This window comes from Chiloscyllium punctatum, chromosome 47, assembly GCF_047496795.1.
Source record: "Chiloscyllium punctatum isolate Juve2018m chromosome 47, sChiPun1.3, whole genome shotgun sequence".
Lineage (NCBI taxonomy): Eukaryota > Metazoa > Chordata > Chondrichthyes > Orectolobiformes > Hemiscylliidae > Chiloscyllium > Chiloscyllium punctatum.
In genome coordinates, this window is record NC_092785.1 from 22,352,767 (window position 1) to 22,496,945 (window position 144,179).

The window sequence follows — 144,179 nt, forward strand, 5'->3', positions numbered from 1 at the left end:
AGATTATGAAGAGGTCAAACAAACTATTCTGAGTGCTTCTGAACTTGTACCACAAACGTATTGAAAGCGGTTCAGAAACATAAGGAAGGAACTATTTTGATAAGGACTTATGTTGAGACCGAAAGAAGTAAATGTGGCCAGTTTGAAAGATGTGTGCGGGCCTTCAAAACAGCTGAGACTTATGAGGCTCCACGCGAGATTATTCTGCTGGAGGAGTTTAAAATTCACTTCCAGAAGTGATTAGAATTCACGTGGACGAACAGAAATTTCAGAAAGTGAGCAGAGCAGCAGAGATGGCAAATGAATACACATTGGTGCATAAAACACGATTTCGCTTCTGGCAAGAATTTCACCCTGTGAGGGACAGGCATTGTGAGAAGGAGAGATGCTACAGTAACAAAGAGTAGACAACACTGGTAGTTGTTTACCACAGGTCAAAAACAAGAAGACCAAGAGAATGGAAAGTAAGTGAAAGCCCTCCGGTGTTTTCACTGTAATAGAGTGGGACACACAAAATTATAGTGACGGTGGTTTCAGAAGAGCACTTGGAAAAGGTGCTTTCACTACCAGAAAGTGGGAAACGTAAAATCACAGTGCTGGTCATTAAAAAATGGAACTGTGGAAAAAGATGTGTTAAAATAAGTTTAGCCAGTGGAATTCGTGAAAGGAGTAAAGGAAACCACAAGAAAGTCTTGGAGCTGCAGGACAATGCAGAGCCTGGCAGGGGCTGGGTGTGGAGTCAGTGCCTGAGCTCAATAATGAATTCGCCTCTGTGGGTAAAGATTAGTCAGAAAAATAAACAGAGGGAGAAAGGAAAGACGTTGTAATTTGAGGAGATACAGGATGTCACCAGTCTCTAATAGTAAGAGATGAACGCATTTGCACTCTTTCTGACCTGTTACCCAAGAGAGTGGTCATTTGTGGGATAAATGGACAGAAATACAGCAGTCTCCTGTGTAACATCAGGTTGGAGCCCCAACTCAGGACTGGGGAACTAATAGTGGGAGTGAACCACAGAGTGTCAGTGTCAGGCATCCAGGCTGTGGTTGGGAAAGATTTAGCAGGGTCCAAGGTGGAAGTAACACACCTTATTATGGAGAAGCCCAACAAAGACCAGGGAACTGACGAGTTAAAAGAGAAATACCCTGGAAATATTTTTCCAGAGTGTGCAGTAACGAGATCCCACTATCATGAGTCACAGCATGAAGCAAGAAGTAAACAGAAAGATGAAGGATTTGAGGTTCAGTTAGCGGAGGCCACGTTTGATGTAATTCTGCAGATGACACCTGGACAGTTAGAGGGTCAGAGAGAAGTGGTTAGTCCTGAAAGACTAAGAAACTTGCAACAGAAAGACGAGACAATAAAATATATTTATGTTCCTGTGCACTCAGAAAAGGAAGCAGAGGATATTCCGGAGGTTTATTATCTGAAAGGTGGCATCCTAAAATGAAAATGGAGACGACAGCAGGTGAGTGCAGAGGAGAAATGGGCCGATGTGCAACAGATTGTGTTGCCAGGACCATACTTATAGGACGTGTTATGGGAAGCAAATGAATTACTGCAGGAGATCACTTAGTTGTACGAAAGACTCAGGCTAAGGCACAAAAGCTTTTCTATTCGCCTGGAATGCACAAGGATACGGTTAACGTTTGTCATACATGTCAGACATGCAAATTGTAGGTAAGCCACAGGCAGTAATAAAACCAGCAACTCTATTGACAATTCCTTCATTTGACGAAATAATCACGCGGGTTATGATTGATTGTGTGGGTCCCCTCTGGAGAGCTAAATTGGAAAACCAGTTCCTGCTAACCATCATAGATGTGTCTACAAGATTTCAGGAAGCAACTCCATTACAGAGTATTCCATAAAAAGGGTGGTTGAGGATTTAACAGCATTCTTCATGTAATATGGGCAACCCAGAGAGATTCAGTCAGACCAAGAGTCTAATTTAAGTCCAAGGCTGTTTAAGGAAGTCATAGACAGCTTGGGTATAGAGAACTTTAAATCAAGTGCGAATAATCCTAAATCTCAGGAAGCTTTAGAAAGGTGGCATCAGACCCTGAAGAACATGTTGAGAGCAGACTCTCAGTATTATCCGAATTATTGCGATAGGAGTATCCATTCTTACTGTTCGCCATTAGAGATACCCCAAATGGAATCTACCTACTTTGAGTTAACATTCAGATATAAAGTGAGAGGCCCTTTGAAATTAATTAAAGAGAAATTGACAGGATCAAAGTCAAAGATCTCACACTTGGATTACGTATCAGATGTGAGGGAGAGATAAATTTGAGTAGGTGAGCTAGGTAAACAGCACCTAAAGAGGGCACAGTATAGAATTAAGCATGTGGCAGATAAAAGTACTGAGATTCATATCTTTTCCCATAGGGATGACATATTAGTACTGTTACCAGCGATAAGAGATCCCTTCAAAACCAGGTTTAGTGGTCCTGAACAAATTGAGAAAAAGCTGAGTCAGGTGAACTGCCTGGTAAAGACGCCAGATGGAAAAAAAAATAGTATCCGGTCTGTCATGTGAACATGTTGAAGACTTCTCATAATAGGGAGAAGGAATTGGAGAAACAGGAGTTATTTACTGCCCCACAAAGTGAGCAACCAAATCCAGGTGTTGTGGAATTCGATATGCCTCAAGATATATTCAATAATGAGGAAATTCTTGAGAAGTGGGATAGATGAGTAAACTATCTGTCTCAGGGGCCAAGAAAACAGTTGAAATATTTGTTACAGCAGTATGAGGGCATTTCAGGAATACGTAGACAGGACGAATGCTATTTTACATGAGGTAGGTGTAGGAAATGCTGTTCTCTGAAAAGAACACCCCTATAAGCTTCATCATTTCAAAGCTCGACAGGTCCATAAGGAAGTGGAGGTGATGTTCAATGAAGTTACCATCAAACAGTGTCAGAGCGAGTGGAGTTCACTGTTCGGGTTAGTTCCCAAACCTGATAGGACTCAACAATTTTGCGTGGGCTATTGGAAGTTCAATGCTTTAACAAAAGTGAATTCATATCCAGCAGTGAGATTGTAGGAATGTAGAGAGAACGTTGGACAAGCCAGTTACATCACAAAGTTGGACTTACCGCGTGGTTATTGGCAGGTACCTTTATCAGAGACAGCAAAATACATTTCTGCGTTTGCCGCCCCAAATGGGCATTATCAATTCAAAGTGATGCCTACTGGAATGAAAATAAATCAGCCAAATTCTAAAGACTTATGAACAGAGTTGTGATTGGGTTAAAAAACTGTGCAGTCTATTTGCACAATTCAGTCATCTTTACTGGGTCCTGGAAAGGCCACGTGGTACAATTGGCAGAGTTCTTTAAACGACTACAAGAAGCAAAACTAGTTGCGAACTTAAACAAAACTGAATTCACGAAAGCAGAGGTGACGTTCTTCAGACATTACCTCGGCCATCGAAGGTTAACCCCAAGGAACGCTAAGGTGAAGGCCATTGAGGAATTTGCACAATCAAACTCGAAGAAAGACGTGCTTCAATGTTTGGGACGAAGCGGATTCATCCGTAAGTTTGCTCCAAGCTTCAGCAGCGTCATGGCACTGTTCACAGATTTGCTGAAGGAGAACACAATTTCGGTGGACAGATCAATGCCAAGAGGCATTTGACAATTTTAAACAATGTTAACCACCGTGCAGTTTTCGCTGCACAGAAAATTTTGAACGCTCGTCACACAGGGGTTGGAGCTGTGTTACTCCAGGAAGGGGATGATGAAATCAAACTGTCAGTTGGTCACTTTTCAAACAGACTCAAAACCCATCAAAGAAAATAATCTACGATCGAAAAAGAATTATTGGGTATGGTACTGGCCTGACAGCATTTTAATGTTTATGTCACGAACAATGTGGCGGAAATGGTTGCGTACACAGATCATAATCCTCTTACGTTCTTGGAACGAATTACAAACAAGAATATGAGATTATTTCTTTGGCGTCTCATGTTGCAGACTCTTAGTTTGCACATTGTGCAAGTTGCAGGTCGTAGGATTGTAATAGCAGATACGTTATCACGGATTTAACCGACAAACGAGATGTAATTGATAAGATATCAATGTTTTATATATGTATGGACAGAAGTTAATATAAACATAGATTAATTTTTGAATAAAAGAATTAGAATCCTTGCAGTGGGCAAAGACGCCATTTGGCCCAACAAGTCCACACCGACCCTCTGAAGAGTATCGAACCCAGATCCACTCCCTTACACCTATTATCCCACATTTCCTCTAACTAATGCAACTTGCCTGCACACCCTGAACACTATGGGCAAATTAGTAAAGCCAACACTATGGGCGAAGAGACCAGTAATTACTCGAATGTTTCTGAATCAGATTTTAAGTCATCAATCCCAGCACTTTCGAGTAATTAATTACCAGACACCCATTGTATATTTAAACAAATAACTTAACTATTTATTGAATGCACAATAACTGCAGCACAGAGAAAATTGAACGGCAAAGTAATTTAATTAATGTCTGGCTTCACCCTGACAGGCAACATTTCCTGCGGATTCAGTTACAACTCAATGATTGCCATTGGTTTCAGCATAGCGTACCTTCCAGACTTGCCAGTACCTATTCTCATGTTTGTGGGATCTCATTAACAGCCAACTTCTGCTATCTGCTGAAACACGATGCTCTTCTTGGTGGTCTCTTTGTCTACGCGAGTCAAGACTGATCCTACAATTAGCCTCCGTTCCTGGCCTTGCAAACAAACAAATCTGGTTTTGTCTGTTCCTTTTGCCACAAGCTGTCTCAAAGGCCACAAGTTATTTTCGGACAGAAGTTTACAGTTCACACTAGTTTCAATGAAAAAAAAAAGGCTGTGAAGGTTCTATCACCTGTGTTCCCCATTGTTTTGGGTATGTTATTCATGCTCTTCTTTGTGATGTCTGGATGGGTATATGAACAGGAGCGGTTTAGAGGGAATCAGCCAAATGGGACTGGATTAATTTAGGATATCTGGTTGGCATCGATGTGTTATACCGAGTTCTTTCTGTGCTGTACATGTAAATGATTCCATGACTCAAAGTCTGAATTATGTTTCTCAGCCATTTCTTTTCTCCCATTGTACTTTTGTCCATTTCTGACTGTCAATGAATTATGTTGGTTTTCACCAATTTTGTTTTATTTGAATACTGATAGAACCTTATGCAGAAACGTTTACTTAGATATGATCTCTGCCAGTTTACTCTCATACTCCATTCTACCCCTTCTTAACCAAACCCTTGGTTCTCATTTGCTGACTTCTAAAGTGTTCCCAATTGTCAGAGCTATACTTGTTTCTTCCACTTGTTTTGCAACCAATACTACCTCTAACTTCCCTCGTCAAGCAGCTTTTGGCCACTTTTCTGTTTGCACTCTGACGTCCGACAGGAGTAGACAATTACTGTAGTTGAACACTCTTGTCGATCAAGGTAAAGACATTGGGTTTGAAAATAGAAACAGGGAGATACGGAAGGATTCAGAGGAGAAGGTCAAGCAGGCAGATTGGCAGCAGAAAAATAAAATCATGTCTGACTAATTTATAAGATTTTTTCTGAAGAAATCTCAAGTAGAGTGGATGGGGGGAGCCAGCAGCTATATTTAATTTGGACTTCCGAGTATATTGTAAAGGGTATCTCACAAAAGGTTATATCAGAAGATAAAATCCCATGGTATTCGAGGTTGTCCATCAGTGTGGATACGGATATGGATAATGGACAGGAAACAGTGAGGGTTATAAATGAATCTGTGACAGGTTGGCAACTCGTGATAATTGGAGTTTCACAGGGCAAACAGCTTGGAGGAAGAAAATTGATCTCCGATAGGCAAATATGCAGACGACAGAACATAAGTGAAATGACAGGTTGCAAGAGGATTACCAAGAGTCTACAGGGAGATATTGGCAGGTTAAGCAAATGTGTAAAGCGATGGCAAATGGAGTATAATGTGGGAAAATACAAAATCGGTCCCTTTTAAATGTATCAATTCTCCCTTTAAACCGCTGCCCTTCTAGTTTTGGAATCCCCTACCCTCGGGAAAATACTTTGACTATTTACCCTATCCATCCCACTGATGATTTTATAAACTTCTTTGAGGTCACCACTCAGCCTCTGAGGCTGCAGCGAAAGTAGCCCCAGCCTATTCAGCCTCTCCCTTTCGTTCACACAGCAACCTCGACCTGAACAGACCGAATCAATGGAGGAAGAGGAAATGAAGTAGGCGGGGGGAGGGGGGGTGCATACCACTGAGAAACAACTGACAAAGGGAAACACATTGGCTGCCACCTCCCCGCCCTGTTCAACAGTAAAACAGAAAGAGGCAGCTGTGACATGGACACACAAGCAGCACCTCAGAAGATGAAGTTGTGTGGAGGGATAGTCACCAACAGTTAAAGAGACACAGCACCACGAGAGAGAAGGAGAGGATTACACTTCAAATCCAGAAACATCAGATGTCCCGAGGGGCCCAATGAAGTCCAACCAGCAGCATCGTGATCCAGCTTGTTCCCACTGCACCACCGGTCAGGGAAACTGGGAGCTGGGATGCTCCGAATCCGGAGGAGAACACGGCTGTCCCTCTGTCTGACACAGAGTCGGAATATACCCGGCTTCATTCTTATCCAGGTGACACTGGCACAGAACAGCCAGCCCAGGAGACAGCTACCTCAGTGCAGAGAGTTTCAGAACTTTCATCCCCACGCCACTTGGATACAAAGAGTCCTCCAGGGAGCAGAGCCCCACCCCGGGAGGCAGCTGCATCAGTGTGGAGAGTGTCCGAACGTTCACCCCCAAATCACGGGAATACAAGGAGTCCCCCGGTGGCCAGAGCCCACCACCACCACCCCCCCCCACCCCCTCCGGAATACAGTGACCTCAATGTGGACTCTTTCGGAAAGTTCACGCACACCACGAGGATGCAGGAGTCCCCTGATGACCAGAACACCACCCCGAGAGACATCTACCTCAATGCAGACAGACTCCAACATTTGCCCACACACCAAGGGAATACAGGGAGATTCCCGGTGACCAGAGCACACCCCGTGAGACAGCAGCCTCAGTCTGGCGACTGTCTAAGCTTTCAGCTAAATACCACTGGGATGCAGCAAGTCCCCTGGTGACCAGACTGTGGGTGAACAGAGTTTGGGTCTCATGGTAATTCTAAATACTCCCAAAATGGGGTTTGAAATTGCTGGTTTCACCTGGCCAACTTGAAGGCGGACCTCCTGGTTCTGCAGAGGTGTAGGATTCACCACCGCACCAGCTCCAGGAAAGGGTCGAGCTTATTGTTCAACAGATCTTCGATCTGATCAGGGGAACACAATACCGTTCCTTTGGCCTGTGCATTCTGCTGTGAGATGGCAACTTCTCCATCTCCGAGGTTCAGGAGGCGGTGATAATGGGGCTCCTCCTTGTTGCAGAGGCTTCGTACAGGAACACTCCCCTGAGCCTAATTCATGTGTACGCCCCAATGGGAAAGAGTGCGCAGCTGGATGTCCTGCAGCAGCTCCCACTGCTGCTGGTGATGCCCAGGCCAGTCATTCTGGACAGAGACTTCAACTGCATCATTGATGCAGATGGACGATGCTGACAACAAACCAGATACTACGTCCAGATTCCTGATGTAAATGGTTAAAGCTGCATGATAACATCAGCCCGCCGCTGCAGATGGAGCACAGCCTGGATACACCTGGTCTTGACCAGCCGAATTTATCTGCTCAAGGATAGATTTCCTGTTTGTTACAGGCATATTCTCGAACAGGGTCAAGATTAGTGTGGTGCTGAAAAACACAGCAGGTCAGTCAGCATCCGAGCAGCAGGAAAATCGACGTTTTCGGCAGGAGGCCTTCATCAGGATTCCTGACCCTGCTGTGCTTTTCCAGCACCACTCTCATCATGTCTCAGATCTGCAGCATCTGCAGTCCTCACTTTCACCTAATTGTTTCTAACCTTACTGCGAATCCTCTTACAAGGATGTCAAACTTGAAGAAGTTCTCCCCCTCTCCCCGCAAAGACCTCAGTGAGTGTCTCTCTCACTGCAACCTATTATCCTCTGCCCTGAAACAATTCCTGATGAAGGGCTGTTGCCGAATCGTCGATTTTCCTGCTCCTTCGATGCTTCCTGACCTGCTGTGCTTTTCCAGCACCACTCTGATCTTGAGTCTAATCTCCAGCATCTGCAGTCCGCACTTTCCCCTGTGTTCTCGCTCAGATCCCTCCACTTCAAGGCGACGCTCTTCTCTGACCACTGCCACCTACTGGCTATCAAGGGAACGCGGAATCTTAACGTAAAACTGCTGAAACCAGAAACCGTTGAGAAAAATGGATTTCATGGTTTGTAGAACTGTGAAGCCAGTCTTTGAGGCTATATTAGACGAGTGGGAAACGGTCAAGAGGGACAACAAGAGGTTCTTTATCCACAAAGATATTGGAAATGTGGCAGAGACGGGGAAAACTGTCCAAACTCCAGTAAAGCATGCGGAGCGTGCTCCTGTTACAGACGATGGGGATCGATGTCACAGACGATCTCCAGAAGGTGAAGCGCCTGTCAGCCTCACTCTTAGCTCAAAAGTCTCCAAGATTATCTCCCAGTGCAGAGCAGGATGAGACTTGCTCACCTTTCTTCATCCAGAAGATACAAAGGGAGAGCTCTGTGCGAGACAGCCTAAAAGAAGAACATGGCTCAGTAATCCCAATCTAACATCCTGAGGATCAGCAAATGCTTTTATGCCAGACTACATGGCATGCAGCCCACAGACCGCACAGCCATCCCAGTCATTCCAGTACTCTATCATGGAGTTCTTAGCCAACAGCCCACAGAAGAGGCTTAACCAGCTCTGCATGAGCTGACCATGGCCCTTGAGTCCTTAGAAATGAGTAAAATTCCCAGAGGTGATGGCTTATCGGCCGAATTGTATTTACCTCTGTGGGACTTATTGACCAGAACTTTCTGAAAGTGTACAATAGTCTGCTTCAAACAGGTAGACTGTGTGATCCCATGAGCAAAGGTATCATCCACCTCATCTCCAATCAGAAGGGGGAGAGGAACGACTGATGAAACGTGCTTCACTGCTAAATACAATTTCCAGAATCCTGTCCAAGGTCAACTGTCGCGGGTAGAATTACCTGTGAGACTCTCGTGCTCCTAATGGTTAGGATCATCCATGTGCTGGATGGGGAGGTGAACGCCTGCTTCGTGAACCTGGAAGAAGAGAAGGCGTTTCATAAGAGTATCGCACATCTCCAAACTGGTCTTTGCAGATGGAACCTGCGAATATGTCTGACTGCTCTACATCAACATCGTTAGTGCAGTCGCAATACATGGATGGGAGTCACAAAGTTTTCTGATCAGATTTAGAGTCAGGCAGTGCTGCTCACTCTCTCCTTTCCTGTTTTGCTTGTGCTCGAGACGGCAGTGAATAATTGTTGTCCTTTTCTTATTGTTTACCTCATGCCGACGAGCTGACTACATTCTTCGTCAGATTGCTCAATCCATCATTGCCCGTTTATGCATCAATTCCTTGTTGTTCTCTTTATTTAGATTCAGGAGCTGGGTTTCAGAATTGATTACTTCATTCTCCATCTTAACAATAACGAGGATTCTGATATCACTGTTCCCAACACAATAATACTATCGCATGATGTTCATAATTTTTCAAGAAAGAATGAAAAATTGCTCCCTGCTTGCACATGTGCTCTTGTATTGACTCAGTGCTGCAAGATGTGACGAATTAGAATCCCTACAGTGTGGAAACAGACCCTTCAGCCCAACAAGACCAGACCAACTGTCCAAGAGCATCACAACCAAACACCTTCCAAGAGCTCATGCAAACAACCTCGTGCCCCTGAACACATTGGGCAACTTAGCATGGACAATTCACCTGACTTGCACACCTTTGGATTGTGGAAAGAAATCTGAGGCAACCCGCAGAGACACAGGGAGAGTGTGTAAGCACATCACAGAACCGAGGCTGGAATCGCAACCTGGGTCCTGGGTCCCGGCAGCAAAGCAAACCACGGAACTACCAGGCCACCCTGGAATTAGTCATTTCAATGTGCCATGTGGCTTTAAGGTCTTGACGAATTATAAGCAGTTCATGGTTTTGACATGTTCTTCCAATCTGTTTCTGATCAAATGTCTCACGCATCATCACAACTAATAAATAATAATGGTGAGCTGTCAACAGTACCTGCATCACTTAATTCATATGTTGTTGAGGATCTCCCGAAAATTTAAAAAAAACGCTCCAGAAGGAATCCTGTTCCCAAATCTGTGAGACATGTTAGGGCAGTGTTTGATGCGGAAGACCAGGATTCTTTTGCAGAACATCTTTCCAGATCCAGAACGTGTTTCTGCTGCTTACCGCTTTCACTCGCAGATTGTCAACTTCCCATGCCCAGCTTCACATCCCTGTTAATTCTGTTTGATCCCAGGTTCCCAATCCTCTGACAGATTTGATCGAATATTCCATAATGGCGGAACCATATCTCCCCAGAAGAATAGCAATCCCCATCTAAGTAAACAGAAAGCCACGTTTCCGATGTATTCAAATTGCGCCTGTCCCCGACACATCAGCAATAATTGAGATGTCCACAGCCCTTCTTCCTGGAACCAACATTTCTTGCCATACGTTCATCAGCCTAAATGAGCACACACAGTAACTGGGGATCAGCTTTTCAATCTCTTCCCCGATTAGCAGACTTTTACTTACAAAAATCCATTCCTGTTTCTATTTGTCATCATAATGAGGTCAGTCATCAGGATCACAAGGGATATGTGTTCCTGACTGGTGCTGTTACTTGGGTCCAATCAGGGAGACCGAGCTGATGTCATAGGGTGAATGTCAGGGATATTGAGATGCTGAATCCCTGACTCACTGAAAGCATTTTGTGAAATGAAAGTGATTTATGATAGGATGCTGGACTTTGAAGGGTTACTACGTTGCCAAACAATTCTGGTGACAATGCCGACCAGAACCTCTCGGTCTTCACATTCCATACTATCCAGCTCTTGTCCCTTTCTCACCCCAAGCCTCCTTCACATGCAAGATGTGCTGAATTTGGTCTGTGAGGTCCATAACCGTGGACACTGTTGAGGCAATATTTCATCCTGTACTCTGTCAAGTCAGGACAGAGGATTCTGAGTCAGTCAGCTATTTTGGGTTTGTCCACTGCTGCCATTTGATGTTAGCACAGCATCGATCCTGACTTTATGAAAAGGGGAAAACAAAAAACAACACCTGGGGAATTGAGAGTCCATGTCGATTTGAGTGCAACATTGGTTGACCAGAATGATAACAGGACAGCAAGGGTTTGATGACGAGGAAGTGAAATGGCACAAACCCAGTGTTGTGCTCCTCAAATTTAGAAAGATCTGAGAGGAATAATCATTTAAAGAGAATATTGGGATTTACTCACACTGAATGGACAGAGAGGTTTCTTGTTTGGTCTTGATTTAGAACTAACTTAACAATCTATACACTTATCAATGGTCTGAAAGCTTTCCAAGACTGAAATAAAGGAACAATACATTTCTCCACATTATATTACACGGCCTATTTTGTGCTCGTTCACTCACTGAACCATCACCTCCCCTTATCTACTATCTTATGTCCCCCTTGTCTTTTAATGTCACACCGAATATTATGTCAGTCAATGTAACACATGATTGCATCGTCTCAGTCATTGAGAGAGAACTTCAATGACTGTGTCTCAAGTAGCAGACCCTGTGGGACTCACGAATACCTACTGACTAGCTGATAATGATATATTTATACCTGCTCTCTGTTTTCTCTCCGTTATCTTTTCACACCATATCCCATTTCCCCATAACTTCAGGCCTCATAGACAGTACTAACTCACGAACAAACATTTCTGGAATTTGACATTTCTGCACCCGTGTATGTGCAAATCTCACCCTGACCTCACCTCTCCATCTCCTTTCAAATAGTGCCATCGCATCTTCAGTCAGACGCTTTAGGTTTCTTCACGATACACGTGCAGTACACTGCAGGTTACAATCACGCCTGTCTGCTGCTGCACAGATCGTGTGTTTGTGTCAGAGTCAGATCGCAAACATCTCCAGGATAGTCTCGTCATGGTGTGAGGATCTGTATTGATTTGAATTTATGTAACCTTTGAGGACAATTTTCAGTGAATATTTTACTTGTTTCAAGTATTGCCTTCATTGAATGAGTTATGTTCGATTGAGAAGCTGTAATCATGCAAGGTGAGGAATTCTATTGCGATGTCGGATTTGTTAAAACCTGCAATGTATTATCTCCATTAACCAACTATCATCCCTTCACAGAACAGCCGCAGATAACCAGGGAAGCCACATTCCAGTGTTGATGAGAAAGTTCTCAGAGAGATACTCAATAGCCGGAATTTATTTTCCAAATGGTCCAAGGCAAGGGAATGATGAACTGAACTAAAAGGAGATTGTAAAGTGGGCTGGACAGTGTTGCTTTGTCAATGACATATAGGGTGACACTCTGCTGCCTCACAGTGTCAGGGGCTGGGTACGAGTGAGATTCCTTTGTAGAGTCAGAGTCGCCTGGATCGGCCTTCTTACACGCTGTCGTGATATCTTCAACTTACTCAATATGCATTTTACAATATTTGTCATTGAGTAATTGAGATTTGAACCAATAAACCTCAGTTCTAAAAGTACTCTGTCACAACTGGGAGTTAACTCACCATCGTCACCTGCTTGTTCAATTTTTTTCAAAATGAATTGAACCACATTGTCATGTAACAGTCCTTCAGGCGACGTCCACAGGTATTAATGAAAGATTTTGAGATTGTATCACCTCAGCAGTGAGTAGAGAGTGATTGCCTGCACAAAGAGATTCAGGCAGAAAATGATGTTTTATATTAATCATGTGCAGAAAATGTTTTACACAACCCTTACAATTGTAGCAATTCCTGGTAAGTGGTTTTCCTAATTGAATTAATGTAAATCTGTCTGAGGATACTCTGTAGTTTCACGCCACCATTGGCAATGATACCTGGGCATGTTGAGGCCACCTTCACACAAGGACAGGTGATTGGTGACTTAGTCTCAGATTCCAAGGACCCTGCAGAATCCCCATCACAGCGGATACCGAAGTAACTGCCTGGGAATTTGAACTTTCTTCTGCATAACTTTTCAATTCTTCTGGGAAATTTCGGGAAATCCCCCTTTCAATTGGAAACTGCGTAGAGTTGGAAGGGATGGCTACACCCTGCCCCCTGTAAAAATGCCACACCCTGCCCCCTGTAAAAACGTCCTCCCATATTCCCAATTCCTTCGCCTTCGCCGCATCTGCTTCGCAGGAGGACCAACTCCAATACCGAACAACCCAGATGGCCTCCTTCTTCAAAGACCACAATTTCCCCTCAGATTTGGTTGACGATGCTCTCCATTGCATCTCCTCCACTTCCCGCTCCTCCACCCTTGAACCTCACCCCTCCAGTCACCACCAGGACAGAACCCCACTAGTCCTCATCTACCAGCCACCAACTTCCAGATACGTCATATCATCCTTCGCAATTTCCGCCACCTCCAAACAGACCCCACCACCAAGGATATATTTCCCTCCCCACCCCTATCAGCATTCCGGAATCACCACTCCCTCCGCGACTCCCTCGTCAGAACCACACACCCTCACCAACCCAACCTCCACTCCCAGCACCTTCCCCTGCAACCGCAAGAAATGCAAAACATGCGCCCACACCTCCCCCCTCACTTCCCTCCAAGGCCCCAAGGGATCCTTTCATATCCATCAGAAATTCACCTGTACCTCCACACACATCATTTACAGCATCCGCTGCACCCGATGTGGTCTCCTATACATTGGGGAGATCTTCGCCTACTTGCGGAACGTTTCAGAGAACACCTCTGTGACACCCACACCAACAAACCCAACTGCCCCGTGGCTGAACACTTTGACTCCCCCTCCCACTCTGCCAAAGACATGCAGGTCCTTGGCATCCTCCATCACCAGACCATGGCAACACCGTGCCTGGAGGAAGAGCGCCTCATCTTCTGCCTAGGAACCCTCCAACCACAAGGGATGAATGCAGATTTCGACAGCTTTCTCATTTCCCCTCCCCCCACATTTTCTCAGTCCCAATCCTCAGACTCAGCATCGCCTTCTTTACCTGCAATCTTCTTCCTGACCTCTCCGCCCCCACCCCCTCTCCGGCCTATCACCCTCACCTTGACCTCCTTCCACCTATCGTATTCCCGATGCCCCTTCCCCAAGTCCCTCCTCCCTTGCTTTTATCTTACCTTTCTAGGCTTCTTCATAAGCCATTCCTGAAGAAGGGCTTATGCCCGAAACATCGATTCTCCTGAGAGCAGGTCGATGGCTTATTCAGTCGATCCAGACATGAATGACATTTTTCAATGCCATAACTAACCTGCGGTTGTTTGGGATTGTAAAAAGGCTGAGGGGCATTATAGCAAATTCACTTCGTGGGCTGAATGGCCTCTCTCTCTGCTGTACATTTCCAGCAGTTCTAAAGAATGTTTGCAACACTGTGTGTTGTTAATGTGAATTCCACAGGCTGTGGTTACCTTCCAGCTACTCCTTGAAGAAATGACTGCAGCCTCTTGAGTTTTACAATGCATGAAGAGGAGGAACACTTTTTAACAGAGTTTAGAACACACGAATCTATCAATTTCATCATTAGGTTAATATTGCTTGCCTTGTTTAGTCTTTCACATTATAAACGGTAGATTTTTTAAAAATAAATATTGTGAAATCACGTTCTATCCATGAACTGCTAGGTATTCGGATTTATCAGTTTATATTATAATTACTCCTAACATGACCAGAACACAACTGGGAGTCAGAGAGTTCAGAATTATATCATATTATACTTTATTATACACGAATTAGAGCAACCACATTCAATAATTGCAATAGTGAACTGCCTGTTTATTTTGCATTGTGTACTTTATTGAAGAAACGTCAACAAGCCAGTTAAAAAAAAATAAGTCAGACAATGCGGAAAATAGAAGAGAACGGTTATATTTCCTTATTTGAAATTTGTGCTCTTTGTGGACTCAATTTCCAAGCAAAATTTGAATATTTGCTAAACATTATAAGGATTGGTTGACTTTCCAAATCAAGCCATGAGGGATTGTGTAAGTTAACTGTTCCTCACTTTATAATCACAGAGAGGGCTTAGATCGTGTTTGATGCCTTGAATAATGAAACAAAACTTTGTCAGCTGTGTTCGCATTTTCCATCGAATAATGACATCTTCTCAAGTGCAAAAACTCAGCTTTTTTTGTAATACAGCACCCAGACCAAACCCCGGTATGCTAAGTGCAATCGAACAAATGTTTCATAGTAGATGAATATCAACACTCTGAAACTCAATTCAATTTTTGAAATGAATACCTCTCCTTTGTTTGCAACGAATGGATCTTGTACCTAGAGAAATTTGCGATGATGTGGAGAATCCGGTTACCCATTTTCAGATGCAGATGTCCTGATTAAGAGTGATTCTGGTCACGTTGTTTATCTTTCCACAGATGCTGCCGTACCTGCTGAGTTTAACCAGTTACTTTTGATTCTGTTTCATGTTATCAGAAACCACGGTTCTGTGATTGATTTGATTACAATATTTCAGTTCCCAACTTGACTCCCAGCAGCAATTCTTGGAATCATGCTCATCATCTTGAATGTTATGAAACTTCAAATGTTCATCTGTGTAAAGTCTGAAGCACTGAATCACAAGATGCCCCTCACTCTCTGGTTGAAAGCCTTTTCCGCCAATCAAAACCGCTTACCTTTCACCTTTAAAATTATGCGTCTTCTCGTCGTGTCAATTGCCTCTGCCCAATTAGTTAAAGCCAGGAGTGATCAGCTTTGAAACGAATCATGCTTGCAGCTGTCATGTTTAAATGTGACATCTGATCCCTCCCTCCTGACCCAGTTAAGTGCTAACATCTTCCATTGCTGTCTGGGCAGAGCAGAGATTGTTTGATCAGTAATTTTCAATTTCCATTTTACCTTCTGTCTCTTCCAGTTAATTTCCTGGCAATTCTGATTCCCTCATGGGGAAAGTGCAGCCCCTCTGAATGCAAAATTTGCTGCCTGTTGGTTGTGGATCTTCTGTTCTTTGGGGCAGTCAACCGCTTTGAAATTCCAAGGTGTTTGCTGGACATCACGCCTGTGTACAGCGTTATATTTGTGCTGGTCAGTGCTGCCACAGAGTGCTACGTCCGGTTCATTGTCCTTTTCTCCTTTGATCATTTCGCTGCCTGAAACTGAGGAGAAAATATTGGACAGCGAAAGCCTTGGCTGCATTTCTGGCTATAACTGGCATTTTGTTCTGTTCAAAAAATATTCACTTTTATTTTCATATTCAAGCTAGGAGGCCAGTTGATAATGTTCCATGGTATTGTGATATAAACTCAAGTTATTCTACTGATCCATGGTGGTTGGGATTTAAGTGGTTCGATATCGTTTTAACCTCTTTCATCCTATTTCTGTTAATTGTTTTGAAGAACATTCTGACGGTCAGGCACGTTTTGGTGGCCAGTCGAGTCCGAAAGATGTTGAAGGTCAGAGGAAGGGAGAGAGTCACAAGGACATAGATATGCAGAGCCGAAGGAAGTCGGTGATTTCCCTCTTCCCTCTATCCATCAGCTTCATACTTGTGGTCAGTGAACGGTGCAAACATTTTATACTTCAACTTTAAAGAGACAAATGGTGGGAAGTACAGATATGTCGGCGTTTTTACGTACGTCGGAGAAATGCTGGAAGATTTCAGGTGCAGCACAAACACATTATTTTATGCAGCCCCTCTGTTTCTCGCCCTCTGTTTCAGCCCCTCTGTTTCTCGCCCGCTGGTTTCAGAGCGATGTTCATGAATGCAGTGCACCAACTGGTCACGTAAATTCTTCGCTTAATGACTCATCAAAATAACTGAGAGAGTGCCAGAGGCAGCCGCAGTGTTCCCAGTGCAGGGATTGTATATGTACGGCCAAGAATCCATCAGCACCATTACATGCGTCTGAGGAGAAACACGCAGCAGTGGATGGGAATGGATGAAACAGGATGGGTCACCAATCACCACATTCAGGAACACGATGCTATCCCTGATTAACTGGCGAATTGAAAGACACAAGCTTACACAGATAAGGAGCAGCAGGAGGCCTTTCCGCTCTTCGAGTCTGGTCCTTCTGCTAGCGTAGAGAATTGCAGCTGTTGTTTTGTACACTGCGTGCCTGAGGACAATCTACGGTGTGGTTCTGTCTCTGTCTAATCATGAGACTCCCTCTCCTGAATAAATCGCAAATGAGCGGTTCAGCAGGTCACGATGCACAGATTGATTTCAATCGCATTTTTCTGGCAACCTGGGAAATATCGAAATATCAGTATCTGTACCTCCTGCACCCTGATAGCTGAACTGTTACTTCAATTCAATGACCTAAGCCCAATGACCGAAAGAAGACAGAATAATATTCAGTGAAAGACAGGATTCGATTTATTTTATCCATGTTTGAACCAAGGATGCAACAAATAATTTTTTTTATGTCGGAGCTGTTCGTGTCCACACATAAATTTTGTTACTTCTTGGATCATGAGGCAATACAATGTAGGCGCTGAATTAGGCCATTTCGCCCATTGAGTCAGCTCTGCCATTTCATCATGTAGGATCTATTTTTCAATTATATTCTTCTGCTATCTCCACATAACTTCCGATTCACTTGCAAAATCAGGAACCTATATATCTCTAGTTTTAATTTATTTGTTATGGACCAGGCCAGACGATCTCAAAACATTTCAAAATGGAGGCCCAGACCTCACATTTCGTCTTGTTTTGAGCAGGTGTGAGGTGGATATTCCAGGAGTGATGGAGCTGTTCAACATTCCTCAATTTTAATGAAAACAGGATTTCTTCACAGATTGCCAAATAAAACACAAACAATAGAGAATAGAAACAAAAGAGAATAGAATATAGAATAATTAACCTATCAGAAAACCCAACAGACTACCCCAACTTAATGATTTCTCTAAATTCCTGCAACAATCCCCATAAATACCGTTTGCCACATAAGGTAAAATCAAACACAGGGTCTTACAGGAGAGATGTCAGAGAGAGATTCAGCATGGTACAACTTCTTCCATGCAGCTGTTACTCTGAACAACAGTCTAAAAAAACCTGACAGCTTGCAATCACCAAACGAATCTAAATCTGATTGAGCTGGGAGAATTGGCCACTCCCCTTTCATTGGAAAATTTGTTTTTACACTTGAAAGCCTTTTGCCTGCGGCACTATCTGTTAGCTAACATGACATTGGCCCTCCAACCCATGCAAACTAGACATCCCAGAAGCGCTGCATTTCGAAACATTCTAAGAAAAAACCCCAAGGACATCAAAGCCTGAGAAAACGAGCAGCACCATCACACACTCAATGTCCTGGCCCCTACAGCCCTCTATGGCAATGATGTCCTTAGATTAGCCATGCTTTGGCTGAAGAAATTAATCCTCATCTCAATTCCAAAGCTTGTCCCTTCAATCTGAGGCTGTGCCCTCAGGTTGTAGTCTCTCCTACATATGAAAAAATTACAAGCAGAAACTGAAATGGGGGGATGCTTCACAAAAGGAAGTGCAATGCCGATCTGAGGTTGTGAATGACAGTCTACAGGACTGCTTAGAATCGGTGGACTGGCCCTTGTTCAAGTATTAAGAAGAAAACCTGGATGTTTAACCACCGTCACGGACATTATTTGAAAATGCGTGGAAGACTGCATATTGAATCAGTCAATCTGAGTGTTCCACAAGTGTGACCTTGTGTGAACCAGGAAATCCACGCCCAACTGAAGAGAAGACAGGCAAGATTTAAGTGGGAAGAGCCAGAATTAAATAGGGAATCCAAGTCTGATCTTCACAGGGCCAACAGGGATGCGAAGAGGGAGTACCCATACCTACTAAACAGATCCTGCCGACTATGGTAAGGACTAAAGAACATTACTGGATGAAACATACAGCAGAGAAAGAGAGCAGATAAAAGCACATTCCTCCCTGAGGCGCTCAATCCTTTCTCTGCTCCGTTTGAGCAGAATGCCAGTGACGCAGTTACACCTGCCCCAAAAGCCCCAGACACACTTGTTCCTTCGGTCACTGGTGCACATGTAAAAACAGTTTAACTGAGAGGCACCACAAGGAACGCGACAGGCCTGGATGGAGTCCGTGGCCTTGTGCCAAGATCCTGTGCAACTGGTGGAGGAATTCACCGACATCTTCTAACTCTCCCTCGAACAAGCGGAAGTTCCCATCTCCTTCAAGAAGACCACCACCATCCCTGTACCTAAGAAAGCACATACAATGTCACAACATGCCTTCCCATGCATTTTGTTGGGTCATCTGCAAATTTAGCAACAGTGCATTCCTGCAAGTCCTTCATATACACATTATTTCATTTGAGATATTGAAGCTTGCTTCGTCTGGACAAATGTTGTTGTGTATTGGAGCTGATTGTGTTTACACGGAATATTATTGTGCATTGGAACTTAAATATTGTTTGTATTGACGATGTTTGAGTTTATATTGAAATATTTTGCATATTACAACTGTTCCTGGTTTTTATGTAAATCCTGTTGTGTATTGTAGCTGTTCCTATTTAGACATCAACACCGCATTAGTTCATGTTAAAGTTGTGACTTTCAACTTCCCATCAGTAACACTGTATCTGATGGTATGGGGCTGCTGCTGAGCTCCTGCAGCACTTTGGGATGGATCTGCAGTCCCAGCATTGGGCAGAGGGCCACAGCATATAGCAGTGGCAGTTGCATTATCGCGGTTGTGGGAAATGATCATGTAGGGAAAACCATCTCTGGTAATCGTAGAGATTAAACACATATTCTGGAATGGAGGTGAGGGTGGAGGGCAACAATTAAAGAGCAATTAGTAAAGAGGGATGGATAAATACAGAGAGAGAGATGGTTAAAAATTGCAATAGGGAGAGAATAATGGGGAGAGAATTAAAAGACTGCGGAAGGGAGTAACGTGGAGAATAATAGGGAGAGGGTTAAATGCAGGAAAAGGGGGAGGGTTAAAGACAGAAAAGGAAGAGCATTTAATAGAAATTAATAGGGGCAGAAGTATACATGGAATAAGCGGAAGAGTCCAGATTACAGGGACACAGGAAGAAGGTGAACTCAGGGCAGTTTTCAGGGATTGTAACGAAATCAGTCAGATGGATCTCATTGAATATGAGTCCCCTGATTGGGACTGTTACCCTGTTAATATCAGGGACTCATCGCTGACAGACATAAATAGGACTGTCAGGGATAATTCTCACTCAATGAGCAAGCTTTGTACTGGCTCGGTCAGCAGCATGTACTATGCAAGTGTGAATGCAGAGTGACTTGATGATGGATTACCACCTTTGCGGAACTTGAGACGATATAATACAGAATAGGAGGGAGAGAGTTGAACACAGGGGCAATACATAAGGAGAAAAGGAAGTGACAGAAAAAGAAATAGATAGACTCATAAGGAGAAAATTGAATACAGCATAGCAGGGACAGGTTTAAATGCAGGGGAACAGAAATGGCTAATTCCAGAGCGTGGAGGATAAAACAAAGAACAATAGTGAGAGGGCGAATTAGAGAGTAATAGGGATAAAGTTGAATACAGAGTAAAGATTAATGGTTGGCATGTGTGCAGTTTAAATAGATCGGGTGCAATCGAGAGTAAGTGTGAGAATATAAAATTCGGAACAGCATTAAAAAGAGAGTAACAGGGAAAAGATTGAATACAAAGAAAGGGAGATGTTTAACTACAAGGGAATAGAGAAGATCAACACAGATAGTGATCGGGTTGAGTAAAGAATAATAGTGGAGGCTCAATTCAGTCTGGTAGAGAGAGGAGTAATTACAAGAGAGTGAGGAGTGGGGATGGAACACAGATAAAGGCTTAAATACAGAGAGAGAAACAAGTGAAAGACAGAGTAAGCAGGAGAGAATTAAACACTGGGGAAGAGTGTGAATTACATACAGCGTAATAGAGAATAGTAAATAATGGGAAATAGAAAAATGATGAAATGCAGAGTGTTAGAATGTAATCGGGTTTAGATGGAGAGGAATTTGCTGAGTGGGTACAAGAAAATTTTCTGATTCAATATGTGGATGTAACCCCTTGAGAAGGTACAAAACTTGACCCACTATGGAAAATAAGGCAGGGCAGGTCACTGAGGAGTCAGTGGAGGAGCACTTTGGTGCCAGCAACCATAATTCTATTAGTTTTAATTACTAATGGAAGAGGAGAGGCCAAATATATAAGTTGACATTCTAAATTGGAGGAAGGCTAATTTTGTTGGTATTAGGCAAGAACTTTCAAAAGTTGTTTGGGGGCAGATGTTCAACGGTAAAGGGAAAGCTAGGAGATGGCAAGTCTTCAGAAATGAGATAACGGGATTTCAGGGAAAATATATTCCTGTTAGGGTGAAAGGAAAAGCTTGTAGGTGGAGGGAATGCTGAATGACTAAAGAAATTGAGAGTTTCATTAAGAGGAAAAAGGAAGCATATGCCAGGTATAGACATGATAGATCGAATGAATCCTTAGAAGAGTATAAAAGCAGTAGGAGTATATTTGAAAGGGAAATCAGGAGGGAAAAAGGGGGACATGAGATAGCTCTGGCAAATAGAATTAAGGAATATTCAAAGGGCTTTTACAAATACATTAAGGACAAAAGGGTAACGAGAAGAGAATAGGCCCCCTCAAAGATGAGCAAGACAGGCTTTGTGTGGAATGGCAGGAGATGGGAAAGATACTAAACGAGTATTTTGCAACAGTCTTCACTGTGGAAAAGAACACGGAAGATATAGAATGTAGGGAAATAGATGATGACACCTTGAAAACATTCACATTACAGAGGAGGAAGTACTGGATGTCTTGAAATGCATAAAAGTGGATAAATCCTCAGGACTTGAAAAGGTGTACCCTCTGTGCAAAGCTAGTGAAGCGATTGCTCGTCCCCTTGCTGAGAAATTTGTGTCATCAATGTGCTGGAAGACTGGAAGTTGGCTGACGTGGTTCCACCGTTTCAGAAGGGAGGTAAGGACAAACCCGTGTGCTATAGAACGGTGAGCCTGACGTCGATGGTGGGCAAATTGTTGGAGGGAATCCTGAGGGACTGGATGTACATTTATTCGGAAAGGCAAGGTCTGATTCGTAATAGTCGACATGCCTTTTTGCGTGTAAAATCATGCCTCACAGACTTGATTGAGTTTTTTAAAGAAATAACAAAGAGGATTGATGAGGGCAGAATGGTGGACGTGATCTCTATGGATTTCAGTAAGGCGCTCGACAAGGTTCCCCATGGGAAACAGGTTAGCTAAGTTAGATCTCATGGAATACAGGGAAAACTTGCCATTTCGGTTCAGAACTGACTCAAAGGTAGAAGACAGAGCGTGATGTTGGAGAATTCATTTTCAGACTGGACATCTGTTATTAGTGGACTGCCACAAGGATTGGTGCTGGGTCAACTCTTTTTCGTCATTTATATAAATGATTTGGATTTGGGCAGAAGAGGTGTAGTTGGCAAGTTTGCAGATGACACCAAAATTGGAGATGTCGTGGACAGTGAAGAGGGTTACTTCAGGTGACAACAGGATTTTGATCAGACTGGACAATGGGCTGAGAAGTTGTACATGGTGTTTAATTTAGATAAATGCGAGGTACTGCATTTTGGGAAACGAAATTCTAGCCGGAATTTTGCAATTAATGTTAACGTCCTCGGGAATGTTGCAGAAAATATTGATGAAGGTGGAAGTGAATAAATTCTCGTTCATGTTTTCAGTGGTAGGTGCGTGGGTTGGATGTGGATGGTCCTCAGGTGCACACGGAAATGTGGATTTGATGTTACAATTGGATAAACCGCGATCCTTTGGGTTGGCAGGAAGACAACAATCAAATGGCTGAATGGCCTCCTGATGCACATTGTCTGTGTGTCCTCGTGTGTGTCAATTGTCAGTCAATCAGGGATAGCAGCATATTCCTGAGCGTGGTGAATGGCAACCCATCCTTTTTCCCCAACCACTGGGTGTTTTACTCAGATCCATGTGATTGTGCTAGTGGAATCCTGTCTGCACTGGGAATATTGCAGCTGCCTCTGGAGCTCTCTCAGTTATTTCGCTGAGTCCTTAAATGAAGAATTTACATGACCAATTCTTGCACAACATTCCTGAACTTGAACAGAGTGACTGCACAAAATAATTTGTTTGTGCTGCAGCTGAAATCCTTCAGCACATCTCCGATGTATATAAGAATGTCGAGAAAATAGTACTTCTCATGATTTCTTCCTTTATTGTCAAAGTATAAGATGTTTGCACCTTTCACTCCCCAAAGAAGTATACAGCTGATGAATACGTTAAAGAGGGAAATCACTGACTTCATTTGGCTCTCCATCTCTTGTCTTTGTGACTCTCCCCCTTCTTCTGACTCCTCAGCCTCTTGCGGACTCAACTGGCCACTAAAGTGTACCTGACCGTCAGAGTGTTCATTAACAGAATTAACACAAATGGGAAGAAAGGTAGGTAAAATGATACCAAACCACTGAAACCCCAGCCACCTGGGATCTGTAAATAACTTGACTTTGTTTTGCAGGACCATGGAACATTGTCAATTGCTCACCTAGAGTGAAATCGAAAATAGAAGGGAATATTTTTTGAACAGCACAACATGCTGGTTGCAGCAAGAACCACAGTTAAGGCTTTCTTTGATCCACGTTTTCTCTTCATTTTCCAGCATCACATGGCCACTAAATGATCAAAGGAGAAAAGGACAGTGAACCAGATGGAACAGTTTGTGGCTGCACAAGCCAAGAAACAGACAGCACTGCACACATAGGTGAGCTCCAGGAAACACCTTGGGGTGTCAAAGTATTTGAGTTGGAGGAGTGTGATGTTAAAAAGAATGAACAGTAGATCCCCTGTTGCCATAGCCAAAGGCAGTGTCTTGTGCAGTTAGAAAGGCTGCACTGTCCTTGTGAGAGAACCAAATCAACCCGGAAATTAACTGAAAAAGACAGAAGATAAAATGGAAATTGGAAATTACAGATCGGGCAATATCCGTGTCTGAGGAGAAAGTGAGGACTGCACATGCTGGACATCAGAGCTGAAAATGTGTTGCTGGAAAAGCGCAGCAGGTCAGTCAGCATCCAGGGAACAGGAAAATCGACGTAGCGGTCATGATTCCTGAAGAAGGGCTTATGCCCGATACGTCGAATCTCCTGTTCCTTGGATGCTGCCTGACCTGCTGCGCTTTTCCAGCAACACATTTTCAGCAATATCCTTGTCTGCCCAGAGAGAAATCGAAGATCTTAGCACCTAACTGGGTCAGGAGGGAGGGTTCAGATGTCTCGTTTAAACATGACAGCTCCAAGCCTGACTTATTTCAAAGCTCCTCACTCCTGGCTTTTACTAATTGGGCAGAGGCAATTGACAGTCGAGAAGGTGGTATAATTTTTAAGGTGAAAAGTAAGCAGTTTCGAGGGGATTGGAGGGAAGGGTTTTCAATCAAAGAGTAAGGGGTATCTCATAATTACCTGGATGAACACTTTAAATCAGTTGAACTTTGCCAGCTGAAGCATCCCCTCCCCCCAAAACTCGGAAGTGAATTCCAGACATACGATCACCCTCTGGATGAAAGGGTTAGTCCTCATGTCCCCTGTAACCCTTCCATCAATCAGTATGCCACTTGTACCCTTGGGAAATGATCCTCCATTCAGGGTGACAGGTCTCCATTCAAGATGCTAATTACTTGGACGCTAAATCACATTACCTCTCTTTTTCCTCTGTTCTGGGGAAACTGAACCTGACCTATCCTTCTTTCCTCAATGCTGCACTAATTTCCATGTATTAGCAACATTCTTGTAAATCACCCCTGTTCTCTCCTCAGTGCAATTCTGTCTTCGCTGTTAGGTGGTCACCAGAGCTGTGCACAAAACTGCAGCTGAGTGATCCAATGTCTCATATAATTCCAGTGTTATCGCTCTGGCAGGGGGAGAGGGAACTTGTTGTAGATTGCCTCTGGTGCAGGCTGACCGGACAGTAATTTGGGGAGTGGTAATATGGTATTATGTCTCAGCGTGGAAGTCTGTTCAGGATCTAGGGTATATAATGGAACTGGAGGGGTGCAGTTGGGTTCGAGGTATAGGATGAGTTCATCAGTTCCTCACAAGTTAGATGATGTGTTTAATAGTCTCACCTCTGTTGTGATACCAGCTGATGCAATCACAGACCAAGCCAGACCCCAGACGGAAATCCAGGTTGATAGATTACAATTGGTTTTTGTTTTAACCAAGTGACCCCTTCCTGAATTGCACACACCGAATACTGCAAATATTGGTTCACCAAAAAACAGGAGTTTGTTATAAAAGAAATGATGACACAATAGAATAAATCAAGCTACGTACTTCTGATGAAGATTCAAAGGCAATGAACACGCAATCAATGTATAATCTCATTAATTTCAAAGAAATGCATAAATGAAGAGAAAGAAATTGTCTTTTATTTATTGAACAATGGAGTACTCCCGGTGCCATTTCAGAGAAAACACGCCTTGTATAATACTGACAGCAGAATCTAATACTTGGTTAAGTGACTTGTGACTTCCGCTGTTAAACAGGAAATCCATTAAACTTCTTCCTGGAGCTAAGACACAGCTGAGTGTCAATGTACTCAGCTTTAAGTAATCTCTTCAGACCTTTTTTTAAGGAGAAAGTGAGGACTGCAGATGCTGGAGATCAGAGCTGAAAATATGTTGCTGGAAAAGCGCAGCAGGTCAGGCAGCATCCAAGGAGCAGGAGAATCGACGTTTCGGGCATGAGCCCTTCTTCAGGAATAACCTTTTTTTTAAACCAACCCTTCTGGTCTGCAGTGAACATGAACTTTTCACTCATAATAAAGGTGATTTATTAAATCTTTCATTCCCTTCTCATGAGCACAGCTCTATACCTACACCCAGGAGGCTGAGGCTATTTTCCCTGGAGCCTCAGAGGCTGAGCGGTGACCTTATAGATGTCTATAAAATCATGAGTGGGATGGATAGGGTAAATAGCCAAGGACTTTTCCCCAGGGTAGGGGAGTGCAGAACTAGAGGGCAGAGGTTGAAGTTGAGAAGTGATACATATAAAAGGAACCTAATTTGTGTCTTCCCACATTATACTCCATTTGCCATCTTTTTACACATTTGCTTAGCCTGTCAATACCTCTCTGTAAACTGTTCGTAATCCTCTTGCAACCTGCCGTTCCACTTATGTTGCGTCCTCTGCAAACTTGCCTGCAGTAGATTCGTTTTCGTTCTCCATGTCATAAATATCTTGCAAACATTTGTTCTCCCAGCACTTACCCCTGTCAAACCCCACTGATCACGAGTTGCCAACTTGAAGCAGAATCCTTTATCCCCACTCACTGTTTCCTTTCCATTATTGATTTCTATATCCACACTGATGTACTACCTCTAATATCGTGGTCTTTAATTTTATGATTTAACCTTTTGTGAGGTACCTTGTTCAATATCCTCTGGAAGTCCAAATACAACACATCTGCTGTATCCGCTCTATCCACTCCAGTTGAGATTTCTTCCAAGATCCCTAATAAATTAGTCAGACATGATTTCGTTTTCATGATGCCAATCTCTCCTTGACTCTCTCCTGTGAATCCTCCCTTGTCTCCCCGTTTCTAATTCCAAAACGAATGTCTTTCTCTTGAAGAACTTCTGCAAGAGTGTTGAACTGCAACAATTATCTATTCCTGTTTGGTGCCAGAGTGCAAACAGAACAGTGGCCAAAAGCTGCCTTATGAGGGAAATTAGAGTTAGTAATGTTTGTAAAAAAAAAGTGGAAGACACAAACATAGCTCTGACAATTGGGAACACTCCAGCAGTCAGCAAAGGAGGACCAAGGAGTTGATTAAGAATGGAAAGATTGAAGTCATGGAGTCAAAGAGATGTACAGCGTGGAAACACACCCTTCAGTCTGACCTCTCCACGCCGACCAGATATCCCAACCCAATCTAGTCCCACCTGCCAACACCAGGCCCATATCCCTCCAAACCCTTCCTATTCATATACCCATCCAAATGCCTCTTAAATGTTGCAATTGTACCAGCCTCCACCACTTCGTCTGGCAGCTCATTCCATACACGTACCACCTTCTGTGTGAAAAGGTTGCCCCTTAGAACTCTTTTATATCTTTCCCCTCTCACCCTAAACCGATGCCATCTCGTTCTGGACTCCCCGACCCCAGGGAAAAGACTTTGTCTATTTATCCTATCCATGCCCCTCATAATTCTGTAAACCTCTATGAGGTCACCCCTCAGCCTCTGAAACTCCAAGGAAAACAGCCCCGGCCTGTTCAGCCTCTCCCTATAGCTCAAATCCTCCAACCCTGGCAACATCCTTGAAAATATTTTCTGAACCATTTCAAGTTTCACAACATCTTTTTGATAGGAAGGAAACCAGAATTTGTATGCAATATTCCAACAGTGGCCTAACCAATGTCCTGTACATCCGCAATGTGACATCCCAACTTCTGTACTCAATACCCTGACCAATAAAAGAAAGCATACCAAACACCTTCTTCACTATCCTATCAACTGTGATTCCACATTCAAGGAGCTATGAACCTGTACTCCAAGGTCTCTTTGTTCAGCAACACTCCCTAGGACCTTACCATTAAGTATATAAGTCCTGCTAAGATTTGCTTTTTCAAAATGCAGAACCTCACATTTATCTGTATTAAACTCCATCTGCCACTTTTCAGCCCATTGGCCCATCTGGTCAAGATCCTGTTGTAATCTGAGGTAACCCTTTTTGCTGTCCACTACACCTCCAATTTTCATGTCATCTGCAATCGTACGAACTGTAACTCTTATGTTCGCATCCAAATCATTTATGCAAATGACAAAAAGTAGAGGACACAGCACTGATCCTTGTAGCACTCCACTGGTCACAGGCCTCTAGTCTGAAAAACAACCCTCCACCCTGTGTCTTCTACCTTTGAGTCAGTTCTGTATCCAAATGGCTAGTTCCCCCTTTATTCCATGAGATCAAACCTTGCTAATCAGTCTCCATGGGGAACCTTGTCGAAAGCCTTACCAAAGTCCATATAGATCACATCTACTGCTCTGCCCGCATCAATCTTCTTTGTTACTTCTTCAAAAAACTCAATCAAGTTTGTGAGACATGATTTCCCATGCACAAAGCCATGTTGACTATCCCGAATCAGTCCTTGCCTTTCCAAATACACGTACATTCTGTCCTCAGGATTCCTTCCAATAACTTGCCCACCACTGAGGTCAGCCTCATCAGCCTATAGTTCCCTAGCTTGTCTTTACCGCCCTTCTTAAACAGTAGCACCACGTTTGCCAACCTCCAGTCTTCCAGCACCTCACCTGTGACGATCGATGATACAGCAATCACTTCTCTAGCTTCCCACAGAGTTCTCGGGTACAGCTGATCAGTTCCTGGGATATTATCCACCTTTAACCATTGCAAGACATCCAGCATTTCCTCCTCTGTAATCTGGACATTTTGCAAGATGTCATCATCTATTTCCCTGCAGTCTATATCGTCCATATCATTTTCCATCGTAAATACTGGTGCAAAATATTCATTTAGTATCTCCCCCATTTTCTGTGGCTGAGAATAAGCTTGCAGAGATCATATTAATGTAAACATTTCTGGATCAGGTTCAATCTGTATTTAAAGAAAACAAAATTGGTGAAAGCCAATATATGGCCTTCACAGCCAGAAAAGGACACAATGGGGAGAAAAGAAATGGCTGAGAAACTAAATTCAGACTTTGAGTCATGGAATCATAGACATACACTGCACAGAAACAATTCGGTCCAACTCACTGATGCCGACCAGACACCCTGAATTCATCCAGTCCCATTTGGCCCATAACCCTTTCAATCCTTCCTGTTCATATAAATATCCAGACATCACAAAGGAGAACATGAATAACATACCCAAAACAACAGGGAACACAAGCGATAGAACTTTCATTGACTTTTCATTATGTTATTTCATTGAAACTGGTGTGAACTGTAAACTACTGGCTGCAAATAACTTGTGGCCTTTGAGGCAGCTAGTGGCAGACAGAACAGACCAAACCAGCTCTGTTTGTTTGTAAGGCCAGGCCTGGAGCTAATTGTAGGCTCAGTTTTGATTTCTACAGACAGAGTGACCACTGGGAAGAGCATCGTTTTGAACCAGATAGCTGTTAATGAGGTCCCACAACCCATAGGAATTGATCTGGCAAGTCTGGAAGGTACCCTATGCTGAAACAGATGGCAGTCATTGAGTTATAATTGAATCCTCGGGAAGATGTTATCTGTAAGGGTGGAGCCAGACATTAATTGAATTACTAAGATGTTCAATTTTCTCTGTGCTAATGTTATTGTGCATTTATTAAACAGTTAAGTCTTTTATTAAGATATAAAATGGATGTCTCGAAATTAATTATTCACATATACTAGGATTAATTACTTAAAATCTTGTTCAGAAATGTTGAATTGGTACTGATGGCTTCATTCATACTGGTGCCTTTGTGAAATTGCCCATATTGTTCAGGGGTGCATAGGCTAGGTGCGTTAGTTCGAGGAAATGTAGAATACCAGGTGTAGGGGAGTGTGTCTGTGTGAGATAATCTTTGCAGGATCGACGTGGACTTGTTGGACCAAATGGCCTGTTTTCACACTGAAGGGATTCTAATTCTTTAATTAAAAATAATTAATCTAAGCTCATATTAACTTCTGTCCACATATATATACACACACATAACATTGGTCTCTATTCAATTGCATCTGCCTTTTTGTTGGTTAAATCCGTGATGACATACCTGTTATTACAATCTTACGACTCGCAACATGTACGATTTATACATTACGTGTCTGTAACATGAGACTCCAATGAAATACTCTCATATTCCTTTTTTTTTCATTCATTCCAAGAATGTAAGAGGATTGGGACCTGTGTGCACAAATGTCTCTGACACATTGTTCGTGACATAACCATTAAAATGTTGTCAGGCCGGTACCAAATTCAATCATTCTTTTTCAACCGTAGAGTATTTTCTTTGGTGGGTGTTGTGTCTCTTTGGAAAGTAACCAGTTGGCAGTTTGATTCCATCATCACCTTCCTGTAACAGCACAGCTCCAACCCCTGTGTCAGGAGCATTGATGGCAACTTTGAAGGGGATAAAATTTCGGTGTTGTTAAAACTGATGCTGAGTTTAATATTGTTTTTAAATTGTCAAATGTCTCCTGGCATTGTTCTGTCCACCAAAACACTGTGCTGTTCTTCAGTTAACAGTTAACAATCTGTTAACAGTGCCACTGAACTGCTGAAGCTTGGAGCAAACTTTCGGTAGAATCTGCTTAGTCCCAAAAAGCGAAGCACGTCTTTCTTCAAGTTTGATCGTGAAAATTCCTCGATCACATTCATTTTTCGATCCTGAGGGGATAAACTTCTGCAGCCGATGTTCTGTCTGAAGAATGTCACCTCTGCTTTTGCGAATTCAGTTTTGTTTATTTTTAGAACTAGTTTTGCTTCTCGTAGTCATTCAAAGAGCTCTGCCAACTCTACCATGTGATCTTTCCAGGACTCAGTAAAGATCAATATGTCGTCCAAATAGACTGCACAGTTTGTTAACCCAGCCACAGCTCTGCTCATGAGTCTTTGGAATGTGGCTGATGCATCTTCATTCCAAAGGGCATCACTTTGAATTGATATCACCCATTTGGGGGTACAGATGCAGAAATTGTTTTTTGCCATCTCTGATAAAGGTACTTGCCAGTAACCATGCAGTAAGTCTAACTTTGTAATGTAACTGGTTTGTCCAACTTTCTCTCTACACTCCTCCAATCTCAGTATTGAATATGAATCCAATTTTGTTACAGTATTGACTATTTTGATAGTCCCCACAAAATTGTTGAGTCCAGTTGGATTTGGGAACGAACACAATCAGTGATCTCCACTCGCTCTGACATGGTTCGATGATATCTTCATTGAGTATCTCCTGGCTCTGAAAGTATTAAGCTTATAGGGGTGTTCTTTTAATAGAACAACATTTCCTACATCTTCATCATCGAAAATCGCATTAGTCCTCCCTACTTATTCCTGCATGCGTCCTCATACTGTGGGAACAAACATTTAAACTGTGTTCTTTGTTCCCGAGAGAGATAGTTTATAAACCTAACCCACTTCTCAAGGGCTTCCTCATTATTTAATATATTTTGAGGGAAATCAAGTTCCACAACACCTGGATTTGATTCTGCACTCTGTGGGACAGTGACTAACACCTGTTTCTCCAAATCCTTCTCCCTGTTATAATAAGGTTTCAATAGGTTCATATGACATATCTGATACAGTTTTGTTTCTCGCTGACATCTTTACCAGGCAGCACACCTGACTTAACTTTTTCTCAATTTGCTAGGGACCACTAAACCTGGCTTTGAAGGGATCTCCTATCACTAATATATCATGCCCTCGGGAAAACATCCAAATCTCACTGTTCTTATCTGCTACCCGTTTCATTCTATAATCAATAGAGAAAATGCTGGAAAATCTCAGCAGGTCTGGCAGCAGAGAAAAGAGCTGACTTTTCGAATCTAACTGACTCTTTGTCATTCTATAGGTGCTGTTTATGTGCTGTTTAGCTAACTCACCTACTTGAATTAATCTCTCCCTCACCTCTGACACATAATCCAAATGTGAGATCTCTGACTTTGGTCCTGTCAATTTCTCTTTAATTAATTTCAACGGGCCTCTCACTTCATGTCTGCATATTAACTCAAAGTGAGTAGATTCCATTTGGGGCATCTCCAATGACAAACAATATAAATGGAATACCATTCTCCCCATCATTTGGGTAATCCTGAGAGTATGCTGTCAACATGTTCATCAGGGTCTCATGCCACCTTTCTAAAGGGGTGGCACAGTGGCTCAGTGGTTAGCACTTCTGCCTCACAGCACCAGGGTTCAAGGTTTGATTCCTGCCTTGGGTGACTGTCTGTGTGGAGTTTGCACATACTCCACGCGTCTGCGTGGGTTTGCTCCAAAGTTGTGGAAGTCAAGTGAATTGGCCATGCTAAATTGCCCGCAGTGTTAGCTGCATTAGTCAGAGGGAAATGGGTCTTCGGAGGTTCGGTGTGGACTTGTTGGGCTGAAGTGTCTGTTTCCACTCTGCAGGGAATTGAATCTAATCTAAAGCTCAGTGGGATTCAGGATGTTTCACACGATTTAAAGTTCTCGCTACCTGAGCTATCCATGACATTTTTAAACAGCTTAGACCCGTGGTATGACTGCATTTCCCTGGGTCACCCATACCCACGTGAAGAAAGCTACTAACTCCTCTTCCACCCTTTTGATGTAATACTCCGTAATGGATTTGCCTCCAGAAATCTTGCAGACACATCTATTATGGTTAGCAATAACTGGTTTCCACATTTAGTTCTCAGGAAGGGACCTCCACAATCAAATCTTTTCCCCCAGTGCCTCCCTTTAACCAGCCGCACTGTGATTGTACGTGTACCACCTTCTGGCAGTGAAAACTCCTTTTCTCAGTGTCCTTCTGAAACGACCATCACTGTAGTTTTGTGTGTCCCACTCTGTTACAATGAAAACATCTGAGGACTTTCACCTCCTTTCCACTCTCTTGGTCTTGTTTTTTAACCTGGGTAAACAATTCCCAGCATTCTCTACTCTTTGTTCGTGTAGCATTTCTCCTTCTCCCAACCTCTGTCCCTCACAGGATGAAATTCTTGCCAGAAACTGTGACTTATACACCAATGTGTATTCATCTGCCATCTCTGTTGCTCTTCGCACTTCCTGAACTTTCTTTCGACCACATGAATTCTGATCACATCTGGAGGTGAGTTTTTAAACTCATCCAGCAGAATAATCTCTCATAGAACTATTTTGAAGTTCCATACCCATCTGTCAAAATTACCACATTTACCTCTTTCCTTCTCAACATATGTCTGACTTGGTTCCTTCTTTATGTTTCTGAGCCACTGTCTATATGCTTCTGGTACCTGTTTATAAGCACTCAATACAGCCTGTTTGACTTCTTCATAATCTCTTGCCCCTTCATCTGACAGCACGGCAAATACCTCATTAGCTCTGCCTACCAGCTGTCTGAACCAGCATTCCTCACAAGTCCTCTGACCACTATCTGTCAGGCCAATCTTTCAAAAGACATAAAGACATTTTTGACATCTTTCACATCAAAATGTCGCAGTTTTAATATATTTAAATATCACTGCCTTCTCACTTCATCTCCATCTTGTTAACTTGACTTACCTGACTAAGTCACATTCTGACCTTCAAATTCTCTCTCCTTTTTCTTTTCTCTCTTTTTCTCTCTCCCTTTCTTCTCTCTGTCTTTGCTCAGCTGAGTACCTTCTCTCTCTTTCTTTTTTCTCTCTCTCTTTCTTCTCTAACTCTTTTTCTTTGTCTCTTTGCTTATATGTTGACTCCATTTTCCTCAATTGTAATTTAAGCTTTTTCTAAGTCCACTGCACTTGTCTGTTGCTCTGACACCCCTAAGTGGTTGAGTAACTCTCTAACAATTTCACCTTTACTTTTGTCCGTGGTCAAACCTAATTCTATCCTATTTGCTGATTCGAAAAGAATGATCTTTTTCTGTCCTTCTACACTTTCTTGGCAAATTTGGGAATCTTCTTCTCACCCCAGGACCTCTTTCGCAACCCTCAGAGCCATTTTTCTCACTTTCAATTTTAGCAAACGCCAGTCACTGAAATTAAACAAATTGTCTCACCTGCGTTTTATTTAAAGCTCTAGGACACTCGTCGACAACTGTTTAAATCTGCTGGGGGGGGGGGGGGGGGGGGATTCTACCCCATATCTGTGCAAATCTCAGACTTGATCCATCTAAATCGATTCAAATCCTGGTCAAGCACCCAAACTGTTACAATACAGCTTGAACTCTTCTGCAAATTAAACCAAACACGCAGGATAGTTCACCTCACCTCATAATCTGCTAAAGTATGAGTGACAGCAAACTCATTTCCAATTCTTAAAGAAAGAAATATCAATTTAGTTTTTAGCACTAAAAATAAACACTAAACAACAATGATTTATAACTCCAAGCCTCCTTTCTCTTAAATGCTTCTTGTCGACCTCTCACTCTATAACAATATACTGATCCACAAAATAGCCCTATTAAAATGACCTCAACTTACCTTTCAAAACCCAGGCAACAACTGCAATCGTCAGTGTCTATACTCTTTCATTTATAGAGCTCCCTGGGTAGCCTTCAGGCTCTTGTTGCAAAGATTTTCCATATGAAAAGTGTACCTTTGATAGAGAATGTTTTGAACAGCAATCTCTCTCTAGATGGCAGTTTGTCACTATCTCTCTGGCTTTCAAAATGTCTGTTTTTTTTATTTACCCCAAACATCAGATTGTCTTATTAGTTCGATGTTGTCAAAACAGTAAAATTCAAATACGGTTGTATTTTAGTACTTTCGTGTATATTTAAACTGGTTAAATTACGAACATTGTGAACATAGCAGCCAAATGTTACATATCTTCAATTTTCTAGTGGTAGTCTTGTCTGAAGAGACCTTTCTGGGACTGCTACTCAGTGAAATGCCAGGTGCCTCCAAATTCTCACTGTCAAAATGGACTTCACGCTCTCTTACAGGTACAATACACACGTTCGACTTTACAAGAAATAGGGAAAAACAAGAAAAACAGACTGGGGAGTTGAGAGCCCATGTCCGTTTGAGTCCAGCTCCGATTGATCAGAATGCTATCTGGACAGTAAGGGTTCAATCATGAGGGAGTGAAGTGTTCCAAACACAGGGTTAAATTCCTCACATATAGAATGGTCTGAGATGAGTAAAGTTTTCAACAGATCGGTATTGATTGAAGCTTATGAAGCTATTTTTCAGTGACTTATTTTACTTCTTTCAATCATTACCTTAATTGGAGAAGTTACATTTAATTCAAATGTTTTATACATGCAAGGTGAGCAATTCTATTACAATGTGGGATTTATTAAAACCTACAATGTGTCATCTCCATTAACAAACTATCAGCCCTTCACAGAACAGCTGCTGATAACTGGGGAATCTACATCCCAGTGTTGAGGAGAACATTTCTCAGAGAGACACTCAACAACTGGAATTTAATTTCCAAATAGTCACTGAAATAAAATTAGATTGCAGTGTTGGGGTGTCAGTGCTGGTATACAGGGTGGCACAGTTACTCAGTGGTTAGTCCTGCTGCCTCACAGGGCCAGCGGGTGTGTCTGGGTGGGATGCCCTTTGCAGGGTCGGTGTGGACTCGAGGGGCCCATTGGCAGGCTTCCACTTTGTAAGAGTTCTATGATTTTATTTAATAAGCATTTTCCAATGTTTGTTATTGACAAATTGAGATTTGTATCATCCAATATACCTCAGTTCTAAAAATACTCTTTGACAACTGGGAGTTAACTTACTGCCATCACCCATTTGCTCACATTCTTAAATGAATGAATTGGACCACATTGTAATGTAACAGTCCCCCAGGCGTTGGCAACAGGAATAAAGGAAAGGCTTTGAGATTGTATTACCTCGGCATTGAGTACAGAGAGATTGCCTGCACAAAGAGATTCAGGCAGAAAATGACGTTCTCAATTCATCATGTGCGGAAAATATTTTACACGATCCTTCCATTTGTAACAATTCCTGGTAAGTGCCTTGTACCATTGAATTTGTGTAAATCTGTGTGAAGATTCTCTGCTGGTTCGCTCTGCCACTGGCAATGATACATGGGCATGTTGTGCCCCAAAGTCACATAGTGGCAGAGAATCAGTCATGTAGTCTCAGATTACAGAGACCCCGTGGAATGCCCATCATCGCAGATTCCGCAGGAACTGCCTGGGAAATTATTCATATCTTCTGGGAACGTTCCAAAATTCTCCATTTCAAATGGAGACTGCAGAGAATTTCGATGGAATTAAGAAAAGGGATCACTTTGGAAAAATATATAAGCAACGGTATTTTGATATAAAGAGTGCAAAATCATTCACTTTGACTTTGGTTCTGGTTTGTTCAGTGAATAAGCAATGGGCTTCTCTGTGCATCTGAAGTTAACGGCTAACTTGGAGTTATGTCTATAAATCACAGAAATGTTTTTTTTCAAAACTTGCTTCCACAACAAAACAGAAGTTTATTGCTAAAGAAATGATACAATAGAATAAACTAAACTCCATACTTACACTGCAGATAAGTTGAGGATTGGCTACAGGCTGAATGGCTTTGTGCACGAGTGAACCTTTGATTATTTTTGATGTTTGCAACCCAGCATAGTATTAATGGAGCCTGAAAGATTTGTTGCAGAGTTCTGAAATTTGTGATTAAGGAAGAAACTTTGAGCTGAAAAAGCTTTACTTTTATTTTTATCATATTTCTCATTTTGTTTAGTTCCAGTAAGACCCTGGAACTGAGTGGATGTATAAAGCTGTGCTCATGTGAAGGAAGTAAGAGTTTTAGTAAATTACATTGCCTTGGAATGAAAGTGTGTTGGTCCCAGACAGAGGTGTTGGGACAAGAAAAATCTCTGACAAGATTGTTTAAAGCTGAGGTACGCAGTAGCTCCAGGAGGAAATTTGCTGCAGTTCCAGTTCAGAAAAGGCAGTCACAAGTCATTTAACCAATTGTTCGATTCAGGAATTCTGGGGTGAATATTATACGAGGATTATTTTGTTTTGAATGGCACTTGGAGTCGTGTGTTATATTATGTATAAAAGTTGTATTCTTTCATTTCATTTATGCATTGTTTTGAGGTTAATGAGAATTATACATTTTCTGCGTGTTCATTGCCTGTGAATCTGCATTATATGTATGGAGTTTGGTTTATTCTATTGTATCATTTCATTTGCAATAAACTTCTGTTTTGTTGTGGAAGCAATATTTGCAGTGATTCACGAGATCACTTTGTTAAATCAAAACAAAAAAGGTTATGATCCCATTAAGCTGGATTTCTGTCCAGTATCTGACTTGTTGAGTAATTAATCAGCCTGTGTCAGAACCGACGTGTGGCTATTAAACATTAAGGAGAAAGTGAGGACTGCAGATGCTGGAGATCAGAGTTGAAAATGTGTTGCTGGAAAAGCGCAGCAGGTCAGTCAGCATCCAGGGAACAGGAGAATCGACGTTTCGGGCATAAGCCCTTCTCCAGGAAAGGGAGGAAAAAAGCTTCTTCAAGGAAGGCATCCTTGTAAGAAGATTCGCAGTCGGTTAAAATCTTCGAGGAGAAAGTGAGGACTGCAGATGCTGGAGATCAGAGCTGAAAGTGTGTTGCTGGAAAAGCGCAGCAGGTCAGGCAGCATCGAAGGAGAAGGAGAATCGACGTTTCGGGCATAAGCCCTTCTTCAGCCCCCCATTCCTGAAGAAGGGCTTATGCCCGAAACGTCGATTTTCCTGTTCCTTGGATGCTGCCTGACCTGCTGCGCTTTTCTAGCAACACATTTTCAGCTATTAAACATTTAGACTGACTCCTGAAATTGATAAAGTAACCCCACACGTCAAATAGATTGCGCCCCAACGACATCCGTCCAGATCCATGAGGTGTCCTCGACCCTGATCAGCCATCCACACTGAGATGTAATTCCATGTTACCTCTCCCAAAGTTATTACTCTGCTACTCTGTCACTCTGCACCACAGCCAATGCCAAACAAATTCCCTCATCCCCTGCCAGACCTGTAACGCTGGAACTACATGAGACACTGTGTGGCTCACAGCTGCGGTTTTGCGTACAGTCCTGGTCATCACCTCATCGTGAAGACGGAATTGCACTGAGGAAAGTATAGAAGAGATTTACATGAATGGAGTTAGTACGTGGAAATTACTGCAACATTGAGGGAAGTTTCCCTAGAATAGAGGTGAATGAGAGTTGAGAATGATTGAGATGTACAAAATAATCAGGGTCTTAGATGGAAACCTGTCACCCCAAATGCAGGACCATTCACCAGGAGACACAGAGTGAGCAAAACTGATGGAAGGATTATTAAGGACATGAGGCCTACCCTTTCATTCAGAAGGTGATGGGTGTGTCTGGAATTCACTGCCCAGTTTGGGTGGGTGTCTTCAGGTGGCAACCCTCAACATATTTAAAGGGAACTTGGATCTGCACCTGAGGTAGAAAAACCTTCAACTCTGTGGACCAGGTGCTGGAAAATGGGATCAGAGCAGACAGCTAGTTTATTCAGTTGATGCTGACATGAATGACCTCGTTCAGTGTCATAACCTTCCTGCAGTTCTTTGGGTTTGCAGAATAACAGAGGAACATTAATGTGAATTCACTTGGTGGGCGGAATGGCCTGTCTCTGTGTTGTATGGGTCCAACACTGGATTTTAAGAGTAAGCTCCAGAGGGCTATGGCTACCTTCCAGTTGTTACCTGACAAAGTGATTGTAGTTTCATAGTTTTACAATGCATAAAAATATTTACATGGGGAGGAATAATATTGACTAAGTTTAGAACATAAGAACTTATCAATTCATTAGGTTAATATTGCTTGCCTTGTTTAGCTGTTCTCTTCACAAAATATGGTGTTCATTTTAAAAAAGAAGTATTGAGGAACTTTATACTGACTACGATCTGCTGAGTATTCGGATTATCGCTTTAAACGTTAATTGCTCCAACATGATCAGAACACAACAGAGAGTCAGACAGATTTGATTTTTATCATATCACCTTTTGTTATACAATGGATTGGAGCTGTCACATTCAGTAGTTGCAGTAGTGAACTGCCTTTCTTATTTTGCAGTGTGTAGCTTATTCATAAAATACTATCAAGCACATTCTAGAATCATTTAAGTCAGAGAATGCAGAGAACGCAAGAAAAAAAAGTCACATCGCCCTACTTGCATTTTGCATTATTTGTTGACTGAATGTACAAGCAAAATTAAAACATGGCAAGGAATTGTTCATTTTCCAAAATAAACTATGTGGGATTCAGTGAGTTAACCGTTCGTTAGTTTACCTTCACAGAGAAGGCTTAGATCATGGCTTATACCTTTAATGAGGAAACAAAGCTCTCTGAGCTCGGTTAACATTCTCGATCAAATAATTACATTTTCTCAAGTGCAACAACTCATACTTTTGTAATATAGTGCGCAAGCGATTCTCAATAATCCTAATTGGAAGACCAGAAAAGATTGTGGCTGTTAGAGCTGATTCGTTTTTGCAGTATTTTAGGTATCAGAGATGATTTCCATTAATTCCTGGAAGAGTAATTATTGTTTTATAAACTGTGCATTGTTTTGGAAATTTGGGGAAAAGAAAGATCAAAGCAATAACAGTTTAAAAAGAAGGAAGAGAGAATGTTAGAGAGCACATGGTCAGTGAGACAGAGAGATGAGAAAGAAACTGACACTGTTGTCGGACACACCCATGAATCTGCACAGCTACTGCTTTTGCTGTTTGAGTTCATGTACTTCTGGGCATCAGTGTGCACCTGAGAAAAATTAACAAACAGCAAAAATCACAGCTGACCCTGGAGGAACCTGTGTGGGAGAGTTCACAGCACAGAGCAGGTAAGTGCATGGTTTTTAAGTGTAACCTTGCTGACATGTTTGTGTAAATCTACAATAGGGAGTAGAGTGAGTTCTTTTTGGTTATAGGTTTTATTGAGATCTGTCTCTTGATTAAAATGTAAAAAATATAAAGCGTAGGCACTACATTAAACTGGAGCTGTGTCTTTTTGAGCAGTAAGACAGTGGTATTTTCTGTGCCTGTAGATACTTCATGTGCAAAAATAGCCTTCACTAGACTGATGTCCTCTTCCGGTCGGATGTGGGAGAGTAGTGAGAGCTTCCATGTTGCTGATGATTATGTTTGCAGTAAGCTTGTTTGGCTGCATATCCTATCACATCGCATGGATTGGTTGGAGCAACAGTGACAGGAAATAAGGGATTTACTGGACCTCGAGGGTGTGATGGATAGCAGCTATAGTAAGAGAGAAAAATCTCAGATACGGTTAGGTTACCTCCAAGAAAGGTAGGAGAGGCTGATACTGAAGGAGTCTCTTGTGGCTATTCCCATCTCCAACAAATATGCTAGTTTGGAAAATGTAGGGGGTGATGGAATCTCAGGGGAACGTAGCAGGAACAGCCAAGTTTCTGGTACCAAGTTTTGCTTGAATGCATTGAGGTTATGTCAGGTTCCGAATGATCAGTTCTGATACAGGACTTTCTCGTCAAAGGCACAGGCAGGTATATCTGCAGCCAACAGCGAGAAATCAGAATGACAGGATCAAGGATATCACAGAGAGAGTGTAGAATATTCTCAAAGGGGTGTGGGACCAGCAGGAATTCATAGTACACGTCTGAACTAACAACATTGCATGGGAAAAGAATGAGATTCTAAAGGGAGAAAGCAGGAAGTTAGATAGAAAAGTAAGAGGAGGTTCTCGAGGGTAGTAATATCTGGATTACTCCAGGAGCTCTGATCTAGTCAGGATAGGAATAGGAAGATAGAGCAGATGAATGCATGGCCTAGGAACTGGTGCAGGGCAGAATGGTTCACATTTTCGGATCGTTGGAATCCAAAAGAGAAAGCAGCAGGTCAAACAGTCAGGAGAGTTAGGAACAAAGCAGAGAATGAGGCAAGAGTGACAATTTAAATTGCATTTATTCCTAGATAAGACGACAAACAGGGAAGGCAGATAAACTGAGGGCATAGTTAGGAACATGGGACTGGCATATCATGGCAATTACACAGATGTGGCTCAGGGATAGGCAAGACTGGCACAGTGGCACAGAGGTTAGCACTGCTGCCTCACAGCACCAGAGATCCAGGTTCAATTCCCAACTCGGGCGACTGAATGTGTGGAGTTTGCACGTTCTCCAGGTGCTCCGATTTCCTCCCACAGTCCAAAGATGTGTAGGTCAGATGAATGGGCCATGCTAAATTGCCCGTAGTGTTAGGTAAGGGGTAAATGTAGGGATATGGGTGGGTTGCGCTTCAGTGGGTCGGTGTGGACTTGTTGGTCCGAAGGGCCTGTTTCCACACTGTAATGTAATCTAATCTAATCTAAGACTGGCAGCTTAAACTTGCAGGACAGAAATGCTGTTGGGAGGAAAGAAAGGGGATGAAAGAAGAGGGGGAGTTGCGTTTTTGATCAGGGAAAAAATTATGGGTAAACGTAGAGAGGATATTCCTGGGAATAGATCCAGGGAAGTCATTTGGGTGGAACTGAGAATTAAGAAAGGGATGATTACCTCACTGGGATTGCACTCTCGACCTCTCAATAGTCAGTGGGAAATTGAGAAACAAGTTTGTCAGGGGATCTCAGTTATTTGTAAGATTGATAGGGTGGTAGGGTAGGGGATTTTAACTTTCCAAGCACAAACGGGGTCTACAACATTATGAAGAGTTTAGATGGAGAGGAATTTGTTAAATGTGTACGTGGTAATTTTCTGATTCAGTATGTGGATACACGTACAATAGCACGTGCAAAACTTGACTTCCTCTTAGGAAATAATGCAGAACAAGTGACTGAGGTGGAGGTGGGGGCCAGAGATGAGGATACTGCTAGTTTAAAATAGTGATGAAAAAGTAGAGACTGATCTAAATGTTAAAGATCTAAATTGGATGAAGTCCAATTTTGATAAAAAGAGGAAGAACATTCAAGAGTTAATTGGGGGGCAGACGTTTACAGGGAAAGTGAAGCTGGAAAGGGTTCAGAAAAGACTGACAAGGACCTTGCTAGGGTTGGGGGGTTTGAGCTATAGGGAGAAGCTAAATCGGCTGGGTCTGTTTTTAGGCAGAAGTGGGTACAGCAGACTTTGGGTCTGTTTTTAATGGAGCGTTGGAGACTGAGGGGGTGACATTACGGAGGTTTATAAAATCATGAGGGGTATGGATAGGATAGATAAACAAGGTTTTTGCCCTGGGTAGTGGAGGAGCCCAGCAATAGAAAGCATAAGCTTACAGTGACAGGGGGAAAGATTTAAAAGGGACCTAAGGTAATACTTTATTCACGCAAAGGATGGCGAATGTATGGAATGAACTGCCAGAGAAATGATGGAGCCTCATACAATTACAACATTTAAAAGGCATCTGAATGGATAAATGAAGAGTAAAGGTTTGGAGGGATATGGGAGCAAATGGGAAGAGATTAGGTTAGAATATCTGGTCATTTGGATCAGTTGGAAAAATGGGTCTGTTTCTATGCTCTACATCTCTATGACTCTAACTACTCCCATTATGCTAAGAGCAGTCAAACAAATGTTCCATTGTAGAGTAATATCAACATTTTCATTCTCAATCCCCTTTTAGAAGTCAATCCTTGTCCTTTGTTTTCAATGATAGGGCCATGTGCAAGGTGAAAACCGAGTTGATGTTTTGAGTTCCTTGACAAGTGTTAATACAAAGGTGGTCTGTTGAAGAACAGTTGCATTAACTCTCTTTCTCTTTCCACAGATACTAGTATACCGGTTGACTTTCACCAGCTATTTCTGTTTCTGTTTCATATTTCCAGTATCCCCAGCCTTTGATTTATCACATCAAAACCTTTTACATCCCAACCTACCTCCCAGAAGTAATTCAGAGAAGCATGGAACCTGAATGTACAGAAGAGGACTGTCGGTCCATCAAGCTTGTGCTATCAAAACGAGACAAAATCTAATCTCGTCCCAAGTAGTTTTTAAAGGTTGTGAGGTTTCCTGCCTCGACTACTGTCCCAAGCACTGAATTAGCAGAATCCACCACACTCTGGGTGAAAGCCTTTTCCTCAAATCCCCTCCTGCTTCTAACCTTCCACCTTAAAAAGTATGCCTCCTTGCCATCTGTCAAGTCCATGCCCAATGTGAGTATGAAGATCTTCCATTGCTCTCTGGGCAGATTCAGAGAATGTTTCATCAGTAATTTCTGATTTGTATTTTACCTCCTGTCTCTTTCAGTTAATTTCCTGATGATTTTGGTTCTGTCCCGGGGAAAGTGCGGCCTCTCTAACTGCACAACGCGCTGCCTATTGGCTATGGCAATGGCGGATGTACTGTTCATTATCATGCACATCATGCTGTGGCGACTCAAAGACCTTTACTACCAATGGAATTATCTGGACAGAACTCCTGCATGTAGTGCTATTTTTGTCTTGGTTAGTGCAGCCACAGACTGTTCTGTCTGGTTCACTGTTCTTTTCTCCTTTGATCGTTTTGTGGCCATTTGCTGCCTGAAAGTGAAGAGAAAATATTGGACAGAGAAGACCTTGGCTGTGGCTCTGGCTACAACTGGCATTTTGCTCTGTTCAAAAAACATTCCTTTCTATTTTCGGTTTGAACCTCGGAGGATAATTGGCAATACTCGGTGGTTTTGCCAAATAAGGTCAAGTTATTTTACTGATCCCAGGTGGCTCGGGTTTAAGTGGTTTGGTATCATTTTAACCCCTTTCATCCCATTCGTGTTAATCCTGTTGATGAACACTCTGACGGTCAGGTACATTTTAGTGAGCAGTCGAGTCCGCAAGAGCCTGAGGGGTCAGAGGAAAGGAGAGAGTCACAAAGACGCAGAGATGGAGAGTCGAAAGAAGTCAGTAATTTCCCTCTTCACCATATCCATCAGCTTTATACTTCTGTGGATAATGCACGGTGCAAATATTTTGTATTTTAGCATTAAAGGAGTAGATTGTTGGAGGAGCAGGTCTCTAACCCAATTTACGTGGGCCGGAGAAATGCTCAAGGATTTCAGCTGCAGCACAAACACAGTATTTTATGCAGTAACTCTGTCGAAATTCAGAGCGAAGGTGAAGAATGCTGTGCACCAACTCATCATGTAAATTCTTCACTTAATGACTCAGCAAAACAACTGAGTGTTCCCAGTGCAGGAATTGCATATGTACGGCCAGGATTCGATCAGCACAATCACATGGATCTGACTACAACACCCAGCTGTTGGGGAGGGGGGAACAGGATGGGTCACCATTCACCATGCTCAGGAACACACTGCTATCCCTAATTGACTGATGGATTGAGACACACGGGGACACACAGACAATAAGCAGCAGGAGGCCATTCAGCCCTTCGAGTCTGGTCCTCCTGCCAGCCCAGAAGATCTCAGCTCATCCAACTGTAACATCAAACCTACATTTCCATGTGCACTTGAGGACCATCCACAACCAACTCACATACCCACCACCAAAAATCTCTAAAAAAAAATTTACACCTCCACCTTCAACAATACTGAAGGACGTGACAAAGGGACAGCGGGTAAGGGAGAAAGAGGTGATTGTCGGGGGCAGGGCGGGATGGAAAGAGGCTGCAGGAGTGATTCAAAATGACCGACTGGCTGTGAGTGATGGGTTCAGCTGGAACATTGGGTCTTCACTGACTGCCCTGTGGATGAGTGTTAAAGACACTCATGAGGGATCTCTGCATTTCCCCTGCAGCAGACGAGAGGGAGGGTAAGAAACAGTCCCTCCTGAACCATGATAATTGTCAGACTCTCTCTGTTAGCTCACAATAAACACCTTATTCCAACAAGAGAAAGTCTCTTGTTGCGGGTGATCCCCTCATCTGACTTGGTTATTATGCCGTTCACTTTTCTTTATTTTTGAGAGAGTTTCTTGAGCCCAGCTCCTGGTTCCTCCCATCACAAGGACGTTGCCCTCTCTCGATTCCTCTGCCTCATTCTGTGTATCGTTGTCTCTGTCCCTCCCTTCCTCTCTTCCTCTGTGTCTGTATTTCTCTCTCCCCATCTCTGAATTTTTGTCTGTTTGTGTGCCTCACTGTCTCTTTCTCTCTCTCTCTCTCTCTCTGTCCCACTCTTATTCACTTTGCCTGTCTGTCTTTCTCTTGCTCTCCTCTTCCTCTGTCTCTTTCTCTCTCTCTCTCTCTCTCTCTCTCTCTCTGTCTACCTCTGTCTCTCTCTATGTCTCTGTGCCTCTCTATAGGTGTGTATCTGTGTTTGTTGAAAAATCATCGACTATGTCAGACACTTGTATATGTTCATGTGCATTGGTTCCAATCCATTCCTGATCCTTACATTCTCTGATTTTACCCCAGGATGTAATTCTGCAAAAACACAAAATGCACGGACCCCGCCAGCAATATCTTGCCACAATACTCATGACAGTTTTGTGAGTGCACTGTCTCTCCAACTCCTGCACTTTGATTGTTTACATCTACGTGTGCATGTGTGTGTGTTTCTGTGCATTTCTCTTCCATTGTGTGAGGATGTGTGTATATGTCTATGTGTGGGTACATTTCATTGCCTTTGTGGGGATGTCACTGTGTGCATGTTCCTCAGTTTTTGTCTTTGGCTATGTTGCTTTGTGTATTATGTATGTTTTGCATTTTGTCTATTTGCATTTCTACCTGTGCACAGTATATGCTGTTTTTGCTTGTGTGTGTCAGCGTGTCATACTGGTTCGGTTCCTCGATGTGTGCCTGTTGTTGAGTGCAGGTGCATTATTGCGTGAATGCAGGGTGTGTCTCTGCCTGGCTGTGCACCTGTTTATGTAGGTGCATGTATTTTTCAAACTGTGGGGGGTGGGGGTTTGGCTTTTGGTTTGCATGTCAGGATCTTTTTGTGCCTCTGGCAGGATCACTCTATGCCTCTTTATGGGTGCGTCTCTGTGTTTGTTTGAAAGTGTTGCTCTCTGTCTGCATCTGAAAGTGTGTATAGTTCTGTGGCTGTGTCTGTGTGCTCATGTGTGCGTACAGGAATGCTTCTGTGAGTTCTTGCAGGTAGGTGTGTAATGTTTCTTACTATATATGTTTTATATGTGAGTGAGGATCTGGGTGTGATTCAGTGTCTGTGAGTAAATGTGTTCCTATAATACAGGATGACTTTTTCTGTGTGTGCGTGTGCCCATCTGTTCCTATATCTCAGTATAACTGTGTTTCTCTATGTGTGAGTGTGAAGGTGTGGGTGCGTTAATGTGTTTATGTGTTGCTGTGTTTGCAGTCTGTAGTATGTTTGTATTCCTCTGTGTGTCTGTGGGAGCGTGAGTGTGTTTCTGTGTTAGTGTGTTCCCATATCTGTGTGTGTGTGTGAGTGTGTGTGTGTGTTTGTGTGTGTGTGTGTGTCTGTGTGTGTGTGTGTCTGTGTGCATATGTGTGTGGGTTTGGGTGCACTCCTGTTTCATGGTATATTCCTATGTCTCAGTCTGATTGTATTTCTGTGTGTGGGTGTGTTTCTGTGTCTGTGTTCCTTTTTGTTACACAGTTTGTCTCTGTGTGTGTGTGTGTGTGCTTGCATGCATGTGTGGGGCTGGAAGGGGGTAGTTTCAGTGTGTATGTTTGCCTGTGTGTGTGTTTGTGTGTGTTTGCGTGTGGGCAGAGTGTGTTTTTGTGTGGATTTGTGTAAGTTAGTGTTTGTGTGTGTGTATGGGGGGGATTGCATGCGTGTTTGGGGATGTTTCTGTTGTCAGTATGTTCCTGTATCTCAGTCTGAGTGTATTTCTCTGTGTGGGTGTGTTACTTTACCCTTCAGGCTGTGGCTATGTCTCTGTCTCATAATGACATTTCCTCTCCTGAAAATACCTGAGTGAACCCTACATCAATTCATGGTGCACAGATCACTTTCAATGGAGTATTTCTGAGAACCTGGAAAAGAACTAAATATCAGTATATTTACCCCAGAAACCCTAAAAGTTGAACTGTTACTTGGTTCAAAAACCCAAGTCAAGCTAACTAAACACGACAAGGAAATATTAAATGAAAAGCTCAGGGCAACAGTGGGATCTTGGGATGCTTGCCCACAGATCCCTGAAAGTGGCATGATAGTTTAGTAGATTAGTTCAAAAGGCACTCGGGACACATGCTATATCAATCATGGTCATGTTGGAGCTTTCCAGGACTTTGGTGAGGATACAGCCGGTGTACTGTGTGCAGTTCTGGTGGACACATTATGGTCATATATATATACTCATTTCGACACATTAAACCTCGAAATGATGCTGAAACGTGGAAGCAGTAGCAGAGTTTAATATGGGAAGTAGGTGAATGTGGTATTCTTGTAAACAGCCTCTGGACCACTTCCAATGCCAGCACAGACTTCCTTCGATACAGGGTACAAAACTGCTCACAATATTCCAAATACGGTCTAACCAGCGCCTTATCCAGCCTCAGCAGTGTGTTTCTACTCTTGTTTTCTAGCTATCTTTAAATGAATGCTAACATTGCATTTTCTGCCTATTATGAAGTTGTGTAGAGTACTCCTGAAGTAGAAGGCAGGAAGCTAGAATTTGGTTGTAAAAATGACAGGAGGAAAGAGTGTGTGGCCCCTTTATGAGGTCAATTGCTTTTCTAAGCTTAGAGATTAATACAGAAAAATGCATTTGCAAGCAGCTGCAGATTACACACAGTTCTGACATGTATTATTTGGTTGTGTGATTGGAAACCTTCGGCTTGTCTTGATGTTACGGCAACCAGCTTGAATATTCGCAATTAATTTAGACTAGGTCCTCTATTCCAAAACCCGATTAAATTTAAATCTGATGGCTTTGACTACCTCAAACCAATCAGATTGTAAAGAAATTAATAGATCGTCAAGGATATAAAAACCAGGATATTTGGAATATTGTGGAGAGCCAACTGTCATCTGAAGAGGTAACAACATTCATCTCTCAGAGAAAGCAACATCCATCCATAAAAAGTACCATGGAAAGTTTATCTAAATACTCCAGACAAAAGGAATGGCAGACAAAACATCCTTGAAAGCAGGGTCAGCTGAAGAAGTCATTTGTGACTTGAGATTAGAAAAGACGCTGATAGACTGTGGAGAAGGCAGAGCAATCTGAAAAACCCATTCTGGGTGAACTTTGAGAGACAAAGTTTTAATTTATTGTTTTATTATTACTTAGATTTATATATGCGCGACCTGTGTTTATTGGAACAGCATGCTCAGTTAGTAAGGAGTTAGTAGTTTGGGGGAATTGTTCAGATGGTTTATAATTTTGTTGATTTGTTCACTGCTCGGCTTAAATAAATAAACTGTTACTTGTTACTTATAAACTGACTATCAGGGAATCTTTTCATTTAACCACACTTTTAACATTAAGAGAGGCACAGTGAGCTTCTCTGGCTGTTTCAGGTTTAATTAGTAGAAGGAAACCTCTCCTTCCACCAAAGCAGATTGGGACTTGTTTGGTTTAATTATCAGAAGTGACCCACCTGTTCCCCTTTGTAACACTTCCGAACTGCCAACTGAAACTACACATTAACCTGAAGAGAATCCTGTACATGGACTCCTAAATCGCTTGTGAGCTTCAGGTTTCCTTGTTACAAAATAGTCTGCACGTCTATTCTTCTTACCCAAATTCATAAACTCTCACTTGCAACATTGTATTCCATTTGCTGGTTATTTGCCCACACTCCTCATCTTTCAGCGTCCTTTTTCAGCTGCTGTGCTACCTCAACACTAACTGTTATCCACCAATCCTTACATCGAGTACAATTTTTGTAAAAATGACCTCCATCATCCAGATCATTAATGTATAACTTGAATATTTGTGGTCCGAAACTAACCCCTGCGGAACTCCACTAGTAGCCAATTGCCAATCTGAAAAAGATACCTTTATTGCTGCTCTCTGCCTTCTGCCAGTCAGCCAATCCTCTATCCATGATAGTACCTTGCCAGTAATACCATTGGCTTTTATCTTATTTAGCAGCCTCCTATAATGGCTTTCATGATTACCTGCTGTACCTGTGTCTTGCATTTTCTGTGCTTTGTGCACAACTACTGCGAGTCCCTTTGTGTTGCAGTTTTCCCCAGCTTTTCTTTTTAAAATAATGCTCTGCTGTTTTATCCTACCTTCCAAAATGAAAGACTTCATAATTTCCCAAATTCAATTGACAACGTTTTGCTCACTTACATAACCCATCAAGATGGTGGCAATCTGAAAAGTCTGCTGTGTTGGGATCTGTGCCATACCCCATGCAATGTGGGGACCTAACTCACCACACCCCCCACCCCACCCCCAAAAACCCATTAGCCATCCATGAGGAAGATTTTCAATAGAAAGCAGGCAGAGCAACTAGAACCTTTTAAATTTCGATTTGCAGGTTCTGGAGTCGAAATGAAGACGACTAAAGGAAAGGGAGCTAGGGCTGTGCAGGCAGGTAGAGAACTCCTCTGCTGTGTCGGGCACACCCGTAGCCACTGCTTCGACTCGCGTGGGGGCGCCTTTAAGCTCGGTGGAGCAGCAGCACCTACTCACAGAGTTTGCAAACAATCGAAACAGCGCTGGAAGCGATTATTGCCCTGCTGACAAAGCATGAGAACTAGACTCAGGCGTTGGATCAATGCGTGAAAGCGGTCGAACGACGGACCGCAGCCTCGGAGATTGCGTCAGAGAACTCCGAGGGGCTGGTCTGGCCTAGCTCATGAAGAATTATGATGTCCTTCTGTTTCTGGCGAACCCAGAAAAGTCCGTGCCCTGGCTCATACACAAGGTTAAGTTATTCGGCAGTTTATCGGATAAGGATAAATTTTTCAAAGTGGGAAGTCATGCCCGTGGGGGGACTGGTGGGATTACCAAAGCTGGAGAATGGAATTCAGTTTCCTGTTAGGTCATCACAGAAAGGTTTTCTCTATCCGGGAAGTTTTATTACCCCTATCTTCCATCAGCTGCACAGAGCTATCTTTGTGCAATTGTTTGATAAGATAAAGCAGTACTTGCAGCGGTGGGATGTGCTACCACTATCGTGGCTAGGCGGTATAGCTCTGATTAAAATGAATGTTCTTCCTCAGTTGTTGTATTCTATCAGGATGCTCCTGTTGTTGTTACCCAGACAGTTGCTGTGGAGGTTTATCAGTTAGCTTGGAACCTTTATTTAGTGCCGTAGGCGCCCCCTAATTAAGTTTACCAAGCTGCAACTTCCGCACGATATGGGGTGGGGGAAACTGGGTGGACCTCCTAGATCTGAAGTGATACCAAATAGGCACCCTGCTGTCATTTGTGGGTGACTGGGTGCATAACGATTCAAGGTCGATATGGCTTGATGTTGAGACCTCGCAGGCGAGATGTCCCCTCATCAACTTACTGTTTATGAACAAGATGTGGATCTGTGGCTGAGTACTGTGAGAGCTCAATTATCTTCAATACAGTGGATGCAAGGAGGATAATATGGGAGGTTGAGGGCAATTCACTTAAGGCTTTGCCCTTCACCACATTAGTGGGAGTCCCAGGGTTTAGGCCGGGGTCAATGGACTCCAGCTTTAGAGCATGGGAGGGGAAGGGAATCTCCTGTTAAGGAAATTTATTCGAGTGAGAGGTCTTGTATTTCAATCAATTAAGTCAGAAATACAGGATTCCTAATAGGGGTGTTTTCCGATACTTCCAGGTTAGGGGCCATATACAGAAGAAGACCCCACTCTTGGCTGAGCCTCACAAGTCAGATATAGAGAGAAGAGTGCTCCGATGTGGGGGCTCACATTCTGTTCGTACCATATACCATCTGAAGAGAGGGAGTGTCTTGGGGGATATGGAGAGACTCTATGAGATCTGGAATCCGGAGGTAGGGGAAGAACTCTCATCGGAAACATGGCAGGATATATGAGGGGATGTAAAGAAAATTTCGACATGCAGTCAAGCACAAGCTGTGCAATTGAAGATCCTTCACAGCACCCATATGGCACCAGAAAGGTTAGCAAAGTTTAAGGAAGGGTCTTCTCCGAAATGTCCCAAATGTAAAACCAGCACAGGCACCCTCACACGTTGCTTTTCGTCCTGCTACAAGATTGACGGATATTGGAGTGCCATAGTAAATGAGCTGGAGAGAATCCTGGGAATTAAAGTTAAGGAGGATCCGGTATCCCTTCTTTTGGGATTTTGGAGTTTGCCCTCTCTGGGTGAGCACGGGAAGAGGTTATTTAACATTCTTATACAGTGTGTCAGGAACAACATTCTAATGAACTGGATATCAGAAATACCTCCAGGTCATGGAGGATGGCTCAGACTTGTAATGGAGCAAGTCCCCCAAGAATATCTGACAAGTATGGTGCACCACAGAACAGAGCAATTTTACAAGACATGGTGGCCATTTCTAAATTACATAGACGTGGACCTATCGGCTGTAGAGATTACGGCCTCGAACTGTCAAGAATTTTTATGGACTTCTAGGACTCTTATAGATCAGGGACACCTGATCTCTCATGATATATTCAGGGAACAATAATTGAAGAACACCGGGGAAGAGAGAGAAAGTTACATATAGATGAGTGGGGTGGGGATGGTCAAAGATTATAATAGGGAGAGAATTCACTAGAGAATAATATAGAGAATAATAGGGAGACGATTAAATAGACAACAGTAAGGAAAGGGTTAAATAGAAAGTAATAGGAAAAGGATTAAAAACAAGGGCAATAAGGAGAGGGTTAAATACAAGAACAGAGGATGGGATTTAATACTAAGTAACAGGGAGAGGTGCAAATGGAGTGTAATAGAAAGATGATTGTTAGAAACAAATTTAATAAAATTAGATGAGACCACCAAAACTAGAAATAAGACAATTTATTCTACGATCTTGCAAGAAAGGGCATCAAATGCAGAAGCAAATGAGCAATGAACATTCAAACTAGTACACAGTTATACTTTTGAGCTGTGTGAGGTCACCTCTTCTGACTCCTACATTACCCAATTAATTTTATTTTCTGACTCACTTGCGATCCGCTCTTATTATTTCTCCTCCCCTTCTCCAAGTTGGCGACCCTTCCCTCTTTAAGTGCTGACATAAGGCAGATTTTACTAAACTTGGATCTTGATGTTCCTTTCACTTTATCTGTTTTGCTTGTAACATCTTCCATTGTTCATAGGTACATTCCAGTCCGAGACAAAATCTGAATCAGCAGTGTCCTTTATTTTACACTTGCAAGTGGGTGAGATGTCCAGTGCCTATAAGGTAGAGGACATACACACAGCAAGTTCAATTCACACATAATATTTATATGATTTGATGTCTTTTGTTTTACATCGCTCCTCACCTGCTTACATCGTCCAGTTCCCTCAGACCGACCCTCATTACTCCTGTTTATCTCTTGCCTTATCCGGCCTTGTTTGTGACAAAATGCTTATTTCTGGCCTCATAAGGCTGTTTGACCTCATCCTGCTCTAGGTCATTGTTAGGCATATTCTTTCTTCATCATTATCTACCCCCTTCATCTGTGCCTTTCCCGAGGCCGTTCTGATCCCTATGACCCTTTTAATTGGGGTTTGTTCCTCTGTCTCTGTAAAAGTGGGAAGCAGATGTTTATACCTACTGTTTGTACAGGCGTATCTAGCTTAACTTCATCCCCTCACAGCATCTTATCTATTTGCCCGTAGTGTCTACCATTGCTTTGCTGGCACATCTCATTCTGACATGCAATTTTAGCTAATACAAAAACAATTATATATTTCCTCCACATCGCTTCCATTCTTGTTGACTCAGCTCGTGGCTAAAACAATTACACACTGGTGTGAGTTCATTTTACTTTGTAAAATGTTATTTCAGAATTGCAGAAGGAACATTAATTTACCTATATCCCACAATTTCCCCCTTTTCCTTAATTACCATTTGTTATCTTCTGCATTTTTCTTTTAGGGGCTCCTGTTTCATCAAGGCTGTTTCAATCAGTCTTTGGGTGAGCCCTCATATACAGGGTATGATACAACAGCCAATGGCCACCAATACCCCGACTACTACTATCATGGAAGTAAGGATAGAAACCACCACCCACTTCTACCTTCCAAACCAGGACTCAAGCCATCCTGTGAGAGATGTATCTACTCCTGAATTCTCAGCCAGTTCCTCTGCTCAGGTCGTAAATCCCCTCAAGGCCCGAGTAATTGAACCATCAGGTGCAGTGTTATTAGGAATAAAGGTACAACAGCTTCCTCTTAACATCACACACACACACCCTTTTTCTACTAAAATCCTATCAAGGGCCATTCTGTTTTCCCATACCATCCTACTTGTCGCATCAAGCTGGTCTGATATTCCTTTAACCGCATCTCTTGTATAAATTATAAATCGCAGTTAATTATAGAAAATGTAACTTATCCAATCTACATTTTTATTAATTGTTACCCACCAGAAGAGAGCTGACTCAAAGCCTGCTGCAATCTGGTCACGAGCCTTGAACTCATCAAGTACCCCGCTAGGGACTCCTATAGAATCGAGATAAATCCTGTCATCGAAAGAAGTGTCGAACAGTGGTTTCTTTCTCCTTCCCTTTTTCCTTGCTGTCTTTTCCTTCTCAAATGCCAGGGTAAATGGAATTGCCAATTGTACAATTGCACATATCCCTCTCCAATCCGGAGGGAGGGTGTGTCTCTATATTTTGCCTCCACAGTCCCACCACAGATCTGCTCGGGAACCTTCAGTGCTGAGTAGCTCCCTCCCTTCTCCATTTCGGTAACATTCTTAATCTCTGTACATAATTTCTGCTCCCCCAAATCTTTTGACCGACTTGTACCTCGTCTACGCACACACGATGTGTGATTTACAACTGCGGCAGAAAACAGGGGGGGACCTTTTGCATCTTTCTTCTCCAAGGGAGGGAACATCAGAGATAGGGAGGTACAATTCCTATCATTCCATGCAGTCTCATCCTGATACAGGGCTATCACACATTTCATGCCCTTCCTGTCTCGCTTCCACCCGAGCGGAAAGGGAACGACCTGGGCCACTGGCCTACCGGAGGCACATGCATAGCAATTGCTTTTGTTCAGACTTTTCACAGTATACTTTACCCATTCAACCCAGGCATTTGCATCCCCGTACCCAGTTTCTATTTCAATGGTCTGTTTCAAGTCCTTTATCTCTATAAATTTTACTACTTTAGGATCATTGGGAGGGGTGAAAGATTGTATCTTATTACCCAGTAGTTATACCTGTTTTCCCTGTCCTACACTAATTCGAAAACAATAGCCCAAGAAATCCTTCCCATTTGCTTTCATTTCTATCCCAAACGTTTCATTTCATTGTATCTCATAGGTGCCCCCCCCTCCCCAGGATTGTTTCGTGCCATGTGGTTTTCCTTATCGTTAGGTATATTGGGAAACACTTTTTATCAGGACAATCACGAGCTGGTCGGAGGGGGGCCCGGTGTACTGTGACAAGACCATTATACGAAGTACCATCCCCAAGGCCATCCCCACATGACTTAAGATGTATCTCAGAGCTGCGGTATTTTCTCTGATTATCGACATCCCCACAATTTACTAAGCTGCATACATCAGCATCTATTACTTGTGGATTATCAGATTCAGGAACCGTTAATAATACATATGAAAATGATATTTGACAAAATCCCAATACTAAAAGGGCTGGCATCATAATTCTAGCAGCATTCCCAATATTCTAAACATCATGCTGAATCACAAAAAGACTTCATATACAATCTTACAGAAATAATCCCGCGCTCGCGTCGCCACTGTATAATTAGTTACTCAAAGTCTCTTTAGTCTGAGTTTCAGCGGATCTTGCGTTGATTCGGCTGTCCAGACTTCTTCGTCCAAGGGAGGGTCCACTGGTCCATTGATCCGAGTGTAATGAGTCCAGCCTTTCTCCGCTGTCCTTATTGCCGTTTTGGTAGTCAAAAGAGCCTGGTTCGGCCCTTCCCAGTCCGGCTGCAATTTAGTCTCTATCCATGATTTTACTAAGATTCAATCAGCTGGATGGGATGAACGGTGAATTCAAGGGGTGGAGTCTGTGCCAATAAACCCTGTTTCCTGAGGAAAGTCAAAGAGGAGGACAAGCCCAGTATGTACTTCTTTTAAAACAAATCTTTAGTTTCGGGAATTGGCAATTCTCCATTTGTTCCCAAGTAAGGTAATCCAAATAAGATTTCATAGGGGGACAGTCCCAAATCTTTCCTTGGGGCTGTTCGTACTCGCAAGAGAGTGATAGGTAAACATTTGGTCCAAGGGAGTCTGGTTTCTATTATCAATTTAGAGAGCTATCGTTTGAGTGTTTGATTCATTCTCTCAACGCTTCCCGATGATGGCGTGTGCCACGGAGTATGGAACTCCCAGGAAATTCCCAACCCTTTCATTACCCCCTGTAACACTTTAGAGGTAAAGTGAGTTCCTTGGTCGGAAGCAATATGGTTCACGAGCCCATATCGGGGAATTATGTGCTCCAATATTGTTTTAGACACTCCACTCGCAGTGGTGGTAGCTAGGGGGTATGCCTCAACCCAACCAGATAGATGATCTACTATGACTAGCATATATTTTAGTCTTCCTACCCTGGGGAGTTCAGTATAATCTACTTGTATACTCTGGAAAGGTCTCAATCCTGGGTCTCTTCCTCCTGGGGTCTGTTTTCTCAAGACATTCTTATTTACCTTTCTGCATATGATACATCCCTCACATATTTGTTTAACAATTGCAAATATTTTCCTTTACATCCATATTCCCTAAGAACTAAATCACACATTGCTTGTACTCCCCAATGTTTGCCTTGGTGTAGGACAGCCATAATCTCTCGCATCATCATTTTGTTTAACATTTCCCTTCCATCAGGTAACCTCCAATGCCCGTCCGCTGTTGTTACAGCCCCTAAATCTCTCAATTCATTTTCTTCGCTTTCAGTATATATAGGAGCTTCCCTAGGACCTGGGATAGTAGGTATGAGGGAATGGATCACCACTTCTTGTGGGTTCAGGGCTGCTTCCTTAGCCACTTCATCGGCTAATCTATTTCCCCTAACTTCGAGTTCATTTCCTTTCTGATGACCATTTACATGCACTACTGCTATTTCTCGGGAAAGTAATAGGGTCTCCAAGACTCGTTTAATCAATTCTTCATGTACTAATTCTTTCCCTCGGCTATTGATCAGCCGTCGTTCCTGCCATATTTTACCGAAAGTGTGCACAACACCAAATGCATATTTAGCGTCAGTGTATACTGTTTCCTCTTTATTCTCTAATGCCCGAAGGGCTCTTTCCAATGCATAGAGTTCACGAGTCTGAGCTGACCACCCATTTGACAACCGTCCTGCCTCCACCACACGACTGTTTGTCCTGTCTACGACTGCATACCCATTATGTCTTTTCCCTTCAGTCACCCGGGATGATCCGTCTATAAAAAGTCTAGCCCCTGCATAAAGTGGAACATCTCTCAGGTCATTGCAGACCTTACTTTGGTATTCTATAATGTCAAGGCAATCGTGCCCTGGATTCTGAGGAGAGTCTCCTTTCCCTTTCCAAAGAAAGGCAGCTGGATTTAAACAATTGTCAGTGACCAACACTAGATCATCCTTTTCTATTAATATTGCCTCATATTTCAGAATCCATGAGTCTGCCAACCATCGCCCAGGTTTTTGGTTTACGATCGTTCTCACTGGGTGTGGAGTGCTTACTATGAGGGCTCCCTCAAATGTAAGCTTTCTGCTTTCCTCCACCAACAGTGCAGTGGCAGCCACGGCCTGCACACACTCAGGCCACCCCCGGGATACTGGATCCAGTAGCTTCGAAAGATATGTCTCATTCCTCCCCACCTCTGGGTCAATACTCCCAAAGCCGCTCCCTTATCCACGGTAGCAAAGAGGGGGAAAGGTTGATCTAGAGAAGGTAAGGCTGACACGGGGGCATGGATCAGATCTCTTTTGAGTTTCTCAACTAGTTCTTTTTCCTCATCATCCCAACTTAGACATTTTGGCTCCTCCTCTAATAGTTTCAGATATAATTTCTTAGTCTTCTGTGCATAGGAATCAATCCACAATCTGCAATAACCCGTTAGACCCAAAAATCTGCGTAACTCCCGTTTAGTGCTGGGCAGTGGCATCCCCACTATTCCCTCTATCCGTTTCAGGCTTATCGTTCGCTTTCCCTCACTAACTAAATGTCCCAAGTATTTCACTTCTTGCTCCACATATTGTAGTTTGTTTTTAGATACTCGCAGTCCCTGCTGACCCAGGAAATTCAATAATTTGTTAGTGGCTTCTACTACTCTTTCTCTTCTTTTTCCTGTTATTAAGAGGTCGTCTACATACTGCAACAGGGTAGTCCCCTTGGGGCTGCTAAATTTCTCCAAAATTTGTTCTAACATCTATCCAAATAAATTCGGGGATTCTGTAAACCCCTGGGGAAGCACAGTACATCGGTGTTGCTGTTTCTGTCCTGTCTTAGGGTCTTCCCACTCAAAGGCAAACAAATTCCTACCTTCCTCTGCCAAGGGACAAGCCCAAAAGGCATCCTTTAAATCTATCACACTAAACCATTTGTGGTCATGAGGGATCTCACTTAATAAGGTATTGGGGTTTGGCACCACTGGGTGCCTGATCTGTACTATTCGATTTAATGTTCTCAAATCCTGCACCAATCGATAAGTTCCATCGGATTTCCGCACTGGTAGTATTGGGGTATTATAAGGAGACATACATGGCTCCAACAGTCCATCTCTAATCAGTCCTTCAATTACTGGCTGCAGTCCTCGTTGACCTTCTATGGAAATGGGATATTGTCACTCACAGACAAAGTCCCCTTTCCTTTTTTTAAAATTTACTTCAAGGGGAGGGATCTGTAGTTTTCCACAAATCCCTTCCCTAGCCCACACGATAGGGTCTATCTCTCTCTCCACATTCTCTGTCAACATTGCCTTTTGTACAACTAATTCTTTTTCCTGAATTCCAATCCCCAGTTCTAAGAGGATAATTAAGTCTCTCCCTCGTAAGTTACTTCCTATATCAGGGACATACAATAATTCCCCTGTGACCCTATCCTTAGGACCTTCTATCATCATAGGTTCAAATACTGGAACAGTAAATCCTTCCTCTTTTACCCCTGAAACAGTAATTGACCGTGTTGACATTCCTACTTTCTTTGGTTTAAAATTCAGCGATGACCGTGCTGCCCCCGTATCTACTAGGAAGACTACCTCTTCCCTACAGGGTCCCACTTTCAGGTTTATCAAGGGTTCCTGGTGGGTCCCCGAGGGCAGGAACCCCTGACACTCCTATTCCTCATCAAAATTCATAAGAGGAATTGCCCTCTCTTCCCTTTTCAGAGCAGGACACTCCCGCTTAAAGTGCCCTATCTTTCCGAAATAATAGCATCCTGCCTGTGGAGACCTCCAGCTCTGCCCCTGTCGCTCGAACCCTCTATCAAATGCTCCCCCTTGTCCTCTCTGTCGGACATGCTGCCACCCACCGCTCCGGTTGCTCACTATTGGTTCCCTTCTATTCTGAACTACCTCATCAACCGCAGCTACCATCAATTTCACCTTCTGTTTCGGTCTCTCATCCTCTCTCTTTACAAACACTTTCTGTGCCTCTCTTAACAATTCATCTAATGGCTTTTCACTCCACCCTTCTATCTTCTGTATCTTTCTCTGTATGTCTGGCCATGCCTTTGTCACTAAAATGTACTTTCAAGACCCTGTGCCACTGGTTTCTCAGGGTTCATTCCAGAATATTTCTGCATTGAGTCTCTTACTCTCTGCAAAAAAAAGCTGAAGGAGTCTCATCTTTCTCCTGTCTAACTTCAAAGACTTTAGTCAAATTCTGTGACTTTGGAACTGCCTCTCTTATTACTTTTAGAACTAGGTCTTTCGATTCCCTCATTCCTTCTTAATTACTCTGGGTTTTGATCTTCCCACTGGGGGTCTCTGAGGGGAAACTTCACCTCTCCCTGTCCAGCATCCCCATCTCCAATGGGGTGTTCCCTGTCCCATATTTAATGGCTGCTCCCCGTATAAGTCCCCTTTCTTCACCAGTAAATAGTATATTCAAAATAGACATTAACTCAGCCCAGGTATAGAGACTGGGCCCCAAACATTGATCAATTTGTTCAGACAACCCTACCAGATCCTCAACCAGGACCTTCATTTCTTTTTTTTTTAAATTTTCTGACCTCCCCACTGCTGAGGGGACACTTATAAACCCAATCCCTATTTGTCCCCTATTGGAACCTCCCGAAGCGGATAAGTCATTACGTTCTTCCCCTTTTTTTAAAGAAATATTGCAATATTTCTAGCTCCCCATAACTTCAAACACCAATTCATCAATTCATGCTTGACTAACTTTAAAGCCTGTTCCAAACTTGTAAATATATTTAGATATTTACGTTCATTTATTCAGTATTTAATATTCAAAATATAAAATGCATACAGTTCTCAATTTTGAAATCCACTGTAATCACCCAGTTTTAGTCCCTTAATTTAAATCCAAAATTCGTTTTCTTAAGTAGTCCTGACCAATCATTGCTCAATTACAATACTATAGGTCGTGAAATAATCAGAGCTGCCTTAAAAGAATTTGTCTACTCAAGTTAAAAAAAACTTCTAATGCATGAACAATGGCCGAATCGAAGGTCACAGATATTAACCATAGGATCTTGTTTTTACTACAATCTAATATTGAACTGAAACTTCAACTGTCCTCCATAAATCGCTTTTATGTAAAGATAAAAGAGATTAGTTAGAAACTGATAGTAAGGCAGTCATGACCTGTAAGAAGAACAGGAGTTATCATTCTTTTTTTTTCATAATCTCTATAGAATCCTTAACCTTAAAAGAAATCATGTTAAGTTTCCATAATAAAAATCAGATTCAATACAGTCCCGGAACTCAAGCTCCAGGGAATAAAACGCAACCATTCACTCACCAACAAACAAATGTGAATTCAAACCAAATCACAAAGGGTGAAACTTTCTACCAGCTGTACAGCTCTTTTCATTCTATCTCTCTTTCACACTCATCGACAAATAAATTCAGATATTTACAAACCCAGTCTTTGTCCGACCTGTATTTTGGCCAGAAGACGGCGGGACGAAGAATGGATTCCTTAGTCCATCAACAATATTTAATCATCTTTTTCCCTTGTACAAGTATTATTTTGCGAATTCCACAACATCCTGCCCAAAGGACTTTCTGGAGGTATGTTGTAAGGGACCCCGCCTCCATTTCCATTGCCTCTTTCCTTCTTTTGTTTTCCCAGAGGATTTTTCCTTACCCACGGCACAACCCATATTGAGTTCCTTTGTTAGTCCCTTATTAACTACTAAAACTCAATCCCGGCCACCAAGGCAATTCTTAAAAGTCAGGTTTCTTACCTTGGTCTGTGCACAGAGTTGCCTGGCCCCTTGACGCCGTATTTTCTATCGAACGCCTATGCCTGTCTGATTCAGATGTCTCTCTTGTGGGATTCGTCCCAGTCGCCCAAGGGAGCAGACCAAACCAGAACACGAGACCGCTCCTAAATGGGGAACGGGACGTGTCTTCCCAGTGTCCAAGGCCAGCCACTTCCCCCTGGCGATGGAAGAACATCCCAGAGTAGCCCCCAATTGTGAGAAACAAAGCCCACTCACTTCAATAATTTCAGTCCGAGACAAGATCTGAATCAGCAGTGTCCTTTATTTTACACTTGCAAGTGGGTGAGATGTCCAGTGCCGATAAGGTAGAGGACATACACACAGCAAGTTCAATTCATACATAATATTTATATGATTTGATGTCTTTTGTTTTACATTGCTCCTCCCCTGCTTACATCCTCCACTTCCCTAAGACCGACCCCCATTACCCCTGTTTATCTCTTGCCTTATCCGGCCTTGTCTGTGACAAAATGCTTATTCCTGGCCTCACAAGCCTGTTTGACCTCATCCTGCTGTAGGTCATTGTTAGGCATATTCTTTCTTCATCATTATCTACCCCCTTCATCTGTGCCTTTCCCGAGGCCGTTCTGATCCCTATGACCCTTTTAATTGGGGTTTGTTCCTGTGTTTTTGTAAAAGTGGGAAGCAGGTGTTTATACCGACTGTTTGTACAGGCGTATCTAGCTTAACTTCATCCCCTCACAACATCATATCTATTTGCCCGTAATGTCTACCTTCTGACATACGGTTTTAGCTCACACAAAAACAATTATATATTTCCTCCACAGTGTTTCCATTCTTGTTGACTCAGCTCTTGGCTGCAACAATTACACACTGGTGTGAGTTAATTTTACTTTGTAAAATGGAATTGCAGAATTTTGCAAAAGTAACATTAATTTACCTATATCCCATTATTTTTACACAGAGTCTGGTACGCATATGGAATGAGCTGCCAGTGGAAGTGGTTGAGGCGGGTACATGAACAACATTTCAAGGGTATTTGGCCAAATACATGGATAGGAATGAATTAGAAGGTTATAGGCCAAGTGCAGGGAAATGGGGTTAGTGTGAATGGATAGTGTAGTCAGCATGGAGCAGTATACGCTGAAGGACCTGTTTCCATGCTGGTGGACTCTGACCTGTTGATTCTATGACAAAGTTAGGTAGCATTGTAGACAGTGCAGATGGTATCATCAATTACAAGAGGAGATTGATAGACTGGGTGAATGAGCAAAACTGTGTCAGATGGAGTTCACGGTAAACAAGTGTGTGGCTATCAGGCTGGAGAACAGAGAGGGGACACAAAGGAGGGTTACAGGAATGATCCTGGACCTCATTCTGAGGAGAGATTATTGAGAATGTATTGAGAATGTAAACGGGTGAGCTGATCGATATCTTATGAAAGGAACAAGACAAGGTAGATCAAGGTCAACGATTCCCACTGATGCGAGATTGCAGAACAAGTGGGAGCAGAGTCTGAGAATGACGGTCCAGACCATTCAGGAGAAATGTTAGGAAGCACTTTGACATGCAAAGCGAGGGAGAGATTTGGAACTCTCTTCCACAAACAGCTGTGAATGCTGGATCAGTTGTTCAGGTTAAATCCAACACTGTCTCCATCAACACTCTCAGGACAGGGACTGTATGGAGTGAGATACACGGTAAAGCTCCCTTTACTGAATCCCCATCAAACACTTCCAGGGAAGAGACAGCATAGGGTTAGGGACAGCTCCCTCGAAGATCTGACTCTCAAAATATTTAACAGCAGGTATAATCTGTTGAGAGATGCTGATTTAAACTCACGCCTTACTCTCTCCATTTTTTACACAAACACACACACACACACTCTCACACACACACGGGTGCACATACATGCACAGATATAAGCACACAGAGACACACAGACAACAAAAAATCGATGAACTCAACAAATTCGATTCCAAGTTCTTCATTTGATTTTCTCGGTTCTGTTCCGATCCCAACATCTCAGTCATTCATAGAGACTGTGTTCAGTGCACTGTAGGTCACAGAGAATGATTCACTCCCATCTGCTGCTGTATAAATTGTGTCTGTCTCAGAGTCAGCTCTGAAACGTCTCCAGGATCCTCCAATCCTGTCTCTGTGTGTTCCTGGCTCTGTGTCTGCCTCTTTAACTCTCTCGCTCTGTCTCTGAAATCCCCATTCCCTCAACCTCACTGAGGACATTAGAAAACTTCTGCATTCCCTGTAACCCAGTTTGAGATTACACTGAAAACACAAGATGTGTTTTATAAATGTCCATATCTCAGTTGTCTTGTCGGTTTGCAGTGTCAGGCTGTGATTTGGGCTAAATACAGGCCTGGCCTCTTCCCACAAGGACGTTTGGTGACCGTTTTGCTCGTAATGACAAATAGAAATCCCTCAGCCCTCACATGCCTATTTCACAGGAATTCTGTGCTTCATATTAATTGGCCATCAGCAGGAAGGAAGTCTCTCTGTGAATCTTTTACTGAAATGACATCAGCAATCCTGTGGATTACTTTCACCTTCAGACATCTTCCCAATGACAGTAAACAGTGTCTGCTTGCATCCTCCTATAGACTCCTGCTCTTCCCTGTTTACTCCAGTTACAATTTGTGTCATCTGCACATTGCGATGATATCTCCTGTTTAATGTAGGGAGATACAGAGTAAAGCTCTCTCTACACCGTCTGCATTAACGACTCCCGGGACAGGTAGAGCACGGGGAGAGCTCTCCATGATGTTGCAGTCAAATATCTGAAGTGCAGGCATTCCCCAAGCACAGACACAGAGTTAAATTCCGTTTGAACTGTCTCCATCACACACAGACACACACACTCACTCACTCCTGAGCTCTTGACCGCAGTGCATCAAGGTCAATATATTACTTATCTCTCCACTTATCTCTCCACCTTGGAGGCTCCCTGCCTTCATTCCTGATGAAGGACTTTTGCCCGAAACGTCAATGTTCCTGCTCCTCGGATGCTGCCTGAACTGCTGTGCTTTTCCAGCACCACTCTAATCTAGAATCTGGTTTCCAGCAAGTGCAGTCCTCACCTTTTCCCAATATATCATTGGCTCAACATTCTCAACAGTAACTGAACTCTTCCCCAAATTCAACACAAAGTTCTTTGTTTAGTTCTCTCTGTTCTGTTGTCTTTCTCTGCTAGATTCCTGATTCTGAACATCTGTATGAACAGACGTCCAATTTCCAGGGATTATGTCCTCCTCCCAAACACACCATCTGATTTCATTCTGGTGTGTGATACCAGAACCCCTCAGTGTCAGGGGGAAATTGAATCTCTCTCATGTACAAACGCTCTGTCTCTCTCTGTCTGGATCGTACACATTCTCACTGTTTCTCTCTCGTTCATGTAAAATCTCTCAATTTCTTTCTCCCTCCCAGCATACAATGTATAGTTAGTAAGTTAGCAGATGACATCAAAATTGAAGGTGGAGTGAACAGCAAAGAAGGTTACCTCAGATTACAATGGTACCTTGATCAGATGGGTCAATGGGCTGAGGTGTGGCAGATGGAATTTAGATAAATTTGAGGTGCTGCTTGGGAAAATAAATCTTAGCAGGACTTATGTACTTAATGGTAAGGTCCTTGGGAATGTTGCTAATCAATTAAAGAAACCTTGGAGTTCAGGTTCATAGCTCCTTGAACGGGGAGTCGCAGGTAGATATGATAGTGAAGAAGGCGTTTGGTATGCTATCCTTTATTGGTCAGAGTATTGAGTACAGGAGTTGGGAGGTCTTGTTGCGACTGTACAGGACATTGGTTAGGCCACTGTTGGAATATTGTGTGCAATTGTGGTCTCCTTCTTATTGGAAAGATGTTGTGTAATTTGCAAGGGTTCAGAAAATATTTACAAGGATATTACCAGGGATGGAGGATTCGAGCTATCACAAGAGGTTGAATAGGCTGGGGCTGTTTTCCCTGGAGCGTTGGAAGTTGAGGGGTGACCTTATAGAGGTTTATAAAATCATGAGGGGCATGGAGGGAGTCCAGCACTAATGGGCATAACTTTAGGGTGAGAGGGGAAAAATATGAAAGAGTCCTATGGGACAACTTTTTCACAAAGAAGGTAGTGCAAGTGTGAAATGAGCTGTAAGAGGAGGTGGTGGAGGCTGATACAATTGCAACATTTAAAAGGCATCTGGATGGGCGTATGAATCAGAAGGGTTTGGAGGGATATGGGCCAGGTGCTGGCAGGTGGGACCAGATTTGTGTTGGGATATCTAGTTGGTATGGACAAGTTGCACAGAAATGTTTGTTTCCATGCTGTACATCTCTGTGGCTCTCTCTACAATCTAACTATCTTCCACTCTGTCAGTGTCTCCCTCAAACAAAATGTTACTATCTCTTCCTCTCTCATATGTAATCTCACTCTCATACACAGTCTCGCCAACTCTCAGAGACAATCTCACACTCTCCCATTTACCTCATTATCTCTCGGTTTCTATCAGATACCATCTCAATACCTCTCTCTCATATATAATCTATCGCTCTCTCTCTCTCATCTGCACGATCACGGTTTGGTTCGTGTGGCTAAATGAACAAAGGTGACTTGAAGGGGAGGATAGGATTAGGGAATTGAGCTCGATGATCAGCATTGATCATCTTGTTGTGGTTCTGTTCGCAGAGCTGGGAATTTGTGTTGCAGACGTTTCGTCCCCTGTCTAGGTGACATCCTCAGTGCTTGGGAGCCTCCTGCGAAGCACTTCTGTGATGTTTCCTCCGGCATTTATCGTGGTTTGTCTTTGCCGCTTCCGATTGTCATTTCCAGCTGTCCGCTGCAGTGGCCGGTATATTGGGTCCAGGTCGATGTACTGATTAATTGAATCTGTGGATGAGTGCCATGCCTCTCGGAATTCCCTGGCTGTTCTCTGTTTGGCTTGTCCTCTAATAGTAGTGTTGTCCCAGTCGAACTCATGTTGCTTGTCATCTGAGTGTGTGGCTACTAAGGATAGCTGGTCATGTCGTTTCGTGGCTCGTTGGTGTTCATGGATGCGGACCGTTAGCTGTCTTCCTGTTTGTCCTATGTCGTATTTTGTGCAGTTCTTGCATGGGATTTTGTACACTACATTGGTTTTGCTCATGCTGGGTATCGGGTCCTTCATCCTGATGAGTTGTTGTCTGAGAGTGGCTGTTGGTTTGTGCGCTGTTATGATGCCTAGTGGTCGCAGTAGTCTGGCTGCCAGTTCTGAAATGTTTTTGATGTATGTTAGTGTGGCTAGTCCTTTGGGTTGTGGCATGTCCTCATTCCGTTGTCTTTCCCTTCGGCATCTGTTGATGAAATTGTGGAGGTATCCGTTTTTGGCGAATACATTGTATAGGTGTTCTTCTTCCTCTTTTTGCCGTTCTGGTGTACTGCATTGTGTTGTGGCCCTTTCGAATAGTGTTCTGATGCAACTTCTTTTGTGTGTGTTGGGGTGGTTGCTTTCATAGTTTTGGACTTGGGCTGTGTGTGTGACTTTCCTGTAAACTTTTGTGGTGAATTTCCCGTTCGGTGTTCTCTGTACCATCACATCTAGGAATGGGAGTTGGTTGTCCTTTTCTTCCACTCTCGTGAATCGGATTCCTGTGAGGGTGGCATCGATGATCCAGTGTGTGTTCTCCATTTCTGTGTTTTTAACGATTACAAAGGTATCATCTACATATCTGCCCGAGAGTTTCGGTTGAATTTGCGGTAAGACTGTTTGTTCTAACCTTTGCATTACCGCTTCTGCTATGAGTCCAGAGATGGGTGAGCCCATGGGTGTGCTGTTGATTTGTTCATATATTTGGTTGTTGAATGTGAAGTGTGTTGTGAAGCCGAGGTCCACTAGTTTGAGTATGCAGTCTTTGTTGATAGGTTCCCCGTCTTGTTGTCTGTTCAGTATGTCCAGCAGGTTGGCTATTGTTTCTCTGGCTAGGGTTTTGTCGATAGAGGACTCATAACAGCACACAAACCAACAGCCACTCTCAGACAACAACTCACCAGGATGAAGGACCCGATACCCAGCATGAGCAAAACCAATGTAGTGTACAAAATCCCGTGCAAGAACTGCACAAAACACTACATAGGATAAACAGAAAGACAGCTAACGTTCCGCATCCATGAACACCAACTAGCCACAAAACGACATGACCAGCCACATACTCAGATGACAAGCAACATGAGTTCGACTGGGGCAACACTACTATTATAGGACAAGCCAAACAGAGAACAGCCAGGGAATTCCTAGAGGCATGGCACTCATCCACAGATTCAATCAATAACCACATCGACCTGGACCCAATATACCGGCCACTGCAGCGGACAGCTGGAACTGACAATCGGAAGCGGCAGGTACAAACCACTATAAATGCCTGAGGAAACATCACAGAAGCGCTTCACAGGAGGCTCCCAAGCACTGAGGATGTCTTCTAGACAGGGGACGAAACGTCTGCAAAACAAATTCCCAGCTCAGCAAACAGAACCACAACAACGAGCACCTGAGCTACAAATCTTCTCCCAAACATTGATCATCTTGAATGGCACAGCATGCTCAAGGGGCCGAATGTCCTACTCCTAGTCCCATCTTCCATGTTTCCATGTAGTGTCTCCCAGAGTCACTGACAAGACCCATGTTGAGAGGGAGAGAAAGCTGTGCGGACAACCAAAGAGACTGTGATCCGATATGGCCAGCTTCACTGTGTGGGCAAATCATTGGCCAATGGAATATAATGTGGAGAAATGTCCATGTGCAGCACAGATTTTCAAACTATTTCAGTGACGGATTAAAATCCCGTTCCTTGCCGACGACACACTTCCAGACCCAGAGAGATTTTGTCCTTGAGGGAGGGCAGGTTTCTGATTGGATATTATTGCATTGCAACATGAAGTTACTGAGTGTAACAGAGTTGCTACATCCCATTATATCATCGACTTTGCTGTCTGTGTTGTCTGAATTATGGTTAAAACATTGGCAGGTGCAACATAATGTATTGGCATATGATTTGCAGGAAGAATAGAAAAAGCGGAATGTTTTTGATGCAAATGGTGAGAAATTCTGGAACGCCGTTGTCCATGGGGTTTGTTTGATTTTGTGCAGAATATCAGAAAGTTAACACGATGGTAGTGCCAGCAGATAGGAAGACAAGTGATACATTGACTTTTGTTGCCAAGAGATTGTTGTAGAAACATGAACTTAACATGATAGAGAGTGAGTTACAGGCGAGAAGGTGGAGATTTCCATTTCCTCTGAAAGAATGGAGAGAACCAGACAGACACTCACACAGTGGGCAACAGTCACAAAGGCACTGAGGGAGATTTGGATCGGGCCCAGCCACGCAGGGCTCTCAGTCTGTGACAGATTCCAATCCAAAGCTGCATGTCTAGAATTCAGTGGCTGAGCTATTTCAGGTTTTGTCTATTTGAGTTTCTCAGATACAACATATGGAGCTTGGAAGGTAAGGCAGACATTACTGGTATCTGACCTTATCTCAGGCATTCACTGCAAACAGATTCTGGAATTTGCATTTAATCACCTTCAAAGAGCTTTCTCTAGTTGGTACCTCAGTGAAAATCTGCGAATGGAAATGGCTTTGGACACATTTCCCCCTCCCCACCCTTGCTGACCAATGAGTCAAGTCAGACATCTTAGATTTGTTCACAACCACAATTTCCTATTAGCACAGCACAGACATTTACTTTATAAATAGGGAAAGGCAAGGGAGAAGCAACATCAATACAGTTTGGAAATATTGAACATTGGTCCCAAACTAACAACTAAGACTCACTGACCCTTAACCCCCCAAAACGAGGTTCTATATCGGAATTTTTCTGCTCTCAGTGTGACTCTCAGTGAAAACTCTCTCTCTGACTTATATTTCTGTACTTCTATCATGTGTGTCTGTTTGTGTGTGTGTGTTGTGGTTCTGACTGTGAGTGAACATATCTGTGTGAGCTAGAGACTGTGCCTGTGTGTGTCCAACTTGAGTGTCAATAATTCCATGATGGAACTCTCAACACTCACGTACATACACACACACACACACACATACACACACACACACACACACATACACACACACACACACACACACACACACACACACACACACACACACACACACACACAGAAACACGCAATGCCTTCAAAGAGCTGTCTCCCTTTCTATCTCTCTAAGGGAATTCACATTTTGATGATGAATTTATGCAGGACAGAAAACAGCTTATTAGACATTCCCCATTGCGGCAGGAATTCTGCCCCCAACTGAAACTTGGAGATATGTAATAGAACAGAAATGAGCCAGCAGCTTTCTGTGTTCTTGCTCACAGTTTAACATTTGACCTTTTAGTTTATCTTGTCTTCAGTCTAACATCAAACAAGCATTACTTCACAGCTCCCATTATTAACGTTCTCCTGGCATTTCACTAGACTCCCCATTTCTAACCGACCCCATCTAAAACTCCAGCGCCGGTCGCGAGATTGCAGTTTCGAAATAACAGAATGAACAGCAGAAAGAAATCTTTTTGTTATTTCAGTTGGATTCCAGTGAAGAGTCTGAATTAGACTCGAAAGAGGGCAGACTATTGTGAAGTCAACATCGAGTAGCCAAACAGACTGACAACAATATGCTCTGAACCCACTAGAGGGCCCACCATTGTAAACACAAACTGTACCAGCTTCACAATGAAAGGTCAAGGGGATTGGAGTTTGACAGAGCTCAGAATAAAATTGCATTTCATATTTGCATTGAAGACAAGAAGCAATCTAAAGTTCACAGCATTTTATATCTTGGTGAAGCACACTGTAATGAGAAGGAAAAATGAGCCATCGCAATATAAACCAAACAGCATTTGAATGTAATTACTTATTAAAAAGAGGATACCTTCAACTGGGTGTTCATTTCATGCAGCATTCTTTATACATGTAAATGTGCCTTGATCCACGCATAAACCCAAAAATACCCTGCTCCAGAAAACGATTGGAGAGAACATTAAGCATAAAATCATAAGACCACTTTCTCCACATGCTCTTCTACCCATTTACTGCTAATAACTATAATTGTCTTCTAGAAAATATTGAATGTTTTGTTGTCAACTGCTTTGTGTGGCAGAGAAAAGGCAGGGTCAATAAATTATTTCTACTGGTTGGGGATTCTAGAACAAGGGAGGATAGTCTGGTAATTAAGGCCAGAGTGGCCTGGAGAGATGTGCTGCTTGTATTTAATTCAAAATTCAGATAACCAAATGCCAGATAACCGAGGTTCCTCTCTATATCCTGAACAATGAAGATGAATTTTATTTAAGTACTTGCTTTTATTATCCTGTATCATCAAATGGCACCAGATTGTGGCTACAATATATTTTTCATGATTTTGTTTGAAATATATTTGACAATAAATAAATCATACATTCATTCAGAGGAACAGATTTTCCCATAAACATATGCCTTCTAGTTTTGGACACCTCAACCCTGGAAAATTACCTTGGTATTCACCCGATTCATGCCTCTTGTCATTTTATCAGATAACACCAAAATTGGAGGTGTAGTGGACAGCGAAGAGGGTTACCTCAGATTACAACAGGATCTTGACCAGATGGGCCAATGGGCTGAGAAGTGGCAGATGGAGTTCGATTCAGATAATGTGATGTGCTGCATTTTGGGCAAGCAAATCTTAGCAGGACTTATACACTTAATGGTAAGGTCCTAGGGAGTGTTGCTGAGCAAAGAGACCTTGCAGCGCAGGTTCATAGCTCCTTGAAAGTGGAGTCACAGGTGGATAGGATAGTGAAGTATGGTATGCTTCCCTTTATTGGTCAGATTATTGGGTACAGGTGTTGAGAGGTCATGTTGCAGCTGTACAAGACACTAATGGAATATTACATGCAATTCTGGTCCCCTTCCTATCAGAAAGATGTTGTGAAACTTGAAAGGGTTCAGAAAAGATTTACAAGGTTGTTGTGTTGGTTGGAGGACTTGAGCTATGGGGAGAGTTTGAATAGGCTATTTTCCCTGGAGCATCGGAGGTTGGGGGGCGACTTTATAGAGGTTTATAAAATCATGAGGGGCATGGATAGGATAAATACACAAAGTATTTTCCCTGGGATGGGGGAGTCCAGAACGAGAGGGCAAAGGTTTAGTGTGAGAGGAGAGGGGAAAGATATAAAAGTGATCTAAGGGGCAATCGTTTCACGCAGTGGGCATTTGGAATGAGCTGGCAGATGAAGTGGTGGAGGCTGGTACAATTGCAACATTTAAAAGGCACTGGATGGGTATATGAATAGGAATGGTTTGGTGGCATATGGGCCAAGTGCTGGCAGGTGGGACTAGAGTGGGTTGCGATATCTGATCGGCAAGGATGAGTTGGACCGAAGGGTCTGTTTCCATGCTGTACATTTCTATGGCTGTATGACTCTCTGTCCTCGTTGTCATTTCTTTTTTAAAAAACTCCGTCACGTTAGAGAGATGCAATTTGCCACACACAAAGCCTTCTTGTCCATCCAAAAGCAGCACATGCCTTTCAAAAAAACATGTAAATCCACCCCTCAGAGTCCCCTTTGTAGTGATTAGAATGAGGACCTGGTAAATCTCCTCAAGTATGAGGTCGCTGAGTGGGGCTGTATCTCCAGGCTAATCATGGAGACCTGGCTGACAGATAGAAACAAGCAGTCTCACAGTGTCGTCGCATTCTTGCAACTGGATCTGAACGCGTTGTTTTGTGCACGTGTAAAATAACAGATAACATTGTGACAGGAAAACTGCCTCCTTTGAGTTATTTCAACCTGTGACAAATTAACCATCATGATCATCAGGCTCACTGGCCTATAGTTTTCTGGCCTTTCCTTACCATTTCTCTTATATAGTGACTGCACATTACCCTTGCTCCAGTCTTCCAGCATTTCCTATCCACTGAGAACTCAGTCCATTTTTACCCAGTTATGCATCAATTCCTTATTGTTCTCTTTATTTCGATTCAAGGTCCTGAGTTTCAAATTCAATTTCTGCATTCTCCATCCTAATAAACAATTTCAGCTTTTTATGGCTATTCTTCCCAAATACAATAATATTGTTACATAATGCTGTCTCAGTTTGTCCACAATTTATTTTTGAAGAAAACAATATAATAAACTGCTCCATGCTTACATCTGTGCTCTTGTGTCAACTCAATAGGAGATGAAATAAATTAATCCTTCTGCTTGCACGTTGTGGCTTTAAGGATTTGGGTGTTTGGAGACAGTTCAAAATATTGATGGATTCTTCGATTCTGATTCCATCCAAATGCCTCACGCATCATCACAAAGAAAATGAGGTTTCGACAGTAAAAATATCAGTTAGTGCACATGTTATTGAGGGTCTCCCGAATATCGCAAAGTCGAACCGTGCCCCTGACACTGTGAGGTATGTGAGGGCGGTGCTTTCTCCTGAAGACTCAGCTTCTGAAGCACAGCATCATTGTGCATCCAGAGCGTGTTTCTGCTGCTTTTATCTTTCAATTACAGACTTTCAACTTTACGTGACCAGCTTCTTTTTCCTCTTAACGGAGTTCGATCACAGATTCCCAGGCTCTGACCGATTTGACGAAATATTCTGCAACAACAGTACCATGTTTCCCGAGACTGGTTGCAATTTTCACGCCGTTAAAAGGAAACCCACCTTTACAATGTACAAGGCTGGGAGGTATTGGGAAGGCTGGATGACAAAAGAAATCTGAGGAGCAGAAAAATCGACGTTTCGGGCAAAAGCCCATCATTAGGAATACAGGCAGCGTGCCTGCAGTGTGAAGAGATAAATTAGATAGGGTGGGGTGGGGAGAATCTAACAGACTGTACAATAGGTGAATGGAGGTGGGGATGGAGGTGATAGGTCAGAGAGGAGGGGGAGTGGATAGGTGGATAGAAAGGTAGGACAGGTCATGGGAATGGCGCTGAGATGGCAGGTTGGATCTGTGGTGAGGTGAGGGAAGGGGAAATGAAGAAACTGGTGTGATTCACATTGATGTCAACCTTCCAGCTCAGCACCGTCCTGATGACCAGTTCTACCTGCTTAGCTTCCTTTCCACCTATGCACTCCACCCTCCTGTCTGACCATTCACCTCCATCCCCACCTGCATTCACCCATTGTACTCCTCATTGCTACCTTCCCTAACCTCTTCTCTAACCTATCACCTCCAACAACACCCCCCAAACACCAATTATACTCTATGCTACTTTCCCCCACCCGAACACCTCTCTCATTTATCTCTTACACTGCAGGCATCCTGCCTCTATTCCTGATGAAGAGCTTTTGCCCGAAATGCCAATTTTCCTGCTCCTCGGATGCTGCCTGAACTGCTGTGCTTTCCAGCACCACTCTAATCCAGACACATGTATTTGGAAAGGCAAGGACTAATCAGTAATTGTCGACATGGCTTTGTGTGTGTAAAATCATGCTTCACAGACTTGATTGAGTTTTCTGAAGAAGTACAAAGGAGGATTTATGAGGGCAGAATGGTGGACGTGATCTATATGGACTTCAGTAAGGCGTCCGACAAGGTACCCAATGGGGAACTGGTTAGATAAGTTAGATCTCATGGAAGACATGGAAAAATAATTAAGAACTGGCTCAAAGGAGAAGATGTTGGAGGGTTCATTTTCAGACTAGAGGCCTGTGACCAGTGAACTGCCACAAGGATTGGTGCGGGTCAACTCCTTTTCGTCATTTATATAAATGATTTGGATTTGGAAAGAAGTGGTATCGTTAATAAGTTTGCAGATGACACCAAAAATGGAGATGCAGTGGACAGCGAAGAGGGTTGCCTCAGAATACAAAATGATCTTGATCAGATTCGCCAATGGGCTGAGAAGTGGAGGATGGTGTTTAATTTAGATAAATGCGAGTTGCTGCATTTTGGGAAATCTTAGCCGGACTTATTCAATTAATTCTAAGATCCTAGGGAGTGTTGTAGAACAAAGATAACTTGAAGTGCAAGTTCATAACTCCTTGAAAGTGGAGTCACAGGTGGAAAATATAGTAAAGAAGGCTATTAGTATGCATCCTTTATTGGTCACAGTATTGAGTCCAAGATTTGGAGGTCACGTTGCGGCCGTAAAGGACATTTTTTGCGGCCGCCTTTAGAGAATTGCATGCATTTCTGGTCTCCTTCCTATCAGAAGGATGTTGCAAAACTTGGAAGGGTTCAGAACCGATTTACAAGACTATTGTCAGGGGTGCATGATTTGAGCTATAAGGAAAGGTTGAATAGGCTAGGGCTGTTTTCCCTGGAGTCTAAGGAGTGGCCTTATCGAGGTGAATAAAATCATGACGGGTATGGATAGGATAAAAATTCAAAGTCGCTTTCCTGGGCTGGGGGAGTCCAAAACTAGAGGGCAAATGTTTAGGGTGAGATGGGAAAGATATAAAAGAGACCTAAGGGGCAACGTTTTCACAGAGAGTGGTGTGTGCACAGAATGATTTGAAAGAGAAAGTGGTGGAGGTTAGTCCAATTGCAACACTTAAAAAGGATCTGGATGGGTGTATGAATAGGAAGTGTTTGGAAGGATATGGGCCGGATGCCGGCAGGTGGAACTGGATTCTGTTGGGATATCTGACCACTCCCTCATTCCCCATCCAATTGCCACACCTCATACTTCGTCTCCTGCCTTCGTGATTTTCATGTAGAGCAGTGTGGACTGATGTAAAGCCCTTCTACTCGTCTTGTGCTCACATGAGCGGGGACAAATGGCTTTCTGCTGTTCCTCTTTACTTTCGGAAATTAAACTTTATTGTCTCCTCTCTTTTCTCTGTATTGAACATTAAAAGGGGCTTTTTTATTCATTGATGGGATGAGGGAGTCATTGGCTTGTGCCAGGATTTATTGTCCTTCCCTAATTACTTGAGGGCAGTTAACTTTCAACCACAATGTTGTCGGAATGGAGTCAAATGTCCTGACAACGTAATGTCAGCAGTAGCCCGCTCTGAAGGCTATGACCGCAAATGAACCGACACTCAGCAGATTTGTTGTCATCCTTGCACTCTTTACTTCCCGACTTGTATTGAATTCAAGTTCCCCAGAATATGCTTATGGACACACACATGCACATTCATACATAGTGACGGAACCACAACCACAATGAAATATAGACAGAAAGTAATGCTCAGAAACAAACAGAGACACACCCACAGAAATGTACAGACAGATACCGCTGGGGACACAGAAAGATCTTGACACACCGACAGACAGCCAAACATAGGCTGAACAACACACTCACATGCTTCAAGAAGAGTACGGCCAGGCAGAGGCACACAGCACACTAAACAAGAAGAAACTGACACTCAGAGTCACACACATTTGGAGTCACGAATCATCATAATGTGCTGATGTAACACACACAAACAGACAGACACACACACACACACACGCAGAGTCATAGGACTATAAACCAATCATCAGCATACACTCACGCACAAACACAACAGATGCACATGTGCAGAACACACACAGATGCACAATCACACAGGCACAGTAGCATCGACCCACACACAAGCAATCACCGACACAGAAACACTCTCATACGGACTCAATAACATTCCATTATACATTAGCATTTGAATAGGATGTCACCAAAATAGTTGCCAATACACATAAAGGGGGAAGCCCACAAATACGGTCTGCAACATATCCACCCACAAAATCCTGAGGGGCGCACAGACAGACTGACATCTCCACGAAGGCAATGAAGCCTCATCTCCCCACACAGAGTTCCTCACACAATGAAAGCGAAACGCATGGAAACACCTCCCGCCTGGTCACTGGAAGAGGGAAGGGAGATGAGCGAAGTTTAGCAGACTTACTGACAGTAATATGTCAAAGTATTGCTGGCTGTGTCTGCGCACATTATGTTTTGCAAATTCGCTGTCTGGGGAAAGATCAGTGAATGAAAGGATCAGGAAGGGATTTGAGTCAATGCAAGTGAGCGTGTGCGAAACTGAGACAACAAGTGGCTGACATGGTCAATGTGAGAAAAAAGTCACAGAGAGCGAGGGAGAGACAGCGAATGTGCCAAACAAAGAGACAAAGAAGGTTTGACACAGAGGGAGACACACAGGTAGACTGACAGACAGATAAGCAGGTATAGAGAGAGAGAGAGAGAGAGAGAGAGCGAGAGAGGACAATACAGACAGGGAGCGACACAGAGCGGGACAGACAGAGATTGATCAAAAGTTGAGGAATGGAGGAGAGCGCGAGAGAGGAAAAGAGGAACACAGACAAAGACAGAAAGGAACAGAGAGACAGAAAGCAATTTCCTTGTGATGGGAGTGGGCAGGATGTGGACTCAGTAAACTCTTTCAAAAACTAACGTGCATGGAACAATAACCAGTTCAGATGAGGGGATCACCAGGACACGGAGCCTTCATCTTGTTTTAATAAGGTGTTTATTGTGAGCTGAACAGAAAGAGTCTGACAATCACCATGCCACAGAAGGGACCGTGTCTGCCCGTCGCCGCCCCCTCCTGGAGGGGAAATGCATCGACCCCCCCCGTTGGACTTCCACATGGGGCAGTACTTGATGATGCAATGTTCCAGCTGAACCCATCACTCATAACCAGTCCGCCATTTCTAATCACTCCTGTGTTTCTTTCTATCCAACCCTGCTCCTGACAGTCGCTCTTGCTCCCTTACCTGTTGTCCCTTTGTCAAGTACTTCAATACTGTTGATGGCGGAGGTGGATAGACTCCTTTTCCGGTTTTTCATCGTGGGAGTCTGGAGTGCACGTGGTTTGTCCTCAGGCAGTCATGGTTAAAAAAAACAGTAGCCGCGATCTTCTGGGCTGGTAGGAGGACCAGTCTTGAAGGGCGGAAAGGCCTCCTGTTGCTCATGTCTGTGCAACTCCGTGTAAGTCAATCCATCAGTCAATCAGGGATATCAGCGTGTTCCTGAGTATGGTGAATGGTGACCCTTCCTGTTTCACCCCTTCCCATCCACCGCTGTGTGTTACACTCAAATCCATGTAATCGGGCAGCTGGATTCTTGGCCGTACATATACAATTCCTGCACTGGGAACACGGCGGCTGCCTCTGGAACATTCTCAGCAGTTTTGCTGAGTCATTAAGTGAAGAATTTACATGACCAGTTGGTGCACTGCATTCCTGAACTTCGCACTGAATTTGGGCAGATTCATTACATAAAATAAAGTGTTTATGCTGCAGCTGAAATCCTTCAGCATTTCTCCGACGTCTTTAAAACGTCTTCATATCTATACTTCCCACCAGTTGTTCCATTAATGTTAAAATATAAAATATTCGCATCGTCCACGAACCACATGTATGAGGCTGATGGTTATGGTGAAGAGGGAAATCACTGACTGCCTTTGGCTACGCTCCTCTGCATCTTTGTGTCTCTCTCCCTTCCTCTGTCTTTCGGACTTGACTGGCCACTAAAATGTGCCTGACCGTCAGAGTGTTCATCAAAAGAATTAACAGGAATGGGATGAAAGGGGTTAAAAAGTTATCAAACCACTTAAACACCAACTACCCTGTATCAGTGAACTAACTTGAGTTTATATAGGAGTACCATGGAATTTTGTCAAGCGTGAAACAGAAAATAGAAGAGAATGTTTTCTGAACAGAACACCATGCCAGTTATAGCTAGAAACACAGCCAAGGCTTTCTCTGTCAAAACATTTCTCTTCAGTTTCCGGCAAGAAATGCCCACAGAACAATCAAAGGAGAAAAGGCGAGCCAGACGGAACACTCTGTGGCTGCACTGACCAGAACAAAGATAGCTCTGCACACGGGGGCGGGGTTGTCCAGGAAACACCTTGAAAAGTAAAAGTGTCTGAGTGGCCACAGTATGATGTTGGTGACAATGAACAGTCGATCCGACGTTGCCACAGCATAAAGGCAGCATGTTGTGCAGTTAGAGAGGCTGTACTTTCCCCATGAAAGAAACAAAACCACCAGGAAATTAACTAGAAAAGACAGAAGGTAAAATGGAAATTGGAAATTACTGATCAAACAATCTCTGCTCTGCCCAGAGAGCAATGGAAAATGTTAGCACCTAACTGGGTCAGGAGGGAGAGATCAGATGCCACGTTTAAACGTGACAGCTCCAAGGCTGACTCATTTCAAAGCTGCTCACGCCTGACTTCAATTAATTTGTATGAGACAATTGACAGAGGAGATGGGGGCTTAATATTAAAGGTGGAAGGTAAGCGGTTTTGAGCGATTTGGAGGAACAGACATTCAACCAGAGAGTGAGGGGGATCTCGTAATTCAGTGCTTCCGATATTACCTGGCTGAACTCTTGATGTGTCATAACATTCAAGATGATAAGTATAATGCTGAAATCTGGAACAAGTGTTGATTTAGTGCACCTTCGGAAACAATAACTTGATGGACCGAAGGACCTCTTGGTTAGGTTCCATGATTATAAGAATTGCTGCTGGGAGGCAGCAACTGAAACATTTGAATTAAATCAATCAAAGAACTGAGGTTGCTGAAAGCATAAAACAGAAACAAAAGAAACTGTTGAAACTCAGCATGTATGGCAACATCTATGGAAAGAAAAACAGTGTTACCAGAATGACTCTTAATCAAAACATCTTCATCTGAACATGGGTAACTGGAATCAAAACATCATCACTGCTTTCTCCCCCACAAGACCCTATCCTTGTAAACAGAGGAGAGGTGTTCATTTAAAAGAGGGAATTAAGGTTCAAAGTTTTAATATTCATCTACGATGGAACATTTGTTCGACTGCTCTTCCCATACTCGAGGTTACTCTCGGTGCTGTATTAAAAAAATGAGTTGTTGCACGTGAGAAAATGCAGTTATTCAAAGGAAAATGCGAACACAACTGGCAAAGTTTTGTTTCATCATTCAAGGCAGCAAAAATCATCTAAGCCCTCTCTGTGATGATAAAGTGAGGATCTGCTAACTGACTGAATCCCTCATGGCATGTTTTGGAAAGTCAACAATTCCTTATAACGTTTCGCAAATATTCTAAATATGCTTGTAGTTTGAGTTAGCAAAGAACAAACTTTTTGACTCCCAGTTGTGTTCTGATCATGTCAATAGTAATTATAATTTAAACTGATAAATCCGATTACCAAGCAGTTCATGACAGAGCGTGATGTCACAATATTTCTTTAAAAAAGACTTCAATTTTCATGTGGAAAAACTAAACACGGCAAGTATTGTTAACCTAATGATCAAATTGATGAATTTTTGTGTTCTAAAATCAGTTAAAATTGTTCCTCCCCATGAAGAATGACTTCATGGATTGTAAAAATTGCAAAGCTACAGTCATTTCTTCAAGGTGCAACTGGAAAGTAACCTCAGCCTCTGGAATTCACATTAACAATCCACAGTGTCCAGCCATTCTTTAGAACTGCCGGAAAGGTACACCAGAGAAGCAGGCCATTCAGCCCAGTAAGTGAATTCGCTTTAATGCTCCTCAGCTTTTCTACAATCCCAAACAACCGCAGGTTTGTTATGCCATTGAAAGAGGTCATTCATGTCTGGATAGACTGAATAAACCATCTAATTGTTCTCATCCCATTTTCCAGCAGATTGGCCCTTGAAGATAACTTCACTTCAGGCGCAGATCCAGGTTTGCTTTAAACCAGTTGAACTTTTCCCGCTGATGCATCCCCTCCCCATGAAACTGGGAAGTGAATTCCAGACATACGATCACCCTCTGCATGACAGGCTTAGTCCTCATGTCCCCTGTAACCCTTCCATCAATTAGTATCCCTCTTGGACCTTGAGGAATGATACTCCGTTTGGTAACAGGTCTCCATGCAAGATGCTAATTATTTGAAAACCTCAAAAACATCACCTCTCTTTCTCCTCTGTCTTGGAAAATGAAACTACGCTATCCATCTTTCCTCAGTGCTGCGGTAGTTTCCACATAGTCGCAACAGTCTTGTAAAACTCTTCAGCCCTCTCCTTGGTGCAAGTCTGTCCTCACTGTTAGCTGGCGATCAGAACTGTGAACAAAACTGCAGCTGTTAGTAATCCAACGTCCCATGTACTTCCAGTGTTATAGGGCTGGCAGGGGGAGAGGAAGATGGATTGACTCTTTTGCAGGTTGACGTGGTAGTAATTTGGGGAGAAGAAATATGGTACTCTCCGCAGTTTCCAATTGAAAGGGAGATTTCTCCAAATTTCCCGGTAGAGCTGAAACGTTATGCAGAAGAAAGTTCAAATTCCCAGGCATTTCCTTCAGAATCCGCTGTGATGGGGATTCTGCAGGGTCCTGGGAATCTGACACTAATTCACCAGGCAAATCTCCCCTGTGAAAAGGTGGCCTCAAAAGGCCCATGTATCACGGCCAGTGGCAGCAGGAATCTGCAGCGAATCCTCAGACAGATTCACATCAATTCAATCATGAAATCACAAGGAATTGCTGCAATTGTAACAGTCGTATAAAACATTTTCCGCACTTGATTAACATAAAACATCATTTATTGCCTGAATCTCTTTGTGCCGGCAATCCCTCTGTACTCAGTGCTGAGGTGGTACAATCTTACAGCCTTTCGTTAATACTTGCTGACATTGCCTGGGGATCTGTTACATTACAAAGTGGTTCAATTCATTTTTAAAATAATTTTGCAAACAAGTGATGTCGGCGAGTTAACTCCAAGTTGTGACCGAGTGTTTTTAGTACTGAGGTTTATTGGTTCAAATCTCAATCAGTCAAAAGCAAACTTTACAAAATGCGTATTGCGTAAATTCAAAACATCACTACAGCGTGAAAGTTGGCCAGTTGGCGACCCTGACCCGACAAAGGGATCCCACTCAGACCAACTTCATGACACTGCGAGACAGCAGAGTGCCACCCTATACACCAGCATTGACAAAGCAACGCAATACAGCCCACTTTGAAATCTCCTTTTAATTCAGTTCGTCCTCCACTTGGCTTTGATCATTTGGAAATTAAATTCCAACTTTGAGAACTTTCTCATCAACACTGGGATGTGGCTTCCGTGGTTATCAGCGGCTGTTCTGTAAACGGGTGACAGTTGGTAATGGAGATGACACATTGCGTGTTTTAACAAATCCAGTTTCGCAATAGATTTCCTTAACTTGCACGGATACAGCTTCTAAATCGAACATAAGTTCTTCAGTTAATGCAATACTTGAAACAAGTAAAATACTCACTGAAAATTGCCCTCAAAGGTTCCGTAAGCTCATATGAATACAGATCCTCTTACAGATCACTACATAGCCTGTAGTGGTGGGGAAATGGGACTTGGTGTGAAGACTGATAACGGGCAGAAAATAGAGAGCAGGTATTAATATACCATTATAAGGTAGTCAGGTAGGTATTAGTGAGTCCTACAAGGACTGCGACTTGAGACACACTCATTGAAATTCTCCATCAATAACTGAGGTGATGCGATGATGTGTTACGTTGGCTCACATAATGTTGGGTGGGACAAGGAGGACTTAAGATCGGTGAGAAGGGGAATGAAAGGTTCAGTGAGTGAAAGAGCACAGAATAGTCTGTGCAATATCATGTGGAGAAATATGAGGCATTGTTCCTTCATTTCAGTCTTGGAAAGATTTCGGGCCAATGATAAATGTATAGATTCGTACGTTAGTCCTAAATCAAGAGTAAACAAGAAGCGTCTCTGTGCATTCGGGGCGAGTGAATTCCAATATTCTCTTGAAATGCTTATTCCGCTCAGATCTTTCCAAATTTGAGGAACAGAACACTAGATTTGTGCTATTGCACCTTCCTGTCCAGTGGTCATTCTGGCCAATCAATACTGCACTCAAATAGACATGAACTCTCAATTCCTCAGTTTATTCTTCCCCCTGTTTATAAAATCAGAGTCGGTGCTGTGTTAACATCAAATGACAACAATGTACAATCCCAAAATAGTTGTCTGACTTAGAATCCTCAGTTCTGATTTGACAGAGTCCAGGATGGTGTATTTCCTCAACAGTGCGCAGTGTCAAGGACATCACAGAACAACTTCAGCACATCTTGCGTGTGGAGTGGGATTGGGGTGAGACAGGGACAGGAGCCAGATAGTGTGCAAAGTACCTGACACTGGTCCACATTCGCACCAGCAATGTTTGGAAGCATAATAACCCTTCAAAGTCCAGCATCCCATCATAAATCACCCTGTATTTCGAAATGCATCACCTTTTACAATAGCCTTGCAGTGATTCAGGGAATCAGCATCTCAATATCCCTGCCATTCACCCTTTGCCATCAGCTCGGACCCCCTGATTGGACCCAAGTAACAGGCCCAGTCAAGGAACGCATATCCTATGGGGTCCAGCTGGCTGACCTCCTGACAATGACATGGAGAAACAGAAATGAATTCCTGTCAATAAAATTCTGCAAATCGGGGAAGAGTATGAAAAGCTGATCCCTGGTTGCTTCGTGTGCACATTAAGGCATATGAACATCTGGCGACCAATATTGGTTCAAGGAGGAAGGTTTGTGGTGATCTCGATTGTTGGTGAAGTTACGGGCCTGGTGCAATCTGAATGCATCAGAATCGTGGGTTCCTGTATAACTGGATGCGGATAGCTACTCTTCTGTGGAGCTATGTCACCACTGTTATGGAATATTAGATCAGATGTGTTGGGAAACTGGGCTGCTCCTTGGATGCTGCCTGAACTGCTGTGCTCTTCCAGCACCACTAATCCAGAAACTGGGATTCAGCTGAGTTAGCAGGGGTGTGAAGCTGGGCATGGAAACTACACAATCTGTGAGTGAAAGGGGAAAGCAGCAGAAACCCGTTCTGGATCCGGAAAGATGTTCAACTTCAGAAGTGTGGCCTTCCACATCAAACAATTCCTTCACGTGTCTCACAGAGTTGGGAACAGGGTTCTTTCTGGAGCATTTTATGTTAATTATCGGGGGATCCTCAATAACGTAAGCATTAAGTGATACAGCGACTGCTGACAGCTCACCATTATTATTTATTATTTGTGATGATGCGTGAGGCAATTGATCGGAAAAAGATTGGAAGAACATGTCAAAATCTTGAACTGCTTATAATCATTCAAGACCTTAAAGCCACATGGTACATTGAAATGACTAATTCCAAGCGTGGCCTGGTAGTTCCGTGCTTTGCTCTGCTGCAACAAAGCCCCTGGCACTCAAGTTGCGATTCCAGCCTGAGGTAACTGTCTGTGAGGTGCTTGCACATTCTCCCTGTGTCTCTGCGGTTTGCGTCAGGTTTCTTTCCACAATCCAAAGGTGTGCAGGTCAGGTGAATTGGCCATGCTAAGTTGCCCAATATGTTCATGGGCACGAGATTGTTTGCATTGCGTCGTGTAATGGATTTGGGTGTGATGCTTTCTGGAGGGTTGTTATGGACTCGTTGGGCCGAAGGTCCTGTTTGTACATTGTAGGGTTTCTAATTTGTCACATCTTGCAGCACTGAGTCAGTACAAGAGCACAGATCCAAACAAGGAGCCATTTTTTCATTCCTTCTTCAAATATTATGAACACCATGAGATAGCATTATTTAAAGTATTATTGTCTTGGGAACAGTGATCTCCGCATCCTCGTTCTTTTTAAGATGGAGAATGGGGAAAATGATTCTGAAATCCAGGTCCTGAATCTAAATAAAGAGATCATCAAGGAATTGATGCATAAATGGGCAATGATGGATTGAACAATCTCACTAAAAATGTAGTCAGTGCGTAGGCATTAGGTAAACAATAAGAAAAGCACAACCGTTATTCACTGCCTTCTCGTGCAACAATAAAATAGGAAAGGAAAGAGTGAGTAGCCCTGTCAGACTCTAAATCTGGTCAGGAATCTTTGTGATACCCATCCATTTAATGAGATTGCACTACCGATATTGGTGCATAGCAGTCAGATAAATTCGCAGGTCCTTTGCCAAAGCTCAGTTTGGAGAGCACATCCCACATGGAGGTGTGCAATATCCCGTAAAAAGCCATCTCTTCGTCCAGGCTACAGATGACCTTAGACAGGATTCTGGAATCTGTATTCATCAGTCGTCCCTTTTCCCGTGCTGATTGTAAATGAGGCGCATGTTACGTTTCCTCATGGGATCACACAGGCTACCTGTTCAAAGCAGACTATTGTACACTCTGAGGTGGTCCTGGTCAATCAAATCCCACAGAGTGGAATACAGAGTTGGCGGCACGGTGGCACAGTGGTTAGCACTGCTGCCTCACAGCGCCAGAGATCCGGGTTCAATTCCCGCCTCAGGCGACTAACTGTGTGGAGTTTGTACGTTCTCCCCGTGTCTGCGTGGGTTTCCTCCGGGTGCTCCGGTTTCCTCCCACAGTCCAAAGATGTGCAGGTCAGGTGAATTGGCCATGCTAAATTGCCCGTAGTGTTAGGTAGGGGTAAAGGTAGGGGTATGGGTGGGTTGCGCTTCGGCGGGGCGGTGTGGACTTGTTGGGCCGAAGGGCCTGTTTCCACACTGTAAATAATCTAATCTAATCTAATCTAATCTACAACTCGGCCGATGAGGCATCACCTCCGGGAATTCTACTCATTTCTAAGGACACAAGGGCTATGGTCAGCTCATCCAGATGCTGGTTAAGCCTCTCCTGTGGACTGTCGGCTAAGAACTCCATGATATAGTACAGGAATAACTGTGAGTCTGTGCGGTCTGTGGGCTGCATGTCATGCAGTCTGGCAGAAAAGCGTTTGCTGATCCTCAGGATGTCAGACTGGGTTTACGAAACCATCTTCTTTCAGGCTACGGAGCACAGATCTCTCCCTATGTACCTTCTGGGTGAAGAAACGTGAGCACGTCTCATCCTGCTCCGCACTGGGAGAATATCTTGGTGGCTTTTGAGGTAAGAGTGAGGCTGATATGCTCTCCACCTTCTGGAGATCGTCTGTGACATCGATCCCCATCGTCTGTAACAAGAGCACCCTGTGCATGCTTTTCTGGAGTTTGAACAGTTTCCACAGGCTCTCATAAACTTTCAACATTCCTGTGGATAAAGAACCTCTTGCTCTTCCCCTTGACCGTTCCCCACACGTCTAATGGAATCTCAACGAAAGGGTTCACAGTTCTCCAACCTTTGAAATTCATTTTTCTCAACGTTTTCTGGGTTTAGCAGTTTTATATTCAGATTCCACGTTCCCTTCATGGCATGTAGCTGGCAGTGGTCAGAGAATAACGTCAGGTTGAAATGGGTGTATCTGAACGAGAATATAGGCGAAAGTGAGGATGCTGGAAACCACAGCAGGTCAGGCAGTTGCGAGGAACAGGAAAATCGACGATTCAGCAACAGCCCTTCATCAGGAAATGGTTCATGGCAGAGGAGAACACGTGGGGGTTGCAGTGAGAGAGACACTCACGGAGATCTTTGTAGAGAGAGGAGAACTTTTTCAAGTCAGGCATCCTTGCAAGAGGATTCACAGTGCTGTGAAAATCAACTAGGCGAAATTGAGGACTGCAGATGCTAGAGATCAGAATCTAGATTAGAGTGGTGCTGAGAATGCACAGCAGGACAGGAATCCTGATGAAGGGCTTCTGTCCGAAACGTTGATTTTCCTGGTCCTGCCTGACCTGCTGTACTTTTAAGCACCACTCTAATCTTGACCCTGAAAGAGAACATGCCGGATAAAAACAAGATATCTATCCTTGAGCAGATAAATTTGACTGGCCAAGACCAGGTGTATCCAGGCTGTGCTCCATCAGCAGCGAGCAGTGGAAGATATCATACAGATTTAACCTTTTGCATCAGTATCTGGACGTAGTGCCTGGTTTGCTGTCATCATCGCCCATCTGCATCAATGATGCAGTTGATGTCTCTGCCCAGAATGACTGGCCTGGGCATCGCCAGCAGCAGTGGGAGTTGCTGCAGGACATCCAGCTGCTCACTCTTTCCCATTGGGGCCTACACATTAATTAGTCTCAGGGGAGCGTTCGAGTTTGGAGCCTCAGCTACAAGGAGGAGCCCATTACCACCACCTCCATAAACTTGGAGATGGTGATGATGCCTCCTCACAGCAGAATACACGGGCCAAAGAACAGTATTGTGTCTCCCCGACCAGATTAAAGGCCTGCTGACCCTTTCCTGGAACTGTGGGGTGGCGAATCCTACACTCCTGCAAAAGTAGAGGTCTGCCTTCAGCTTGGCCATGTCATAGCGGCAATTTCAAGCCCCATTTTGGGAGTGCATAGAATTACCAAGAGAACCAAACTCTGTTCACCCGCGGTCGAGTCACCAGGGGACGTACTGCATCCCAGTTATGTGTGGGCGACCGTTCAGACACTCTCTGCACTGAATTAGCTGTCTCCCGCGGTGGTGATCTGGACACCGGGGAGTTCCCTGTATTCCCTTGGTGTGTGGGCAAATGTTGGAGCCTGTCCTCATTGAGGTAGCTGTCTCTCGGTTGGTGCTCTGGTTACGAGGGGACACCTGTATCCCCGTGGTGTGGGGGTGAACGTTCTGACGCTCTCCACATTGATATAGCTGCCTCCCAGGTGGGGCTCTGCTCCCTGGAGGACTCTCTGTATCCCCATGGTATGTGGGTGAACGTTGCAAAACTCTCCACACTGAGGTAGCTGTCTCCTGGGGCCGATGTTCTGTGCCAGTGTCACCTGGACAAGAATGAAGCTGGGTATGATTCGACTCTGAGTCAGACAGAGGGACAGTCGTGCTCTCCTCCGGATATGGAACATCCAAGCTCCCAGGTTCCCAGATCTGTAGTGCAGAGGGAACTCCTTGGATTACGATGCTGCTGCTTGAGCATCACGGGGCCATTCTGGACATGTGTTCCTTCTGGATTTGGAGTGCAATCTTCTCCTTCCCTCGCGGTGCAGTGTCTCTTTATCTATTGGTCGCCATCCCTACTCATATCTTCATCTTCTGGGTGGCAGCTCGTATGTCCATCACAGAGCTGACTCTTTTTGTTTTACTGTGGAACAGGGTGGAGTTTCAGCAGCCAATGAGATTTCCTTTTCCAGTTTCTCAGCGGTATGCACTCCCCCCGCGTCCCAGCATCCTTCATTTCCTCGTCCTCCATTGATCCATTTGTTCAGGTCGAGGTTAGCTGCTTGAAGTATAGGGAGAGGCTGAATAGGCTGGGGTATTTTCACTGGGAGCTCAAAGGCTGATCGGTGACCTAATAGAAGTTTATAAAGTTATCAGTGGGGTTGATACGGTAAATAGCCAAGAACTGTCCCCGAGGGCAGGGGAGTCCAAAACTAGAAGAGCAGCGGTTTAAGGTGAGAATTAGTGCATTTCAAAGGGACTGTATTTGTATTTTCCCACATTATAATTCATTTGCCATCTTTGTACCCATTTGCTTAAGCTGCCACTATCTCTCTGTAAACTGTTTGTAATCCTTTCGCAACTTGCAATTCAAATTATTTTCTGTCGTCTGCAAACTTTCCTACAATAGATACATTTTCTTCCTCCAAGTCATAAATATCTTGTGAACAGCTTATTGCCTAACCCTTATCCCTGTGAAACCCCACTGATCACGAGTTGCCATCCTGAAACAGAATCATTTATCCCCCTCACTGTTTCCTGGTCATTATCCATATCCATATCTACACTGATGTACTAACGCTCACATCGTGGGACTTTATCTTATGATTTAACCTTTTGTGAAGTACCTTGTACAATATGTTCTGGAAGTCCAAATACAACACATCTGTCGGCTCCCCCCATCCACTCTAGTTGAGTTTTCGTCAGTAAACCCTAATAAATTAGTCACACATGATTTCATTTACATGATGCCAATCTGACTCAGTTTCGCCTTCTCCTGTGAATCCTTCCCTATCTCCCCGTTTCCAATTTCAAACCCAATACCTCGATCATGAACGACAAGAATGTTGAACTGCAGCAATTGTCTCTTCCCGATTGGCACCAGAGTGCAAACAGAACAGTGGACAAAAGCTGAATTACGAGGCAAGTTACAGGTAGTCATGGCTGCAAAAAGCTGCCAGAAGCAAACATAGCTCTGACAATGGGAACGCTTTAGGATTCAGCAAAGGAAGCAATAAGGGTTTGATTGTGAAGAGGTCGAATGCAGTATGAGAGTAAGCTGGCAGAGTAAACATTTCTGGATAAGGTTCTATCAGTATTCAGAGAAAACAAAATTGTTGAATACCAACATAATTCCTTTACCGTCAGAAATGGGTAAATGTACAATGGGAGAAAAGAAATCGCTGAGAAGCTAAATTCAGACCTTGAGTCATGAAATCATAGACATTCACAGCACAGAAACAATTCGGTCCAATGTATTGATGCCGACCGAATATCCTAAATTAATCCAGTTCCCTGTGGCCTATTACTGTCTTAACCGCTCCTATTCATATACCATCCAGACATCACAAAGGGGAACACGAATAACATACCCAAAATAACGGGAAGCACATGTGATAGAACCTTCACTGACTTTTTGTATTTTTTTCATCGAAACTGGTGGGAACTGTAAACTTCTGGCTGAAAATAACGTGTGGCCTTTGGGACAGCTTTTGGCAAAAAGAACAGACCAAACCAGATTTGTTTGTTTGTTTGCAAGGTCAGGTCTGGCGGCTAATTGTAGACTCGGTCTTGACTTCTGTAGACAGAGCGACCACCGAGAAGAGCATTGTGTTGAACCAGATAGCAGAAGTTGGCTGTTAATGAGATCCCACAAACATGAGAATTGGTTCTGGCAATTCTAGAAGGTACCATATGCTGAAATAGATGGCAGTCATTGAGTTGTAATTGAATTCGAGGGAAGATGTTGGCTGTAGGTGTGAAGACAGATATTAGTTAAATTACTTTGCCATTCAATTTTCTCTGTTCTAATGTTATTGTGCATTTGTTAAATAGTCAAGTTTTTTTGTTTAAGATATAAAATGGGTGTCTGGAATTTAATTACTTGCAAATACTGGGATTGATGAGTTGAAATCTGATTCAGAAACATTCGAGTGATTACTGGTGTCTTGCCCCAAACTGGTGTCTTTGCTAATTTGCCCATGCTGTTCACGGTGTGTAGGCTAGGTGCATTATTCAGAGAGAATATAGGGTAATAGGTGGAGAGGAGTCGGTCTGGGTGGGATACGCTTCAGAGGGTCGGTGTGAACTTATTGGGCCAAATGGCCTGTTTCCTCAATGTAGGCATTCTAATTCTTTAATTAAGAATAAATAATCGAAGTTCACTCCACACACATACATAAAACATTGATGTCTCATCAGTTGCATCTATAGTTTGTAGGTTAAATCCGTGATAACGTATCTGCTATTACAAACCTACGACCTGTAAAATATACAATTTGTAAATTAAGAGTCTGTAATATGAGACTCCAATGAAATAACCTCATATTCTTGATTTTAATTCGTTCCAAGAATGTAAGAAGGTTGTGTTCCGTGTATGCAATCGTCTCTACCATATTGTTCGTGACATTAACATTATAATGGCAAGTACCAAACTCAATATTTCTTTTTTGATCACAGAGTAGGTTCTTTGTTGTGTGTTGAGTCTCTTTGAAAAGTGACCAACTGGCAGTTTGATTCCATCATCACCTTCCTGTAGCAGGACAACTCGAACCCCTGTGTTACGAGCATCGATGGCAACTTTGAAAGATTTCCAAAAATTCCGTGTAGCTAAAACAGGTGCGGTGGTTAACGTTGCTTTTATATTGTCAAATGCCTCCTTGCCTTGTTCTGTCTAACAAAACATTGTGGTAACAACAATGACTGCAAATGATGGAAACCAGATTCTGGATTAGTGGTGCTGGAAAAGCACAGCAGTTCAGGCAGCATCCGAGGAGCAATAAAGTCGACTTTTCGGGCGAAATCCCTTCATCAGGAATACAGGCAGAGTGCCTGAAGGGTGGAGAGATAAAACAGAGGAGGATGAGGCGGGGAGAAAGTAGCATAGAGTACAATAGGTGAGTGGGGGAGGGGATGAAGGTGATAGGTCAGGGTGGAGGATGGAGTGGATAGGTGGAAAAGAAGAAAGGCAGGTAGGACAAGTCATGGGAACAATGCTGAGCTGGAAGTTTGGAACTGGCGTGAGGTGGGGGGAAGGGGAAATGAGGAAACTGTTGAAGTTCACATTGATACCCTGGGGTTGAAGTGTTCCGAGGGGGAAGATGAGGTGTTCTTCCTCCAGGCGTCGGTTGGTGAGGGAGAGGCGGTGAAGAAGTCCCAGGACTGATTGTTTGCTTTGAGACAGATAGTTTACTCACTTATCCCACTTCTCAAGAATTTCTTCATTATTTGATATATTTTGAGGCATAGAAAATTCCACAAAACCTGGATTTGATACCTCACTCTGCGGGGTAGTACCTAAGACTTGTTTCTCCAATTCCTTCTCCCGATTATGATCAGGTTTCAACATACATGACATGACATATGTTTACATGACATACCCGATACAGTTTTTTTTCTATCCGGCATGTTTATCAGGCAGTTCACCTGACTCAGTTTTTTTTTACTTTGGTAGGGTCCAGTAAACCTGGTTTTGAAGGGATCTCTTATGATCCTTTCAATGCTAATATGTCATCTCTTCGGGAAAACGTCTGAAGCTCAGTGTTTTTCTCTGCCAGCTTCTTCATTCCATAACTGCCCTCTTTAGGTGCTGTTTACCTAACTCACCTACTGAAAGTAATCCCGTCATCACCTCTGATACATAATTCAAGTGTTAGATCTCTGACTTTGGTCCTGTCAATTTCCTTTTAATTAATTTCAAAGGACCTCTCACTGCACATCTGAACATTATCTCAAAGTGACTAGATTCCATTTGGGGCATCTCTAAAGGTAAAAACTACGAATGGGATAAAGCTATCTCAATAATTCGGATAATCCTGACAGTATGCTCTCAACGTGTTCTTCGGGGTCTGATGTCACCTTTCCAACAGACAACGTATTCTGGATGATATACACTTGAGTTAAAATGCTGTATACCTATCCATGACTTTCTTAAACAGCCTAGGAGTAAAATTAGACCCTTGGTCTGACTGAATCTCTCTGGGTCGCCTACACCATGTGAAGGAAGCGATTAGCTCCTGAACCGTTTTTGATGGAATTCTCCACAATGGAATTGCTTCCAGAAATCTTGCAGGCACATCTATTATGGTCAGCAAGAAGTATTCTCCACGTTTAGTTCTCTAGAGGGACTTACACAATCAATCATAACCATCTTGAAATGTGGGATTTGGCTATATTGATGCTGGTTTAATTACTGCCTGTCGCTTACCTGCCAGTTGGCATGTATGACACCTAAGGCAAAAGTTAACCACATCCTTGTGCATTCCAGGCAAATGGAAATACTTTTGGACCGTAGCCTGGGTCTTTCATACACCTACGTGACCTCCTACAGGTAATTCATGTGCTACCGTAACACTTCCTGTCTGTATGGTACTGGCAACACAATCTGGTGTACTTCGGCTGTGTGTGTGCGCGCGCGCGCGCGCGTGTGTGTGTGTGTGTGTGTGTGTGTGTGTGCGTGTGTGTGTGTGTGTGTGTGTGTGTGTGTGTGTGTGTGTGTGTGTGTGTGTGTGTACTTTATTGTCACGTCTTTCTGTTGCAAGTTTCTTAACCTTTCAGGGCTAAACACTTCTGTCTGACCCTCTAATTGTCCGGGTTTTTCCTGCGCCATTACGTGCAGGGCCTCCACTAACTGAAACTCAGCTACTTCATCTTTCTCTTTAGTTCTTCCTTCATGCCGTGACTTATGATTATGGGATCTTGTTACTGCACAGTTTGGAAAGAATACCAGGGTATCTTTCTTTTAACTCCTCAGTCGTCTGGTCTTCGTTGAGCTTCTTCACAACAAGGGGTACCACTTCTACCTTGGACCCTGTTAAATCGTTCCCAAGAGCAAACTGGGATCCCTTGAGCTAAAAGTCTGTCAGTCAGTCCCACTGTTACTTCCCTGTAGATCGCACTCCAATCTGATGTTAAACGGGGGAATGCTAAATTTCTGTCCAACTAGCCCACACATTACCACTCTCTTGGTTAACAGGTCAAGGTAACAAATGCTTTCATATCTGACTATTATCCAAAAGTTGCAACTTTCTTTTCCTTTTCCCTCTGTTTTTTTTCGAGTAAACTTTACCAACAGAGGCGAGTTGTTCATTGAGATCATGCACTGACTCCATACCCAGCCCCTGCCGAGGCTCAGCATTGTCCTGCAGCTTCTACACCTTTTGGGGGTAGCCTTTACTACTTTCACTAATACCACTGGCTTAGATTCTTTTGAGACATATTTTCGCACAGTTCCGTTTATTAATGACCAGCACTGCGATTTTCCATGTCCCACTTTCTGGCAGCAAAACCACTGAAACCACTGACACTATAATTTTGTGTGTCACAATCCATTTCAGTGAAAATACCAGAGACCTTTCACCTCCTTCCACCCTCTTTGGACTTCTTTTATTGACATATGGTAAACATTGACCAGTGTTATCTACTCTCTGCTTTTGTATCATCTCTCCTTCTCCCTGTCCCTCACAGGATGAAATACTTGCCAGAAGCTAAATCGTGTCTTATGCAAAAACGTGTATTCATCTGCCATCTCTGCTGCTCGTCTCACTTTCCGAAATTTTTTTCACCCACTTGGATTCTAATCATCTCTGGAAGTGAGTTTTTAAACTCCTCCAGCAGAATAATCTCTCATGGAACCTCATAGATCTTAGCCATTTTGAAGGCCTGCACCCATCTTTAAAAATTCGACATTAACTTATTTCGCTCGCAACATAAGTCCTTCACGACACCACCCCTTCTTAATGTTCCTGAACCGCAACCAATAAGTTTCTGGTACCAGTTCATAAGCTCTCACATTGGTTTCTTTGACCTCTTCATTATCTCTTCCCCCCCGCTCATCTGATACGCTGAAAACACCTCCCGAGCTCTGCTGAACAGATTCGTCGAACAGGCATTACCCACAAGTCCTCTGATAACACCATCTGCCTGGCAAATTTTTCTAACGAAATAAAGAAGTTTTCAACATCTTTCTCATCAAAATGTAACAGTTTTCACAATTTCAACAACACTGTCTTCTCTCTTCATCTCCATCCTGTTAACTTGAATTACCTAATAGAACCACAAATTCTGTCCTTCAAATTCTTTCTCCTTTTCTCTTGCTTTTCTCTTTCTCCCTCACTCCCTTTCTTCTCTCTCTCTTTGCTCAGCTAAGTACCTTATCTCTCCTTCGTTTTCCTCTCTCCCTTTTTCTTTTCTACCTGTTTTTCTTTCTCTCTCCCTTTCTTTTCCAACTTTCTCTCTTTGCTTATGTTCAAACTCCATTTTCCTCAAAGGCAATTTTAGTTTTTCGAAGTCTACTGCACTTGTCTGTTTCTTTGGCAACCCGACGTATTTGAGTAACTCCAATTAAATTTCAGCTTTACGTCTGTCCTTGGTCAAACCCAGAAACTCTTTCACAATCCTCAGAGCAATTTTTCTCACTTTTGATTTAACCAAACACAAGGCACCGAAATTAAACAATTTAGGACCGTAATCGACTTCTGTTTAAATCTGCTGGAATTTTTTTCTGCCCCAAATCTCAGACTGGATCGGCCTAAAGAGTCCAAATCCTGCACAAGCACCCAAACTGTTACAGCACAGTAGTGAACCCCTCTGCTAATTAAATGAAACACCCAGAAAAGTTCCCCCGCCGCATCATCTGCTAAACTATGAGTGACAATGAACTCACTTCCACGACTTAAAGAAAAAAGATATCAATTTATTCTTTTGTGCTGAAAGTGAACATTAAACAACAACGATTTACAACTCTAATCCTACTCACTCTTAAAAGCATGTTATCTGAATCTCACTCTATAATAATATACTGATCCACAAAAAAATTTTAAAATTACATCAACGTACCTTTCATAACCAGACAGCGGTTGTCACCGTCAGTGCCCATGTTCTTTCAGCTGCTGATTGCCCTGAGTCGCCTTCTGTCATTTGATGCAAAGATGTTTCATATGAAAAAGGTACATTTGGTAGAGAGTATTTGGGACAGCAGTTTTTCTCTAAATGGCAGTTTATCGCTTTCTCTCTGGCTTTCACAATGCCTTTATTTTATACTCCCAAAAGATTAGCTCATCTTGTATTTTAGTACTGTGAGACAGAATTGAAACTGATTGGTGAAATTCAAACTTTCATGAACGTAGCCGGCAAATGTTACAAGTTTTACTTTTCCAGAAAACTCTGAGACTGCTCGTCAGCCACATGACAGTTGGCTGCAAGCTCTCTCTGCCAAAACAGCCTTCACTCTCTCTTTAAGGTAAAATACATGCGTTCAACTTGAAAACAAATAGGGAAAAACAAAAAAAAAACATACTGGGGAGTAAAGAGTCCATGTCCATTTGAGTGCAGCATCAATTGATCAGATTGATATCTGGACAGCAAGTGTTCAATGATGAGGGAGCGAAATGTTTCAAACGCAGGGTTCAATTCCTCAAATTTAGAATGGTCTGAGATGCAAAAGGTTTTAACAGATCTGTATTGATTGGAGCTTCTGTAACTGTTGAGGGTATTTTTTAGTGACTTATTTTACTTCTTTCAATCATTACCTGAATTGGACAAGTTATATTTGATTCAAAAGCAGTATGCGTGCAAGGTGAGGAATTCTATTGCGATGTCGGATTTATTAGAACCAAAAATGTGTCGTCTCCATTAGCCAACCATCATCCCGTCACAGAAAAGATGTTGACAACTATGGAAGCCAAATCCCGGTGTTGAGAACATTTCACAATAACTGGAATTTAATTTCCAAGTGGACCAAGGCAAGTGCAGGAAGACACTGAAATAAAATGAGATTTCAAAGTTGTATAGATGGTGTTGGGGTGCCAATGCTATCATATAGGTTGGCAAAGTGGCTCAGTTGTCAGACCTGCCACCTCATAGGGCTAGCGAGTGGGTCTGGATGGGATACCCTTTGCAGGGTCGGTTTGGACTCAATGGACCCATTGATCTGCTTCACATTGTAAGGATTCTATGACTTTATTCAACATGCATTTTCCAATGTTTGCCTTTGACTGATTGAGATTTGTACCATGCAATAAACGTCAGTTCTAAAAATACTCTTTGACAACTGGGAGTTGACTCACTGCTGTGACCTGTTTGCTCAAATTCTTGAATAAATGCATTGAAACACATTGTAATGTAACAGGCCCCCAGGCGATGCCAGCAGATATAAATGAAAGGCTTCGAGATTAACTCACCCCGATATTGAGTAAAGACGGATTGCCTGCACAAAGAGATTCAGGCAGAAAATGACGTTCTCAATCAGTCATGTGCAGCGAATACTTTATGTGACACTTCCAATTGTAACAATTCCTGGTAAGTGCCTGGCACCATTGAAGTTGTATGAATCTGTCTGAGGATTCTTTCCAGTTCACTCTGCCACTGGCACTGAAACATGGGCATGTTGTGCCCAAACATCACACAGTAGCAGAGGACTGTCGGTGGCACGGTGGCACAGAGGTTAGCACTGCTGCCTCACAGCGCTAGAGACCCGGGTTCAATTCCCGCCTCAGTCGACTGACTGTGTGGAGTTTGCACATTCTCCCCGTGTCTGCGTGGGTTTCCTCCGGGTGCTCCGGTTTCCTCCCACAGTCCAAACATGTGCAGATCAGGTGAATTGGCTACGCTAAATTGCCCGTAGTGTTAGGTAAGGGGTCGATGTCGGGGTATGGGTGGGTTGCGCTTCGGCGGGGCGGTGTGGACTTGTTGGGCCGAAGGTCCTGTTTCTACACTGTATGTAATCTAAATCTAAATCAGTAATTTTGGTTCAGATTAAAGTCACACCGTGGAAACCCTATCAACGCAGATTCCACCGGAATTGCTTGGGGAATTGTTCATTTCTTCTGGGAACATTCCAGAGATCTCCATTTCAATTGGAGACTACGGGAAGTTTAGGTGGAATGAAGAAAGGGACTTAGTTTGGAAAATAAAAGCGGTGGCATTTTTATGTTGAGATTTCAAAGTCATTTAGCGTGAGGTTTTTTTTGACTGAATAAACAGTGGGCCGCTTCTCTGGGCATCTGAAGTTAATGTTTAACTTGGACTCACATTTCGTATCAGACATTTGTTTTAAAAATTCCGTTTGAGGTTTGGCTACAGGCTGATTGGCTTTGTGCATGAGTGAATCATTGTTTATTTTAGATGCTTGCAACCCAGCATGGTATTAATGGAGTCTGAAAGATTTGTTAGAGAGTTTTGGAATTTGTGATTAAGGAAGAAACCCATTACTGAGAAAGCTTTACTTTCCCTTCAATCATTTTTGTCATTTCTTTCAGTTCCTGTGAAACCCCGGAACTGAATGGATTAATAGATCCGTGTTCATGCAAAATAAATGAGAGTTTCAGTAAATTACGTTGCGTTGGATTGAAAATGTTTTGTTGGTCCTAGTCAGAACTGTTGGATAAAAAACAGCTCTGAAGAGATTGTTTAAAGCACAGTATATTGGCAGTCCAGTGTGCGGTAGCTCCATGAAGGAATTTACTACAGTTCCAGTTTAGAAATAGCAGTCACAAGTCATTTCACAAAGTCAGAGATACCGGGATTCTGGTGTGAATCTTCCATGAGAGTTGTTTTCTTTGAACGGCACTGCGAGTCATGTTTTGCTTAATATATGAAAGTCGTCTCCTTTTGTTTCATTTATGGATTGTTTTGAGGTTAATGAGTATTATGCATGCAGCGTTATTAGTACGTCGTTTGATTTGTTCTAGTTTATCGTCACTTCCTTTGCAATAAAACTGTTGTTGTGGAAACCCCAATATTTGCAGCATTGCGTGTTAGCGATTCGGTAAACGATCACTGTGTTAAATCAAGACAAATCAGGTAGTTGTCCGTCAAGCTGGATTTCTGTCTAGTTTCTAGTTTATTCTGTAATTAGTCAGCTGGTGTCAGAACAGATGTGATGCTATTAAACACAGTCTAACTCTTGAGGAACTGATGAACTAACGCCACTCTTCAAATGGATTGTGCCCGAACTATATCTGTCAAGAACCATTATATGCCGCAAATCCTGATCAGGCATCCACACTGAGAAGTAATTCCATATTAGCCCTCCCAAAGTTACTACTCTGTCACTCACACAGACAACACAAAACAAGTTCCCTCACCATTTGCCAGACCTGAGATGTGGAAACTATATAAAACATTGGGTGGCTTACAGCTGTGATTATGTTTGCAGTACTCGTTATCACCAAGCAGTGAGGACAGAATTGCACTGATGAGTGTTTAGAAGAGATTTACAAGAATGGTGGTGTTGTTTTCCCGAAACCGTGGCAAATGATATTTGATGTGAGTGGGATGGACAGAATAAAATGGGTCTTCGACGGAGAATTGTGTCCTCTATCGCGGGACCATTTACAAGGAGATACAGAGTGAGAACAATTGACGGGAGGATTATCGAGAACATGAGGCGTACCCTTCCCTTCAGAAGATGATGGTACGACTGGAACTCACTGCCCAGTTTGGGTGCGAGCTTGAGGTGACCAAACTTAACTCATTTAAAGGAAACTCGGATCTGCATGTGAGGTGTAGAAACCCTCAACACTGTAAACCAGATGATGGAAAGTCGGATCAGAACAGGTAGCTTGTTTATTCAGTTGATGCAGGCATGAATGAGCTCTTTAAGTGCCAAACCTTTCGTACATTTCTGTGGGATTGCAGAAAGACTGAGGAGTGTCAAAGTATATTTGCTTGGTTGGTTAACTTGCCTGTTTCTGTGTTGTCCATTGTCCACCACTGGAACACTGTGGATTGTTAAAGTGAGTTCCAGAGGGCTGTGGTTATCTTCCAGTTGTTCCTTGAAGAAGTGTTTGTAGCTTCACAATTTTTCCAAAGCATGAAGCAATTTTACATGTGGAGGAATAATATTGACTAAGGTTCGAACAAAAGGATTTACCAATTCATTAAGATAATATTGCTTACATTTTGAATTATTTGTATAACAAACATAAAAGATTTTTCAGACAAGTATTATGAAATCTTGTTCCATCTGAGAACTGCAGAGTATTCGGATTATCACTTCAAATGTTAATTGCCGCTGACTTAAAGTGAACAACACAGTCAGAGATACCGGATTTTTATCACATTGTACTTTATTATACAAAGGATTAAAGCTGTCACATTCAGTACTTGCATTAGTAAACTGCCTGTTTCGTTTTGCATTGAGGACTTTATTCACAAAATATCAACAAACACAGTCCAAAATTATTTGAGCCAGATAATGCAGAGAATGCAATAATAATTTCACATTTCCCTGCTTGTATTTTGTATTATTTGCTGACTGAATGTACAAGCAAAATTAGAACATCGGTTACACATGACAAAGAATTGTTTACTTTCCAAATCAAATTATGAGAGATTCAGTGAGTTATCAAATCCTCAGTTTATCATCACAGAGGCGCGCTGATTGTGGTTCATTCCTTTCATATTGAAATAAACGTTTCTCAGCTTTGTTAGCAATATCCTTCAAACAATAATAACATCTCAATTGCAACAACTCATGGTGTTTGTATTACACTGACCAGTCGATTCTCGGCAATTCTATATGGAGGGCAGGAAAAGATTGTGGCTGTGAGAGCTGCTCCTTTTATGCGCTATCCTCGACTGCATATCCTGTGCAAACCCACTCCCTCACCTCTGTCCAAGACCCCAAAGGAGCCTTCCACATCCATCAAAGCTTCACCTGCTCTTCCACAAATGTCATTTACTGTATCCGTTGACACTGATGCAATCTCTTCTACATTGGGAGACAAGTCGCCTCCTCACAAAGCACTTCAGAGAACATTTCTGGAAAACCCTCACCAACAAACACCACTGCCCTTTGGCCAAATACTTCAATTCCCCCTCCCACTCTGTCGAGGACATGCAGGTCCTGGGCATGCACCATTGCCACTCCCTTTTTAACTGACGCCTGGAGGAGGAATGCCTCAGCCACAACCAATCCCATAGCATCAATGTCGAGTTCACCAGTTTCCTCATTCCAGTTTCCCACAACGTTATCCCAATTCCAGCCTTCCAAGTCAGGACGCCCTCCTGTCCTCCTTGTCTATCTTTCTTCCCACCTATTCATCCCATCCTTCCTTCTGACCTGTCACCTTTAAGCTAACCTCCATCCATCAATTGCACTCTCAGCTAACTTCCCCCCGTCCCACCCCCTTCCCATTTATGTCTCCACCCCAAGGCTTCCAACCCCATTCCTGATGAAGGGCCTTTGTCTGAAAAGTCGCTTTTCCTGCTCCGCGGATGCTACCTGACCTGCCGTGCTTTTCCAGCATTACACTCTCGTCTCTATTCCTCGGAATACGTCCTGGGAACATATTTGGGTTGAACTGAGGAGTAAGGAAGCAATGATCATCTTATCGTTTTTATGGCAGACCCCCCTGCCCAGGAACACAGTAATCAGCGGGAATTTGAGATAAACATTTTTTAAGGAGATCTCAGTTATCTGTACCAATAATAGGGTGGGAATGGGAGGTAATTTTAACTTTCCAAACACAGACTCAGACTTCTGTCGTGTTTAGGGTTTAGATGGAATGGAATTTGTTAAGTGTGTAGAAGAAAATTTTCTGATTATGTATGTGGATTTACCTACTAGAGAAGGCTCAACACTTGATCAACTCTAAGGAAATAAGTCAGGATAACTGATTGAGGTGTGCGTGGTGGAGCACTTTGTGTTCAGTGAGAATAATTCTATTCGTTTAAATATTCTGATGGTAAAGGATAGACCAGAACTAAAAGTTGAAGATCTAATTGATCGGAAAGCCAATGTTGATGGCACCTCGCAAGAACTTTCAAAAGTTGACTGGGGCAACTGTTCTCTGGTGAAGGGACAGGTGGAGAATGGGAAACCTTGAAAAATGAGGCAACGAGAGTCCAGAGACTGTATGTTCCTGTTTGGGTGAAAATCAAGGCGGGTAGCTTTCGGGAATGCTGGATGATGAGCGAAATTGAGGTTTTGGTAAGAAAGGGAAGGATGCATATGTCAGATATAGACAGCAAAGATCAAGTGAATACTAGAAGTGTATAAAGGTTGTAGGAGTATACTGAAGAGGGAAATCAGGAGGTCAAAAAGGGGACATGAGATAGCTTTGGCAAATCGGGTTCAAGAGAAACCAGTGGGGTTTCATATATACATTAAGGACAAAAGGGTAACTCAGGAGAAAATAGGACCCCTTAAAGATCAGGAAGGCAGCCTGTGTGTGGAACTGAAGGAGATACTAATTGAGCATTTGTGCATCATTATTTACTGTGGAGAAAGACATGGAAGATACATAATGTGGGGAAATAGATGGTGACATCTTGAAAAATATCCATATTGCGGAAGAGGCGATGCTTTATATCTTTAAACGTACAAAGGTAGATAAATCCCTAGCATCTGATCAGATGTACCCTAGAAATGATTGGGTCATAGGCAAGTGATTGCTGGACCCAATGTTGAGATATTTGTATCATCGCTGGCCGTGTGTGAGATGAGGGAAGACTGGAGCTTGGCTCAGATGGTGCCACTACTTTAAAAGCGTTGTCAGGAAACGCCAGAGGACTCTGGACTGGTGAGCCTAACGTCGGCAGGCAAAATGTTGAAGGGAATCCTCAGGGACAGGAGTTACATGTATTTTGATTGGAAAACACAGAATAAGCACTGTAAACATGACCTTGCGCGTGGGTAATCGTGTCTCACTAACTTGATGTGTTTTTTGAGGAAGTTACGAAGAAGATTGATGAAGGCATAACTTTGGACGTGATGTATATGGACTTGAGGAAGGAGTTGAAACAGATTCCTCATGGTAGATGAGTTAGCAAGGTTAAATCACAGTAAACTAAGGGAAACCCAGCCTTTGGGTCAGAAGTGGCTTGAGGTAGAAAACAGAGGTTGGTGATAGAAGTTTGCTTTTCAGACTGGAGGCCTGTGACCAGTGAGGTGCCACAAGGATCAGTGCTGGATTCACAGCTTTTCCTCATTCATTTCGATGACTTGGATGTGAACACGGGAGATACAGTTAGGAAGTTTGTTGATGACACCAGAATTAGACTGGGAGTGGGCAGCGAATAATGTTCCCTCAGTGTACAACGGGATCTTAATCAGATGGGTCAATTGGCCTAGGAGTGGCCGATGGAGTTTAATTTAGACGAATGTGAGGTGTTGCATTTTGGAATGGCAGATCAGAACAGGACATATACAGTTAAGGGAAAGGTCCCGAGGAGTGTTGCTGAACAAAGAGATTTTGGAGTGCAGGTTCATAGTTCCTTGAAAATGATGTCTCAGGTAGACAGGATGGTAAGAAGACGTTTGGTATACATTCCATTATTCGTAACAGCATTGAGTATCGGAATTCAAAGACAATATTTTGGCTGTACAGGACATTGGTTCAGCCAGTTTTCGAATACTATGTGCAATTCTGGTGTCGCTCCAGGAGGAAAGATGTCTTGAAACTTGAAAGGATTCAGAAATGATTAATCAGGAAGTTGCCAGTGGTAGAGTTCTTGAGCTATAGTGAGAAGCTGAAAAGGCTGGGGCTTTCCTCCGTGGATTATAAGAGGCCAAGGAGTGATCTTGTGAAGGTTTATCCAAACATAAGGGGTAAGGACAGGGTAAATAAACAAGTTCCTTTCCCTGGGTTGTGCGGAGTCCAAAAGTAGAATGGATAGTTTTCTGGTGAGTGGAGAAAAAATTAGAAGAGACCTAAAGGCAACTTTTTCATGCAAAGAGTGGCGTGTGTATGGAATGAACTGCCAGAGGAAATTTTAATGGCTGCCGCAATTGCAACATTTAATAGATACCTTGATGGGTAAATTAATACAAAGCGTTTCGAGCACTATGGTGCAAATAGGACAAGATTAATTTCGGTGATCGGGTCAGCAAGGACAATTTGAGCTAAAGGGTCTATTTCTGTGTTGTACATCTTAATTGCTCCAACTATGCCCCTATATTCACCGACTATGGAACATCTGGTAGAGCAGTCTAACAAATGTTTCATAGTATGTGAATATCAACAGTTTAAATCTCAATTCCTTGTTTGAAATGAATCCCTGTCATTTGCTTGCAATGATAGGGTCTTGTGCGGGAAGATACCTGCGATGATGTTTGAGTTCAGTGGCCCATATTCAAATGAAGATGTTCTGATGAAAAGTGATTCCACTAACTCTGTTTCTCTCCCCACAGATGCTGCTATACTTGTTGGCTTTTGCCAGTTATTTCTGATTCTCATGTTTTCATCATTCTAATTTATTTCATTTATTTTTTGCAAACGATTCGCTTTCCAACCTGCTTCCCAGAAGGAATTCTTATAATCAAAGAATCAGAAGACGCCCTGCGTTCCATCCAGTTTGTGCTGTCAATTCGAAACAAAATCTAGACTCATCCCAGCTTCTAGCACTAGTCTCGTAGTATCGAATGTTATGACGCTTCAAGTGTTCATCCAAATAGTTTTTAAAGTTTGTGAAATTTCCTGTTTCCACGACCCTCCCAGGCACTGATTTACCAGACCCCCACCGCTCTCTGGGTGTAAAACTCTTTCTCAGATCCCCTCAAAACTTCTTCCCTTTCATCATAAAAATTATACCACCCTGTCATTTGTTGATCGCTTGCCAACACTTTGTCAAACCCAGGAGTGAGCGCCACTGGAGCTGCCCTTTTCAAACTCGACATCGGAAACCTCCCAACTGACACAGTTGAGTGCTAAGATCTTCCATTGCTCTCTGGGCCGACGGAAGTACGTTTGATCATTAATTTATGATTTGCATTTTATCTCCTGTCTCTTTCAGTTAATTTTCTGGTGATTCTCGTCTTCACACGTGGGAATTGCGGCCTCTCTAAATGCACAACGCGCTGCCTGGTTGCTATGGCAACATCAGATATAGTGTTCATTCTCACAAAGATCATAATGTGGGAACTCAATCATTTTTGCTTTCCAAGGTGTTTCCTGGACCTCACCCCTGTGTGCAGTGCTGTCTTTGCCCTGACTCGTGCAGCCACAGACTGTTCGGTCTGGTTCACTGTCCTTTTCTCCTTTGATCGTTTTGTGGCCATTTGCTGCCTGAAAATGAAGAGGAAATATTGGACAGAGAAAGTCTTGGCTGTGGTTCTGGCTACAACTGGTATTCTGGTCTGTTCAAAAAGCATTCCCTTCTATTTCCGGTTTAAACCGGGGTGGATAACTGACAATGTTCAGTGGAAATGTCATACAAAGTCAAGTTATTTTTCTGATCCCAGGTGGCTGTGTTTTAAGTGGCTTGGTATCATTTTAACTCCTTTAATCCCATTTGTATTAATTCTGTTGATGAACACTCTGACGGTCAGGTACATTTTAGGTGCCAGACGAGTCTGCAAGAACTTGAGAGGTCAGAGGAAGGGAGGGAGTCACAAAGACGCAGAGATGGAGAGCCGGCAGAAGTCAGTGATTTCCCTCTTCATCGTATCGACCAGCTTCTTACTTCTGTGGGTAATGCTCGGTGCAAACGTCTTATACTTTAACATTAAAGGAACATTTCGTTGGAGTGACAGGACTCTCATGGTTTTTACATGCATTGCAGAATTTCTGAAGGATTTCAGCTGCAGCACGAACACATTATTTTATGCAGTGACTCTGCCCAAGTTCAGAATGAAGTTCAGGAATGCGGTGCATCACCTGCTCAATTAAATTCTTCACTACGTCACTCACCAAAACAACTGAGAGAGCCCCAGACGCAGCTGCAGTGTTCCCAGTGCAGGAATTGCTCATGTATGGTCAGGATTCCATCAGCACAATCACATGGATCTGAGTATAACATCCAGCGTTTTATCTGGTGGCCGGGTAACAGGATGGCTCAGGAACAGGCTGCTTATCCTGATTGACTGAAGGATTGATACACACAGGGGCACACAGACAATGAACAGCAGCAGACCATTCAGCCCTTCATATCTGATCCTGCTGACCGCCCAGAAGATCGTGGCTCATCCAATTGTACAATCAAACCCTCATTTCCCTGTGCACCCGAGTAGCCCCACCGCCCGCCACATCATCACCCAAAACTTGAATAAGATTCTATCTACATTCCCCTTCAACAATACTGAAATACTTGAAAAGGGACAGCAGGTAAGGGAGCAAGAGGTGACTGTCAGGGGCAGGGCAATATTTAAAGAGGCTGCAACAATGATTCGAAAAGACTGACTGACTGTGAGAGATGGGTTCAGCTGGAACATTGTGTCTTCACTGACTGATCTGTGGATGAGTATTCAAGACCAACAGGAGCGGACATTGCATTTCCTCTGCAGAGGAGGAGGTGGAGGGACAGAAACCCTCCTGCACCATGATGAATGTCAGACTCTCTCTGTTGAGCTCACAATAAACACTTTATAACAACAAGGGAAAGGCTCCGGGTGCTGATGATATCTTCATATCAATTGGTTATTGGAGACGCACGATTGCTTTTGAAAGAGTTTACTGAGTCCACCTTCTGTCTACTCCATGCACAAGGATATTGTTTTCTGTCTCTCTCTGCCTCTTTCTATCTGTCTTTGTCTGTTCCTCTCTTTCTCTCTTGTGCGGTGCCCCACTTCTCAGCTGCTTGCTCAGTCTCTCTCAAACTTTCTCTGTCTCACTCTGTGTGTTTCCCTGCCTGTATCGTTCTGTCTGTCTGTCTGTCTCTCTCTCTTCTTATCTGTCTGTTTGTCTGTCCCACTGTCTTCCTCTATGTTTATCCTTCTTCTCTCTGTGGCTAGCTCATTCTCTGTCTGTCTCTGTCTCTCTCTCGCGCTGTCTGTGTCTTTTTCTCACATTGTCTCAGTTAAGTACGTACTCACTTGCATTGACTCAAATCCCTTCCTGATTCCATCTTTCACTAATCCATCGCCAGGAATTGATTTTAGAAAATACAAAATACGCAGATACAGCCTACAATACTTTGACACATTAAGTAAGTCTGCTTACCTTTCATCATACCCCTTTCCTCTCGCTGTGGCTGGCCGGGAGGTGTGTTCCTGTGTTTCCTTTCATTGTGTGAGGGACACTGTGTGTCTTTCTGTGGGGGTTTCATTGCCTTTGTGGGTTGTCACTCTGTGGGTCATAGAGTCACAGATATACAGCATGGAAACTGACATTTCAGTCCAACCTGTCCATGCCGCCCAGGTATCCCAATCCAATCGAGTCCCACCTGCCAGCACACGGCCCATATCAATTCAAACCTTTTCTATTCATACACCATCCAAATGCCTCTTAAATGTTGCAATTGTACCAACCTCCATCACATCCTCTGGCAGATCATTTCAAACACGTACCACCCTCCATGTGAAAAAGCTGCACGTTTGGTCTGTTTTATATCTTTCCCCTCTCACTCTAAACCTACGCTCTCCAGTTCTGGACTCCCTGATCCCAGGTAAAAGACTCTGTCCGTTTATCCTATCCATGCCCCTCATAATTCTGTCAATCTCGATAAGTTCACCCCTCACCCTCTGACCCTCCCAGGAAAACAGCCCCAGCCTGTTCAGCCTCTCTCGATAGCGGAACTCCTCCAAACCTGACAACATCCTTGGAAATCTTTTCTGAACCCTTTCAAGTTTCACAACATCTTTCCGATAGGAAGGAGACCAGAATTGCACGCAATATTCCAACAGTGGCCTAACCAATGTCCTGTACAACCGAAACATAACCTCCCAACTCCTGTACTCAATACTCTTACCAATAAAGGAAACCATACCAAACGACTTCTTCACTATCCTACCTACTGGCGACTGCTCTTCCAAGGAGCTATGAACCTGCACTCCAAGGTCTCTTTGTTCAGCAACAGTCCCAATGACCTCACCATTAGGTGTATAAGTCCTGCTAAGATTTGCTTTCCCTAACTGCAACACCTCACATTTATCTGAATGGAATTCCATCTGCCACTTCTCAGCCCACTGGTCCATCTGGTCCAAATCCTGTTGTAATCTGAGGTAACACTCTTTGCTGCCCACTACACCTCCAATTTTGTTGTAATCTGCAAACTTACGAACTGTACCTCTTCTGCTCGCTTCCCAAAAATTAATGTAAATGACAAAATGTAGAGGACCCAGCACAGATCCTTGTGGCATTCCACTGGTCACAGGCTTCCAGTCTGAAAAACAAACCCCCACCAACACCCTCTGTCTTCTACCTTTGAGCCAGTTCTATATCCAAATGGCTAGTTCTCCCTTCATTCCATAAACTCTAATCTTGCTAACTAGCCTCCCATGGGGAACCTTGTCGAACGCCTTACTGAGGTCCATATAGATCACATCGACTGCTCCGCCCTCATCAATCCTCTTTGTTACATCTTCAAAAAACTCAATCAAGTTTGTGAGACATGATTTCCCACGCACAATGCCATGTTGAATATCCCTAATCAGTCCTTGCCTTTCAAAATACATGTACATCCTGTCCCCCAAGGATTCTCTACAACAATGTGCCCAAAACTGAGGTCAGGCTCACTGATCGATTGTTCCCTGGCTTGTGTTTACAGCCCTTCTTAAACAGGGGCATCACGTTTTTCAACCTCCAGTCTTCTGACACCTCACCTGTGACTCTCGATGATACAACTATCTCAGCAAGAGGCCCAGCAATCACTTCTCTAGCTTCCTACAGAGTTCTCGGTTACACCTGATCAGGTCCTGGCGATTTATCCACCTTTAACCATTTCAAGACATCCAGTACTTCCTCCTCTGTAATCTGGACATCTTGGAATGTCACCATCTATTTCCCTATAGTCTACATCTTCCATATCCTTTTCCACAGTAAATACTGATGCAAAATATCCATTTAGTATCTCCCCCATTTTCTGTAGCTCCACACAAAGGCCACCTTGCTGATTTTGAAAGATCATATTCTCTCCCTCGTTCCCCTTTTGTCCTTAATATATTTGCAAAAACCCTTCAGATTCTCCTTAATTCTATTTTCCAACGTTATCTCATGTCCCCTTTTTACCCTCTTGATTTCTCTCTTAATTATACTCCTTCCTTTATCCTGTTCTCAGGATTCACTCGATCTATCCTGTCTATACCTGACATATGCTTCCTTCTTTTTCTTAACCAAACCCTCAAATTCTTTCGTCATCCAGCATTCCCTATAACTACCAGCATTCCGTTTCACCCTACCAGGAATATATTTTCTCCGGATCCTTGTTATCTCATTTCTGATGCCTTCCCATTTTCCAGCCATCCTTTTACCTGTGATCATCTGCCTCCAATCAGCTTTCGAAAGTTCTTGTCTAATATCGTCAAAATTGTGTGTGTGTGTCCCTCAGATTTTGCCGTTGGTGATTGACACATTATGAATGTGTTTATGCATCTGTGTGTGGATTTCTATTTGTACGTATCGGGAAGCATTTCGTTGATTTCACATTTATGGGTTCATGTGTTTGGGAATGTTATTCACTCTGTATGAGGGGGTTTCTGTGAAGTTGAGATTTTTTTATGTGGGTGTATGTTAGTGTGCCGAAGTGGTCGTGGGTTTGTGTGTTATTATCAGCAGGTCATGTGTCTCTGTTTGTTTCTGAGAGTCGCTCTCTTTCGCTATTTAATTGTGGCTTGGTTAAGGAACTGTTTGAATGTGCTTCTGTATATGCATAAGATGTTTCTGTCAATTCTTGCAGATTGATGTGTAATGTCTCTTACTCTGAGTTTGTTTATGTATGTGTGTGAGGGTGTGAATGTGATTCTGTGTCTGTGTGGACATGTGTTTTTCTCTCTCAGTATGAAAGTATTTCTGTGTGTGTGGATAAGTGTGCATTCGGTATGCACATAGTTGTGTTCCTACCTCTGTCAGTTTTTCTGTATTTTTGTATGTGCAGCTTGGTTTCTCTCTCCCATTATGATTGTATTTCTTTGTGTGTGGATGTGTGCATTCTGTCCATGCATGAGTGTGTTCCTGTATGGCATAGTATGTCTGTGTTCATGTGTTTGTGTGTGTGTGTGTGTGTGTGTGTGTGTGTGTGTGCGTGCACGCATGTGTGAGCATGCGTGTCCCCTTCTGCACTCTGATTGTATTCCTCTGTGTGTGGTGTGATGGTGTGGGAATGTTTCTGTATTCTTTATGTAGGTGATTTCCCACATTTCAGTTTGACGGTATTATTTTGTGTGTGTGTGTGTGTGTGTGTGTGTGTGTGTGTGTGTGTGTGTGTGTGTGTGTGTGTACGTGTATTTGTGAGTTGAATGTGTGGGCGTGCCCATGTGCTTTTTTTGTCATTGTGTTCTTATATCTTAGTTCGACTGCAATTCTGTGTGTGGGTGTGCTTCTGCCTTAATGTGCATGTGTGTGTGTGAGGGCGTGGGTTTGTTTCTGGATATCTCTAGGTGTGGTTGTGTGTCTGTTTGATGATGAAACTCCACCTGAAAACGAACAAGTGAACTCTTCAGTAGGTCACGGTGCACAGTTTGCTCTCAATTGCGTATTTCGGTAACCTGGGAAAAATCTAAATATCAGAATCTGTACCTCCTGCACACTGATAGCTGAACTGTTACTTCAGTTCAAGGACCTACGTCCAATGAATGAAGCAAGACAGGGGAATTTTCAAAGAATGGCAGGATTCCGGTTGTTTCGTCAATGTTTCAACAAAGAATACATTTTTTTCATGCTGGAGCAGTTTGTATCCATATATATATGTTGGTATATATTGGATCATAACGCCATGCAATGTAGGAGCAGAATTAGGCCATTCAGCCCAGCGAGTCATCTCTGCCATTTGTTCCTGAAGGAACCATTTCTCAATTCTATCCTCCTGCCTTCTTCCCATAACATTTGATTCCCTCATCAATCAGGATCCCATATTTCTCTATTTTTAATACATAGATTATGAACCAGGCCGGACCCTCTCAAAATATTTCAAGATAGTTGCCCAGACCCGAGTTTTTCTACAGGTTTTGAGTAGGTTTAAAATTGATATTCACGCAGTGATGGAGCAGGTCAACATTCATCGATTTTAAGTAAAACAGAGTTTATTTACAGAGTACCAAATAAAACACAAACAAAAGAGAACAAAATATGAAATAACTTAATATATCCGAAAACCCAAAAATCGACCCCAACTTAAATATTGTTTCAAGTTCCTGCAACAATCCCTATAAACGCCACAAGGCAAAATAGGCAAAATCAAAAATACACTAGTACAGGAGAGATATCTGAGAAAGATTCAACATGGAACAACTTCTTCCATGTCGCTGTTCCTTTCACCAGCAGTCTGAAAAACTGACTGATTGGTAACACCAAACCAAACTAAACTCGACCAGAGAAGTTGATCAAAAAGAATTCCCACTCCACTTTCATTGTACATACTTTAACATTTGAAAGTCCTTTTCCTGAGGCAGTTGTCTGTTAATTATCATGCAATTGGCCCTACAACCCATCCAAACTGGGCACCCCAGTACCGATGAATGACAAGCACTCTGTGAAATACACCAAGGACAACACAACCTTTGTAAAGAAGCAGCACCATCACACACCTAATGGCCTGGCCTCCACAGCCGTCTGTGACAATGATTTCCACAGTTTAACCATCCTTTGGTTGAAGAAATTCATTTCCATCTCAGTTACAAAGGTGGTCCCTTCACTCTGAGGCATTGTCGTCTGGCTCTAAGTTCTGCTGCATGCAGAAACAGCACACAAGCCCAAGCTGAAATGGGAGGAATCTTCACAAAATGAAGTACAATGCTGCTCTGAGGCTGTGAATGATAGGATCTGGGACTGCTTGGGATTGGTAGACTGTACCGTGTTCAAGTATAGAGCGGAAAACCTCAATGAGCACACCACCACCATCACGGATATCATGGGCAAATGCGTGGAGGATTGTGTATTGAAGAATTTAATCTGATTCTTCCCCAAGCGTAAACCTTGAGTGAACCAGGAAATCCATTTCCTACTCGAGACCAGACGGGCAACATCCAAGTTGGAAGAGCCAGGTATATACAGCGAATCCAAATCTGACCTCCACCGGGCCATCAAGATGCCAAAATGGAGTACCAACCAGATGAGAGGCCCATACCTACCAAACAGATTCCAGCTGCCTATGGCAAGGTTGAAACAACATTACAGGATACGAAATGAAGCAGAGAAAGGCAGCAGACAAAGGCATATTACTCCCCCTGGGCGTTCAATGCTTTCTCTGGTTTATTTGAGCAGAGTGCCAGTGTTGCAGTGACACCTGCCCCAACAACCTCAGACGTACCTGTTCCCTTGTTCACCACTGCACATATCAGCATGGTCTTGCTGAAAGTCAAACCAAGGAAACCGGCGTGCCTGGAAGGAGTCACTAACCATGCACTTAGATCTTGCACGGACCAACTGGTGGATGTATTCACCAATAACTTCCACCTCTCCCTGCAACAAGCTGAATTCCCCATCCTCTTCGAGAAGACCACCATCCCTGTACCTAACAAAACACATGAAAATTCCCAACTTGCCTTTCAACCTCCATTTGGGTCAACTGCAAATTTTGCAACAGTGCATTCACTGCCTTCCTGCAAGTCCTTTATATCCTCATTATTTCTTGTTTTATGTGTATAATATTCATTATGTATTGTTAAATGTTGGAGCTGTTTGTGCCTGTACAAATATTGTTGTGCATTAGAACTGACTGTGTTTACATGCAATATTATTGTGCATTGGAACTGAAATTTTGTTTACATTGGAGATATTTGAGTTTATGTCTAAATATTGCTGTACGTAGTACGTAGTACCAGTTGTGGGGATCTTTCAGGCAAGAATAGCCGGTCTCTGGTTATTGTAGAATGTAAGCACATACTCTGGATTGGGAATGTTGGGAGGAGGTGTCAGGATTGTAATGAGGGTAGCCACATGGATCTCATTGAGAAAAGTTCCCTGACTGGGGATGTCAACCTGGTACAATGAGGGAGTCCTTGCTGACAGATATAAACAGGAGTGTCAGGGATGCAGCTCACTTTAGGAACCAGCTTTGTGCAGGGTTAATAATAGGGATAAAGGTGAATTCAAAATGAAGGTTAATGATTGTCATATGCGATGATCCAATAGAGCGGGTGCAATGGAGAATACTTGTAAGAAGATAAAATGGAAAATATTAGGGACATGATTAAACAGTTAGTAACGGAGAGAGTTGAAGACAAATGATGAGAGATGGTTTAGTAGAGGAAAATAGCGAAGATCATATACAGATAACGATCTGGTTAAATAAAGAATAGCAGTGGAGGCTAAATACAGACTGAAAGTGAGCTTTGTAAATAAAAGAAGTGAATAGAGGGGATGGAATACAGATAAGGGTTTATACACAGAGAGAGTCAGAGACAGAGAGAGAAAGAGACGGCGAAAGTGAAAGACAGAGTAATCTGGAGAGAATTAAACGCTGGGGGAAAGAATGGATTGCAGAAAGGATAATAGCGAAAGGATGAAATGCACAGTAATAGAAATGATTTCCATCATTTGTCAGTTTTGGCGGGAGGAGCATTGCCTTCTGATGAGCGACTTACAAGTATTCTCATCGTTTCAAATTCTCAAGAGTCAACATTGAGCCTTGCTCTCACTCTGACCATTGACACAATTACTTGCCTCCCTGTTGTACAGCCTCCCAGGATCACTTCTCTCCACCTCACCGACTATTCCACATTTCCAATCCAATTGTCATTGAATCTCAGACAAATTCCCACTCCTCATGCCTTCCCTATCATGCGTGTCTTGGCTTTTTCAAGTAGAACAGCGTGGACTGACATAATGCCCATCTGCTGTTCTTGTCCTCTCATGAGAGGGGATGAATGGTATTCTGCAGTTCCCCATTACCATCTCAAAATGAGTTAAATTGCCTCCTCCAATTCCTTTGTTCACGTTTCAAGAAGGGGTTTCGCTACAATAGTATGTCTCCCCAGCTGGGTAGCAATCCTCATACAATTAAACAAAACGAACGCAATATATTCAGATCACGATAGCCTCAGAAACATTTCCAATAATTTAAATGTCCGAAGTCCTTCCCCTGTAACCAATGTTTCCCAGTCACACGTTCTTCGAACTAATGAGCACTTGGAGTCACCCATGGATCAATGACTGACATGATGAGATTGCGTGTGACGTTTGCTGATTACGCAATGATAGGTTCGATTTCGTTCCCGATTTGTTAATTTCTACCTTCAGAAACTCATTGCTTTTCTCCTGGTAATGATTGTCATGAGGTCAGCTAGCTTGACCTTTTTGGATATGAAATCCCTGATTGCGGCTTAATACAGGATGCAAGACACTGAAGGGTTATTTCACCACCAAATCTTGTTTGTGCCAATGTGGACTAGGACCTCGGCCTTTTTCACTTTACACATTTTCTCGTTACCACCCCTGTCCCACACACAGTCCACCTCTTTCCTGAAAATGTGCTGAAGTTGTTCTGAAACATCCTTAAGGCTGGGTACTGTCGAAGCTATTTTCATTCTGGATTCTGTCATGTCAGGACAGATACTTCTAAAAGAGTCAAAAGCAATGTTATCCTCTGCTGTCACTTGATGTTAACAAAGCAGTCGCTTGAATTTGCAGAAAGGAAATAACAACAAAAGAATGCGGAATGGGGAGTCCAGGTCTATTTGAATGCAGCTTTGATTGACCAGAATGACAGCTGGAAAGCCAGGGTTCATTGATGATGGACTGAACTGACACAACTGCTGGTTTGTATTCCTTCAATTTAGAAGGATCCAATGGGAATAAATGTTTTAAACAAAATTATGGAAATCGCTGACACTGAATGAACAGAAAGAACACTTGTTGTTACTTTACTTAAGACATGGAAAAGCATTGAGAAATTTATTGATGCCTGAAATCTTTGCAAGGCTGAAATGAAGGGAAAATGCCTCACATTTCTCCACAATATTTTGGTCAGGCCATGACTTGCTCACTCACACTGAACCTTCCCTTTCTCTTCTCAGCATTTCCATGTCTTCCTTGTGTTTTACTGACACACCTATCATTGCGTAATCAGCAAACGTCACACGCAATCTCATCATGTCAGTCATTGAGAGAGGTTACAAATAGCATATCTTAAGCAATGTTTCACAAATACCAGCCTGTGAATGTGAAAATGAAAAGTTGTTCCGAGTCCCTGTTTACTCTCCTTCAGCAGTCCTCACAAGAAGAGACATTTCTCCATCACTACAGGACATAGTGACAATATTGGCTACCGCACAAACGTTCCAGGAAGTTAACAAAGCTCCACCTTTATCTCTCCCTGGATATCTTCACAACTCCCTTCAAACTATTCCATCAATTAATTTGTCAACAATCTTAAGTTCCTTCACTGCACATGTGCAGGACACTGCAGGAAACAGAGAATGACTCACCTGTGTCTGCTGCTGTACAGCTCCCGTGTCCCTTGGAGTCAGGTGTGAAATATCTCCAGGACCCTCTCATACGGATGCGGATTGATTGGAGCTCATATAACCATTGAGGATCAAACTCATTGAAGACGAAAATGAAGCACCTACGGGAAATAGAATATCTGTGAGTGAATGACAAAATCAACAGAAACCATTTCTATCTGCAACAAGATGCTGTGCTTCAGAATCCTAGTCTTAAGGATCAAGCACTTCCCTTACATGCCCCACAGATTCAGGGGCAGAGTTCTTTCGGGAGCTCTACACTTTGAATTTGAGGAGATACTCAGTAATGGATGTGTTCAGAGACACAGTTACCATCGAAAGGTCACCTTCATGATTTATGTTTTGTGATGCTGTGTGAGGTATTCCGACAGAAATACCACTTTGAAAGGGTAATCTTATTATATCGCACAGTATTGAGTTTATACAAGAGCACAGATGTAAGCATGTAGCGATTGAATATACTTTCTGCAAAAAATACAGACGCAATGTAATAGCATAATTTCAGCAATATGCAGAGGAGTATCTGGCATTCAATTATCCGAATTTTGGATTGCTGTCAAGATTGTAGGGTCCAAATTGTTGGGTCAACTATGTTATTCGTCATTCGACTATCTATCTAACAATATATTTGTACTGTGGAAGAGTGATCATAAATTGTTTATCAACGTCGAGAATGAAGAAAATGGGTCAGTAAATCGGGTCCTGTATCTAAATAATGAATTGATGTGCAACTGTGCAACGATGGATGAGGGACCTTAGTTAAAGAGGTTCTCAGTGAATAGACAATGGCTAATGAGGAAGAAACGTTTGAATGAATTACAACAATTATTCAGGTGCCTTCAAGTCAACAATAAAAAAGGAAAGGTGAGAGTAGGCAGCCCTGCCTGACTCCAGAATTGATCGCGAAGCTTCTGATTCGCAACCTTTGTTTGAGGCTGCACTAATGACGTTACTGTAGAGCAATTGGGTTGGTTCACAAATTCCATCTGCAAAGCCCATTTCGGGGATCGCATCGCATTTGTAGGTAAGTGATATCCTGTCAAAGGCCTCATCCTGGTCCAGGCTGGTGAGGCAGGCTTCCAACTCCCCCTGCCCTGCACATAGGCAATCGTATCCCTAAACAGTGTGAGGCACTCAAGATCATTCTGACCAGTACAGGTAAGTGTATTCAGGGTAAATCACTGATTCTAAAGTAGACGTGTCTGGCTATTGATGACCTGAACAGGATTTTTTAAATGCATACTCATCAATGAAATTGCTCAGCAGTCGTCACTTTCTGATCATCAGGACGGTCACAACTTCTTTCTTCTTTTCTCTCTTATCTTCAGCTTGGTCTTCTGTTCCTTGTGGCGGTGACGGTGGAAGAAGACGCCATCAGTGGTGTCTATGGAAGGAGCGTTGTGAACCTGGAACACGAATCCTGGTGTTGTTTGTGGAGTCGGTGTGGTAGGCCCAGGTACACAATCCCATATTCTTGATTGATTACGTTGAACCAGTGTTTATACGACAGTGGAACTGAGGTTTTAAACCAGGAAGCTCGCAGCATTCATTGTCAAATTCAATCAAACCAGACTGATATACAGGCCTTCATATTGATTGCCCATTGAATGGGTTGTTGAGGAGACATGGTCACAGTATTTGGGGTGGACCAACTGATTTTCAGTTGAACTGTTTTTGAGATGGCAATTAAAAAGAGTAACTTAAAATACCAAAAACTGTCTTATGTAACATCCTTCCTGAAATAGAACCTGAATTTAAATTATGCTAATTACGTTGTTATATTCTAATATTCTAAGCTAAAGCATTTGCAAATGACCTGAATAACTAGCTCAAAGAAGGTCAGAAATCACACGAAATCATGTGGTTTCAAATAAATTGTACGATAACCTGGTGCTGTGTGATTTCCGACCTTGTCCAGCCAAGTCCAAACCAGCACCTCCACATCATCGCTCAAAGAAGCCTTTCACATCAGAGAGATCCGCCACACACTCCAGAAAATATGTGGACAAAGAAGGAGGAACCTTGGGAGGGTGAAGAACAGCCCAAACTCATGTTTGATAAGATTTAATTGAGGATTTTAAACTAGTGTTTGGGCATAGACATTTCAGAACTGGAATGTTACACGGCATACTCCAGGGAAAGACTAGTTTTGTAATGGTGGACGTTTATCTGTCTTGTATTTCAAAGATAATAAACAACGTTTCACTATTAGTGTAAAACGAGACCCAATAAGTAAACAAGTCGATCAGATCATTCGGAAATGAAGCTTACAGGGGATATTGTCAATGTCTACAGTGAAATGGTCAACACGATGATGAGTTATTTTACCTCAGTATTTTCCAGTTGGAAATATCAACAAGTAAAGTTTCTCTGATGTCCACTGGGGAAGTAAACTACCATCCTTACCTGTTCTGAGCTGTATGTGACTCCAGCAATATGGTTGACTCTTAACTGCCCTCTGGAATGGGCATTAAATGCTGTTCCGACAGTGAAATTCTCATCCTCTGTAAGGCCACAGACGTTTTGCTGCAGTTATGAAAAACCTGTTTGAAATCTCACTTGAAATACTGTGAGCGGAAAGAGCCAGGCAGTACAACTTTGGAAGGCGAGATTGGCCTTGTAGAGAGTACAGCAAAGATTTGTAAGAGTGATATCTGGCCTGAAGGGATTTTGTTATTAATGGAACCGTACAAGTCAGTCTTTGTTTCTCCAAAGACTAGGAGACAAAGTAGATAAGGATAAACTATTTCCATTGTTTGGGGCTTCCCAAACAAAGCGAAATAGTCTGTGCATTTGAGCCTGTGTGATCAGGAGCGATGTTGGGTGGCACACCTCGTCTGAAAAGCTGGTGGGGTTTGTAATTCTCTTGCACAAACAGCATAGACTCAATCAGTTGTTAATTTTAAATCTGATTTAGTTTTTTTGTGAAGCGTAATATTAAGGGATAAGGCAGAAGTACAGGTGTATGATGTTAACTTTCAGATCAGCCACTGATTGCCAGAACAGGCTCGTGGCGCTGAATGGCCTGTTGTTATCTCCATATGACGATGAATGTCCTGCCAGAGCCTTGCCAAGGCATTAACATCCTTCCAAAAGTGTAATGATCAGAAGGGGCAGAGCTCAGTTTTAATCCATTACAAGCGTTTCGCTTTCTCAGAGTTCAAATCAGGTCTCCTTCCCTCAACTGTGGCTGAAACAGTGAATTATAAAGGTTTCACAACATTTCCCTGACCTTTGTGTTCCAATTGGACTTTGTGTTTCTTTTTACATGCCGACCCAATTTCCCACTTCCCAAAAATAAAAGTACATCTCCAATTCTTGATATTAATATATCCTTGCCAGAATAGGGCCACTTTAGTGATATTATCACTCCTTACCAATCTGATCATAGCTTTCTCACTGCCTACATGATCTGCCGTTTGCCTGTCCCTTTCACTGGTTAACAGTATAACATGCATCCATAAATTTCCCACGAAGCGTAATAGCTGCAATATTTCGAAAAATGCAAGCAATCCTTATTTAAAGTACTGTTCAACAGCGTAAATTAAAATACCAAGAACAGTAAGTAGCAAGAGTCTTGAAAATTTCACTTTAAATCTTGTTTTTAATTCAATGGACAAACCATTGCTTACTTTTCAATGATTGAATGAGTGTACTGTTAGCATAGACAAAAGCAACACACTGGAATAGTAGGAGGCCATTCAGCACATTATCTGTCCTGTACCATAGGTACAGGCAGCCATTCAGCTGGAATTTTTCTCCACACCTGCAATCAGACTTGCTGAACTTTCATAGCAATTTTTGTTTTTGTTTCTGATTTACAACATCTGCAGTTCTACTGGCGTTTTTTCAGACCCTTCTCCAGCCTGTTACACAGGAAGAGGTCATTGAGCAGGGGAAGCAATGGCCTAGTGGAATTATCACTGGACATGTTCATGAAAGCGTCCAGGTAATGTTCTGGGGAATTTGAATTCAATACAAGCCTGGAAATAAAGAGTGCAAGGATGACGACAAATCCAATGCTGATGGTCCATTCATTTGCATCCTTTACAGAGGGCGACTGCAATCCTTACCTGGTCTGGATGACATGTGATTGCATACTGGTAAAAATACGTTTGAGTCTTAACTGCCCTCTATAGTGGGCATTAAATGCTGTGCTGACCGTGAAACTCTCATTCCACATAAGGGCACAGACGTCTTGCTGCTGTTACAGAAAAGTCTTTTTCGGACTCACTTGAAGTACTGTGAGCGGATTCAGGCACCTCAGTTAAGGAAAGATATGTTGGCCTTGGAGGGAGTGCAGTGTAGATTTGCAAAAATGATACCTGGACTTTAGGGATTTAGTTATGTGGCGGTACAGTACAAATTAGGCCTTGTTTCTCGAGAGATTGGGAGAAAGAGTCGATAAAGGTCAACTATTTCCACTGTTTGTGGATTCCACAATTATGTGGCTCAGTCTGTAATTTTGAGCCAGTGCGATCAGGAGAGATGTTCAGAAGCACTCCCACACAGAAAAGCTGGTGGAGTTTGTAAATCCTTTGCACAAACGACATGGATTCTGGATCAGTTATTAATTTTAAATCTGGTATACTTTTTTTGGTTAAGCGAAGGTATTAAGGGTAAAGGTACAAGTGCAGGTGTATGAAGTTAGCATGCAGATCAGACATTGACAGCTGGAACAGGGCTCGTGGGGCTGAATGGCCTGTGGTTATCTCCATATGACGATTAATATCCTGCAAGAGCCTTACCAAGGCATTAACATCCTTCCTAAAGTGTCGTGCTCAGAAGTGGGCTGAGCTTAGTTTTAACCTATCACAAGCCATTCTCCGTTCAAGAGTTCAAATCAGGCCTCGTTCCACCAACAGTGGCTGAAACAGTGAAATATAAAGGTTTAGGAACATTTCCCTGACCTTTGTATTCTAACTGGAATTTGTATGTTTTTTTACAAGGCTACCCAACTGCCCAGTCACTGCTCAAAAATAAAAGTCCATCCCCAATTCTTGATCTTAATGTGTCCTCTCCAGAATAGGGCCACTTTATTGATATTATCGCTCCTTACCAACCAGATTAAAGCTTCCTCACTCCCTAAATGATATCTGCCATTTGTCTGCCCCTTTCATTGGTTAACAGTATAAGATGCACCCATAAATATCCCACTAACTGACAGTGAATTGCTGCAATATTTAGAATACTTCAAGCAGCCCTTGTCTAAAATACTGTTCAACAGGAGTCCAGATAGCCAGAGACTTGAAAATTTCACTCCATATTTTGTTTTTAATTCAATTGACGAAGCATTGATTAATTTTCAGTGATTGAACGACTGTGCTGTTGGCTTAGATTTCCCCAACAACACTGGAATAGGACGAGGCCATTCAGACCGTTCTTTGCCATTTCCACTGGAACAGGCATCCATTCATCTGCGATTTTGCTCCACGGTTGCTGAAGACTTGCTGAGCTCTCCCATCATTGTCTAGTTTTTCTTTATGATTTACAGTATCTGAAGTTCTTCTGGTTTTCATTCAGTCCCTTCTCCAGCCTCTTACACAGGAAGAGGTCATTCAACAGGAGGAGGCAATGGCCGAGTGGAATCATCACTGGACTGTTCATGAAGGCGTCCAGGTCATGTTCTGGGGAACTTCAATTCAATACAAGTCTGGAAGTAAAGAGTGCAAGGATGACAACAAATCTGCCGAGTGTCAATTCATTTGCTGTCATAGCCTTTAGAGCAGGCTACTGCTGTCCTTACCTTGTCAGGACAACATGTGACTCCATACCGACAATAATGTGGTTGAAAGTTGACTGCCCTCAAGTTATTAGTGATGGACAATAAATGCTGGCACAAGCCAATGACTCCCTCATCCCATCAATGAATAACAACGCCCGTTTTAATGATCAATACAGAGTAAAGAGAGGAGGCAATTAAGTTTAATTTCAGAAAGTAAAAAGGAACAGCAGAAAGCCATTTGTCCCCGCTCATGTGAGTACAAGACAGTAGAGGGGTTATACATCAGTCCACACTGCTCTCCATGAAAAACACGAAGGCAGCAGAGAAAGGGTAAGTATGAGGAGTGGGGGGTTATATGAGCTGCAATGGCAATTGGATGGGGAATGAGGAAGTGGGCAGATATCCCAACAGAATCCAGTTCCCCCTGCCAGCATCTGGCCCATATCCTTCCAAACACTTCTTATTCATACACCCATCCGGATGCTTTTCAAATGGTGCAATTGGACTAACCTCCACCACTTCCTCTGTCAAATCATTCTGTGCACACTGCACTCTCTGTGAAAACGTTGCCCCTTAGGTCTCTTTTACATCTTTCCCATCTCACCCTAAACATTTGCCCTCGAGTTTTGGACACCCCCAACCCAGGGAGGCGACTTTGACTTTTTATCCTATCCATGCCCCTCAGGATTTTATAAACCTCGATAAGGCCACTCCTTAGACTCCAGGGAAAACAGCCCTAGCGTATTCAACATTTCCTTATAGCCTCCAAATCATCCACACCTGACAATATTCATGTAAATCATTTCTGAAGCCTTCCACATATTGCAACATCCTTCTGATAAGACGGAAACCAGAAATGCATACAATTTTCTAAAAGTGGACACAAAAGTGTCCTTTACGGCCGCAACGTGACCTCCCAAATATTGTACTCAATACTGTGACCAATAAAGGATGCATACTCATAGCCTTCTTCACTGTCTTTTCCACCTGTGACTCCACTTTCAAGGAGTTATGAACCTGCACTTCAAGCTATCTTTGTTCTGCAACACTCCCCAGGATCTTAGAATTAATTGAATAAGTCCTGCTAAGATTTCCCAAAATGCAGCACCTCGCATTTATCTAAATTAAACACCATCCTCCACTTCTCAGCCCATTGGCGAATCTGATCAAGATCCCTTTGTATTCTGAGGCAACCCTCTTCGTTGTCCACTACACCTCCAATTTTGGTGTCATCTGCAAACGTATTAACGATACCACTTCTGTCGAAATCCAAATCATTTATATAAATGACGAAAAGGAGTTGACCCAGCACCAATCCTTGTGGCAGTCCTCTGGTCACAGGCCTCCAGTCTGAAAATGAAACCTCCAACATCACCCTCTGTCTTCTCCTTTAAGCTCGTTCTCAATCAAAATGTCTATTTTTCCCTGTCTTCAATGAGATCTAACTTATCTAAACAGTTCCCCATTAGGTACCTTGTCGGACGCCTTACTGAGGTCCATATTGATCACGTCCACCATTCTGCCAGCATGAATCCTCCTTTGTACTTCTTCAAAAAACTCAATCAAGTCTGTGAGGCATGATTTTACACACACAAAGCCATGTCGACAATTACTAATCAGTCCTTGCCTTTCCAAATACATGTGTCTGGATTAGAGTGGTGCTGGAAAGGCACAGCACTTCAGGCAGCATCCGAGGAGCAGGAAAATTGTCGTTTTGGGAAAAAGCCCTTAATCAGGAATAGAGGCAGGGTGCCTGCAGGGTGAAGAGATATATGAGAGAGGTGTTGGCGTGGGGGAAAGTAGCATAGAGTATAATTGGTGAATGAGGGGCGGAGATGCAGGTGATAGGTTAGAGAAGAGGGTAGGGAAGGTAGCAATGAGGAGTACAATGGGTGAATGTAGGTGGGGATGGAGGTGAATGCTCAGACAGGAGGGTGGAGTGCATAGGTGGAAAGGAAGCTAAGCAGGTAGGACTGGTCATCGGGACGGTGATGAGCTGGAAAGTTGACATCAATGTGGATTACACCAGTTTCTTAATTTCCCCTTCACCACCTCACTCCAGCTCCAGCCTGCCAGCTCAGCACCATTCCCATGACCTGTCCTACCTTTCTATCCAACTATCCCCTCCCCCTCCTCTCTGACCTATCACCTCCATCCCCACCTCCATTCACCTATTGTACTGTCTGCTAGATTTTCCCCACCCCCACCCTCTCTAATTTATCTCGTCACACTGCAGGCACGCTGCCTGTATTCCTAATGATGGGCTTTTGACCGAAACGTCGATATTCCTGCTCCTCAGATGCTGCCCGACCTGCTGTGCTTTTCCAGCACTACTCTAATCTTGAGTCTGGTTTCCAGTTTCTGCAGTCTTTGTCTTTTTTCCTTTTCCAAATACATGTGCATCCTGCCCCTCAGGATTCCATTCAACAATTTGCCGACCATCGACGTCAGGCTCACCGTTCTGTAGTACACTGCCTTGTCCTTACCACCCTTCTGAAACTGGCACCACGTCCGCCAACTTCCAGTCTTCCAGCACATTGATGACGCAGATTTCTCAGCAAGGGAATCAGCAATCACTTCCCAAGCTTTTCACAGAGGTCTAGTGTACAACTTTTCAAGTCCTAAGGATTTATCCACTTTTATGCATTTCTAGAGATCGAGTACTTCCTCCACTATAATGTGGACATTTTCAAGTTGTCGCCATTTAGTTCCCTACATTCCATATGTTCCATGTCCTTTTCCACAGTGAACACTGTTGCAAAATACTCGTTTAGTTTCTCCCCCATTTCCTGCAGCTCCACACAAAGGCTGCCTTGGTCATCTTGGAGGGGCCCTATTCCCTCCCTAGTTACCCTTTTGTCCTTAACATATTTGTAAAAGCCCTGTGGATTCGCCTTAATTCTATTTGCCAAAGCTATCTCATGTCCCCTTTTTGCCCTCCTGATTCCCCTCTCAAATATACTCCAACTTTCTTTCCACTCTTCTAAGGATTCATTCGATCTATCTTGTCTATACATGACATATGCTCCCTTGTTCTTCTGAACCAAACTCTCAATTTCATTAGTCATCCAGACTTCCCAATACCTACCAGCCTTTCCTTTCACCCGAACAGTAATATACTTTCTCTGAACTCTCGCTATCTTATTTCTGAAAGCTTCCCATTTTCCAGGCTTTCCTTTACCGCCAAACATCTGCCCCCAAGCAGCTTTTGAAAGTTCTTGCCTAATACCATCAAAATTAACCTTGCTCCAATTTAGAACTACAACTTTTAGAGCTGGTGTCAGTATTTAAAAGTAATAGGATTCTGGTCGTTGGCGCCAAAGTGCTCCTCCTCAGCGACCTGCCCTCCCTTATTTCCCAAGAGTAGGTAAAGTTTTGTACCTTCTCTCGTCGGGACATGCACATACTGAATCCGAAAATATTATTGTACCAACTGAACAAATTCCTCTCCATCTAAACCTTGTTGCACTCTATTACTCTGCATTTCATCATTTTTTCTATTTCCCATTATTTAATAATCTCTATAACCCTGCATGTAATTTATCGCTTCCCCAGTGTTTAATTCTCTCCTGATAACACGGTCTTTCACTTCTCTCTCTGTCTGTATTTAAGACTTTATCAGTGTTCCATCCCCACTCTTCACTCCCTTGTAATGACTTCTGTCCCTTTCAGCCTTAATTTGTACTCCACTATTATCTTTACTCAATCCAATCGTTATCTATGTTTGATCTTCTCCATTTTCTTGTAGTTAACCTACTCCGTTTCTTTGTATTCAACCCTTTCCCTTACTGTGTTTTTAATGGTGTTGTGAATTTTATATTCTCACACTTACTCTCTATTGCACCCGGTCCATTTAAACTGCACACATGCCCAACATTAATCTTTACTCTGTTTTCAACTTTCTCCATATTACTCTCTAATTCGCCCTCTCACTATTGTTCTTTGTTTAATCCACCCCACTCTGGACTTAGCCATTTCTGTTCCTGTACATTTAACACTGTCCCTGCTACGCTGTATACAACGCTCTCCTGATTAGTCTCTATGTCTTTCTTTATCTGTCACTCAGTGTTAACGCCCCTTCCTTTTCTCCTTCCGTAACTCCCGTGTGTTCAACTCTCTACCTCCTAGATGTATTATATCCTCTCAAGTTCCACAAAGGTAGTAATCCATCATCAAGTCACCCTGCATTCGCACTCTCATCGTACATGCTGCTGATCCAGCCAATACAAAGCTGGTTCAATGATTGAGCATAACCCCTGACAGTCCTGTTTACATCTGTCAGCCAGGACTCCCAGATGTTAACAGGGTAACAGACCCAAACAGGGGTGTCATATTCAATGAGATCCATCTGGCTGACATCAGTACAATCCCTGTAGCTTGCCCTGAATTAACCCTCTTCCTGTGTCCCTGTAATCTGAAATCTCCCGCTTATTCCATGTATACTTCTAACCCTATTAATTTATTTTGAATGCTCTCCCTTTCTGTCTTTAACCCTCCCCTTTTCCTGCATTTAACTCACTCCCTATTATTGTCCACTTCACCCCCTTCTGTAGTCTATTAATTCTCTCCCCATTATTCTCACCCCATTGCAATACGTAACCATCTCTCACTCTGTATTTATCCATCCCTCTTTTCCAATTGCTCTTTAATTATTGCCCTCCACCCTCACCTCCATTCCAGAATATGTGTTTAATCTCTATGATTACCAGGGACGGTTTTCCCAACATGATCATCTCGCACATCCGCTAAAACGCGACCGTCACTGCTCTGTGCTGCCACCCCTCTGCACAATGCTGGGACTGCAGATCCTTCCCAAAATGCTGCAGGAGCTCAGCAGCAGCCGCACACCATCAGATACAGTATTACTGAAGGGAAGTAGAAAGGCACAAAATTAACATGAACTAATACAGTGATGATGGTGTATTAATAGGAACAGCTACAATACACAACAGGCTTTACAAAAAAAACAGGAATAGTTGAAATGTTCAACAATATTTCGATATAAATTCAAAAGTCTTCAATACACACTTCAGATCCAATGCACAATAATATTCCATGTGAACACAATCAGGTCCAGTACACAACAATATCTGTCCAGACACAAAATGCTTCAACATATCACATGAAATAACGTGTATATGAATGACTTGCAGGAAGTACGTGAACACATTCTTGCTAAATTTGCAGATGACACAAAAAAATAGGTGGGACGGCAAGTTGTGATATTAGATGTGCTTGCTAAGGTACAGGGATGGTGGTGGCATTCTTGAAGGAGATGTGGACTGCAGCTTGTTGGAGAGAGAATTAGAAGATAGCAGTGAATTCCTCCACCAGTTGCACAGGATCTAGTCACATGACCAGGACTCCGTACAGGCCCGTCGCATTCCTTGTGGTGCCTCTCAATAAAACTGTTTTTATATGTGCATCGGTAACCAAAGGAACAGGTGTGTCTGGGGCTTTTGGGGCAGGCATGACTGCGCCACTGGCATTCTGCTCAAACCGAACAGAGTAAGGATTGAGCGCCTCAGGAAGGGATATGTTTTTGTCTGCTATCTTTTTCTGCTGTATTTTGCATCCCTTAATTTTTTTTTGGTCCTTGCCATAGTCGGCAGGATCTGTTTAGTAGGTATGGGCTTCTCACGTCTGGTACTCCCTCTTAGCATCCCTGATGGCCCTGTGATGATCAGATTTGGATTCCCTATTTAAGTCTGGCTCTTCCCACTTGAATCTTGCCTGTCTAGTCTTCAGTCGGGAGTGGATCTCCTGGTTCACACAAGGTCACACTTGGGGAACACTCTGGTTGACTTATTCAATATGCAGTTTTCCACACATTTGCGAATAATGTCCGTGACGGTGGTTAGACATTCAGGTTTTATTCTTAATAGTTGAACACGGTCCAGTCCACAAATTCCAAGTTGTCCTGGAGTTTGTCATTCACAGCCTCAGATTGGTATTGTAATTCCTTTTGTGAAGTGTCCTCCCATTTCAGCTTCTGCTTGCAACTTTTCCACATGTAGGAGAGACTACAGCCTGAGGGCACAGCCTCAGAGCGAAGGGACCAGCTTTTGAATTGAGATGAGGATTAATTTTTTCAATCAAAGGATGGCGAATCTAAGGTCATCATTGACATAGAGGGCTGTCGACGCCAGGACATTGAGTGCGTGATGCTTCTGCTCCTTTACACAGGTTTTGATGTCTTTGGGCTTTTTCTTAGATTGTTTGTAAATGCAGTGCTTCTGGAATGTCGAACTAGGATGGGTTGGTGGGCCAATGTCATGTTAGCTAACAGATACTGCCGCAAGAAAAAGGCTTTCAAGTGTAAAAACAATTTTTCCAAAGATGGGATAGTGGCCAATTCTCCCAGCCCAGTCAGATTTAGATTCTTATGGTGTTCGCAAGCTGTGAGTTTTCTTTAGACTGTTGTTCAATGTAGCAGCTGCATGGAAGAAGTATCTCCATGCTGAAACTTTCCCTGACATCTCTCCTCTAAGACCCTGTATTTGATTTTACTTTCAGTGGCACGCAATGTTTATGGAGATTGTTGTAGGAATTTAGAGAAATCATTAAGTTGGTGCAGTCTTTTGAGTTTTCCGACAGGCTAATTATTCTGTGTGGTATTCTCTTTTGTTTGAGTTTTATTTGGTAATCTGTGAATAAATCTTGTTTTCAATAAAATTGGGAATGTTGACAAGCTCCATCACTCCTGGAATATCGACTTTACACCTGCTCAAAACAAGTCGAAATGTTCGTGTCTGGACTACTATTTTGAAACGGTTTTGAGAGGGTCTGGACTGGTCCATAACAAATGCATTACAACTAGAGATATATGGGGTCTTGATTTGTCAGGGAATCAAAAGTTATTGGGAGACAGTAGAAGAATAAAATTGAAGGAACAGTTCTGCTCTCAGGGTGGAGGCGGTATAGATACTTATATTTAGATATTTCCCAGATTGCCAGAAATACGCAATTGAGAGCAATCTGCGTACGGTGACCTGCTGAAGGGTTCACTTGCACTTTATTCAGGAGAGGGAGTCTCATGATCAGAGCGACAGAACCACACCCACAGGGACACAGAAATATATCCACACCCGCACAGGCACAGATACACATGCACGCAGAAGCACACCCACACAGACCTGCAGTCAAAGTGAGATATAGGAACATACTGACAAACGAAAACACACGTACAGAAATACACATGCAACTCAGACACATGTACACATGCACAATAACACAGTCAAACTGAAATGTGGGAACACATCTACACAGACTACAGAAACATTCCCAAACGCTCTCAAAACGCACTGGAATACAATCAGACTGCAGAAGGGGGCACACCTACTCACACGCACATGCACATACATAGACGGACATGAAAACAGACATGCTGAGATGTATAGGAGCATATCTATGTACCGATAGAATGCAGACACAACCGCACATAAAGAAATACAGTCACACTGAGATATCGGAACTAATCTACACACACACACACTCGCACCCACGTAAACACAGACATACTGACAAAGAAACGAACACATGCATGCACATACCGAATGCACACATACCCATACACAGAAATACAGTTATACTGAGGTCTCGCAACAGACAAAGAATCACACACATAACCTGGCACACATATATCACCTTACTCAGATTAAGAAGCATTACACTCCAACCTGCAAGAACTGTCAGAATCTTCTTATGCACACACACAAGCACATTCATACACAGTGACGGAACCACAACCACAATGAAATATAGACAGAAAGTAACGCTCAGAAACAGAGACGCACCCACAGAAAGGTACAGACAGATTCCGCTGGGGACACAGAAAGATCTTGACACACCGACAGACAGCCAAACATAGGCTGAAGAACACACTCACATGCTAAAAGAAGAGCACGGCCAGGCAGAGGCACACAGCACACTACACAATAATACACTGATACTCAGAGTCACACACATGTGGAGTCACGAATCATCATAATGTGCTGATGTAACACACACAGACACACAGACAGACAGACACACACACACACACAGAGTGTGAAATTACTGATCAAACAATCTCTGCTCTGCCCAGAGAGCAATGGAAAATGTGAGCACCTAACTGGGTCAGGCGGGAGAGATCAGATGCCACGTTTAACAGCATACTCTCAGGCACAAACACAACAGATGCACATGTGCAGAACACACACAGAAACACAATCACACAGGCACAGTAGCATCGACCCACGTACAAGCAATCACCTGCCCGGAAACACTCTCATACGGACTGAATAACAATCCATCATACATTAGCATTTGAATCTGATGTCACCAAAATAGTTGCCAATACACACAAAGGGAAGCCTACAAACACGGTCTGCGACATATCCATCCACAAAAACCTGAGGGACGCACAGACAGACTGACATCTCGACGAAAGTAATGAAACCCCACCTCCCCACACAGAGTTCCCCACACAGTACTTCAATACTGTTGATGGCGGAGGTGGATAGACTCCTTTTCCGGTTTTTTATCGTGGGAGTCTGGAGTGCACGTGGTTTGTCCTCAGGTACGCATGGTAAAAAAAACATTAGCTGCTATCTTCTGGTCTGGGAGGAGGCCCAGTCATGAAGGGCGGAAAGGCCTCCTGTTGCTCATGTCTGTGCAACTCCGTGTATGTCAATCCATCAGTCAATCAGGGATATCAGCGTGTCCCTGAGTATGGTGAATGGTGACCCTTCCTCTTTCACCCCTTCCCATCGACCGCTGTGTGTTACACTCAAATCCATGTAATTGGGCAGCTGGATTCTTAGCCGTACATATACTATTCCTGCACTGTGAACACGGCGGCTGCCGCTGGAACTTTCTCAGTAGTTTTGCTGAGTCATTAAGTGAAGAATTTACATGTCCCGTTTGTGCACCGCATTCCTGAACTTCGCACTGAACTTGGGCAGATCCATTACATATAATAAAGTGTTTATGCTGCAGCTGAAATCCTTCAGCATTTCTCCGACGTCCGTAAAAACGTCTTGATATCTATACTTCCCACCAGTTGTTCCTTTAATGTTAAAATATAAAATGTTCGCATCGTCCACGAACCACGTATATGAAGCTGATGGTTATGGTGAAGAGGGATATCACTGACTGCCTTCGGCTACGCACCTCTGCATCTTTGTGACTCTCTCCCTTCCTCTGTCTTTCGGACTTCACTGGCTACTAAAATGTGCCTGACCGTCAGAGTGTTCATCAAAAGAATTAACAGGAATGGGATGAAAGGGGTTAAAAAGTTATCAAACCACTTAAAAACCAACTACCCTGTATCAGTGAAATTACTTGAGTTTATATAGCAGCACCATGGAATTTTGTCAACTGTCCTCCTTGCGTGAAACCGAAAATAGAAGAGAATATTTTCTGAACATAACACCATGCCAGTTATAGCTAGAAACACAGCCAAGGCTTTCTCTGTCAAAACATTTCTCTTCAGTTTCAGGCAAGAAATGCCCACAGAACGATCAAAGGAGAAAAGGCGAGCCAGACGGAACACTCTGTGGCTGCACTGACCAGAACAAAGATAGCTCTGCACACGGTTGGGTTGTCCAGGAAACACCTTGAAAAGTAAAAGTGTCTGAGTGGCCACAGTATGATGTTGGTGACAATGGAAAGTTGATCCGACGTTGCCACAGCCTACAGGCAGCATGTTGTGCAGTTAGAGAGGCTGTCCTTTCCCCATTAAAGAAACAAAACCACCAGGAAATTAACTAGAAAAGACAGAAGGTAAAATGGAAATTGGAAATTACTGATCAAACAATCTCTGCTCTGCCCAGAGAGCAATGGAAAATGTGAGCACCTAACTGGGTCAGGAGGGAGAGATCAGATGCCACGTTTAAACGTGACAGCTCCAAGCCTGACTCGTTTCAAAGCTGCTCACGCCTGACTTCAATTAATTTGGATGAGACAATTGACAGAGGAGATGGGGGCTTAATATTAAAGGTGGAAGGTAAGCGGCTTTGAGCGATTTGGAGGAACGGACATTCAACCAGAGAGTGACGGGGATCTCGTATTTCAGTGCTTCAGATATTACCTGGCTGAACTCTTGAAGTGTCATAACATTCAAGATGATAAGTATAATGCTGAAATCTGGAACAAGTGTTGATTTAGTGCACCTTCGGAAACAAAAACTTGATGGACCGAAGGACCTCTTGATAGGTTCCATGATTACAAGAATTGCTGCTGGGAGGCAGCAACTGAAATATTGGAATTAAATCAATCAAAGAACGGAGGTTGCTGAAAGCATAAAACAGAAACAAAAGAAACTGTTGAAACTCAGCAGGTATGGCAAAATCTATGGAAAGAGAAACAGTGTTACCAGAATGACTTTAAGTAGAATATCTTCATCTGAACATGGGTAACTAGAATCAAAACATCATCAGAGCTTTCTCCCCCCACAAGACCCTATCCTTTTAAACAAAGGAGTGGTGTTCATTTCAAAGAGGGAATTAAGAGTCAAAGTTTTAATATTCATCAGCTATGGAACATTTGTTCGACTGCTCTTCCCATACTCGAGGTTACTCTCGGTGCTGTATTAAAAAAAATGAGTTGTTGCACGTGAGAAAATGCAGTTATTCAAAGGAAAATTCGAACAGACCTTGCAAAGTTTTGTTTCATCATTCAAGGCAGCAAGAATCATCTAAGCCCTCTCTGTGATGATAAAGTGAGGATCTGCTAACTTACTGAATCCCTCATGGGATGTTTTGGAAAGTCAACAATTCCTTATCACGTTTTGCAAATATTCTAAATATGCTTGTCGTTTTTGACAGCAAAGAACACAACTTTCAAATAGGGAAATATGACATTTCTATTGCATTATTTCTGCATTGTATTACTTAAAGTGTTAAAATTGGATTGTTGACGTTTCTTGAATAAATTACATTATGCAAAACAAACAGGCAGTTCACTCCTCCAATTACTGAATGTGACTGCTCCCATCCGAGTATAATGGAAAATAATATGGTATTCTTCAAACCTCTCTGACTCCCAGTTGTGTTCTGATCATGTCAATAATAATTATAATTTAAACTGATAAATCCGAATACCCAGCAGTTCATGACAGAACGTGATTTCACAATATTTCTTTAAAAAAGACTTCCATTTTCATGTGAAAAACTAAACACGGCAAGCATTGTTAACCTAATGATCAAATTGATGAATTCTTGTGTTCTAAAATCAGTTCAAATTGTTCCTCCCCATGAAGAATGACTTCATGGATTGTAAAAAATGCAAAGCTACAGTAATTTCTTCATGGTGCAACTGGAAAGTAACCACAGCCTCTGGAATTCACATGAACAATCCACAGTGTACCGGCCATTCTTTAGAACTGCCGGAAAGTTACACCAGAGAAGCAGGCCATTCAGCCCAGTAAGTGAATTCGCTTTAATGCTCCTCAGCTTTTCTACAATCCCAAACAACCGCAGGTTAGTTATGCCCTTGAAAGAGGTCATTCATGTCTGGATCGACTGAATAAACCATTTAATTGTTCTCATTCCACTTTCTAGCAGATTGGCCCTTGAAGATAACTTCACTTCAGGTGCAGATCCAGGTTTGTTTTAAACCAGTTGAACTTTTCCCGCTGATGCATCCCCTCCCCATGAAACTGGGAAGTGAATTCCAGTCTTACGTGCACCCTCTGCATGACAGGATTAATCCTCATGTCCCCTGTCACCCTTCCATCAATTAGTGTCCCTCTTGGACCTTGAGGAATGATCCTCCGTTTGGTAACAGGTCTCCATTCAAGATGATAATTATTTGAACACCTCAATCACATCTCCTCTCTTTCTCCTCTGTTCTGGGAAAATGAAACTAAGCTATCCATCTTTCCTCAGTGCTGCGGTAATTACCACATAGTCGCAACAGTCTTGTAAAACTCTTCAGTCCTCTCCTCGGTGCAAATGTGTCCTCACTATGAGCTGGTGATCAGAACTGTGTACAAAACTGCAGCTGTTAGCAATCCAATGTCTCATGTACTTCCAGTGTTATTGGGCTGGCAGGGGGAGAGGAAGATGGGTTGACTCTGGTACAGGTTGACAGGGTAGTAATTTGGGGAGGAGAAATATTGTACTCTCCGCAGTTTCCAATTGAAAGGGAGATTTCTCGAAATTTCCCGGAAGAGCTGAAAAGTTCAAATTCCCAGGCATTTCCTTCAGAATCCGCTGTGATGGGGATTCTGCAGGGTCCTGGGAATCTGAGACTAATTCACCAGGCAAATCTCCCTTGTGTCAAGGTGGCCTCAACAGGCCCATGTATCACTGCCAGTGGCAGCAGGAAACTGCAGCGAATCCTCAGACAGATTCACATCAATTCAATCATGAAAGCCACTTACAAGGAATTGCTACAATTGGAACAGTCGTATAAAACATTTTCCGCACTTGATTAATATAAAACATCATTTACTGCCTGAATCTCTTTGTGCAGGCAATCCCTCTGTACTCAGTGCTGAGGTGATACAATCTTAAAGCCTTTCGTTAATCCTTGTTGACGTCGCCTGGGGGTCTGTTACATTACAAAGTCGTTCAATTCATTTTAGAAATAATTGTGCAAACAGGTGATGACGGTGAGTTAACTCCCCGTTGTGACCGAGTGTTTTTAGGACTGAGGTTTATTGGTTCAAATCTCAATCAGTCAAAAGCAAACTTTACAAAATGCGTATTGTGTAAATTCAAAACATCACTACAGCGTGAAAGTTGGCCAGTTGGCTACCCTGACCCGACAAAGGGATCCCACCCTGACACTGTGAGACTGCAGAGTGCCACCCGAGACACCAGCATTGACCAAGCAACGCAATACAGCCCACTTTGAAATCTCCTTTTAATTCAGTTCGTCCTCCACTTGGCTTTGACCATTTGGAAATTAAATTCCAACATTGAGAACTTTCTCATCAACACTGGGATGTGCCTTCCGTGGTTATCAGCGGCTGTTCTGTAAACCGATGACAGTTGGTAATGGAGATGACACATTGCATGTTTTAACAAATCCAGTTTCGCAATAGATTTCCTTAACTTGCACGGATACAGCTTCTAAATCGAACATAAGTTCTTCAGTGAATGCAATACTTGAAACAAGTAAAATACTCACTGAAAATTGCCCTCAAAGGTTACGTAAACTCAAATGAATACAGATCCTCTCACAGATCACTACAGAGCCTGTAGTGGTGGGGAAATGGGACTTGGTGTGAAGACTGATAACAGGCAGAAAATAGAGAGCAGGAATAAATATACCATTATAAGGTAGTAAGGTCGGTATTCGTGAGTGCTACAGGGACTGCTACTTGAGACACACTCATTGAAATTCTCCATCAATGACTGAGGTGATGCGATGATGTGTTACGTTGGCTAACATAATGTTGGGTGGGACAAGGAGTACTTAAGATCGGTGAGAAGAGGAAGCAAAGTTTCAGTGAGTGAAAGAGCACAAAATAGTCTGTGCAATATCATTGGAGAAATATGAGGCATTGTTCCTTCATTTCAGTCTTGGAAAGATTTCGGGCCAATGATAAATGTATAGATTCGTAAGTTAGTCCTAAATCAAGAGTAAACAAGAAGCGTCTATGTCCATTCGGGTCGAGTGTATTCCAATATTCTCTTGAAATGCTTATTCCGCTCAGATCTTTCCAAATTTGAGGAACAGAACACTAGATTTGTGCCATTTCTCACCTTCCTGTCCAGTGGTCATTCTGGCCAATCAATACTGCACTCAAATAGACATGGACTCTCAATTCCTCAGGTTATTTTTCCCCCTGTTTATAAAATCAGGGTCGGTGCTGTGTTAACATCAAATGACAACAATGTACAATCCCAAAATAGATGTCTGACTCAGAATCCTCAGTTCTGATTTGACAGAGTCCAGGATGGTGTGTTTCCTCAACAGTGCGCAGTGTCAAGGACATCACAGAACAACTTCAGCACATCTTGCGTGTGGACTGGGATTGGGGTGAGACAGGGACAGGAGCTAGATAGTGTGCAAAGTACCAGACATCCTGGTCCACATTGGCACCTGCAATGTTTGGAAGCGTAATAACCCTTCAAAGTCCAGCATCCCATCATATATCACCCTGTAATTCGAAATGCATTACCTTTTACAATAGCCTTTCACTGATTCAAGGAATCAGCATCACAGTGTCCCTGCCATTCACCCTTTGCCATCAGCTCTGACTCCCTGATTGGACCCAAGTAACAGGCCCACTCAAGGAACTCATATTTTGTGGGGTCCAGCTGGCTGACCGCCTGATAATGACATGTAGAAACAGCAATGAATTCCTGTCAGTAAAATTCTGAAAATCGGGGAAGAGAATGAAAAGCAGATCCCCGTTTGCTTCGTGTGAACATTCGGGCATATGAACGTATGGCGAGCAATATTGGTTCAAGGAGGAAGGTTTGTGGTGATCTCGATTATTGGTGAAGTTTCGAGCCTGGCGCAATCTGAATGCATCAGAATCGTGGGTTCCTGTATAACTGGATGCGGATAGCTACTCTTCTGGGCAGCTATGCCACCACTGTTATGGAATATAAGATCAGATCTGTCAGAGGGTTAGGAAACTGGGCTGCTGCTTGGATGCTCCCGGAACTGCTGTGCTCTTCCAGCACCCCTAATCCAGAAACTGGGATTCAGCTGAGTTAGCAGGGATTTGAAGCTGGACATGGAAACTAAACAATCAGTGAGTGAAAGGGGAAAGCAGCAGAAACCCGTTCTGGATCCGGAAAGATGTTCAACTTCAGAAGTGTGGCCTTCCACATCAAACAATTCCTTCACGTGTCTCACAGAGTTGGGACCAGGGTTCTTTCTGGAGCATTTTATGTTAATTATCGGGGGATCCTCAATAACGTAAGCATTAAGTGATAAAAATACTGCTGACAGCTCACCATTATTATTTATTATTTGTGATGATGCGTGAGGCATTTGATCAGAAACAGATTGGAAGAACATGTCAAAATCTTGAACTGCTTATAATCATTCAAGACCTGAAAGCCACATGGTACACTGAAATGACTAATTCCAGCGTGGCCTGGTAGTTCCGTGGTTTGTTCTGCTGCCACAAAGCACCCGGGACCCAAGTTGTGATTCCAGCCTGAGGTAACTGTCTGTGAGGTGCTTGCACATTCTCCCTGTGTCTCTGCGGGTTGCCTCAGGTTTCTTTCCACAATCCAAAGGTGTGCAGGTCAGGTGATTTGGCCATGTTAAGTTGCCCAATGTGTTCATGGGCACGAGTTTGTTTGCATTGCCTCGTGTAATGGATTTGGGTGTGATGCTTTCTGGAGGGTTGTTATGGACCTGTTGGGCCGAAGGTCCTGTTTGTACACTGTAGGGTTTCTAATTTGTCACATCTTGCAGCGCTGAGTCAGTACAAGAGCAAAGATTCCAACAAGGAGCCATTTTTTTCATTCCTTCTTCAAAAATTATGAACACCATGAGATAGCATTATTTAAAAGTATTATTGTCTTGGGATCAGTGATCTCCGCATCCTCGTTATTTTTAAGATGGAGAATGAGGAAATTGATTCTGAAATCCAGGTCCTGAATCTAAATAAAGAGAACATCAAGGAATTGATGCATAAATGGCCAATGCAGGATTGAGCAATCTCACTAAAAATGTAGTCACTGCATAGGCATTAGGTAAACAACAAGAAAAGGACAACCATTATTCGCTGCCTTCTCGTACAACAATAAAATAGGAAAGGAAAGAGTGAGTATCCCTGTCTGACTCTAAATCTGGTCAGGAATCTTTCTGATACCCATCCATTTAATGAGACTGCACTACCGATATTGGTGCAGAGCAGTCAGATACATTCGCAGGTCCTTTCCCAAAGCTCAGTTTGGAGAGCACATTCCTCATGGAGGTGTGCAATATCCCGTAAAAAGCCTTCTCTTCGTCCAGGCTGATGAGGCAGACGGACACCTCCCCATTCTGCACATGGACGATCTTATCCCTGAGGAGCATGAAGGTCTCACAGGTCATCCTGCTCGCTACAGATGACCTGAGACAGGATTCTGGAATCTGTATTCATCAGTCGTCCCTCTCCCCGTGCTGATTGTAAATGAGGCGGATGTTAACTTTCCTCATGGGATCACACAGGCTACCTGTTCAAAGCAGACTATTGTACACTCTGAGGTGGTCCTGTTCAATCAAATCCCACAGAGTGGAATACAACTCGGCCGAGAAGCCATCACGTCCGGGAATTTCACTCATTTCTAAGGACACAAGGGCTATGGTCAGCTCATCCAGATGCTGGTTAAGCCTCTCCTGTGGACTGCGGCTAAGAACTCCATGATATAGAACAGCAATAACTGTGAGGCTGTGCGGTCTGTGGGCTGCATGTCATGCAGTCTGGCAGAAAAGCGTTTGGTGATTCTCAGGATGTCAGACTGGGTTTACTAAACCATCTTCTTCTTTCACGCTGCGGGGCACAGATCTCTCCCTATGTACCTTCTGGGTGAAGAAACGTGAGCACGTCTCATCCTGCTCCGCACTAGGAAATTATCTTGGTGGCTTTTGAGGTAAGAGTGAGGCTGACAGGCTCTCCTCATTCTGAAGATCGTCTGTGACATCGATCCCCATCGTCTGTAACAAGAGCACCCTATGCACTCTTTTCTGGAGTTTGAACAGTTTCCCCAGGCTCTCCCAAATTTTCAAAATCTTTGTGCATAAAGAACCTCTTGCTGTTCCCCTTGACCGTTTCCCACACGTCTAATAGAACCTCAAAGAAATGGTTCACAGTTCTCCAACCTTTGGAATTCATTTTTCTCAACGTTTTCTGGGTTTCGCAGTTTTATATTCAGATTCCACGTTCCCTTCGTGGCATGTACCTGACAGTGGTCAGAGAATAACATCAGGTTGAAATGGGTGGATCAGAACGAGAACATAGGCGAAAGTGAGGATGCTGGAAACCACAGCAGGTCAGGCAGCATATCGAGGAACAGGAAAATCGACGATTCAGCAACAGCCCTTCATCAGGAAATGGTTCATGGCAGAGGAGAACACGTGGGGGTTGCAGTGAGAGAGACACTCACTGAGATCTTTGTAGAGAGAGGAGAACTTTTTCAAGTCAGGCATCCTTGCAAGAGGATTCGCAGTGCTGTGAAAATCAACTCGGCGAAATTGAGGACTGCAGATGCTGGAGATCAGAATCTAGATTAGAGTGCTGCTGAGAATGCACAGCAGGACAGGAATCCTGCTGAAGGGCTCCTGTCCGAAACGTTGATTTTCCTGCTCCTGCCTGACCTGTTGTACTTCTAAGCACCACTCTAATCTTGACCCTGAGTGAGAACATGGCTGGCCAAGACCAGGAGTATCCAGGTTGTGCTCCATCAGCAGCGAGCAGCGGAAGATATCATACAGATTTAAACTTTTGCATCAGGAATGCATCAGATTTAAACTATTGCATCACGTAGTGCCTGGTTTGCTGTCATCATCGCCCATCTGCATCATTGATGCAGTTGATGTCTCTGCCCAGAATGACTGGCCTGGGCATCGCCAGCAGCGGTGGGAGCTGCTGCAGGACATCCCGCTGCTCACTATTTACCATCGGGGCGTACACATTAATTAGTCTCAGGGGAGCGTTCCAGTTTGTAGCCTCAGCCACAAGGAGGTGCCCCATTACCACCACCTCCATAACCTTGGAGATGGTGATGATGCCTCCTCACAGCAGAATTCACGGGCCAAAGAACAGTATTGTATCTCCCCGACCAGATTGAAGGCCTGCTGACCCTTTCCTGGAGCTGGTGGGGTTGCGAATCCTACACTCCTGCAAAAGTGGAGGTCTGCCTTCAGCTTGGCCATGTCATAGCGGCAATTTCAAACCCCATTTTGGGAGTACATCGAATTACCAAGACAACCAAACTCTGTTCACCCGCGGTCTAGTCACCAGGGGACTGACTGCATCCCAGCAATGTGTGGGCGATCGTTCAGAAACACTCTGCACTGAATCAGCTGTCTCCCGGGGTGGTTCTCTGTATTCTCTAGGTGTGTGTGGGCAAATATTGGAGCCTGTCCTCACTGAGGGAGCTGTCCCTCGGTTGGTGCTCTGGTCACGAGGGGATTCCTTGTATTCCCGTGATGTGGGAGTGAACGTTCTGACACTTTCCACACTGATGTAGCTACCTCCCAGGTGGTGCTCTGGTCCCTGGAGGACTCTCTGTATCCCCATGGTATGTGGGTGAACGTTGCAAAACTCTCCACACTGAGGTATCTGTCTCCTGGGGCCGATGCTCTGTGCCAGTGTCACCTGAACAAGAATGAAGCTGGGTATGATCCGACTTTGAGTCAGACAGAGGGACGGTCGTGCTCTCCTCCGGATATGGAACATCCTAGCTCCCAGGTTCCCAGATCTGTGGTGCAGTGAGAACTCCTTGGATCAGGATGCTGCTGGTTGGGCTTCACTGGGCCATTCTGGACATCTGTTTCTTCTGGATTTGGAGTATAATCCTCTCCATCCCTCGCGGTGCAGTGTCTCTTTATCTATTAGAAGCCATCCCTACACATATCTTCATCTTCTGAGATGCAGCTCGTATGTCCATCACAGAGCTGTCTCTCTTTGCTTTACTGTGGAACAGGGTGGGGTTTTGGCAGCCAATGAGATTCCCTTTTCCAGTTTCGCAGTGGTATGCACTACCCCCCGCGCCCCAGCATCCTTCATTTCCTCGTCCTCCATTGATCCATTTGTTCAGGTCGAGGTAGCTGCTTGAAGTATAGGGAGAGGCTGAATACGCTGGAGTATTTTCACTGGAAGCTCAAAGGCTGAGCGGTGACCTAATAGAAGTTTATAAAATTATCAGTGGGTTTGATACGGTAAATAGCCAAGAACTTTCCCCGAGTGCAGGGGAGTCCAAAACTGGAAGGGCAGCGGTTTAAGGTGAGAATTGATGCATTTAAAAGGGACCTTATTTGTATTGGGAGAAAAGAAATCGCTGAGCAGCTAAATTCAGACTTTGAGTCATGGAATCATAGACATTCACAGCACAGAAACAATTCGGTCCAACGTATCGATGCCGACCGAATATCCTAAATTAATCCATTCCCATTTGGCCTATTTCTGTCTTATCCGCTTCTGTTCATATACCCATCCAGACATCACAAAGGAGAACACGAATAACATACCCAAAATAACGGGAAGCACATGTGATAGAACCTTCACTGACTTTTTGTATTTTTTTCATCCGAACTGGTGGGAACTGTAAACTTCTGGCTGAAGATAACGTGTGGCCTTTGGGACAGCTTGTGGCAAAAAGAACAGACCAAACCAGATTTGTTTGTTTGTTTGCAAGGCCAGGTCTGGCGGCTAATTGTAGGCGCAGTCTTGATTTCTGTAGACAGAGCGACCACCGAGAAGAGCATTGTTTTGAACCAGATAGCAGACGTTGGCTGTTAATGAGATCCCACAAACATGAGAATTGATTCTGGCAAGTCTAAAAGGTACCATATGCTGAAATAGATGGCAGTCATTGAGTTGTAATTGAATTCTAGGGAAGATGTTGCCTGTAGGTGTGAAGACAGATATTAGTTAAATTACTTTGCCATTCAATTTTCTCCGTTCTAATGTTATTGTGCATTAGTTAAATAGTCAATTTTTTGTTTAAGATATAAAATGGGTGTCTGGAATTTAATTACTTGCAAATACTGGGATTGATGAGTTGAAATCTGATTCAGAAACATTCGAGTGATTACTGGTGTCTTGCCCCAAACTGGTGTCTTTGCTAATTTGCCCATGCTGTTCACGGTGTGTAGGCTAGGTGCATTAGTCAGAGAGAATATAGGGTAATAGGTGGAGAGGAGTGGGTCTGGGTGGGATACGCTTCAGAGGGTCGGTGTGGACTTATTGGGCCAAATGGCCTGTTTCCTCAATGTAGGCATTCTAATTCTTTAATTAAGAATAAATAATCGAAGTTCATATTAACTTCAGTCCACACACATATATAAAACCTTGATGTCTAATCAGTTGCATCTATAGCTTGTAGGTTAAATCCGTAATAACGTATCTGCTATTACAATCTTACGACCTGAAAAATATACAATTTGTAAATTAAGAGTCTGTAATATGAGACTCCAATGAAATAACCTCATATTCTTGATTTGAATTCGTTCCAAGAATCTAAGAAGGTTGTGTTCCGTGTATGCAATCGTCTCCACCATATTGTTCGTGACATAAACATTATAATGGCAAGTACCAAACTCAATAATTCTTGTTTGATCACAGAGTAGTTTCTTTGTTGTGTGTTGAGTCTCTTTGAAAAGTGACCAACTGGCATTTTGATTCCATCATCATCTTCCTGTAGCAGGACAACTCCAACCCCTGTGTTACGAGCATCGATGGCAACTATGTAAGGTTTCAAAAAATTCCGTGAAGCTAAAACAGGTGCGGTGGTTGACATTGCTTTTAAATTGTCAAATGCCTCCTGCCTGGTTCTGTCCAACAAAACATTGTGGTAAAAACAATGACTGCAAATGCTGGAAACCAGATTCTGGATTAGTGGTGCTGGAAAAGCACAGCAGTTCAAGCAGCATCCGAGGAGCAATAAAATCGACGTTTCGGTCAAAATCCCTTCATCAGGAATACAGGCAGAGTGCCTGAAGGGTGGAGAGATAAAAGAGAGGAGGGTGGGACGGGGAGAAAGTAGCATAGAGTACAATAGGTGAGTGAGGGAGGGGATGAAGGTGATAGGTCAGGATGCAGCATGGAGTGGAGAGGTGGAAAAGAAGAGAGGCAGGTAGGATAAGTCATGGGAACAGTGCTGAGCTGGAAGTTTGGAACTGGCATGAGGTGGGGTTAGGGGAAATGAGGAAACTGTTGAAGTCCACATTGATGCTCTGGGATTGAAGTGTTCCGAGGGGGAAGATGAGGCGTTCTTCCTCCAGGCGTCGGTTGGTGAGGGAGAGGCGGTGAAAGAGGCCCAGGACAGATTGTCTGCTCCTGAGACACATACTTTACTCACTTATCCCACTTCTCAAGAACTTCTTCATTATTTGATATATTTTGAGGCATAGAAAATTCCACAACACCTGGATTTGATACCTCACTCTGCGGGGCAGTACCTAACACTTGTTTCTCCAATTCCTTCTCCCGATTATGATAAGGTTTCAACATGTTCACATCACATACCCGATACAGTTTTTTTTCCATCCGGCATTTCACCTGGCTCAGTTTTTGTGTACTTTGCTAGGGTCCACTAAACCTGGTTTTGAAGGGATGTCTTATGATCCTTTCAATGCTAATATGTCATCTCTTCGGGAAAACGTCTGAAGCTCAGTGTTTTTTTTCTGCCACCTTCTTCATTCCATAACTGCCCTCTTTAGGTGCTGTTTACCTAACTCACCGACTGAAAGCAATTCCGCCCTCACCTCTGATACAGAATTCAAGTGTTAGATCTCTGACTGAGGTCCTGTCAATTTCCCTTTAATTAATTTCAAAGGGCCTCTCATTGCACATCTGAACATTATCTCAAAGTGAGTAGATTCCATTTGGGGCATCTCTAAAGGTAAACACTACGAATGGGATGCAGCTATCCCAATAATTCGGGTAATCCTGACAGTATGCTCTCAACGTGTTCTTCGGGGTCTGATGCCACCTTTCTAACATACAACGTATTCTGGATGATACGCACTTGAGTTAAAATGCTGTATACCTATCCATGACTTCCTTAAACAGCCTAGGAGTAAAATTAGACCCTTGGTCTGACTGAATCTGTCTGGGTCGCCCATACCACGTGAAGGACGCTACGAACTCCTGAACCTTTTTTGATGGAATACTCCATAATGGAATTGCTTCCAGAAATCTTGCAGACACATCTATTATGGTCAGCAAGAAGTTTTCTCCACGTTTAGTTCTCAGGAGGGACCTACACAATTAATCATAACCATCTTTAAATGTGGGATTTGGCAACATTGATGCTGGTTTAATTCCTGCCTGTCGCTTACCTACTAGTTGGCATGTATGACACGTATGGCAAAAGTTAACCACATCCTTGTGCATTCCAGGCAAATAGAAGTACTTTTGTACCGTAGCCTGGCTCTTTCATATAACTAAGTGACCTACTACAGGTGATTCATGTGCTACCGTAACACTTCCTGTCTGTATGGTACTGGCAACAGAATCTGGTGTACTTCGGCTGTGTGTGTGTGTGTGTGTGTGTGTGTGTGTGTGTGTGTGTGTGTGTGTGTGTGTGTGTGTGTGTGTGTGTGTGTGTGTGTGTGTGTGTACTTTATTGTCTCGTCTTACTGTTGCAAGATTTTTAACCTTTCAGAACTAAACACTTCTGTCTGACCCTCTAATTGTCCGGGTTTTTCCTGCACCATTACGTACATGGCCTCCACAAACTAAAACTCAGCTCCTTCAACTTTCTCTTTAGTTCTTGCTTCATGCCATGACTTATGATTATGGGATCTTGTTACTGCACAGTTTGGAAAGAATACCAGGGTATCTTTCTTTTAACTCCTCAGTCGTCTGGTCTTCGTTGAGCTTCTTCACAACAAGGGGTACCACTTCTACCTTGGACCCTTAAAAATCGTTCCCAAGAGCAAACTGGGATCCCTTGAGCTAACATTCTGTCAATCAGTCCCACTGTTACTTCCCTGTAGTTCGCACTAAAATCTGATGTAAAACGGGGGAATGCTATATTTCTGTCCATCGATCCCGCACATTCCCACTCTCTTGGGGAACAGGTCAAGGTAACAATTGCTTCAATATCTTCCTATTATCCCAAAGTTGCAACTTTCTTTTCCTTTTCCCTCTGTTTTTTTTTCTAGTAAACTTTACCAACAGAGGCGAGTTGTTTATTGAGATCAGGCACTGATTCCATACCCAGCCCCTGCCGAGGCTCTGCATTGTCCTGCAGCTTCTCCACCTTTTGGGGGTAGCCTTTACTACTTTCACTAATACCACTGGCTTAGATTCTTTTAAGATATATTTTCGCACAGTTCCGTTCATCATTGACCAGCACTGCGATTTTCCATGTCCCACTTTCTGGCACCAAAACCACTGAAACCACTGACACTATAATTTTGTGTGTCACAATTCATTTCAGTGAAATACCAGAGACCTTTCACCTCCTTTCCACCCCTTTGGACTTTTTTTATTGACATATGTTAAACAATGACCAGTGTTATCTACTCTCTGTTTTTGTATCATCTCTCCTTCTCCCTGTCCGTCACAGGATGAAATACTTGCCTGAAACAAAATCGTGTCTTATGCACCAAGGTGTATTCATCTGCCATCTCTGCTGCTCGTCTCACTTTCTGAAATGTTTTTCACCCACGTGAATTCTAATCATCTCTGGAAGTGAGTTTTTAAACTCCTCCAGCAGAACATTCTCTCATGGAGCCTCACAGATCTTCGCCATTTTGAAGGCCTGCACCCATCTTTCAAAATTCTACATTAACTTCTTTCGGTAGCAACAGAAGTCCTTTACGACACATTTCCTTCTTAATGTTCCTCAACCGCTGCCAATAAGTTTCTGGTACCTGTTCATAAGCTCTCACAGTGGTTTCTTTGACCTCTTCATTATCTCTTCCCCCGCCCCCCCGCGCCCCCCCCCCGCCCCCGCTCATCTGACATGCTGAAAACAACTCCCGAGCTCTGCTGAACAGCTTCGTCCAAACAGGCATTACCTACAAGTCCACTGATCACACCATCTGCCTGGCCAATTTTTCAAACTGAAAAAAGAAGTGTTCAACATCTTTCTCATCAAAATGTAACAGTTTTCACAATTTAAACATCACTGTCTTCTCTCTTCATCTCCATCCTGTTAACTTGAATTACCTCATAGAACCACAAATTCTGTCCTTCAAATTCTTTCTCCTTTTCTCTTGCTTTTCTCTTTCTTCCTGACTCCCTTTCTTCTCTCTCTCTTTCCTCAGCTAAGTACCTTATCTCTCCTTCGTTTTCCTCACTCCTTTTTTCTTTTCTACCTGTTTTTGTTTCTCTCTCCCTTTCTTTTACCACTTTCTCTCTTTGCGTATGTTCAAACTCCATTTTCCTCAAAGGTAATTTTAGTTTTTCGAAGTCTACTGCACTTGTCTGTTTCTTTGGCAACCCTACGAAGTTGAGCAACTCCAATTAAAATTCAGCTTTACTTCTGTCCTTGGTCAAACCCAGAAACTCTTTCACGATCCTCAGAGCAATTTTTCTTACTTTTGATTTAACCAAACACAAGTCACCGAAATTAAACAATTTAGGACCGTAATCGACATCTGTTTAAATCTGCTGGAATTTTTTCTCCCCCAAATCTCAGACTGGATCGGCCTAAAGAGTCCAAATCCTGCACAAGCACCCAAACTGTTACAGCACAGTAGTGAACCCCTCTGCTAATTAAATCAAACACCAAAAAAAGTTCCCCCCGCCTCGTCATCTGCTAAAGTATGAGTGACAATGAACTCACTTCCACGACTTAAAGATAAAAGATATCAATTTATTCTTTTGTGCTGAAAGTGAACATTAAAGAACAACGATTTACAACTCTAATCCGACTCACTCTTAAAAGCATGTTATCTAAATCTCACTGTACAATAATGTACTGGTCCACAAAAAAATCCTGTTAAAATTACATCAACCTACCTTTCATGACCAGACAGCGGTTGTCATCGTCAGTGCCCATGTTCTTTCAGCTGCAGATTGCCCTGAGTAGCCTTCTGTCATTTGATGCAAAGACGTTTCATGTGAAAAAGTTACATTTAGTAGAGAGTATTTGGGACAGCATGTTTTTCTCTAAATGGCAGTTTATCGCTTTCTCTCTGGCTTTCACAATGCCTTTATTTTATATTCCCAAAAGATTAGGTCATCTTATGGTTCAATGTTGCCAAAATATAAAAATTCAAATACGGTTGTATTTTAGTACTGTGGGACTTAATTTAAACTGATTGGTGAAATTCAAACTGTCATGAACGTAGCCGGCAAATGTTACAAGTTTTACTTTTCCAGAAAACTCTGAGACTGCTCGTCAGCCATATGACAGTTGGCTGCAAGCTCTCTCTGCAAAACAGCCTTCACTCTCTCCTTAAGGTCAAACACATGCGTTCAACTTGAAAACAAATAGGGAAAAACAAAAAAAAAACATACTGGGGAGTAAGGAGTCCATGTCCATTTGAGTGCAGCATCAATTGATCAGATCGATATCTGGAGAGCAAGTGTTCAAAGATGAGGGAGCGAAATGTTCCAAACACAGGGTTCAAATCCTCAAATTTAGAATGGTCTGAGATGCGAAAGGTTTTAACAGATCTGTGTTGATTGGAGCTTCTGGAACTGTTGAGGGTATTTTTTAGTGACTTATTTTACTTCTTTCAATCATTACCTTAATTGGACAAGTTATATTTGATTCAAAAGCAGTATGCGTGCAAAGTGAGGAATTCTATTGCGATCTCGGATTTATTAAAACCAAAAATGTGTCGTCTCCATTAGCCAACCATCATCCCGTCACAGAAAAGATGTTTACAACTCGGGAAGCCAATTCCTGGTGTGGAGAACATTTCTCAATAACTGGAATTTAATTTCCAAATGGACCAAGGCAAGTGCAGGAAGACACTGAAATAAAATGAGATTTCAAAGTTGGATAGATGGTGTTGGGGTGCCAATGATATCATATAGGTTGGCAATGTGGCTCAGTTGTCAGACCTGCCACCTCATCCGACGAGTGAATGGGTCTGGGTGGGATACCCTTGGCAGGGTCGGTTTGGACTCAATGGACCCATTGATCTGCTTCACATTGTAAGGATTCTATGATTTTATTCAACATGCATTTTCCAATGTTTGCCTTTGACTGATTGAGATTTGTACCATGCAATAAACCTCAGGTCTAAAAATACTCTTTGACAACTGGGAGTTGACATACTGCTGTGACCTGTTGCTCAAATTCTTGAATAAATGAATTGAACTGCATTGTAATGTAACAGGCCCCCAGGCGATGCCAGCAGATATAAATGAAAGGCTTCGAGATTAACTCACCTCGATATTGAGTACAGACAGATTGCCTGCACAAAAAGATTCAGGCAGAAAATGACGTTCTCAATCCGTAATGTGCGGGAAATATTTTACGTGACACTTCCAATTGTAACAATTCCTGGTAAGTGCCTGGCACCATTGAAGTTGTATGAATCTGTCTGAGGATTCTCTGCGGGTTCACTCTGCCACTGGCACTGAAACATGGGCATGTTGT